The 142,600-nt window shown below is 50.5% G+C and overlaps 1 protein-coding gene across 1 annotated transcript; it reads left to right on the forward strand.

The window, feature by feature from the left end:
* Positions 1–7,407: 7,407 nt before the first annotated feature.
* On the forward strand, positions 7,408–103,620 carry WNT7B (Wnt family member 7B). Its single transcript, XM_020977484.2, has 4 exons — positions 7,408–8,109; positions 69,516–69,742; positions 85,110–85,381; positions 99,419–103,620. The coding sequence occupies exons 1-4, from the start codon at positions 8,039–8,041 to the stop codon at positions 99,896–99,898; spliced, it is 1,050 nt and encodes a 349-aa protein (XP_020833143.1). The 5' UTR covers positions 7,408–8,038; the 3' UTR covers positions 99,899–103,620.
* Positions 103,621–142,600: the final 38,980 nt, after the last annotated feature.

Consider the following 142,600-nt stretch of genomic DNA (forward strand, 5'->3'; position numbering starts at 1 on the left):
TACCAACTTGGATAAATGGGTTTATTTGCTATTTGCTACATGCGTTCATTTGGTGAAAAGAGGGTCCAGCCTTGGATGTACAGCTTGGAGCACTCTTTTAAGTCACAGCCATCAGAAGCCCAGCTTGAATTTAACAATTCTTTTCCCCAGACTAAAAATATTTAGGGGGATGCCCATCATTTGGGGAATGGCTGAACAAGTTGTGGTATATGAATGTAATGGAATATTATTGTTCCATAAGAAATGAGCAGGCAGACTTCAAAAAAACCTAGAAAGACTTACATGAATTGATGCAGAGCAAAATGAGCAGAACCAGGAGATCATTGTACACAGTAACAGCAACATTGTATGATGACCAACTTTGTTAGACTTAGCTCTTCTCAGCAATACAAGGATCTAAGACAATTCGAAAAGACTTATGATGGAAAATGTTGTCTACATCCAAAAAAGAACTATGGAATTTGAATGCAGATTGAAGCATACTATTTGCTCTCTCTCTTTCTTTTTGTTTCTTCTTTCTTGTGGTTCCTCCCATTGGTTCTAATTCTTCTTTACAACATGACTAATGTGAAAATATGTTTAATATGAATGTGTATGTAGAGCCTATATCAGATTGCATGCTATCTTGGAGAAGGGAGAGAGGAAGGAGGGGGAGAAAATTTAGAACTCAAAATCTTATGGAAGTAAATGCTGAAAACTAAAAATTAATTAATTAATTTTAAGAATATTTCAGGGGTAAAGGGGATAGATGTAATTCTAGCCCAGTACCCCTTCTCTTCAAGAAGAGCAGACTATTAGCTTGTGGTCTCAGGTATGCCCCATGTGGGCACACATCACTTTTTTTTTAAAGCATAATCTTTTTAAATTTTAAAAAATTTTATTAATTTATTTTGATTTATCAACAATCACTTCCATAAGCTTTTGAGTTTAAAATTTTTCTCCCCCTTCCTCCCCACCACCCTCCCCAAGACGGGGCACAATCTGATATAGGCTATACATTTACATTCCTATTAAGCATATTTTCACATTAAGTGGTGTTGTAAGTAAAAATTAAAACCAATAGGAGGAACCATTAGAAAGAGGAAACAAAGCTCAACAGAAGAGGAAAAAAATAGCAATTCAACTTTCATAGTTCTTTCTTTGGATGTGGATAGCATTTTTCATCACAAGGCCTCTGGAGATGTCTTAGATCCTTGTATTGCTGGGAAGGGTTAAGTTTATCAATATTAGTCATCACACAACATGGCTGTTATTGTGTACAACGTTCTCTTGGTTCTGCTCATTTCACTCAGCATCAGACCATACACGTCTTTCCAGGTTTTTCTGAAGTCAGCTTGTTCATCATTTCTTATAGCACAATAGTATTCCATTACATTAATATACCACAACTTGCTCAGCCATTCCCCAATTGATGGGCATTCTCTCAATTTCTAATTCTTTGCCACCACAAAAAGAGGTTTTGTACATGTGGGTCCTTTTCCCATTTGTTTGATCTCTTTGGGACACAGCCCTAGAAGTGTTATTGCTGGGCCAAAGGGTATACACATTTTTATAGCCCTTTGGGCATAGTTCCAAATTGTTCTCCAAAATGGTTGGATCATTTCACAACTCCACCAACAATGCATTAGTGTTCCAATTTTCCCACATCTTCTCCAACATTTATCATTTTCCTGTTTTGTCATGTTGGCCAATCTGATAGGTGTGATGTGGTACCTCAGGGTTGTTTTGATTTGCACTTCTCTAAGCAACAGTGATTTAGAGCATTTTCTCATATGACTGTAGATAGCTTTAATTTCTTCATCTGAGAACTGCCTGTTCATATCCTTTGACCATTTATCAGTTGGGGAATGGCTTTTATTCTTATAAATTTGACTTAATTGTCTATGTATTTTAGAAATGAGGCTCTTATCAGAGAGACTGGTTGTAAAAATTCTTTCCCAGTTTTCTACCTTCCTTCTAATCTTAGTTGCATTGGCTTTGTTTCACACATCACTTTCATGAACAAAACACACACACACACACACACACACACACACACACACACACACACACACACACCCCTTACCCTGGCTTTGTGACCTTGGGTCAGTCTCTAATAATCTCTCTGTACAATGACAGTCTTGGACCAACCCCCGCTTCTAGCTCTGTATCCAGTCATCAGCTAACAGTGCCTAAATACCAGCAGATGGCAGCAGCGCACTTCCAGTGGTCTCAGGCAGCCACAGCCAGCCTCCTAGGTCCTTTCTAGGCTCTCTCCCCTGGCTCTCTTTTGCCCCCAATTTTACATAAGAGGAAACTGAGGTACAGAGGTGGGAGGGGCCCTTAAACACAGAATTTCAGGGCTGGAAGGGTATTCTGAGAGCACCTTGTTCAACTCCCCCATCGTACAGAGAAGGGAAACTAGGGCCCAGAGAGGGCAAATGCTGTCAGGTCACTCAGTAGAACTCTGGCTGGTTCCCAGGTTCTCTGGTCTCCAGAACAGAGGTCTTTCCATTACATTAGAGCTGTTGTTGGGAATAGGAGGGCAACAAGAGGGGGGGAGCACATGGGAAAGGGAAGGCAGGATGAAAAAGAAAGGAGAGGAGGGTGAAAAGGGAGGAGTGAGGAAGGGTAAGAAAATAAGAAAAGGAAAGCTGAGAAAGAATGAAAGGAGGGAAAAAGAAAGAGGTAAGTGGAGAGTGGAAGACAGTACCAAAGAGAAGAAGGAGGCTCATACTCCCCCCCCCATGCCTTTTATATATTTAAGCTTCATTTTCTATTTCTCTGTCCTTCCTGTTTCTCACTAAACCCCCTTACACAGTGGAATGTGAAGTCCTTGGGGGGGGGGTGAATCAACTGTAGTTTTTGTTTTTGTCCCCTTAAGCCCTGGGCACAGCACTTTTCGAAGGCTGGAGAAATGCTTGTTGAATCCAATTGAGTGGATTAGAAGAGGAAGAGAGAGAGAGAAGGTAAGGGAAGAAAAGGAGGGAGAAGGACCTGGAAAGTTCTGAAGTGGGGTGGGCAGAGGGAGGAGGTGAAGAAAGAGGAGAGGAGAAGGAAGAAGAAAGAAGGGGAAAGGCATATGACTTGGTGTGTGTGTGCATACATACATAGGTATACATGTATTTAGGGAGGTTAGGAAGGGTTAAGGTTAGGATTAGGTTTAAGTATATGTACATACATATGTCTATATCTCTCTCACTCTCCTGTTCCTCCCCCTCCTCTCCTCCTCTCTTCTCCCTCTCACCTCCACCCCATCAGTCTCCAGATTGGCCCTGACAAGTAGGGTCCCCAGAAAGGTGAGCGGCTGTTGCTGTTTTCCTGGTCCTGAAAGGCAGGTAGGCCTGTGACTGGCTCCAGACACTCCTAACAACCAACAGGCAGAGACGACCACATGTCGCAGCAGGAGTCTTAGTTATGTTGCCGGCCCCCACCCTGGGGCACATCTTCCCACCAACAAACAACAACCTAAATTTAAAGTACAATTGCACCGAGGCGAGGTGTGCTCAGGGCCAAGGAAGCTCGCCCTCTGGAAGGCCGGCCCAGCCCTGAGGACTCGGTTCACAATGCTTGCGGGTGGATCATTCCATTGGCTAGATGTGAGTGGAGGAGCACAAGGAAGGGGAGGCATAAGAAGGAAGGAAGGAGTCCCTGGCTTTCTGAGCAACCGTCGTTCACCCCTCTCTCCCCCAGCCCCGGAGGCAGCAGCCCAGAAAAGGGCTCCAGGAGGATTCCCGAAGTTGCTGCCAGGGGTTGCTGGCTGGGAGCGGAGAAGAGGCATTTCTAACTCCGAGCCCTCAGGGCTGGGCGTGGGGTCCCAGGAGGGAGCTAGGCCCCCGTCCCATCCTGCTTCTCCGGGTACCATCGCCTCTGGAGACTTAGCCTTTATGTAACAAGAGAGTTAGCTGCACCGGAATGTCTTGGGGTGCAGAAAGCCCTACGCGGGGAGTCAAACTCGGAAGGCCTGGCTTCCGGTCCCGGCTCAGCCGCTCCAGCACTGGGTGACCTAGTGCAAGTCTCATCCTCAGTTTCCTCCGCTGTAAAAAGAGGGGACGGGCCTGACGCAGCCAGCCAGCGGCAACTTTCCAGGCTTTTCAGCTATCACGGCTCTCTCGGCCCTGCAGGGGGAGGTGTTGGCCTGCGCAGCCAGTTGCTCCAGCGGGCCACAGCTGGGGTGAGTGGGGGGCAACGTCTGCTTCCTGCGGGAAACGCAGCTTCGCTCCGCTCGGGTGCCGCTGCCTCACGCGCGGACAGTAGAGCAATCCCCAGTGGAGGAATCCTTAGGGATCTGACAGGGGCACAGGGGGCCCCCTTCTCTGAGACCAGCAGCCCGTGCCCGCAGCCCCACGCAGGGAGCTGGGCATGGGTCTGGCCGAGAGGACAGCGGGGTCGGCGGGTGGGGATGGGGCGGGGGAAGATGGTGAGGGGCTCTAGGGCCCTCGCGTCCTTCCTAGAGGAGAGACGTTGAGTATAATCTATCATTGTGGGACTTCGGAGAGACCCCGGGCCTTCTCTGGAGCCCACAGGAACACAGCCAGAGCTAGAAGGGACCTCAGAGGTCAGCCAGTCCGGCCCCTTCAAATGACAGAGGAGGAAATTGAGATCCACAGGGACCTAGACTCCCTAAGGCGGGCTGTGGCAGAGACGAGCTATCAAATCTGGCTCTCTTATTCCAAATGCCTCTCCTTATAACTGTGGTGTGTCAAAGGGGAAGGGGGATGGCTCAGGAATCTCTCCCCCCCCAACCATTCTCTGTTCTAAGGTTCCCCCCCACACACACAACATTCTATGCTCTCTGTTCTAAGACCTCTCTCAGTTAGGATCTAAGCCCCCCCCCCCCCCCCCCGCCTTTTCCCAGCTCTGATATAGCCTTTTCTTAGGTCTTTTTCTGCTGAAATAACCTCACGTCTAAGGGCCTGCCAGACTGTCAGGCTCTGTTTTGTGAACTGAAGTCCTTTCCAGGTATGTTCTACTGTGATTCTTTGGGGTCGGGGAGGAAGAGGGGTGGTGAGGAAGGCTCAGAAGATTTAAGAGGATTAAGGAGGGATCAGGCGGCTCCAGCCATGAGCTGGCTGGGGGTGGGCGTGGGCCCTGGGAGGGGGAGAGGGATTCCTTTGTGGGGCCAGAGCTTCTTCCAGTTCTCAAACCTACAGAGAGAAAGTGGTTGGGGAGGATGGAGGTACAGGGAGGATTGTCGGGGAAAAAGGGCTCAGTCAGCTGGATCCTGGGGGAGAAGACTCTTCCCCCTTGTTGGGCACGCACACACACTGGCAGACATACACATCGACTCAGAAACAGATCTCTCTCTCTCTCTCTCTCTCTCTCTCTCTCTCTCTCTCTCTCTCTCTCTCTCTCTCTCTCTCTCTCTCTCTCTCTCTCTCTCTTTCCCAGCTGAGGATGAAACTTCTCTACGGGGGTTCTGAGCCCCGTCCCTCCCCAAAGACAAAGGGCTTTTCAAATCAATTCAGTCCCATCCAAAGCAGCCGCCTCATTCAAGTGAGTTCAGTTCAACCCTATTGCATTGCCCTCCTATACCCCATTTGTCTTTATTGGCCCCCCTCTGTGAGCCCAGGGCTCTCTGGGGCTGGGGGTGGAGCTGGAGAGAGTGCCTCAGTGCCTGCTTTCCCATTCTCCTAATCTCTCAGGGTTTTTTTTGGGGGGGGCGGGTGGAAAGGGCGGGGCTGGGGCAGAGAGACCCTCCCACAGGAGACGAAAGCATCTATTGCAATATGGAAGGAACCTTGAACTATAAATCTGCTCAGTTGGATTCCCTGTACCCCAGGCAAGCCAGTCTTCAGCTGCAGGGCCCACTTTCCCCTATGGCACAGGGAATCTTTGCTGGGTTTGGAGTCAGGCAACTCGAGTCCAAATGAGGACGAAGGTTCGCAGAAGAAAGGAACAGTTTCTTTTTTTCTTTTTTTCTTTTTTTTGGTCTGTCCCCAGTCCCTAGCCCGGTGCTCAGCACGCAGTAGGAATTAATAAATGCTTAGTGGATGAATGGATGGGTGAATGAAGGAGTCCTGCCTCAGATGGTAGCAGCTGTGTGACCACATGGACAGCATGCCTCTCTGTAGTCACAGTTTCCTCCTCAATAAAATGGGGACAACGTTGCCTTCATACTAATATGGAAGCCTTGCTGTGGGGCTCAGATGAGACAACGTGTGAAATGTGTTACTAGCTTGAAAGCAATATAGAAATGCTCCTTGTAATTGTTATCATTATATAGATTGAGGCTCAACGTCCTGGACTGCTGGAATAGCCAGGTTAAGAATACATCCCCGAAGGAGATGGACAGAACGCTGCACAGAGATCCAGAAAACCCGGCTTCTAATCTAGCTCGGATCCTTACTAGCCTAAGAACGTTGGGCATGTCACTACCTTCACTGGGCCTCGGTTTTCTCATTTGCAAAATGGGCAACCACCACCACCACCGCCACCACCTATTGCTGCTACGTTCCTGATAAATGTTACCACTACTACTCTAATAGCGATTCCCTCCCCACCTCAGCCCCATGAAGATGTGGCCCCCTGGCAGGGGAGCTCAAAGAGAGCTGGGCCTGAGGGTGTGGGCGAAGTTCCAAGTGGGGGAGCAGAAAAGAGACCCCCAAAGTTAGATCCTGGGCAGGGGGACCAGGGAGAGCTGTGGAGCTGGCCGGCCGAGGCCGTCATCCTCCCTCACTGGTTGGTGTGGTTCTGAGCTTGGCCTGATAAGGAGGGAGATGGGAGGGTGGGGATGGAAGGGAGAGAGGGAAGGAAGGAGGCTGGGCACGCGGGGGGGGGGGGGGGAGGGGATCCTCCTTCCCCCGGGAGCCAGCGAGCAGAGAAACCTCTCCAGCTGCCAAGTCCTCCCTCCACCCCCCCTTCTACCCCCCAGCCTGCCTGCCCGGCCGCCCGCCCTGGGCTCCCCTCCAGCCTCTAAGGAGGTGGGGCCCCTTCCGCAGGTGTCCTCCCCCTCCCTCCCCCTTCCTTCCCTCCCTCTTCTTCTACCTCCACTCGCCTCCTTCCTGCTCCCCCCATTCCCTCACACCCTATTTTCCCACCCAGAACTGCCTCCTTTCCCCTCTCTGCCCCCATCCTGCGCCCCTCATCATCAGAGACAGATTGAGGCCGAGGAAGGGGACACACACAGCCACAGGGGCAAGCAGAAGCCCCTAGAGAGAATTGTTTAAGACGTTGAATCTTGGAAACTAGGAAAGAAAAGGAAGAAACGGAGAGGGGAGAGAGGAGGGAGTGAGAGACAGAGAGAGACATACACAGAGACAGAGAGACGGAGACAGGGAGAGATAGAGAGCCTGCTTCTACCTGCGGCTGCAGACCTCGGCAGGCAGCTCCTCCCCAAAGAGAGTGCGCTCCCTCCCTCCCTCCCTCCCTCCCTCATTCCCTCCCTCCCTCTCTCGCTTGCTCGCTCTCCCCTTGGGCAGCAGGAAGGCGGGCGGGCGGGCCGGCAGACAAGTAAAGGCACATGGGAGGGAGAGAGACTGGGGCCGGGACTCCAGGGCGCTGAGGAGCCGCAGTCGCGGCCCTGAGCTGCGCGCCGCCACCGGTGCCGGTCTCTGTCCGAGTCCCTGTCCCCGTCCCAGTCCCCATTCCTGTCCCTCTCCCCACCCCCAACTCCAGGCGCTTCCTCGGGGGCTCGGAGCCGGTTCTCGCTCCCCCTCCTAACCTCCCCCGCGGGCTGTTCCCACTGCCCGGGTTGGGGTTCTGCTTTGAGGCCAGTTGGGCAAATTATCCTGGGCCCCCTCCCCTCCTGCCAGGGAGACGCCCTCGCCCCCGCCCCGCCTCCGGGCCAGTTGACTGCTCCGTAGCCGGGGCGGACTGGGCTCAGGATGCCGCGGGCAGGCTCACCATGGTGGTAGGGCGCGCCGAGCGCCCGCCTGTGCAGGTCCCCATTGCCGCCACGGTTGCTGTCCTGTTTCTGAGAGCTGGGCTCCGGGCCGCCGCTGCCTAGCCCAAGCCCGAACCTCGCTCCGCACCTCGGGGCGCTCCCCCCCGCCCCCGCCCCAGCCCGGCCTCCCTCCCCCGCCCCAGCTGTTTATGGCTCAGTCTATCTTCCTGGATCATGCACAGAAACTTTCGCAAGTGGATTTTCTACGTGTTTCTCTGCTTTGGCGTCCTCTACGTGAAGCTGGGGTGAGTGATCTGGGCCGGGGGCCGGGCGAGCGGGCGATGGCGCGGGGGGGGGGAGTCTCGGGAGGTTCTCTTGTGGAACGCTCTGGGTATGGGGCACCATCCCGAGAGAAAACTCTCGCTGGTGGCCAAAGAGAACGCGCGGGCCAGGGGATAGAACGGGTTGGTCCGGGATGGAACGCGCCGACAGCGGGATAGAACACGGGCCCAGGGATGGAACGCGTGGCCCAGGGGTGGAACGCGGGGCCCAGGGATGGAACTCGGGCCCCAGGATGGAACGCGCCGCCCTGGGGATTGAACGTCGCCGCCTTAGAGACGGTACTCGCCGCATCCCCCACACCACACACTCTGCGTCTGGCCGGGTTCTCTGGTACATTTCCCTACCGGCAGAATTAGGTGTCCCTCACCCTGGGTGAATCTCGAGAACGAAGAGAAGGCACTCCTGGACCGAGCCAGGGGTAGCCCCGCATTCGGGAGCTGGTCCAGGCCGGCTGATCGCTCCCGGGAGGCTGCCAAGGTGGGTTCGCTCCGCTGAGTCTGCCTGTTTAGAACTAGGTAGGGGGCGGCGGTGTCAGATCCTCTCTTTCTAATCCAAGTGGGAACCAGAGTCGTTCCACCGTGGCGGCGGCCGCAGCCGGGCCTGGGGTCTGCCGCGGAACAGAGGGCACTTTCATCGTGGAGTGAGAGGCAGAATCTGAGCCCTAGAGACCTACCCACAGACCGATCAAGAGAAGAGGGCTCCCAAAGAGGGTAGGGAGGAGGAGCTGTGCTTATTACATGGGGCCGTGCGAGTGCGATTATGATTGTGTGTAAGGTGCTGCAGGCCTAGACACCATCCGCGTCTCTATCCATCATTCAGCCGTGTTGAAATCACCTTGACAACTCGTCGGTCTGGCTTGGGGATGAGAGGCGCGCGGGCCACCTCCTCAGGCGGGGTCCCCTCAGCCGGGACGCCTGGATCCCCCGCGCGCTCTCCGACCCCTCCCACTGTATCTCTGCCTCTGGTCCCTGGGATGGCCTCTGTGGGCCCTGGGCGCCTTGCTTTGTCCCTGCGGATCTCTCCTGGTGCTGGGCTCAGGCTCGGAGTTTGTGTGCCTCTCTCCACCTCTCCCTTCCCCGGGCGGGCGTCCTGATTAATATTGCTCGTTGCACTAGGCTACGCCGCTGAGTCGTATTTCCACATTCCTGAGCCCAGCCGAGTCCTTACCTGTTGAACGGCTGCGAGCTCCTTTTCGCCAGATTCGGCCTCACCGAGGCCTCGTTGTTGGAGGGGGAGGGGGTGCAGAGAGGGAGAAAGAGAGAGAGGCCCACGCACGGAGGTCTCAAGACCCAGAGGGAAGGAAACAGACCAAAAGAAAGAGATACTGAGAAAAAGAGAAGCAGGGGGAGGGAGCGAGGAGAGAGGGCAAAGCAGAAGAAGAGATGGGCAGAAAAGCCCAGAAGGTGAGAGAGGCAGAGAAGAGGATAGCAGCAGTCTGGTTGAACGAAGCCGAGGGGGTAAGGCACTCTCCTGGGTAGGGGGTGGGGGTAGGGGCTGAGATCAGATACCCGCTCTCTGTGCTTGTCAGTAAACCACAGTTCCCTAGAACCCCAAGAAGTGGGAAGGAAGAGAGGAGAAAAGAAAAAGGAACAGATGAGGGGAAAGAGAGGCAGGAAGAGAGTGAAGAGAGAATAAGAGATGGACAGAGAGAGGAAACAGGAGACAAAGTGCCTGTGTAACCTCGGGTAAGATTTAGCTGCTAAGGGAAGCCCCTGGGGCAGGGCTGGACTTTGAGGGGCCCTGAGGGATGGAGAGGCCTGGGACCACTGCTCCTGGGGAGGTCTCCCATTCAAGGGCAAATGAGAGTGGGCACCCAGAGATGATTCCCTAGAGACTCCTAAGACCAGAAGAGTGTCCTGGAGAATCCTGTGTGGGAGGATTCTCCCCTAGGGGAGTCTGTCTGTCTCTATGTCTGAGTGTCCTTGGTTCCTGTGGTCTCTGTCCACCTATGGCTGAGCCAGCCTGGACGGCTGAAAAATACTGGAAGAAGCAGGGTGGGTAGGTGGGGGCAGAGTTTGCCAGGACAGGCCTCCTTATCCAAGAACCCCAGGGGGCTAGCGCTGGAGCTTCTAAGGCTTCTAAGAACCTGCCAACTGAGATCTCTAGGTCTCAATCTCCAAGGCTTCTGACCTCAGAGGAGCACAGAACCCTGCCTCACCTGACAGTGGGGTGGGAAGCTGGGACACCAAGACCACCTCGGCTCTGCCTTTTCTTTGACATGTAACAAGAAATCTCTCTGAGTCTCTAGATTCTAGCCACACAGGATGATGGGAGCTTCTTCTGGCTTCCAGGGATGGAGAGAGGGGGAGTTGGAGTTGGAGGCCTTGCGGGGACACTGCTAAGGCATCCTCAAAGAGAATGCACTCCTTAGGGAAGGTCTGCATCAGGGAATTCAGAGGAGTGGGGATGGGGAAAGAGAGAGAGGTGGCAGACTGCAGGCCAGGAGGAATCTTGGAATCCCAGCATCTCTACCTGAGCTCTAAGGACCTTGGAAGGCACCTGATCCAACCCTTACCTGCCACCTATGACAGGCTTCCAGTACTGAGGAACTCCTTATCTATCCTCTCCTCAGTCAGCATTTCCCTGGTGCAGAGAATAATGAGATGTCAGAGAGATGGATATAGGCAAAAAGGAAGACAGACAGGCAGAGACAGACAGAAGGGGAAGGAAGAGCAGAAAGAGAAATAAACAAAATAGTCAGAAAAAGGGGGGGAAAGAGTGAGGCAGACAGGCGAGAGAAACACAGAGAAAGGGAAGAGAGATGAGACACAGAAAGAGGAGACATGAGGGGTGGAAAAGGTGAGAGAGAACTGACTGTAGAGGATCCCCTGGCAGTCTTGCTCCTATGTGTAAGTGTGTGTGTGTATGTGTGTGTGTGTGTGTGTTTGTGTGTGTGTGTGTGAATGATAGAAATGGAGGGGGGAGTTGGAGGAATGGGGAGCTCTAGCCAGAAATAGCCCTAAGAACACCACCTTTATGCAGACTTCTTCCAGAGCCCAAGGCCACTCTCCAAGGTGGCTGGGCCAGTGGAGCTCAGACTTTAGGAAGACAGAAGTCAGCCTCAGATACTCACTAGCTCTGTGACCCTGGCTAGTCACTGAGCTTCGTCTCTGCTCTGTGAAAGAAATCCAAACAGTGCCTGGTTTACAGCAAGGCTGACTGGAAGAGTCAAAGGAGGTAACACATGTAAAGTGCTATGGAGATGTTAGTGGTGATGATGATGATCATGGTTGCCCAAGAGGGTCAGCTCACCCAATTTATAGAGCAACTTAGTGACTCCAGGATGGGATAGGGGAAAGCCTGCTTCTCGAATGGCCTGGCTCCCTGAGGACTCTGGGCATGGAGTCCTAGGCCAGACTGAGCTATATGGGCCAGGGTCCAAGCAAGGACTCCAAGCTCAGGGAGAAGAGTATGGGTAGAGGATGGGGGGGGTGTCACGAAGGGAAGGACTTTGGGAAACATGTTGATTCAGCACATATCCAGACCATGCCCACATGCCCACAACATACACGCACACAACATATATATATATATATATACACACACACACACACACACACACACACATACAAAATTAGAATCTCCGAGCTGGAAGGGACCTTAAAGGCATTCAGCCATCTGGGATTGGACCAAGGATCTCTTTACAACATGCCGGAAAAATGGGCAGCCAGCCTCAGATTGAAGACTCCCAGTGAGGAGGGCCACCCCCACTCCATCTGGGTGAATTCAAACCCACACTCAAAGAAAATACATCAATATGTACTCAAGCAGACACATGCAAACCTGTCAGGAGGCAGATGGTGGAGGGGAGAGTAGAGCGGAGTTTTTGTCTTTGTTCTGCTTTTGCTTCACTGTAGGACCTTAGGCAAGTCATTTCCCCTACTGGATCCTCAATTTCTTCCTTTATAAAGTGAGATGGTGGGAACAGTTGATCCACATTGATTCCCAGCTCTGATATTCCCTGTTCCAAGCTCTGATGTTCTAGTGTATTATAAAAAGGACTGAATTTAGAGGTAAGATCTCAGTTCATGTCTTGAATCTGTCTGTGTCCTTGGCCCAGGCCCTGCCTCCTTCTAGGTCTCATTTCCTCACCCATTGTGGGGAGAGGAGAGTTCAGTTGTCTAGATAAACCCTAAGTTCTCCCTGATCTCTGCTACTCTGTTCTAATGTTCTTTCCAGATTCTCATGGGAAGGGGGACCCTGTCATTTCTCCAGTTTCTATCCCTATTTCCTGGCATCATGACTTGCACATAAGAAATATTTCATACTTGTTTGTCTTAACTCAAATGTGCCGTGAGTCTGAGCCAGGGCTCACCCTGTCTGCCTGGGGGGCACCTTCCCTTGGGTCCCCTTTCTTCCTTTCCTGGCAGCCTCTCCCACAAAAGGCCAGCCTAGGCTTCTCCCCTCTCTGGGAACCCTGGAGTCATCCTTCCAGTGGGAATCCCCTGGTTACCAACCCTTCAGATCTGCCTACCATCCACCCATCCATGAACGCACTCACTCATCCACCCATCCATCCACCCACCCACCCACCCATCCATCCATCCATCCAGTCATCCATCCATTGCTGGGTTAGGCAGCTAATCATTCTGTAACCCCAAATCCAAAGGAAACCCCAACATGTACCCCAAAAGGACTTCTAGAAAGCCTGCTTGTTGGGGTTGTTTTTATTTAAGCTGGGAGTGGAGAAGGAAGGTTATTCCTCTAGGGCTGGCCTGGTGCAGTGGAAAGAACACCACAATTACCAAGTTAGCTGTGTGCCACAGCCAAGTCATTTATCTGAGACCCTGAAAAGTTTATGAAAATATCGGTTAAATGGGAATGTTGTCTTCTTCTGAAATCTTCATTGATTAAAAGCCTTCATCCCATGCTCTAGAGATGAGCTGCGGTGGTTTCCTAAGGAAGCCCTCCTTAAAAAAATGAGTGAATGTATAAATGAATGGATGACCCATTCCTCCCTGCTCCAGAACAGGAGGAGAGTCAGAGAAGAGGCTTACCTAACTCTAGCCTGTAGCAGGGGTCCTGGGCTGAAGGGACCCAGTAAAGTCAAGATCCTAAGAATTGGAGAGGGCAAGGGGGAGGGACAGAGAAGGTCAGCCACCCAGTAGTTGTCCTCCCTGCCCAGTTCCCCAGATCATTTTCTCTCCAGTCCTTCAGGGGGGTGTGGCCAGACAAAACCGGCCAGAGTTTTAGCTTAATCCCATGGTCCTTGCTCCTCCTCTCTGAGCCTCACTTTCTCCATTTGTAAAATTGGAGGCAACATTTGTGCTCCCTCTGAACCTTGAAGTCTTAAAGAAACAAGAGCTGATGCTGTGGCACTAGCCAGAGAACCTGAGAGATACTTGAGCTCAGCCTAGCACGGGCTTCCCAGAGGACAAGGGATTTATCCAGAAAAGACTGACCAGTGATTAGAAGAGCTGGGGTTTTGTCCTGCCTTGGCTGACAGACAACCTACATGGAGTCCTTTCTGCTTTCTGGGCTTGCTTTTCTTCTGGAAAATGAAAGGATATTTAGTGAATATTTAGTGAATTTGGCCAGGGTAGGCAGAGTCTTACCTGTAAATCTACTTCTGCCTATCTTGGTGGGTAAACTGAGACCTGTTTCTGAGTAGATTTGACTTCTGGACACCCAGAGACCTTGAGAAAGGCAGGCTATCATGTCAGGAGAGAGGCAACCTTGACAGATGCCCTCTGGGACACTACTCTGCAACCTTGGTGTTTCCATGGCCCTGGAGCCTTCCCTGGGACCTGGGTAAAAGTTTAGGGTATTAGTCTTAAAAGTATAGAATTTAGAGAGTGCAGGGTTACCAAGTCCATCCTCCCTTTTTATTAGTAGGGAAACTGAGGCCAATTGATGGGAAAGTGACTTGCACACAGTGGCACGGCATACTCAGTAGCACAGATGGGCTTGAGTTGTAATCTCATGAAGGGTTTTTCTCCCTTTTGGCCCTGGAGGCTACACCCCTCTCCCCTCACATGGAAAGAGCTCTAGGCTAGGAGCTAAGAGGTGGTGATGGTGGTGGTGAATCTTTTAATTAGAACAGCTCCCTTCTAGTCCCAGCTTTTCAGTAAGATTTCAATTTCCAGGGACCCCTTTCCTGTTTGGGCCTTAATTTCACAGTCATTTTATGGGTGAGGGGCTAAAGGTGACAACCTACATCTTCTTTTGGCAAGAGCTTCAGTGAGGAGCCAGGGAAAGGAAGGGAAAAAAAGCTTTGGATGTTCTGGAGCCCCATTAGGGCGAGGGATTTGTAATGGGGACAGGCCCTGACCAGGCACTGGTCAGGGATGAAAGAAAAGTCCCAGAGCCCAGGCCTCCCCAGGGCCTCAGATGGCCCGCTGGAGCCTCCCAGACATGGCAAGTGGCTTTGCTGGGCCTCTTCTTGTGGGACACACGCGGGGGGGGGAGGGGAAGGGGGATTGCAGGTAGGGGCTAGAAGCCCGCCAGCCTCAGCCACCAGACATCCTCATTACCGGACCCGGGATGCTCGTGCATGGTCCCCCAGGAATGACGCGCTTCTCACTGCACGCTCTCTCTCTCTCTCTCTCTCTCTCTCTCTCTCTCTCTCTCTCTCTCTCTCTCTCTCTCTCTCTCACACACACACACACACACACACACACACACACACACAAGCAGACAGCCACAACTACCTCCACCCCCTCCCATTCCCATCTCCTTTTGACCAAGGCTCCCCCTCCCCCCCAAGATGGGGCTGGGACTGGGCCCCCCAGGATCTCGGGGTGTGTGCAGAGGAGGCGTGAGCGTGACTCCATCCTAGTTTCTCCATTGTCACCCTCCTTGACAGCCACTTGAGAGGGGGGACAGACTTGGAGGGTTGGCCCCACCCCTCGAGGCTAAAGGCAGCTCACTTTAAACCTGGAAAGGCTGGGAGTGGAGGGCGGGTGGGGAGAGATCTCGACAGAGACACAGAAAGGGCAGAAAAAGACAGACACAGAGACAGAGAAGAAAAGGAGAGCACGAGAGCGTGAAAGAGAGAGATGGAGAGAGAGAGAGACAACAGAGATGGGGGGAGGCAGGGAGGAGGCGGGAGAGATCCTGTCTGTCACACTCGCACGCGCAGACACAGACAAACAAGCGCCCGAGTACAAGCACATAGGCCGGTGCACTTGGCAGCGGGGACAGCGTCCAGTCCTTCTCTGGCTTGACCGGAGGGAGCGAGCAGGGAGCCCGTCTTACTCCGAGCCCGGGTCGGGCCTGACTGCAGCGGCGGCGGCGGCAGAAGGAGCAGCGTGTCAGGGACTGCCCCTGCCGCCCAGGCGCTCCGCCTCCCCAAGCCCAAGCGCCACGGGCGCAGGGCTAGCCCTAGCCCGGTCCCCGTCCCGGTCCCGGTCCCTGGGGGAGCAGCGGCCAGGCCCAGTAGCTGTCCCACCCCCTCAGCCCCGTGGGGGGGGCTTGGTCCCAGGGGAGCTCGGGTACAGCGATCGTTCCTTGGGGCCTGGCCGGGCCCCGCATGCCTAGCCCGGGGCAGCCCCCAGGGCTACTGGAGCCGCCGCTGCCCCGCCCCGCCCCCCCGCACGCCGCGGGCCAGGAGTTCTGCACTGAGCCGGGGAGCGGGAGAGCCTGGGATTTGGGAAGCCCAGGAACCGGGGAGCCGGGGCGCCGGCCGCCTGAGCCCGCCATGCTCCCCGCCTGCCCGCACGGCGCTCTCTTCTCTATCTGCTACCCTCAAATCTTCCTCACTCTTACCAGCGGCAGCTACCTGTAAGTCTCGGCCTTTGCAACCCCAGCACCCAGCTACCCTTTCCCCTGTCCTTCCCCGGGGAGCCCATGATTTCGCAGGAGCTCCCACCGATGGCTGGCACCTATACCTTTCCCAGGTTCTCCTTGACCGGGGCGCAGCGCTCAGGTTCTCCAAGGTCTGTAGGTGGAGATCTTTGGGGTGGGGTAAGGGGGATTGGGTCAAAGAGACCCACCAATACAACCTCCTCCTCGCCCTCAGCTCCTTGCCAAGGAGCTTCTTCCTTCAAAGATCCTCCTCTGAGCTGAGCAAACGCAGAGAAACCGAGGCAGCCCGAGAGTGAGGGGTTCAGGAGTGTGCAGGGTCTTGCCTCCAAAAAGGGCGGCGTGGGTGTGTGGGGAGTGGGGGCGGCAGCTAGGAGGTCCTTTCCCGTCCTCCTTTTCCCAGGATGGGAGCTGAGCGCTGACCCCATCCCCGCCCTGCCCTCTACTGCTTCGGGTGCGGGGTCAGGGAGGCAAGGACCAGTCGGAAGCGCAGCCCTGCCCAGGAACGCAGGTAACCGAGGAGACCCAGCAGCTATTTAAGGTCCCTTCCCGCTGTGAACTCTCTAGGTTTGGGGAGTGGAGAGCTAGTTGGGCAGAAATAGCAAGGCAGCAGTCAGTAGTGGAGAGACAGGGTTCTCCTGGCAGAGCAGAGATCACCCCCTTCCCCACCTAGAGGAGGGAGCGTCATCTGGGTCTGGAGGAGCCAAGGAGGGGACTTCTGTCCCGTCAAGCAGCCAAGCAGCCCAGCTCCACGCCGACCCTGTCGGGTCAGTGGCGGGCCGGCGGAGGGCGGAGGGTCTGCACGCGGCCTGGAGCCGCAGCGCCTCCCTCCGCCGAGGACTCGGTAATGAAACGCACGTGGCTGGCCCGGGCTTTCCAAGACGTTTGATTGATGGCACCTTAGTTGGCCGGGATGGGGATGAGGAGGGGATGACTAAGGGGAAGGGGAGGAGAGATTTAGTGGCACAGCCCTGATTAAGGCCCGAGCGAACAAAGCCCACCCGGCGGCTCCTTGCTTCGGTCTCCCGACTTTGTCTCCCCAGGCTGGTCTAGCCCTCGGAGCTCTGCACTCTGGAGCCTCCAGAACGTCGACTTTGCGCTGAGTCTCTCACCCTGGGGTTCTTACTCTTTCTAGGTCATTGGCGCAGCCCTCCTTTTCAGTCTCCATCTCTCTTCCCTCGGACCCTTTCTGGGATGTCTCTGGATCACTGCCTCTTCACTCTCAGTGTCTCTCTGGGGTCTCTGCTTTCTCTCTGTTCCTCTCCTGGGGTCTCTCTGGGCTTCTGACTCCGTGATCTCTTGCACAGGGGCCTGAGGGAGGGGGCTGGTACCAACCCTTTGCCCGAGGAGGAGGGCGATGGGCTGCAAGCCTAATAGCTCCCCCCCCATAAGCGGAGACCATTTTCCCCTCCAACCCCTAGGAAATTACTATCCTACCAAGTTTTCCTTCTATAAATAGTCACAAATCTTGAAACAAAAGTTTTCAACCGCACACCAGATGCTGGGAGGCTGCGGTTTCCCTTGCTGTGTGACATAATTATAAGGTCCGAAATCGGTGCCCCAGCCCCAAGGCCCAGTGGCAGAGGCAGAAGCCCAGGGCCCTTGCAGCTCTGGGAGGGGGCAGGGCAGGGCCACTGAGGAGGTGACAGCTGGGGATTTGGGGGATGAGGGGGTGGGGCAGAGGGCCAGGACCAGCCCTGGGACTGGGGAGGCTGCTAGCTCATTGAGCCCTGACATCATGGATAGACTCCCAGGCCAGCAGAGCTGGCAGAGACTTCAGAAGTGGGTCTAGACCAGTTCTCTCATCTTATAGACGAGGAAACCGAGGCTCAGGAATGGAAAAATGCTGCCCAAGGTCAGCCAGGCAGTGGCAAAGCCAGAACTTTGTCCAGAAGCCTAGAGTCCTTTGGACTGAAGCACAATCCTGTGGAGAGAGCACTGGCCTTGGAGTCCCAAAGGTCTGGGTTCAAATTCAGTTTCTGATATTCAGAACATGTGTGGCTTTAGTTAGGCAAGCCACTTCCTCTTTTGTAAACCAGAGGGCTTATCTCTGAAGGGATTATGGAGGTGGAGGCTTGATTCTCACTCAAGCCCCAGGGTGGGAGCCTCTCTCACCCCCCCCCCACAACCTATTCCCTCCTCCAAACAGGAAATCAGTTCATCCCAGGGTCTTCTTTTGCACTTGAGTATTTCTCAGGGCTACAAGCCCTTGGAATTAAGGTCTCTAAAGGCTAATCTTGGCCCCCTCAGTCCTTGCTGGGACTGCCCAGCCCCAGACTGCTTCTTCTGCCTTCCAGCCTTGCTAGGAGAGGTGTCCAAGGGGGCTAGGACACCCCGGCTCTGCCTCTCCATGGAGCCTTGGTAGATTTGAGCTCCGGCTGTCATTTTCCCCAGCTATAAAATGAGCAGGTTAGAATAGATGACTTCTAGGCACCCCCTAGCTCTTAGCTTTCTGCATTCTCTGTTCCAAGGGCCCTCCCAGCTCTGATGTTCCATGTGCTAGGTTCTCTCCCAGCTCTGACATTCAATGGTCGAAGGTATTTTCCCACTCAGACATCCTCTGATTCCCCACACCAGGATCCCCAGCCCATCATCATCTGTAGATTTTCAGCTCTCATGCTGCCCCACTCCCACAGCAAACCAGAAGAACATGGCACATGAAAGAGCAGGCTGTCCAGGCCTGAGGGCAGGGTCCTCAGTAAGCCCCAAGCCAGGCCTCTCTCCTAGGAGGCTACTAGCCCATTGCCTTCCTGGATGGTCCATTTAGCCAGAGTGTCCCTACCCAAGCACCAAGGCCCTTCCTACCCATGGAGTGAGGGAGCTTGCCTGGGTCCCAAAGGGAGGAGATGTCAGAGGCAGAAGTGGAACCAATTATGTGAAGTCTTCTGGCTGCAGGGCCAGGGTTCTTCCCGTGTCAAAGGACCTTATGTGGTTAGAATAGTTGTTCTCTTGTTGTACAGGTGGAGAAACTGAGGCTGAGTCAGGGGACATGATTTTTTAACTTAAAATATCAAAGCTGGGAGGTATGGTAGAGCCACATAAATCTAATCCACTAATTTGGCATTTGGGAAAACTCAGGTGGGCTTAGAGAGGGGAAGGCTCTTGGCCAGGTCCCACAGTTAGATGGGATGGATCAAACAGAAATCAGGGCATGCTATCCCTCGGGATGCTTCTCTCTGCCTCCTGCTGGCCATCTGTGGGCAGCAGTCCTGGGCAAAGTCCACCTGTGGTGAGTGTGGGTGGAGAAGCTCCAGGCTCCATGCAGGGAGGCAATCCTGGTCAGTGTCCAGCTTTCTCTCCACCAACCCCAGAAGCCTGCCCCCAGGCAGCATCAGAGAGTATAGGACAAATTCTAGAGTTGAAAAGGATCTTCAAGGCCTCCCAGTTCAAGCTCTGCATCTTAGGAGCACAGAAACTGAGGCCCAGAGAGAGGACAAGGGTTGCCCAGTGAGCATCAGGGGAGGGGCTTGGATCCTCCTTGTTGCTGATTCTAAGTACTCCATCAGCAAGGCTAGTTTGACCCTTACTCAGATTCAACAATGCAAATTGTCAGTCATTGGACAGCTAAGTGATGTGACGAAGTTTCAATGAGTGAGACATGGTGCCTGCCCTCTGGGAACTGGCAGCCCTCAAGGGAGGGGGATGTGATATCCACTTAGGGAGCTGTCCTAAGTGCATCCCAGCATCCTGAAAACTGACCTGGATGAAGTATTTACCATTGGGAAAGTGCCTTCCCTCCCTCAGCTTATATGAGCCTCACAGCAGACCTTTATATCTATGGAAATCAATAGAAAACCTATCCTGGCTGGCTATAAAGAGAGGGAGATAGTGAGAGTCAGGTAGCTTTGGGAAGTAGTGAGCTACGTGTCACTGAAGGGATTCAAACCCAACTGGGAATTACTACCTGTTAGGGATTCTTTAGAATGGGTTCAGAAATGAGTGGGTAGATGGGTTCAATCTAGAGAAGAGAGGCAAAGCATGTTTTAGATTGTAAAATTCCATATATATGTGATTACATATATATATGTATATATATGTAAACATATATGTAAAATTTCAGATAAATGCCAGCCCCAGCCTGAGCTTCTGTGATTCTGAGACTAATTGTAAGATCCCCTTAGGAACATGGATTGTCCAAATACAGATGCCCTTTGGTATGCTAAAACTTTCTCTGCTTGGATTTCTCTGTCACACACTGTTGAATGTCCAGGGACTTGGGCCAGTCCCCTGTTGTTATTCATTTTTCTTTTTCTCTGTTCTCTGGACTCTTTTTCTTCCCTTTTCTGGGTACTTAGTGGTTAGGAAATCCAGAATCAGTGACTGAGTACCAAATCTTACATTTTTGAGACAGGCTACAGAAGGAGCTGGGACTAGGGGATTTAGACTTCCATGGATCCATCTCCCCTTGGTAGAGGCTGGGTGGTCACATCCTGAAAATACTGTCCAGGTATGGCTTGGATGGATGTCCTCTGAGCTCAGAAAAACGGTCTGCCTGTCCCAGAGCAGAATAGAACAGAGGACTGGAGAATTGTTTGGCAGGTTGTGGGCAGGAGATCTGGTTCCAAGGCCCCTCTCCACGCCGGCATTTTCAGTCCCCAGTTCTAAGGTCATTCACAAATCTGGCATTTTATGTTTTGTGTTCCAAGGATCCTCCCAGCCCTGACTTCCCTGTGGTAATGCCCTTCCTAGCTCTGTCATTTTGGGTCCCATTCTCTGATTCTGTGATTGCCTGCTGGAACCGACTGACTCATCATGCTGGCATGGTTACTCATTGACCACCTGGGCATTTGAGATGTGGCTCAGTGTCAAGGGGCAGCCTCCTTCTGTTGATGCTGTCTCTGAAGCTGTGGCTTCATTTGTCGTCAGGAACCGGGATTGGCAAGGAGCTCTCTTGGGGCAAAACCCAGTGGACAGAACCCTGTCCTGGGAGGCAGGAGAGCTGCCTTTCTGCCCTGGCTCTGCCGTTTACTAGCATGGGGACCTTGAGCAAACCCTTCTTCCTCCATGAGCATGCTCCCTCCTCTGCCAGATGAGAGAGTTTGAATTAGATGATCCTGACCTTCTGTGTTCTCCACTCTCTCCCAGTTCTGACATTCTGTGCTATATGTTCTTAGGTCCCTCCTAGCTTTGAGATTCATTCCAAGCTTCCTTCCAGCATGGATGTTCTATGTTCTCTGGTCTCTCCTCGGTGTCTCCTAGTTCTGACAGCTGGGTATCATTGCCCTGACATTCTTCACTGGCTCTACCTCAATCATCACTTAGGAAATTTTGTTGTTGTTCAGTCGGGTCCGACTCTTCGTGACCCCATTTGAGGTTTTCTTGGCAAAGATTCCAGAGTAGTTTTGCCATCCTGATTTCCCCAGTGCCCAGTGCCCTTCCCTCTCCTTCTACCTATTTTATACCTACCTACAGACAAGCACACTGAGAGGGGGCTGAGACAGAATGCCTGAGCTCTGAAGGGATGTCAGAGATCACCCAATCCAAGCCCTCACTAGAGAGAGGAGGAAGCTGATGCCCTTGAGAAGCATGGGCTGTCTCTGTTAGGATGTGTGCACTCTGCACGGAGGGATTGTTTAGTCACTGTAGGAACCCAAATATCTGGCATAGCACTCGACACGTATCAGGAGCTATGTGTAAATGCTTGTAGATTCATTGGTTGGTGAAGCAAGGTCCAAGGTGGCAGTAAACTCACAGGGAAGAGGCGCGCTCCTGTGGAGCCGGGCTCAGAGGCCTCTAGACACATAGGGAGATCATCACCACAGCAGAGGAGAAGCCCCAGAGCTGGAGGCTGCTGACCTAGAGCACATGACACAGCCTGCTTGTCACTCACCTGGACCTCTCTGAAAACCAACACCTGCTCTCCTCCTGTCCCTCCCTCCCTCCCTCCTTGGATGCTGGTGAGCAGAGTGCTTTTAGCATCCGAGCTGGGCAGCAAAGGATGAGTAGAGATGGGAGGGAGCAGGAAGTCAAGATGGAGGGCAGGGAAAGGGACTAGCTAGCCCTTCAGGCTGGAGCATCAAAAACAATGGGAGATAAGGCTGGTGAAATAGAGTGAGGCCAGACTGGGGAGGTCTTCAGAGTTTAGTTGGATTCCTCTGGTTCATGGGGAGCCACACTCCCTGTGTGACCTTGACCAAGTCCCTTCCCCCATAGGATCCTCAGTTTTTCAAAGGAAGGGATTGGACAAGATGGACTCTGAGGCCCATTCCAGCTGTGGGACTGGGATCCCATGGAGTCCTCTCACTTTGGGGCCTTAGCTTCCTCTTCCGTAGAATGAGGGGAGAGGAGTGAGTGGCCTCTGACATCTCTTTCAGCTCCAGAGCTAGGATGATATAATCTCTTCCTCAGTAACTTTATGACCTAGAAGCATTCAGCCTGGACTAACTGTATTCCATCGACTGCTTCTCAGATGGGTGGCATCGCTGAGTGGTGGGAGTCAGGAGGCTGTGGATCATGTTCAAATCTGCCTTGAACTCTACAAGTGACTTGACCTCTTGGGCCTTAAATTCATTCTCTGGAAAATGGGGACAGTAGCCCTTACCTTGCTTCTCTCACAGGATTCTGAAGATCCAAAGGGGGAAATGTAGGAAGGGTTTGCAGAGTGCAGTTCACGCATTCTGTCGATTCAATAACCATTTATTGAGCACCTACTGTGTGCCAGGCACTACACTAAGCTTCTGAGGCTACATAAAGAGGCCTGAGACAGTCCTTTCCCTCAAGGAGCTTACAACTGAATGTAAGTCATGGTGTAAATGTTGTAGTTGAAGATGATAACGGTAATGATTCCGGTGTCCGTCCTAGTCTCACTTAGAAAGGACCTTTGAGTTATGGATGGCCTCATCATAACATCGTCATCACTATCTCTTCCTCTTCTTCCTCCTAATCTAGTGACGTTTTGGGAAGGGCCACTACCGGCTACTATTTTTTTGCATTTAATTTTCTGTGAACCATTTTTGTTTTTCGGCTAGGCAATGGGATTAAGTGACCTGCCCAGGGTCACATAGCTATTCAGTGTTATGTATTTGAGGCTGGATTTGAACTCAGGTCCTCCTGAATCCAAGACCAGTGCTGTATCCACTGCGCCACCTAGCTGCCCCTATGTGAACTATTTCTGAGCTGGATGAAAGGACTCCTTGCAGCTGAATAAAAGAGTCAGGATGTGAGCTCACTGGGACAATTCTTGCAGCACACAGGTCGGGGGATCATGTTTGTCTCATCTTGTTCCCACGTAGTTTTGGCTTCTTTTGCTAGGTCTCCACATTTTAAATGCTTTTCATTTTGTCTAGCTTGAAGATGATCCGTATTCGGGGTGAAAAATTGAAAAGTGTTGCTAGATTTCCATAGCTCAACATGACAGCCCCCATCATGCTTTTGCTGCGGTTCCGTTTGTTGGCCAACTTCTCAAACACAGTTTAGGGTTTGTACCTTCTTTTGGGTCATAGCTTGCTGTCCACTCACTCAGGAGAGGTGACTGTGAGTTTTGAATGGCTCATTCTGGCCATCGGCTCATGTCTTGTTAGACATTTGGTAGGTGAGAAATTTTTGCTGTTTGCAGTGATGGGTTACCTGTTTTTCACTATTTCCATCCCTAATGATGAGCTTTCTGTAATTTCCAGTGTGATGACCTGATCCCGAATCACCATCAGAAAACCTTCCATTTTGAAAAAAAATCTGAGGGTCTCCTCATTGTTCTTCATTGACACGGGATTGGTGGAGTTCATGTGGATGTCACCCACAAAGGGCCTTGTAATTCTCTTGGGTCTGAGTCATTTCATAGGTTCCAATGGGAAGTGAAATACTGGTCTCATTTGACACATGAAGGTCAGTCAAGAAGCATTTCTCAAATGCCCAGCACTGTGATAGGTGCTGGGGGAACACAGACTAAAGAGGAACAGCTCCTACTGCTTCAGAGAGTTTACATGCTCCTAGACCAGCCTGAAGGAAGCCCCCACCCCTCCTGCTTGGCAGCCTTTCCTTCTGCTCAGATTGACCTCTCTTCATTCCAGTCCTACTTTTACAAGTTTACCATGTGGTCTTAGAGCATCTCTCCATCCTTTGTGATGAGGAAGGGTCTCTCTTTCTCTAGCTGTCTTAGGCCTCCTGAGTTTATTGAATATGTTTTGGGGAGAGTAGTCTCCAAATCTGTTATGGTTCTTGCAACAGTTGGGCATTTTGGAGAGTCTGTGCCAAGACTGGTATTGTGTGGGTGTTAATTGCTTTAAATGTGATCTTCAAACTTAGCTTATTATTATATTCTTTTGTTCTGGGCCCCTGATTTCACTGGGGTGAGAAACTCTTCCTGGCAGTTGCTTGGGGCACTGAGAAGCTGTGACCTGCCCAGGGTCATACAACCACAGTGGGTCAAAGGTAGAACCTGAACCCTCATCTTTTCCATGGTGAGGTTAGCTCCCAGCTGACAGGGGAGTCCAGGCTCAGAAAGGGAAGGTAACTTGTCCTTGGGCACACACCTAGATCTTGCATTCAAGCCCTGCTCTCCTGACTCCAAACTCTTTTTACTCTGCTGCCTCAGGTTGAATGAAAGAACCCTTTTGGAAGCATTCTTTTTTTTCTCTTTTGGCTAGGCAATGGGGTTAAGTGACTTGCCCCAGCTAGTAAGTGTTATATGTCTGAGGTAAGATTTGAACTCAGGTCCTACCAGGGCTGGTGCTCTATCCACTGCACCACCTAGCTGCCCCTGGAAGCATTCTTGACCGATAGGCAGGCAGCCTCCAAACTAGGGCTCAGAGAGGGGAAGAGTCTCACCCAAGGTGTCATGGCTCATGAGAAGCAGGGTTGGGATTCAAACCCAGGATCTGGGGTGCTCAGTCCATTCTACCACATCTCATGTGGCTCTTAGGATCAGAGACAGCAGGCCCTTCTGAGGCCATCGCCTTCTTCCTCCTCTTCTCCTTCTCAGGCAGAGCTGGGGGTAGAAGGGAGGGCCCCCTCCCTTTGTGATCCCAGCTGAATGCCAGACTCCCCTGGACAACAGCACCTCCTGTTCTTGGGAGCTCACTAGGACATCCCTGTCCACTGCTGGGTAGTTCTGATCATTACATCCAGTGGGATTGGACCTCCTGATCTGCCCCTGTGCTCCCTGCTTCTGCCACCTGGGCCAAGAGGGTCAAGACTAATTGCTCCTCTAGGGCATGGCCCATCTAAAACGTGGAGACCTTGTCCATATCCCCCTCCTCACCTTGGGCCCAGGCTTGCTTTCTTCCAGGCTGAACAAACCCGGCCCCCCTTCAGATCGACACAAGCTCAAGGCCTTTCCCTGCTGGTTGCTCTCCTCTGGCCCCATTTCCTACTCATCCCTTCTCGCCCAAGCCAGGCCCGCCATTTTGTGGCTCCTGGGTAGCCCCCTCCCTCCCTTGTCAGATGAGACCCAGGGAAGGGCTCCCAACCTGATGAAAGGGTCATTGTGAGGCTGGGCCAGGCAGCTCCATGAGGACAAAAACATCATTTGTCTTATCTGGAAGCTACGGAGTGGTCTGGGCCTCCCTGGGCCCGAGGCCTGGGAGACCTGGGGGTTGGGGCATGGGGGAGGGCAGGCTGCTGGGCTAAGTAAGGAGAGGAGGCATCGGCCTGTCCCTCTGGTCACACCCCACTTATTTCGGCTGGACATGGGGCAGACCTTGGGAGGCTCCTGCTCCATAAGGACACCATCATTGTGAGAAAGGATCAGATTGAGCCAGAACTTGAAGGAATCCCACAGTCCAGGACCTAGCAAAGGTCAGGGAGTGGAAATGCGGTCCTAGAGTGACCTCGAATGAGTAACATAGTCACAAGAGACTTTAGGCTTTGGTTTTCCCATTTGTGCAATGCAGGTGTGGCACTAGGTGAGCTCTAAGGATCTTTCCAGCTTTTACTTTGTATATTCTCAGGCCTCTCCCCCTTCTGATCTTCCCTGTTCTCAGGCCTCTCCCTCCTGTGACATCCCCTGTTCTAAGCTCCCCCCCACCTCTGACATCCCCTATTTTCAGGTCCCGCCCCACTCTGACATCCCCTGTTCTGAGCTCCCTCCCACCTCTGGCATCCCCTGTTCTGAGGCTCCTCCCAGCTTTGTCATCCCCTGTCCTAAGGCCCCTCCCAATTCTGACCTTCCCTGTTTTGAGGTTCTTCCAAATTCTGAAATTCTTTGTTCTAAGCACATTCTTAGATCTGACAGTGTTTGTTTTATAATCCAATCCCATCTCTGATGTATTAGAACATAGACAAGTTCTAAGTCCTTCCCATCTCTGACTTGCTCTAGTTGATGTTACAGGGTCTCTTCCAACAGTCAGGGGCCAGGAGGGAGGTTCAGCTTAAGGTCTCAGGAGCCTGGCCTGGGAGGAAGGCATTGCTACATTCACCAAGGATGGCCTGTGCAGGTTCCCCGAACCCAGGCCACTCTACAGAGCATTCTGAACTGGGCAGAGGACAGCAAAGAGGGTGGGAGTTGTGGCCGTGAGTCAGTGTGCTGGTGGAGCTGAGCTGGGAAGACTCTGTTCTAGGGGATGAGACATCACCTCCTAAGAGGCAGAGCCGTCCCATGATGGAACAGAAGAGATGGTGAGCTGCTATCATTAGAAGGGGTTCAGCAGAGGTTGCCTGGACAACAGTAGGTGACCTTGGGAAGGAGATTCCCTGCCTGGATCAGACTAGACTTCACCATCATTTAGCGGTACCTAGTGAGGGCACACAGGGAAATGGGGCAGGCACTGGGGCTGCAGATGGAGGAGAGCCCATGAGGCGAACTTAGAGAACAGTAGAGTCTGGCTGAAATGCAGGGTGTGAGTCAAGGCTTAGGGAGAATCGGATCCACATTAGAGAGTGCCTTCACAGCCAGGCTGAGCAGTGGGCATTGACAGGGAGCCCTGAAGGCTGTGAGCAGAGGAGCAGTGAGTTCAGAGCTGTGTTTCAGGCAGATTATCGCAGAAGCTGTTCAGAGGATAGGCAGAGTGTAAAGAGAAGAGATTGAAGGCAGGAAGACCAACTAGATGCAATTACAACGTCAGAAAAGGTGATGAGTGCTGCACTAGGATGGTGACTTGGGCTGGGGGCAGGTACGAGAGATTTCGTAGAGTTGGTAAGGGAACGAGGGAACCTTAGAGATATGTCTCTAGTAGAATCACTCGTTTTACTGATAAGGAAACTGAGGCCCAGAGGTGAGGCAGCTTCCATGGTCACACAGAGCTGGGATGGTGGGGTGAGGGGAAGCAATGCTGAGATCGAGGGTCCATCAACAGAAACTGGAGAATTAGGGGGAGAGGGGTTTGGGGAAAGGCTGCTGTGTTCAGTTATGGACCTGACCAGTGCGAAAGGCCATTTGACTGGAACCGGTGATCTGCATCTGGTCTAGGGTTGAGCTCCCCCAGAAAGATGGAGGCAGGGACGTGTTGATGAAATGTTTAACAACAGGGCTATGTGTGTGCATGCATTCACATGCGTGTGTAATGTATGTGTGTATAATGTGTGTGTGTGTGTGTGTGTGTGTGTGTGTGGCGTATGTGTAAGATATGCAGTAACACACTTTTAAGCTAAATCTGTGTCGGTAATACTTTCTTAAGTCTAGGCAATCTACAATATGATAAATTGTAGCAGTTGCTCTGATTCCTGAGGTAGAAATGCTGCCGCTGGAAAACTGAACAATGACTACTGGTGAGCTGGTCACAGCTGTCCTCAGCACCCCCCTGGCTGCTGGTCTGTGCGTTGGCTGGGTTCAGCCACCAGAGTAGATGAGGTTGAGGAGAGGAGAAAGGGAGCCTCAGAGCAGAGCCTTGGGCATGCCCCTCCTCCTGCACACAAGCACAAAGGGTATGAACCAAGCAGCAGTGGGCAGAGAGGTAGGACAGCAGTGTCACCCAAGCCAACGCCCGCTTGTTTGGTGTTTCCTGTTGGCACAGTGGGGAAGGTTGTGTGCTTGCTCTTCCTGGTTCTGGTTTGGTTTCCAGCACCTTGTCTCAGTCCCATGAAGTCTTCCTAGGTTCTTCTCTGAGTCCTTCCTGGTCTTATGGTGCAGGCCTATGCCAATGGCACCAACACTATAGATTGGACAAGGGGCATCTAGGTGGTACAGTGGATAGAACACCGGCCCTGGAGTCAGGAGGACCTGAGTTCAAATCCAGCCTCAGACAGGTAACGCTCACTAGCTGTGTGACTCCGCGCAAGTCTGTTAAGTGCAATTGCCTCACCCCCCACATACATACATACATACATACATACATATACATATATGACACATTTATGACTAGCAATGACTACCCTCTCTCCATCCCCCAGCGCCCTGGCAGGTCAATGGTGGCCAGGAAAGCTCTGTCCCCATGCCAGAGTGCAGAGAATCACCACTTTTGAGAGCAATTCCAGTTTTCTCTCTCTTTCTTTCTCTTCCTCCTTCTCTTCTGTCTCTCCCCCCTGTCTCTTTCTCTCCTCTCTCTCTCTCTCCCCCCTCTCTGTCTCTATCTCCTCTGTCTCCCCCTCTCTCTGTGTCTCTGTCTGTCTCTGTCTCTTCCTCTCTCTCTGTCTCTATTTTTCTCTCTCTCTCCTCTGTCTCTCTCCACATTCCCCTCCTGCCCCTCACCACGTCTGGGAGTACTTCAGTGCACAGGATTCCTGGGGTAGGGATGCAGATGGGCAACTCACCTGGACCTTGTCCAGATCTCCTTGGAGAGCCCTGAGCCCCTGATTCACCACCTCTGACATAGCTAGTGTGTGTTAGATGTAGGGCTTGCGTCCTGATCTTCCTAACTCAGAGTCAAGCCTCTTTTCCCAGTTTTACAGAGAATAAAACTGAGGTCCAGACTTGGCCAAGGTCTTTACAGAAGACAGAGACCTTGTGATTTGGGGAAGGGACCTGGAGCAACTGAATGTGAATCCTGGCTCTATCTTCTAACCCCTGAGAGACTTCCCTTCACCTCTCTGGGGCTCAGTTTCTCCATCTGTAAATAACTCAGTAGGTAACCCAGAAAGTCTCTTCTAGCTTGAAATCCATGTTCTTCCCATTCAGTGTTATGGAGGGGATTCTTAGCTGGACTTGGCGATTTCTGGAGTCCTTCCTAACTCTGAGATTCTCTGATGCCATCCGTGTAACTTTGGGCCAGTCCCCCCACCTCTCGGAGTCCCAGCCCCCTCACCCTTAAAATGGGGATGACTCTAGACCTACTTCCAGGGCAGTTACAGGAAAGCACTTAATTTCAAGGCCCAGAGAATGGGACTAGAGTCTGCTCCTTGGCTAGGCCTGGATGAGCGAGTGCCAGGGGCTGAGGGCAGCCCCACTAGCCCAGGGGCCTGCCAGGGCCTCCAATCTGCAATGGTGGTTTCCTGTGATGTGGACATTTGTCCCCCGGGAACCAGTGTATGGCCACCAGCCCTGAGCCCAGAGCCACAGAACAGGCTTACTGCCAAGGGAAACCGCCCTCAGTGATGGGGGTGGCCATAGAAGCCAGGACCAGAGGACTTTCTGGTCAGCTCAGGCCTGCTCCCCAATTCCCAGATGAAAGGCTAGGTGGCCCACAAGCCTTCCCACCCGCACCCCCCCACACCCCCGCCAGAGCAGGGGTGCTTCTCAGAGAGGCCAAGCAGCAGATGTGAGCTCCCTCTACTGAGGCCACGTAGAGCAGTGGGAAGTAGCCTTGCGGGGAGTAGCCTTCAGGCTTCTGTCCAAGGCCTGTCCCTTACTAATTAGGCAAGTCAGGTCTCTACTGGGAGACTCTGTTCCACCTTCATAAAACAGGCATACGAATCCTCAGATTTGTCCTTTGTCAACCCCTGGGAGCTATCAGAAGCTTCAGGCCCCCTGCTGCTGCTATTCTTATCGCCATCATCATTATTGCTGGTGATTGCTACTATTGCGATTATTGTTGCTATGATTTGAATTCCTGTGCCCAGGAAGCAGGATGGTGGAGCCAGTGAAGCTTTCTTCCCTCTGTCTGCTTTGGTCTCCTTCCTTGGACTCCCAGGCCCCTAGATTCCCCCAGATCATCACCTCTAAGATATTGCACATAGAGGGATGGGCATCAAGTCAGGAAGCCTTGGGTTCTAATTCTACCTCAGACACCTCCTGGCTGTGTGATTCTGGATGGGTCACTTCTGTCCATGCCTGAGCAGCTCTCTGAAACTCCGAGTCACAGAGTAGGTGCTGACTTGCGTTGGCAGAGGGACCTTCCTCACCAGCAGTTCCCAATACCAGCGAAGGACTAAAAGTATGTGGCGTTTATCTGGCAGTGGGTGTCTGCCAAATGCTTCCCAAACTTGTAGTAATACAGCTGGACCCCAGAACAATAACAAGGTAAAACAATAGAAGTGATATCCCTTCCATCTGCGTAGTACCTGAAGGGTGTAAAGGCATGTTCACATCCACTGTCTTCTCTGACCCTTCCCCAGCACGTTCCAGAATCTTCAAATTAGTGAGTTTCCCATCCATGCCCGAGATCATTTTAGAATAAATTATTAAAGGGATGGTTTGTGAGCATTTAGAAATAGAAGCAGTGATCGTCAGGAGCCAGCCTGGCTTCATCAAGCACAGGACACACCAGACTATGCTTGTTTTTCTGTTGAGCAAGCAACTACTCTGGAGATGGGGGAATGACGGGCCCAGCCCAGCACACCTGGATTTCGGCAAAGCATCAGAATTCTCTTAGGCTTCCGTAGTGGGCAAGACAGAGAGGGGCACTCCAACGATAGCTAAGTTAGGTGGATTTGGAACTGGTTGGGTTGATGTCAGCTTGGAGGAAGGTCTCTAGTGGAGTGCCTCAGTGCTCTGTGCACCTGGCTTACCACTGTGCGGTCTGATATTTTTCGCAATGATCTGGATGCAGGCATAGGTTGTATTCAGGTGACATAAGGCTGGGAGGTAGGGAGATCAGTGGCTACGCTGGACGACAGAATCTGGAGCCCAAAGGATTTGTACTGACTAGAAGGGAAGATGAAGGTAGTAAGGATAGATATGAAGTCGTACTTTATACTCATGAGCAAAAATATCAGCTTCATAAACCTAAGCCAGGGAGGGAGTGGGATGTAGTGACTTTGGGGTTTGCCTGAAAAGTGCCCAGGGGTTTCAGAAGACTGCTCACTCACGGTGAGTCAGCAGCAGATTGCAGCGGCCAGCAGAGCCAACATAAACGGGGAGGTCCATTGAGGGGCACAGTCTTAGCCCTGGGGAGGCGAGAGCATCCCTCTCTCCTCTGGCCCTCTTAGAGACTCACATTTAAGGTCAGAGCCTAATTCTGGGGGTTGGGTTCAGTTCTGGGAGCCACAGTCTAGGATAGAGATTGATACGCTGTGCAGGTCCACAGGTTGGCAGCCAGTATGAAGAGAATTGGGGGAGATTGGGCTAAAATAAACGAAGACGTTTATTCTGGAAAACAGCATGTGGTGGGGGTGAGGGAAGAATTGAGGATGCGGCATGATAGTGATCTTTTACCATATGAAGGGCTGCCAAGGAGAAGAAAGAGTCGGCTCGTTTTGTTTGACCCCCAGCAGCCTAACAATGAGTAATGGGTGTAAGTCACAGGAAAGCAGGTTTCCGAACAGCTCAAGGTAATATTTCCCAAGGGCCAGAAGCATGAGCTGTCTCAGGAGAGAGCACCACTCACCATTTCTGAAAGTCTGCTCTACAATCAGAGACCGGGAAGCTGGAGGGTGGGTTAGAAGGCACCTAAGGGGCCCTCTAGCTCAGAAACTGAATCTGTGATCATGAGGGCTGGCAGGAGGGAGATGATGGTCTTCATTTAAGAGGAAAGAAAACCAAAGTCCAGAGGGGGAAGATGACTTGCCCCAGGCTCCAGGATAATTAGTGGTATATCCAGGCTGTGCCACTGAGCTATGCTTTTCTCTAGTGTCCATCACTCCATGTCTCCTGACTTCTAAGTCTTGGCTCTTTGGGAAGGAAGGAGAAAGAGCACCCATTACATGTCAGGCCTTGCTCTAAGCACTTCACAAAAATCTCGTTTTATTTGGTTGTTGCTGACATGAAACTCATGGATTCTTCCAAGGGGAAGTAGGAACTGAGTAGGATGTGAATCAGTAGTCATGGCCTTCAAGGCCTAGCTATCTGGTTTGAGTTGCTACTGGTTCTAGGAATAGCTTTGCACTAAGCCTCAGAAACAACCTCCTCTTCTGTGCAGGGAAGGTGGTCAGCTTGGAGAAGGGGAGGGCAGCTGGGCTGAAGGGCTGACTCATCCTGGTCTCAGATGTGAAGCTGCTGGTCCACGGAACTAAGGCAGGTTATAGGCTGGGTGGGGAGTGGCAGCTGAGGGAGCTCAGTGGGTTTTGTGATCGTCTCTGAGCTAGGTCTCATTCACAGGGCTTCGTTCTCAGGCAGCAGGTGTTGGGAACGTCCAGGACTGTTGACATACTTCTATTCTCACCTGAAGTACAAACGCTGATTCCAAAATCAGAGTGCTCCCTCTCGGGGGTGGCCCTGGTGATCCTGGGTCCGAAAGCTGTCAACATGAGCAGGACCAGCTGTAGCTCCTCTCCTGCAGAGGGTCCTCCCACTCACTAGCTCCTCTCCAAGGGAAGCAAACAGCTCCCCTTGCTTTTCTTGCTGTCTGAGCTTGCTGGCCTTGAGTGACTTCTGCTCACTGGCCTCCCACTCACACATTCAATGAAGATTTACAGATCTTTTATAACTTATCAAGCACCTTCTGTGGGCAGATCTTAGTACTAGGTCTAGGGGAGGTCCAGGGCTTGCATAAGAGACAATCCCTGCCTTTATAATCTAGCAAAGGTAAAAGTCTGTAACAGAACTCACTAGAATGCATGTTATATGCTAAGTGTGCCAGAAGGTGCAAACCAAGGGCTGGGCAAGGTCTCCCAGGAAAGGTCACGACTAAGGAAGGAAGGCTACCCAAAGGAGGTGGCATTTGATTTTTCCTTTAAAGCCAGGGGGTAGGGGAGAAATCCAACAAATAAAAATGGAAGGGCAGAGCAACATAGCAAAGAAGGGCCTGTCTGATGAGAGAAGGGGGTCTCATTTGATTCAAATGGTCACTCTGTAGCAGGGAGTCACAGATGGTACAACTGGAAAGGTTGGGTGGTGCCAGATTTTGGAGGGCCTTAAATGCCGGGCAAAGGATTTGAACATTGCCCTGATCTCCCCCTCCCTGGAGTGACTCCCTCCTCCTTTTGCTTAATTCTCTTTCTCAGCTGCCACGCCCTCTGGGTTCTACCACTCACCCTTGAGCCCATGTCCTGCCCCGTGGAGTCCTTCATGACTGTCCTACCCCACAATGATATATTCTCCTTTCCCCATGGCTTCCTGAGGGAGCACTTCACCAGCTGGGTAGCATTTTGGCCCTGTGTAGTGGAAAAAGTCCTCTGTTTTAGAATCAGAGAGTTTGGGTTCAAATCTTAGCTTTGTTACTTCCTCAGTGAATCACCCTGGGCAAGTCCCTGGACTTCTCCAGACTTCAGTCTCCTCCTTTTTAAAAGCATTCATTATTGAACTTTGTCTCTCACTTCTCTTGTAGCTTTAAATCCTCAAATCTAGTCTTTCCAGATCAACTGGGACCCTTGTGAAAACAGGGAAATGACCTATTACCCATGGTGCCTTGCAATTGATCAATCAATGAGGAAGCAAACATTTATTCAGCACCTACGAAGCGCCTAGCACCATCCTAAGCACAGAGCAGGTGCTCAAGAATGTCCCCTGGATCAATGAGTCAGTCACCAAGGACTGGTCACACATTCAGAGGGCTGAACATATGGGAAAGTGATAGGTTCTTAAGACTGGGTGACAATGTGGTGACCCAACCCCCAGAGCCCCAGAGATGGAAGACTTTCCGAAGGCACTGGGACCACGTCAGCCAGATCTTGGGCCTCCAGGTTAAACTAGCTGCCAGCTGCGGCCTATGGCCTAGGGGAGGCAAAGGGTGCTGAATGAGAGGCAGTGAGTAAGAGCCCAGGTAGGAGCATCTAGCATGGAGTAGAAATGATCATCTCTACACCATAGAGAGGCAGCCAAGGGGGAACAGATCAAGACATGCCTTCAGAGTCAGGAAGACCTGGGTTCAAATCCTGCCTCTGACATATCCTGGTTGAGGGACCCCCAATCAAGTTACTGAACCCCTGGAAGTGATAAGGTGATTAACTGCAGAGTGGGTGCCAATTTGCACTGGCGGATGCATCTGGGAGTTCCCTGCATGATGAAATCCACTCTGGCCACAAAAACAAACAAACAAAAAGCCAGGGATAAAGGTTTCTGTGGCACCAGGGCTGTGGCAGGGGCCAAGGGAAAGGACGCAGGGGACGCATTTGCTGAGCTGGACATGCTTTCTTGCTATCTGCTCTTATTCTCACGGTCTTTCCTAGATCTCAGAGATGAAAGGTGTTTAGAGCCGGCAGCACCCTTAGAAACTGTGGAGGCCAACCAACTCATTTCCAGGTGGGGCGCCTGAGGCCCCAGGCAGAGAAGGGCCTGGCCCACGGTGCCCCAGGGAGCTTGTGGGAGAGCTAGCTGCCTGCCTCCCAGGCTGGAGCGCATTCCACTGGGCCAGGATTCCTTTGATCCCAGACAGCTCTGCCTTTCCGCCTCTCTTGTCCAGCTCATCACCTTTTCTGCTTCCTTACCTCCTTTGTCCACATTCCCAGCATCTGGGATTAGAACTGAATGGCCCCTGTTATCATTGACTCTTTTCCCCATTACCTCCTGGAGTCACTGAACCTCGGACCTGGGAGGCACCTCAGGGACCCACCAGTCCAACTTCCCAGACTGGCCTGGGAAACAAGTGGGACTTGTGAGTGACCTTTAAAGGTTAAACCTTCCCCCTCCCAGTTGGGGTTGGCCTTCGTTGTCCCTGGCCTGGCTCTCAGCACTTCCTGCTAGGAATTGGAGAATCTGCTAGGAGTGCTAAGATGCTAATCCACCATCTTGGGTAGTGGTGGCCTCCCAGCGTGGGTCAATGTTACGGATAAACAACATGGCAGATAGAGAGAAGGCATCAAACTGAGTTTCCCACAGAAAAAGCCAGGCACATTGCCCTGCGCCATGGGGTAGCGAGTATTTTTCTATGGAGACCTAAGGCAGAGGGGAGCTTGAAAGAATGAACCACAGATAAACCCCTCTTTGCTTTGGATAAAACGTGAGCCTACTTCTCACTGGGAAAGAGATGAGGAAGCTGGCTCCCTTGGACAGGAAGGCAGGTCGGCTTGGGCCGGCTGCTCCTCTGCAGGCCGAGGGCTGATGGACTAGAAGGAGAAGGCGATCATGGGCTTAGCAGAGCTGGGGAGCCCTGGGCAGGATGTGAGGCTTCCCCCTTCTCCTGAGTCAGATTTTCCTGCTTCGGTCTCATTGTTTGGCTGGAAGGGGCAGCTCCCTCCCCCAGGTTCCCCTCTTCAGTACAAGAATTCAGTTTAAGATCAGGTCACCTGTTCATTCGTTCATTTGTTCCTTCATTCAGAGAACATTCATGAAGTGCCGGCCATGTGCAAAGGCCTGTGCTCAGCAGGGGGTGGGGGAAGGGGAGGAGAAAGGGAAGGAGCCATAGATCAGGAGGCACAGGTTCCTACCTGACTTCTGGAGCTCCTAGCCTAGTCTGGGAGGATGAAGTACAAACACAAGAATACAGGCTAAGTGCATTAGAGGCACAAACAACGTGTTCTGTGGAGAGAGAGCTTTATCAAATGAGGCAGTCAGGGGAGGCTTCCTGGAAGAGGTGGCCTTTAAATTGGCCTGTAGTAGGCTGCGTAGGTATTTGGTGGGGGGGGGTGCACAGTGAGGCATAACTTCCCAGGACTTAGAGACATAAATCTACAACATGTGAGAACACAGGAGTGGTCTGGGGCATGGAGAGTTGTTCAGTTTGCTTGGAGCCTAGAAGATACTATGGGAGTGATAGGAGATATGACTGGCAATTCAGGGGGCCTTGAATGTCAGACAGAGGAGCTGGAATCTTATTCACATCAAGAGGGAGTCATAGATAGTCTCTGACCAGAGGAGTGACACCTGGATATATGTGTAAGGAGGATCATTCTGGCCATCTGAAGAGCAAATTGGATGGGGAGGGCAGCAGTGAAATGACTCGCCTGAAGGACACCAAAACAGTCTATACGGGTGTGACGAAGGCCTGGAGGAAGCTGGTGGCAATGAGAATAGAGAGGACCAGGGTGGTCTCAGCAAGAGCTGGGGTGGATTTGGGCTGACCCTGGGCAGAACCTGCCTGTTGTAGGCATGGCTGGGCAAGTGGGGCCTCTCCTTCCCATCTGTGGGTGCTAATAAAGGCAAATAGGTGGTCGAGTGAGATGTGTTTCTGAAGGGCATGAGGGGGTTGAAGAGAAAGGGCTGGGGCCTGTCTTAGGTTACCCCTCAAGACACAGATCTGGAACCCTGGGGTGTGGCCTGGTAGCTGGCAAACGAAATGATTCTCCTAATGGGAACTGGCAGCCAATGCCAAGAGGACACACTTCCTGAGCCAGGAGACTGTTCTCAGCCACTGGGCTTCCTAAGGCTGGGTAAACTTTCCCTGAGAGAGTATCAGAGCTGGGAGGGCCCTTAGCTCAGAGAATGTGAGAGCTAGGAGGGTCATGAGAACAGGGGATGTCAGAGCTGGGGGGGGGCTGGGAACAGGGGATGTCAGAGGTGGGAGGGGCCTTAGTACAGGAAATGTCAGAGGTGGGATGGGGCCTAAGAACAGGGGATGTCAGAGCTGGGAGGGCCCTGAGAACAGGGGATAGCAGAGCTGGGGGACAGGGCCTGGAAACAGAGAACATGGAATGTCAGGGAGCTTCTGACCACAGGCTGCACTAGCTGAGGACAAGCATAGCATTTTACCTAATCGTTCTGACTTCCTGCAGTGGCTGGTCTAGTGCGTCCTCTGCTCACAGCAGGTGGGTCATCAGCTTTTCGTGAAATAAATTAGAGATCCCCTAGTCTCTCCCCTCTTCCACTGGCCTATATTGGCGTCAACTCTGTGAGGCAGGGAGTCCAAATAATATGATCCTGATTTTACAGATGAAGAAACTGAGGCCAAGAGACTCAACAGTGTCATGCTGAAGGTCACAGAGTGAGTTAGGGGCCCACCTGAGACATGAGCCCAGGTGTCCTGGCTTGCCTTTGGCCTCGCCCAGTAGGGAAGCCCTGACTTCTCTTCCAACTCCTCTCAGGAGTTGGTGGCCAAGTTAGGGGGCTGCTCTTGGGCCCCAGTCCCAGCAGGTGGCTGAACTCCCCCCGACCAAGGCCCCAACATGTCTAGCTATGGCATCTAGTCTCCTTTGTCTCCTCTGCATCTAGCTTTCTCCACTCTGGGTGGCCTGAGATCTCCCTGAGGAGGTGGAGAGGAGCCCAAGAAGGTTTCCAGCATGGGGAGAGAGAGGGTCCACCTGGCCCCCGGCTGTTCCCTCTGTGATGGCTTCTCCAGCTAGCTCTCCCCCAGTCAGCTGTGTGCTCCCAGGGAGGGCTGGCCTGGCTCAGGTGGCAGTGGTGCAGGGCTGTGCTTCCCTCTGGCAGAAGCTGCTTGGAGTCCTGCTGTTTGACTCTGATGAGAAATCCTGGGGCCCTCCCTGGGCTTTCCAGGAAACTTGGCATGTACAAAAGATGCAAGACTGAACACAGAAGGAGGTGGAAAAGAGAGACAGAGATAGAGAGATGTGGAGAGAGAGACAGAGACAGAGAGAGGAGGGAGGAAAAGAGAGGGGGGAGAGAGAGAGAGAGAGAGAGAGAGAGAGAGAGAGAGAGAGAGAGAGAGAGAGAGAGAGAGAGGAGACAGAGAGAAAGAGAGAGAGAGAGAGAGAGAGAGAGAAAGGGGAGGCCAGAGACATTGAACCATGAAGAACACACACCTGGGATGGGACCCAGGACTCCAGACACTCATCAAAGCAGACAGCGAGAGCTGGAGGGCTTTCCCCAGCAGGCCTCTTCCCTGGGAGGTAGCTTTGAGGGCTGGTCATTTCCATTTCCATCGCTGTGGTCTCTGGGGCTCTGCTTTCTTTCCCGGCCTCTCCGCATCCACCTTAGCTACTGTTTCTTCATGGAGGGGAGATTCTGCTGCTCTGCACCCCAGTGGTTGCAGCTTTTCCCCACCCACGGACATCTCCTTTGGGTGCTGATGTCCACGGGGCCTTCCTTTCTTTTGTCTCTGACCCACTTGCTTAGCAGGGGGATTGTAGAGGTCAAAGGCTATGGGTATTTTATGACTTCTGTTTATGAGGGAAGTGTAGTGATCCATCCTGGGAGCGTGACTTCACATGAAGAATGTATGAAAAGCCATGGAGAGATGGCCCAGTTGAGGCGCATGGGAAGTGCATGGGAAGGATTTGTTGGTGGTTGTGCGAAGCGTAGTGGAGCCCAGGGCAGAGGACTGAGAGTGCTGCTCAGGATGTATGTCACACATTCCTGGTGTGACTTGCAGGAACTGCTGCCTGGGATGGGGACTGCCCCCCATATCTCCTTCCCTCAGTTCCCAGGTCCGAGGAGGTAGGAAGTGGAGGTAACCAAGGGGGGTCCCCCATGGGGCCTGAGTGTGCACTTAGGGGGCCACTGTACAGGCACCTGGGCTCTTTCCGGGGGGGGGCAGGGGCAGGGCTGGAGCAGGGAGGGAAGGGAAGCAGCTTTGGGCAGCTCAGCCCAAGTTCAGGCCAGGTTCAGGCCAAGTTCTGGGAGTTCTGTTTGGCCCCTGAGGGCCCTGGCCTGGGAGAGGATCAGAGAGGAGGGTGCAGCAGTGTGGTGTCTATGAGGGCCACATATGTTTGCCCACAGGCTGATGCTATCTCTGCTGTGTTTATTCAAACTCTTTGATCTCCAGTTGAGTGACCCATCACTATTTTTATGTGTTCTGAATAATTTCTCAATGCCAAAGCCCTGACATTATATGAGCTGGAAAGCTGGAGAGCAGCAGAAGATACAAGTGCACAGGCCCCTGACATGCAGCACACACCTGTGGGCACACATGAGCACACATGTACTCTACAGAATTGCCAAGTGCATACAAGGAAGGACACATGCACTCGTGTGTATGTTATACACATGTTCACAGAGAGACATGCATGTCCTTGTAGTTAGCGCCAACCTTATTCATATGCATGTGTGTAAAGGCACACGCTTGTACTACCATGTACAAACAGGATGTACACATACACATCAGATCTAATGCCTTCTTCATACACAAACATGCCTCCCCAACCCCCGCACACAGGTACATACCCTATACTCACCCACCATACATCCACATGTGTCCATGCATGTATGCTTATTCTGCACATGCTTACACATATACACAACTGCTTTCTTTGCATATCAAATCATGGATTTACTATTGATTCTTGGAGAGGTCACAAGAACCCCCGCGGGGTCAAGCACTAGTATGAAGGCCAGAGCCAGGAAGTTCCAGGAGGTCCCAGGGAGCAAAGGGAGTCCCATTCCTTCCATAAGACATCTGCCAGGTGGGCATTCACCACCTCCAAGGCAGGGAGGGGGGCAGCCCTCACTGAGAGCAGGTTTTCTGACATGACTCTCCTGAATCTTTCTGTAAATCATTCTCCTTCCCTAGTACTTCTCTCTCCACTGCTACCAGTCCTGCCCTCAGGATCCTTCTGGTACTTGAGGACACACCCAGGCCCTTCTCTCACCAGACCCTCCCCTGGAAACCCCTCCTATGGCCCTTCCCTATCTCTGCACCTCTACCATGTGTGATCCAGCCCATCAGTGCCCTTCCTCTGGGACTGTGAGTGAGGACTGCAGACTGAACCCAGTGCTCTAGAGTGGGGTCTGTCCTCATCAGAAGGCAAATCTCCCCCGTTCCTAATGGCTGCTTCTCTGCTTCTCCCAATGCAGCCTCAGTCTGCATTTCCTTTTGGGGTGGCTGGATCTTTCTGCTGAGCCGTACAGTTTGTAGAATGTGACCCCCCACCCCCACCCCTGGCTGATCTTTTTCAGACAAATGGTTCTCTGCTCCTTTCCCATCTCAGCCTTGTGCCATTGACTGAGTCCAAGGGCTGGCCTTGCCGTTGATCTCTATTGCACTTCATCTTACTAGAGAGGCTTTGCCGCTTACACCCTGTCCCACCCTGGGCAGGTCTCTACTCTCTGGGCCTTGTCGTAAAGTGAAGGACGTCCCCTGACGTCTGTCTCTTCCAGCTTTCCATCTATGATACTAGTTGAGATTTGGTCCATCGTTCTTGAAATCTTCTTGGATCCTGACTCAGTCGGCATGTTAGTTATCCAACTCAGATTTGTGGCACCTGAAAATCTGATCTGTTTTCCACCTATGGTGCTGTGCTAGTCCCTGATTAAAAATGTTAAGCAGCAAAGAGCTAGCTAAGCACAGATCCCTGGGGCACTCCACTAGAGACCTCTATCCAAATTGACATCCACTATTTTTAATTATTGCTTTTTGGGGCTACCTATTGAACCCATTCCAAACCCACCTGAGCTGTAGTCTAGGCCACATTTCTCCATCTCATCCATGGACAACATGAGAAATGGGGTCCAATACCTTGTGGAAACATGGGTAGACTCTATTCATGGCCCCTTCCTTATCTATCCACCTGGATTCCCCATCTAAAAGGAAATCAAGTGAATATGGCTCTGCTGCCAGGACCTGGCCCACAGGCGGCAAGGGGCTCCTCTACAGGGCTTGCCCCCGAAGGCTCATGTCCACTCAATGCCAGGCATGTCCAGTGTGTCTCTGCCCAGCCTGCTGAGGAGCCCGCGGCTCGTCTGCCCACCAGCAGCGGCCAACAAGCACAGAACAGACCACAAACTGTATGAAGACGCTCAAATATAGTAATTACCCGGTGTCAGAAGCCGTCAGGGCCAGCTGCTTTCTCTCCTCTCCACGCAGAGATGCAAGTGGGTCCCCACCAAGCAGCCAGGGCATTGTCAGCTCTTGGAATTCTGAAACATGGGAGCTAGAAAGGCCCTCAGAGGCCATTTTACCGCCCCCCCCCACACCTTCTACAGAGCGGGAGACTGAGCCGCAGAGAGAGAAATGATGGATCCAAGGTCACCCAGCCCATATATGGTGGAGGCAGGAAAAGATCCAGGGCCCCCGACTCTGGTCTCCTGTCTCTCGGATTCAAAGCAGTAGCAAAGACACAGAAGCCATCTATTGCAAATCCCTCCCCCAGCAAAAAGTCCTCTCTGCAGCCTCACCACCACTCATCTTCTGTGAAGACGTTTCAACGATGGGTAGTTCACTGCTTGCTGAGGCGTCAGTCCCAGTTGCTTTCCAGGAGTGCCTCGCCCCCTTGCCATTTCACATTTAGTGGTGGTTGGGACCCTGAGCAAGTCCCTCCCCTTTCTGGAACACCATTCATTCATCTGTAAAATGATAGCACAGATAGGTAAAGTATTGATTAAGCATTTGTTACAGGCCAGGCCCTGGGCTGAGCCGTGGAGACATAGACAAACAAAAAGCAAGGCAGTCTTGCCCGCAAGGAGCTTCCATTCTAACAGGGGAAGACCAAACATCCAGGTGACTGAGAGATGGGGACGTGGATGAGTCTGGAGAGCGGGTGGAGTCCTGACGTGATGTCCCAGACTGGAGCCTGGCCAATCAGGAGAGGGGGCCTTAGGGCAGACGGCCAATCAGGAGAAGAGGCCTCGGGGCAGAGGCATCTCCAGGGCATGAGGCTGCTGCTGAGGGTTGGGAAGAAGTTAAGCTAGAGCCAGGGTTAGGATGGTGGCTTCGAGGCCGCAGGTTCCCCACCCCTGGACAGTGTTGGAGATCTCTTTAAGCTTGAAACATCCTTGTCATCTCTGGGTTGAACACAGCTTCCCCCTCGCCCCTCCCCTAGACCCTGCCTGAGTCTCCTCTGCTTCTGCTGAAATCTCCCCAGGTCCTCAGTCCTCTCTCAGCCCTGCTCAGATTCATCTGGACCCACCCAGCTTGGTGGTGTTCTTCCAGAGCTGGGGTACCCCAAGCAATGCTTTCAGGGGAGCTGGAAGGAGGCCTGGCCCAGCAGCACCTTCTCCTTCCTACTCTTGGGCCCTCAGCATCTTTGCAGGGTAACCTCAGATCGTAGTCTATATTTTCTTGGCTTTCTTGGTCAGAGCACACTTATACTGAGCACGTGGTCCACACAAACAACAGCCTTCTTCACGCTGTTGTCATTGAGCTACTTAGCCCTGTTCTTGTTTGATTTTCGAATCTGTCCTAAGACTTCACACTGGTTGCTATTCAAGTTCTCATTATCTCATCTCATTATAATTGATTTTTTAAATGCACTCACTAAAACCTTCTCAGGTCCTGATTCTATCATGCATTGTATTTCCCCCAGGTATTGGTAAGACAATCACAGATCATCCTCTGGGCTCCGTGGCCCCAGGCTCACCTGGTCCAGGGCTAGTCTCTTCTGCCAGCCAGCCACCAGGCAGCCTGGCCCTCATAGTGTCAGCCCAGCCCCAAACAGGACAGATGCTACCTGCCCAGGGGCTAGGAGCCATGCCAGCCAGTCTCCCCGACTCTGACCATCAGACTCACCCACATGTCTGCCCCAGAGAGTGGCTGATTTCAAGTGGGGGCCAAGGAGGAGGGAAGGTGGTGCCTTCAAAGAAACCCTCGGGTGTGGGGGTAGTGGTGCTGTGGTGGTCAGAGCCTAGACCAGGGAATCAGGTGACCTGGGTCAAACCAAACTTCTGCCCCTACCAACCTATGTGCCTGAGGTAAACCACTTCTTTCTTGGCCTCAGTTTCCCTATCTATAAAATGATGAGGTAGATTAGATGATCTTGGAGGTGTCTTCTAGCCCTGAATATTACAGTCAATTCATTCATGATGGGGGAGGGAGCATTTAATAAGCATTTTCTAGGCCATAGGGAATACAAGGAACAATAACAGCCCCTGCCCTCAAGATGTTCTATTCTAGGGGGCAGCTAGGTGACTCAGGAAGACCTTAGTTCAAATCCGGCCTCAGACACATAATACTCACCAGCTGTGTGACTGTGGGCAAGTCTCTTAACCCCAATTGCTTCACCAAAAAAAAAAAAGTTCTGTTCTACTGAGGAGATCTGGCAGATGGTAAATCAGAAGCATATGCAAAGGGTATTTTTTTGTGGAGGTGGGAGAGAATGAACACCTGGGGATATGAGGAAAGGCCTCTGGTAGGAGGGAACCAGGAATTTGAAGAGACTGAGGTGAGGAGGAAGAGCTTTCTAGATATGGCTGACTGATGGCCCATGCAGAGGGGCAGAAGGTGGAGTGCCACGTGTGGGCTACAGAAAGTGGGCCAGTTTGGTGCAAAAGGCCATGAGTGAGCAAGGGTCAGGTGCAATGCATCTGGAAAAGTAGGGTGGGGCCAGCTTATGGAGGGTTTTAAATGGTAAAGGGAGACATAAGAGGGACACACTGAAGCTTCTTGAGTAGGAGAGTGACTTGGTCAGATCCTCAATTTAGGAAGATGTATGTCAGCTATACGGAGGATGAAGGGAGATAGTGGAATGGATAGACCCACATTGCAATAGCCTAGGAGAGAAGTGACAATGAGGGTTCAATCCAGAATGCTGATCATATTGGCAGAGAGAAGAGGAAATATGTGAGAAGTGTAGAGGAGGTAGAATTGACAAGACTCAGTAACTGATTGGAAATGGGAAGTGAATGAGGGGGAACTATCAAGGATGATTATTCTATGTTCTCTCTTCTAAGGCCCCTCCCAGCTCTCACATTTTGGGTTCTAAGATCTCTCCCAAGCCTGACATTCTTTGTTCTATGACATCTTCTGATTCCATGGTTTGCACAGAATGAGAGATTTGCGTATAATTTTCATGTGCAAATATACCTGTGGACTTCAAAATTATTTCCTGAGGTCCATGGATGAATCCTAGAGGAGAGCTTGCCTGAATCTCCAGTGGTAGGTCTTCCCCAAGCAGCAGCAACATAGAGATGGAGGAGGGTATAACCCTGAGGTGACAGGTCAAGTGATTCTGAAGGCAGAGGTCACCATTTTGAACTCTTTTAACTGGGTTCATAGAAAGCTCAGAGAGCTGCTACCTGAATTTGAGGCTGTCAGTGTCACTAATGCGGTAAAGGTCATTTGTTCCACTTGGCCTCTGAGGGCAGAACCTGGAGCAAAGGGCAGAAATAGCAGGGAGGTGAATTTAGATTGCGCTCAGCAGAACCCTCCCTAATAATAGGAGCCACGTCATGGAATGGGCTTTTGGGGATTTTTTGAGTTCTTCAAGCTAAAGTCACAGAGTAGTAGTGAAACCTTATGGTCATAGTGCTGGGCCTGGAGTCAGGAAGGTCAATGTTCAAATCACACCTCTGACATTTTTGAGCTGTGTGACCTTGGACAAGTCAGTAGACTTTCCAGAGACTCAGTTTCCCCATCTTTAAAATGGAGAAAATTGCACTGGCAGATCTTACTGCACAGAATGTGGTTTTCAAATAAGGCAATGTGTGGAAAGCCCTTTGCAAAGTTTAAAGTTCTACAAAAATGTCAGATATTATTGTGATGTGGTTGTAATGAAGGGTCTTCTTGTTCAGGGATGGGTTGGACTCACTAGACAGCATTTGAGGGCCCTTCCAACTCAGAGACTGGAGGATTCTGCAGTCAGCAGCCACTTCCTTCCATGATTAGATTCTGCCCATTTCATTCTCTTCTATTCCTTTCTGTTCTGGGTCATGACATTACATTGTTTCTCATTCTCTTCTGTTCCATGTCTTCTGTTAACATTGCATCCCATTCTACCACAGTTCCCTTCCATTCTATTTCCTATTGTCCTGTTACATGGTATTAATTATATTATGGTCCATTCCATTCTATGCCATTCTGCTACATTGTATCCCATTCTCTTCTGTTTCATTCCATCCCATCTAGTTCTATTACATTGTGTTCCACTCTGTTCCATGTTGTTCTGTTACCTGGAATCCATTCTGTTAAGTTCTATTCTATTTCATGTCATTCTATTCCATTCCATTCCATTATTTCCATTCATTCCACTCCATGCCATTATGTAATATTGAATTCCATTCTTTTCTGTTCCGTGTTGTTCCATCACATTGTATCCCATCCCATTCCATTCCATGTCATTCCATTAAACTGTATCCCATTCTATTAGGTTTCATTTGGTTGATTACATGTTGTTTCATTACATTGTATCCCTTTCTATATTGTTCCATTACATTATTTTCCATTCCATTCCATGGCATTCTATAACATTGTATTCTATTCTATTGTCATATCATATCATATTCAATCTGACTGTTCCCATCTTGTTGCATTCTATTCTGTACAGAAACATTCTGTTCCATTTTCTTCTGTTGTCTGTCCTTTGATTCTACATACGCCATATTCTCAGTGTGCCCAAGCAGTGCTGGGTGCTAAGGGAAAGAGAAAAAGAGAAAGCCAGTGGTCCTTGCCTTCAAGTAGCTCACAGTCTGGGTAAAGAAAGGTGGCCATTGGTGAACCATGGAAGAGACAGCATCAAGTGTTATTTACACTGTGTGGAGTCAACATTAAATGCTGTTGGTCAGTATGGGCTTGAGTTGTCAGGGAAAACTTCCAGAAGGGAGTAGTAGTACTAGACCTGGTACTGAAAAGAAGGGCGAGATTGGAATAAATGGAAAGGGCTGGGGAACAGTGAAATCAGCATTTTCAAGGTAGACTGAGCTTGTTGGATCCTACTGCCTCATTTAATAGATGAGGAAATAAATGTTTGGAGAGGTCAAGTGCCTTGCCAAGAACCAGCCCAAGCCACGTACATCTCCTTCTTGGGCTCTTTCTACTATGGCATGCTGATGCTTGCATGGGGATGCTGTAGGGAAGATGGGTGGCTGGGCTAGGGATAGGGATAGCAATAGCTGTGCTCTGAGATTCCTTCCAGCACTCACACTGGTTTTCTAGGCAGGCTCCGCCTTGGAGGCCCAGTTCTAAGGGTCTGTTTCCTCTTTCCATCTCCTAGCCACCCCTCTTCTGCCTCCCCTGCGTAGTGTTCATTGCCACCCACTTCCACATGGTCCCCAGACAGCTAGTTAGATCTAAGTGATAAAAGAAAACAAAGAGGCAGCTTGGCAGATGGTGCCCCAGCCCACATTTGGTTGGCAGAGGCTGTGTGTGCATCACCTCTGAGACTATTTGGAAAGTCACTCATTCAATCTAGTGAGCATCTCCTTGAGTTCCACCTTACAGCGTTGTCTTGTGATGTTCCTGCCACCTGGAATGTCCTCTTTCCACTCCCTTGAGAAATTGTCTCTGACCACCCCAGGGCCAGTTCACAGCAAATACGGGATTTAAGATTTAAAGATTGAGGGAATCCTTTTAGAGGTCATTTTATCAACACCCTGCCCCCCACCCATTCACATGAAATGGAGGCAATTCTCCCCCCATCACAATGAGAGAAGTTGCCAGGAGTGGTGGCAGATCCCTGGCATCTTGGCTAGTAGACAAGTTGCAGCTTGGGGAATCTCTCTGCTGAGCTGCAGCAGGGCTGAAGTGGGTCAGGTGTCCACCCCGTCTACCACCAGGATGTCGGTGGAAGTGGGGATCACCAGGCCGCTGAAACAAACTGACCAGGTCAATCAGCAGTTGGTTTGGGCCCCTGAGTGGCTGCTACACCTCCAGCTTGGGCAAGATAAGGAGACCCAGGCTCCAAACAAACAATAAAACACACATATAACAAAAGCAACAACAAAAAGACAGGAAAAAATGGAATGGTTTCTTATCACAGCAGGCTTATTGCCCATTTGAGACACAGAATGTTTTAATCAACAGTGCTGGACTTGGAGTCAGAAAGACTTGGATTCAAATCCTGCCTCAGCTATTTCTTTAATAACATTGGGACCCTGGACAAGCCGAAGTGTCTGAGCCCCCATTTCCACATCTGTAAAATGAGAGAGTCGGACTGAATGGTCCCTGAGGTTCCCCTGCTCTAGGTCTAAGGTTCAAGGATCCCTTTTGACCTAGCAGCTGCTCAGGCTGTGGTCCTGGGTGGGCAGGAGTCCTGGGCCAGTCTACTGGCAGTGGGGAGAAGCCCTGCCCTAGAGGGAGTCGGGCCTGAGAGTCTGGGCTGGGGTGGACTGGGGGGACAGTTTGACACTTAATTAGCACAAAAGCTTGGCACACAGTAGGCACTTAGTAAATTCTATTTGACTGACTGATGAGCCAGCAGGGGAAACCACCACTCCGGCTTTGTACTCTATGCTCTTTTCCCTGATAACACCGGAGACCACAAGACAATGAGGCTTTGGGCACTGACCTAGAAAATCAGAGGAAACTAAGAAAATCTGGAGCTCTCCAGGCCACAAAGGTGGGAGGGGCAAGGCAGGACAGGGGAGGGTGTCTGGTGAGAGCTCTGTCCTCCCTCCCCCCTCCCTCCGGGGCTGGAAGGGACCAGAGAGAGCAGCTGTTCTCTCTCCTCCCTGAGCAGGAGGCCACCCCCTCGGAGAGTTTCTGAGGAAATACTGCTAATGATGATCTAGTGCCCAGGGCTCCTTGGTGGAGGCTCAGAGCTTTGGAGCTGGGAAGGCCCTCAGAGGCCACCCAGTCTATTCCCTCATTTGACAGGGGTGGAAACTAAGGCCCAGTGAGGGGAAAGGACTCACATTAACTGGTGGGATTTTGTGCTTTTCCCAGAACATGCCCCACCCTGTCCTCAAGGCCTTTCTATCTTGGTAGGACCCCTGAGTTTGGGGACTTGACCTGGACACTGTGTAACTTCTGGTTTAAAACAATGGTCACTGGGTATAGTCAAGCCTGACCCTGCTGCCTCAGTGGAGAGAAGGCCTGAGTCAGACAGGCCTAGGTTCAAATCCTAGCTGATTCTAGTTGTGCAACCCATCCGAAAGAGACAGGGCAGTCACAGAGGGATCCGTAGGAGATGCCGGATCTCTGGTTCTGGAGATAGAAAACCTGTCCCACTCCCTGCCTCTGACACTCACTAGCCATGTGTGCCTTCCCTGGGCCTCAGTCTCCTCAGATGTGGCACAGATGGGTCAGGCTCTGTGCTTTCTGTGGTCATTTCTAGCTCCAGACCAGGCTCCAGTAATTGCCTGCCTTCTCTGGGCCTCAGTTTCTTCCTCTGTCAATGAGGCTAAGGATAGCTGTCGTCCCTTCCAGTGACTGAAGCTCAACATTGATAGAGGGTTTTGCGAGCTGCAGGTGCATCAGTGAAGGGCATTGGGATCCTTCTCTGGGGAGCTGCGGGCATTCGCCTTGTTGTCGGCACTGTTGTCTTGGCTTAACTTCCTGTGAAGTGCAGGGTAAGCCAGCTGGATGCAGGCGAGGTGGGGGAGGCCCTCGTTGCTGAGTGCACTGTTTGTGAAGGGCCTCGGGCTGGCTCCAGGCTGTGCCAGGAAGGCCTGATTGGCCCCGGCCTCCTGGGCCCGGGCACTGGGCACAGGGCCCACTCCGGTGTGTGTTTGTGAAGCTACTTCCTGAATGATCGGGCCCACTGTCCGCCCTCCCCTGCCTCGGCCAGCCGGACGGGGCGGCAGATTATAGCATTCTTCACATAGTTTGCTCCAGGCAGCCAGGGAGGGGAAAATGTACAAACCAGCGAAGAGAGAGAAAGGCCCAGGCCAGGGCTGGAGATGAGCCCACCTGGGCCCTTGGGCTGCCCTGGCAGTGGCATGACAAGGATGAAGAAAAGACCGTGTTCCTTCCACCTTCCTCTGGCTGAGGGTCTGGGTTTAGGCTGACCCTGTGGCTGGGTGGCCACCTCTTACTGAAGGAGTTACTGCTCACCCTGTCTGTGCAACAGCTTAGTGCAAGGATGAAGATCCATGGGCCCCCTGGAAGGCCTGAACCTCTGACCTCTTAATCCTGCCGTGTGGGCAGCATCCCCCTCCTGGATGCTCAATGGCCGTTACCCTGGCTGACTGCTTTGGGGGACTCAGATTAAGGGGTCTTCCAAGTCCTCCCCCTCCCCCTCCCTGAGGTCCACCTCCCTGAGGTCCATGACCCAGTGCTCAGTGGGAAGGACCAAGGCTGGTTTTGTTCTCTGCCCCCATCTTCCCCGTGGGCCAGGCCAGGGTCATGGGCCTCATGATAAGATGGCTTCAGACCCCGGTCTGAGCCCTCCCTTCACTGATGTCAATGTTGGCCCCTCTAGAACTCAGGGAAGGATTTTTGAGAGGGGTTGAACAATCTTTGGTCAATGTAGTTCACCCCTGGGCGACCCCTCCCATGTACAATAAGTCAGGTGGACCCTTGCCTCCCACTCCCATGGTCTAGCCCTGGGCCCAAGTCTTTCTGCCCTGGAAGGACCTGGCTCAGCTTCCCATCCCAGCCTTCAAGAGCCAGGGCCCCCCCTCTGCATTCTCTCAAGCATTGGGAAGTGATTACGCACTGTTATAACCAGTGTTGAGTAGAGTGATGGAGTCAGAAGTCAAATAGCCAATCGGATTTATGGAGCCTTGGTGAGCATGTGTGAGGCCCACTGTGGAATGCTAGGGATGCAGAGACAAAGAAGAACTGAGCTCTAGAGCTTCAAGGGGCTGCAGAGGCCACTTCATCATTTTACAGATGGGGAAATTGAGACTCAGAGAAGTTCCCAAAGTTTCAAAGATAGTAAGAATCAGAGGCAGGCTTTGAACCCAGATCCTTTGACTCCTTAGCTGGGGCTCTTTCCTCTGGACTGTGCTATCAGTGAGCGTCCTTTCTGACAAGTGACCCTGACCAGATCACTGATCTATCCTCTCAGTGTCCCCAGGAACCTCCCTAGGACTAAATGTTGGAGACCAGGCACCAGCTTACCTTGGCAGAGTTTCTATGCCAGGAATTCCCAGACACCGCCTTGCCCTCTACATGTCTTGCGGTCTTGTTCATAGAGACCTTCCATCATGGTATAGCCATGGACGTGCCTGGTTTGTCCTCTACAAGCCATGAGCTCCATGAGGGCAGGGTCGAGGCACTGTCTCCCTTTCTCCTGCAGCCTTTCACTTACAGGTGATTGAGGGGTCTCTCTCAGCTTGATGTTCCATCTGAGCTGTTGCTGTCTGTCCTTCGTTCTCCAAGAGGACACTGTGGGTCTGAAGGAGCAGATGTGGGTGGCAGTGACAAGGCCCCATAAGTGGGGGCAGCCTCAGGAGTCCTTCTGCACAGACCTCGCAGACCTGGCACACTGCAGATTCGTGTGGTGCTGGGCATTGCTGGGAGGAGCGGAGGGCAAACCAGGCTGGTCCTCCATGATGTGTGGATGAAGTGTACCAGCAGCTCTCTGCAGAATCCCTCTTCAGGGCCCCAGGAGAGTCTCCTTCATGTACCTTCCCACCCTTCTCTGAAGGGACCCCTGCCATAGTGCTGGGAGGGAGACAGGGAAAGAATTACCTTCATTTTATGGGTGAGGAAACTGAGGCAGGTGAATGAACTTTTGGAGATGGGCCTTATGTCAGACACAGAATATCAGAGCTAGGAGGGGCCTTAGAACAGGGGATGGCAGAGCTGGGAGGGAACTTAGAACAGGAATGGCAGAGCTGGGAGGGGCCTCAGAACATAGATCATGTCACGTTAGAGCCAGGATGAACTTTAGAACAGAGACCACAAGATGTCTGAGGGTCCTGGGAGGACTCTTCTGACAGAACCTTTTGAGCTGGGGAGATCACTGGGGCCCAGGCTTAGAGCAAGCCCTCCCCACCCTACTGGCTCTTTCCCCTTTTCCATCTGAGGTCTCCTCCTTGGCTGTGTCCATACTGCCAGAAGTCGGTGGTGAGGACAATTGCAGGGATTGGTTTCAGGGCATCCATATACCAAAATATCAGGGGCAGGGAGGGGGTTGCCAGCAGATTTGCATCTGGATCTAAAAATAGTCTAGTGCCTTTTGGAGGGTGTAGGCCTTTCACACATCTGGAGATGGACCCAGCTATTTGCCTAGCTCATGTGGCCCAGCACGTCCTTTGGTTAAAAATAAAACTAATAATGATAAGGGAAGGGCCATGTGACTCAGGAAGATCCTAGGGTTCCATGACATCCTGTGGCTGGGGGAAGTTCTAGGGCGTTCTGAGGTTCCAGGCTGAGCAGGAAGCTCTCAGGAGCTTTGCTGTTGTGCTCTTCAGGAGGCAGTGTGATCCAGTCTGCGGAGCACCAGGCTGAGTCTTGGGTTCAAATACTGGGATGTCTCTGACTCCTTGTGTATCTTTCAGCAGGTTACCTAGCCTGTTAGGTAAACTGAGGGCATTGGATTGGATGGTCTCAGGGCTCCCTTTTCCTGCTCTGACATTCCCCATGAGATCAGATTTGGAGGAGAGCTCTGCTCCTCCTTGTCTTTTACAAATCCATCAGGTTCCTCATCCCCTCTTGGACCCAGGGGGCCCTTTGGTGCCAAGCCTCTGAACTTGGCTCAGCTGCTCCTTGGACCACTGACATGCAGCTGCTCATGGCCACACCTACATTTGGACCCGTCCAGCTTGGTTGGTCGGGTTGGAACTTGTCCCCAGCAGGCACAGTTCCTGAGCATCTGTGGCCCCTCCTCCTCACCCCTCAGGTCCCCTCAGTCCCCCAGAATGGGAGGGAATGTGGGAAGGGACATACTGGTGCAATGTGCTTGGAGATCCTTGGGGTCCTTGGAGGCTGGTTCCCTTGAGGCCTTTGATGGGGTTCTGTGAGATCCAAGGGGAGTCTATGGCTCAGGGGTTCCTCTCATTTGTCCAGGATCTCTTCCATGTAGACAACTGTGTGCAGAGTGATTTCCCTACCTGATTGAGAGCACCTTGAGGGCAGCTGTTTTTTGCCTTTCTTGTCCAGCTCAAAGCCCAGGGCCTGGTGTGTAGTAGTTTGCTAATAAATGCTTGTGGACAGACTGACTGTTTGATAGCCTGAGGCCAGTCAGCCTGGGAACCCAGGTCTCTTCTAATTGTTCCATTCTACACTCCAAGGTCTCCCCTAGCTCTGCCATTAGCGGTAACACTGAACAGCACCAGGAATGATCATTCCCATTCCTCTGGCAAGTTACAGATGGCATTCCTGTTTTGAGCTTTCTGACCAGTCCTGGAAGACAGGTGCCCCTGTTGCCCCCATTTTACGGATTCAGTAACAGGGGCTCAGAGAGAGGAATTGCCTTATCCAGGGCCAGAAAACTGTCTGAGGAAGGATTCCAACACTGGTCTGACAGCCTGTTTCCAAGGGTAAGCCCCCTTCCTCTGGGCCCTCCTGTGCCCACTGCTCATCGGCTTGGCTCCTGTCTCCCCAGCTAGATTCAGCCAAGTAGTTGGGCACACGCTGGGGGAGGATCTCTCCCATGCTGGGCCCTTTGCTGGAGAAAAGTAGGATTGTGAGCCATTGGTCAAGGGAGAGCTTGATACATATGGTAAGATTCTATGTCTGAATGTGTTATTGAGGCTTTTACGATCCTACTTCTTTGTCTCCCCCCATAGTGCCTAGCATTGGGCCAAACACACAGCAGCTGTTTAATCAATACTTGTTGTTTGACTAATGACATGCTCTTCATGATGGTGATGGACTGTAGCTGAACATGAACATGTTGTCAGGAGGCTGAGCCAATTCTGTGACTTTGGGTGAGCTGCTTCACCACTTGGTTAAGCCTCACTTTCCTCTTCTGTAAAATGGAGGTGACCATTCTTGCTCAGAGCTATTGGTAAGAAGGCAGGCATGTTGTTTATCTTTTATTCTCCATAAAGGGTAGATAGGGATGCACAAGAACGTAAAAGAGGTGAGGTCCTGCATGTGCCAGAAAGGACTTTGGACAAAATGCTGGAGAGAGGCTGTGTCCACCAGAATGGACCTGACAGTGGTGAAGTCCTGCGTGTGCCAGAAAGGACTTTGGACAAAATGCTGGGGAGGTCCTGCAGGCTCCAGAATGGACCTGATGGTGGTGAGGTGCTGCGTGTGCCAGAAAGGGCTTTGGAGCTCTCCAAGGCTTCTCCCAGGCAGCTCCTATTCTAGGCCCCAGAGAATCATTCATTAAACCAAGGGAAAGCAGCCTCCCTTCTCCTAGTGATCACCCTTGGAGCCAGAGGCCATAGGTCTCCAGTCTGCTTGGCGTCCTTCTCCAGTTGCCTTGCACCTATCTCTTCCCCTTTCTGGACTTCAGTTTCTCCAAATGTATGAGAAGGAAGATTGTCTATCTAAGGGCAAATTAAGAACAACACTAAGAGAGTTGCTCTCTAGGACCCTCCTCCAGCTCTAAATCATCCCAGTCTAATGGCATCCCAAATAATGTCTTCCCCTCCTCACCCAGAGCTCTCCAAATGTCCCATGTTGGATCTCTCAAGGTTTCCCATTCATCCACCAGGAGCCTAAAGGAGGCCTTCAGAGAGGTTTCTAGCCTTAGGAAAAAGAAAGAATAGAGAGGAAAACAGGTGGAAGGGGAGGAGAAGCAAATGGAAAATTTGAGGCCCCTCCCTGAGAACTGAGGGATTGCTCTCTTGCCCTGGCCAAGAGGTGGGGGGTGGAGGAGGCCAAACACAAAGCAAACCAGCCTCTGTCTCACCCTCCTCCCCAGGCTGTGTGCCCTGCACCGAAGCTGAAACCCAAACCACCTAATACCTTGGCATAACAGCTCCTGGCCCTAGGGATTGGGGATGGTTGGGCCCCTTAAGTGATACTGTGAACAGCAGCGATCAGTTACCGGGAAAAATGCCTGGTATGTGGGAGAAGCAGCGAGCCCCATTGCTCTCTGCCCAGCCCTGCTCTCCTGCCAGGAGCCAGGCCCTCTTGGCTGGGGACTCCAGTCATTACACCCTAGGCAAGGTGGCCTGGCTTCAGACAGAGATGGAAGAGGCAGCCACCTGGGGCATGCTGGCAAGGTACCCCCCCCCCAAATGCTCCTAGGATAACTAGAATTGGAGAACCTGAGTCTCTGAGTGGTCTGGGACCTAGACCATAGAATACGGGATGTCAAGGCTAGTAGGGACATTAGAACACAGAATGTCAGAACTGGGATTACCTTAAAACAGAAAATGGCAGCGTTGGGAGGGGCCTTGAAACACAGCTAGATGGATGGATGGATAGAGAGATGGATAAATGGATAGATACATAAATGGATAGATAGATGGATGGATAGATGAATAGATAGATAGATAGATAGATAATAGATAGATAGATAGATAGATAGATAGATAGATAGATAGATAGATGGATGGATGGATGGATGGATGGATGGATGGATGGATGGATAGATAGATAGATAGATAGATAGATAGATAGATAGATAGATAGATAGATAGATAGATAGATGGATGGATGGATGGATAGATAGATAGATAGATAGATAGATAGATAGATAGATAGATGGATGGATGGATGGATGGATGGATATATAGATAGATAGATGAATAGATAGATAGATAGATAGATGATAGATAGATAGATAGATAGATAGATAGATAGATAGATAGATAGATGGATAGATAGATGGATGGATGGATTGATGGATGGATAGATAGATAGATAGATAGATAGATAGATAGATAGATAGATAGATAGATAGATAGATAGATAGATGGATGGATGGATGGATAGATAGATAGATAGATAGATAGATGAATAGATAAATAAACGATTAAGTGCTCACTCTGTGTCAGGCAAGGAACTTAACACCTGGGATAAAAAAGCAGGCAAGCAGGATGGTCTCTGCTCTTAAGGCCAGCACATTCTAATAGGAGAGACAACCCATAAGGGGTCTAGAAAGAAGGTGGAAGGAAATTCAGAGCCCAGGATGTGAGTGCTAGAAGGAGCTTTATGAACCATTCACATGTACAGAGAAGGAAATGCAGGCTCAGGGACTGGGCCAAGGTCAGGGGGTGCTTCGCTGCTCCTTTCCCCTCCCTCCCCACCCTAGGACTGAGGGCTTGGCTGCTCAGGTCTCTCCCCCTCCCCCATCAGCTCTCAGAGGCCTTTTCCCAGGTGATCAAGACTTTCCTTCCCCAGTGACAGCTCCGCCTCAACACAAATCCTCCTGGGAGAGAGAACCTGACCCAGCAGAGGTAGGCCCTTTCTGGGGAGCAGCTGGAGCCAGGGGAGGGGACAGGAGGCAAATGGGAGGGAAGGCAGGCAGAAAGAAAGCCAAGCACCAAAGACAGCACCCCGAGTATCCCCACCCCATGCTTCTCTGTTCCACGACGTCTTTCTGACGTCTGGGTCTAAGAGAACACTCTCATTGTATGGGACCCCCTTGGCTCCTCTGGGAGAGGGACAGGGTAGAGCTCACTATCTCCATTTTACAGATGAGAAGAAAGAAGCCCTTTGAGGGTAGGTGATTTGTTCAAGGTTGAAGGGCTGGCACTGTTGGCACTGTATACCATGCCCCCTTTCGGGGGATGCCCAGTGACTGACGTATAAGGCAAGGAGAAGGAGCCTGGCCTAGACTTGGAAAAGGGAAAACCCAGAGGAAGGCTCTGGCTCACTCAGTTCCTCGCCACTCATCTCTCACAGATTGAAGAGGATCTCACAACCAAGCGAGCTCCACTGTGGTCTCTTGTGCACAGAAAGGACTGATTGCCTTGGCTAAAAGCTGCAGGACAGATTCTGGCTTGACAGAAGAAAATGGTCTCACTGAGGTTCCAGAGGTAGTATGAGTGCACTGGCATGGAGTGAGCTCCCCATCCATGGAGTTTCCAAGTACAGGCTGAGATTTCCCAGAGGAACAATTTCTGCTCATCAGGCATCTCCTGAGAGCTGGGGCTGGAAGGACCTCCGAGGTATCTGAGGCTGGCTCACCATTTCACAGAGGAGGAAAATTAGGCTCAGAGGGAGGAAGGACCCCATTGAACATCATACAGGGATGAGGGAATGCTGGAACTGGTGCCAGTCCTATGGCTCTGGGCCCCACGTTTGCTCTACGTCGGCACATCTGCCTCCTCTGAGACAGCAAAAGCCAACTCCTTCCTGCCCGCCCCCCCAGAGAAGGCTTTGTGTCCAAAGCCCATAGCCAGTTACTGATCAACCCCAGGGTTGTGGAGCTGGGAGGGCCCTTAGAGTCTGTCTGGCTGACCACTGCTAACCATAACCCTAATGCAGCCACAGCATTGCACTGGAAGCATCCAAGCCCCAACCCTGGGGCCTCAGACCCTGGAGCAAGAAGGTGGGGAGGGAGAAGTCAGGTGTCCAAGGCTAAGTGAGCAGATACAACTGGGCTGGGAGCCCTGGCCACTCTCCCATGCATTCCCAGTGATCCTTTAAGGAGGGCTCCTGGCCAGGTGAGGCATAGCATTTCTCCAGGCCCAGAAAAGCCACTGACTGCATCCCTGTGCCATGGCTCAAAGATTCTCTTCTAGGAATCTGGTGGAGGATTCGTATTACAAGGGACTGGTCTTGGGAGCTGGGGGGGACCATGCCTATGGCTTTACTCCCATTCTGCCCCCAACACTCTGCTCCTGGGTGTGGTGGGGGCCCGGGGCCATCAAAGGAGTGCCACTCTTGGATTCAGGAACCCTGCAGTGAAATCTGGACTCTAATACTAATGAGGTGACATTGGGGAAGCTCCTTTCCCTCTCTGAGCCTCAGCCTTCTCCTCTGTAAAATGGGTTCAATTATCCTTGGGCTCCTACTTAAAGGATTTTGAGCTAGCATGAGCCTTCAAGGCTCATTGGGGAGGAAGTGAAGGGCAGCCTTGGAAAACAGGAGACTCAGGGCTGATAGCTGCCTTCAAGAATTCAGGGAGATGCCGCGTTAAGGAAGGATTGCACTTGGTCTGATTTGTCCCAGAGGATAAATCAAGGAACGATGGAGGAAGCAGGTATGAGGGGGAGGGGAGAGAGGTTTCAGCACAATGTAAAAAGATGCCCAACAGTGAATGTTTTCTTTTTTTCCTTTTTTCCCTTTTTTAAATTAATTTATTTTGAATTATCAACAAACATTTCCATAAGCTTTTGAGTTTTAAATTTTTCTCCCCCTCCCTTCCCACCTCCCTCCCCAATGGCATGCAATCTGATATAGGCTCTACATATACATTCCTATTAAACATATTTTCACATTAGTCATGTTGTAAGTAAGAATTAGAAACAATAGGAGGAACCACCAGAAAGAAGAAACAAAACACAACAGAAGAAAAAAATTGCAAATAGTCTTCTTCGATCTGCATTCAAACTCCATAGCTCTTTCTTCTTTGTGGATAGCATTTTCCATCACGAGGCCTTTGGAGATGTCTTAGATCCTTGCATTGCTGAGAAGGGCTAAGTCTATCAAAGTGAGTCATTGCACAATGTGGCTGTTACTGTGTACAACATTCTTCTGGTTCTTCTCACTTCACTCAGCATCAGTCCATACAAGTCTTTCCAGGTTTTTCTGAAGTCTGCCTCTTCATCATTTCTTATAGCACAATAGTATTCCACCACATTCATATACCACAACTTGTTCAGCCATTCCCCAATTGATGGGCATCCTCTCAATTTCCAATTCTTTGCCACCACAAAAAGAGCTGCGATAAATATTTTTGTACATGTGGGTCAATGAATATTTTCCAAGAATGGAATGGGATATTTCTGTAGATAATGAATTTTCCATCACCAGAGGTGACACCATGCTGTCAAAGACATACTCTAAAGTACTCCATCCATTCCCACTGCCCCAGGTTCCTAGAGGTTACGGGGTGGCCTTTGTGCCCAATCCTTCCTGGACATCTTGGAGCTCAGAAAGTCAAGTTAAGAAACATTTATTAAGAACCTATTATGGACCAATTCCAGCTGACCTGGTGCAGGACTGCTTGGGAGAAAGGATGGGGCTGATATCAGTGTGCATGACCCATTTGTAGTGACTCCAGACATCTGCAGGGCTTGGGGACCCTCCACCTGACCTCCTATATGGTCCCAAGAGGAGCAGGGCTTCCCCTAACTCTGGGCTCCCAGTCTGGGGAAAGCAAAGTCAGAAGAAGCCTCAGGCACCTGGCCAAGGCAGATGCATTCATTCATTCATTCATTCATTCATTCATTCATTCATTTGGTCATTCCCTCAAAAAATGACCAAATTCAATTCAGTAAATGCCTCCTATGTGAAGAATTCACTCTTTTCATTGATTTACTTACTCATTCACTGTTTATTCAACCATTTGTCTCTTTTCATCATTCCATTCATTCCTTATCTCATTCAGAGGATCATAGATATAGGACTGAAAGAGACCTTAGAAGCCATGCAACCTCCTCATTTTACAGATGAGGAAACTGAGGCACAGAGCAGTGAAGTCACTGGATCCAAAGCTAGGCTCAAACCCTGTACCCTATCTACTCCCAATTCATTCTGTCCCCCATTCCTTCACTTATTCTCCCTCATTCACTTCCTTCATCCATTTGCTCATCTCAAAGAGGTTTGCATGTGGTGGAGAGGCCCCTGAACTGTTCACTGCAGAGGATCTAGAGAAAAGTCATTCACACTTGTCATTGTATGTCCTCCATACTGGAAGATGACTACCATGACATCACTATGTCATGTACATAGTCAAGGTACAGTGTGTCCAACTGTGGCTGATCAGACCAATTTGAACTCGGGATGTTCTACCATAGGCTGGGCACAAATAGTCTGTGAGAACATTTGGGGTGAATTCTCCAAATTTGTGCATCCTGTGTTTCCTTTGAGCTGCTCAATTCTGCTTTGCTCATAGAGCACAGCACCTTCTCTGATGTGGGCACACTATACTGGGCTGTCCTGTGCCAGGGTCTCCCATGTGACACAATCAATTCCAAAGTTCTTAAGGGAGACCTTGAGAGTGTCCTTGTATAGCTTTTTCTGGCCACTATGTGAACGCTTGCCCTGTGTGAGTTCTCCACAAAATAATCTTTCAGGCAAGCATACATTTGGCATTCAAACAGTGTGGCCAGCCCATCAGAGTCGTGCTGTCTGCAGCAGAGTTGTCATACATCAGTGAGTAACGTGTCCTGGGAGAGTTGCAGAATCTCAGAGGAGAAGGAATCCTCAGAGGCCATGGACACCAAACCCTGCCTGGTAGGGTGAGAGCAGGGAGGGACACTAAGGTCTGCAATTGAACTCTGATAAGTTCACTGGAGTATTTGAGTGCTCTGAGAGGTTTGGGGAAGGAGGGGTCAGGAAAAGCTTCCCAGAGAACTAGACCTAGAAGGGTGAGACTCTGAGGATTATGGAGCTCACTGTAACAAATGCAGGAGGGAAGATTCAGGAGCTGGGGAGCAGTCCTGGATGAGGGAGCTGACACTGGGTGATCAGTGGGACCAAACAAGCCAGGAATGCTGGGAGGCAAGGGGGTGGGGGTATTGGTGCCAATAATGGCAGTAGTGACCTTCCCCTTCAAACTTCATATGGTCTGTCACACAACAAGCATTGATTAAGCACCTACTGTGTGCCAGCCACCATGCTAAGCACTAGGAATACAAAGAAAGGCAAAACATTGTCTCTGTTCTCAAGGCTCTCATAGGCCGATGTAGAGACAGCAAACAGCCAGTACAAGACAGCTATAGAAAGGCTAAACAGGAGGACATCTTGGTGCTAAAGCACTGGCACAGAAAAGACTTGGGAAAGGCATTGTAGCAGTTCACTTCAGCAGAGACTGGAATTGGGAGACAGAGGACCTGGGTTCAAATTCTCCCTTTGCCACTCACTACCTGGGTGACTTTGAACAGTCTCTTCTGTTCATTGGGTCTCAATTTCCTCACCTGCAAAATGAGGGGCTTGGTCTCAGTGACCTCTAGCTCTATCATTCTGTGGCTTCCTTGGGCCTCAGTGTCTCTACTTGTTACTTTGGGGGGGGTAGCTTTCTTTAGTTCTTACAACATCCATGGAACATGTGGCCCGTGAGCAAGAAGAGCACATGTGATCTCATTGACCGCAGTCCTCCTTCCGCCATCTTTGTCTTCTCCTTCCATGTCATCCACATTCATACCTTCCCTGAGTCCTCCAGCTGAGGTCTGAGCAAGGCTCCAGAGGCTGTCTTCTGGCTGTTTTCCTCTCAATACCAGTGCAGCACAATGCAAGCTATTCTCCAGACTGTCTTGTCCTCAATTTGTGCTGCTGCTGGTGCTGCTGCCCCTTCTACCATTCTTCACGAATAAATCATCTCTGACTCCTTGCCGCAGCTCTCCCACCCTTCCTCAGCTTCTTGGGTCATTCACAGCTGTGGCTTTCCTGGGATCATGACAATCAGAGATCCACGGCCAAATGGCAGCACTGGACCCCAAGGGCAAGGAGCCTCTCTGGTTTGGGATGAAAGACGTGATCTGTGCCCTGCTACTCTCCAAGGGCAGGGGGAGCCTGGTTAGACAACAGTCTGTGACAAAGGCCCAACAAGGCTGCTTTGATTGTAGGCTGCTGGGCCATTGCCTGGTCATCTCATCTCCCTTCTCATTGCCCCATGAAACTCTAAGATTCTAAGCAACAGAGAAGGCACCCAGCCAAATTCACAGAGATCTCTAGGCATTCACTCTGCTGATGAAAGACAGGTCTGACCAAAAATATAGCCAGAAAAAGAGAGGTGGTCAGCTTCCTGGCTCTGTTCCTCTGCCCTGAATATGTCCAGGTCTGGAGTGACACTGCCCAATGCCCAAAGAGCTGCCTCATGAGGTAGTGAGCTCCCCTTCACTCCAGTGCTCAGCAGAGACTTTTTGGAGGAATGCTGAAGAGAGGATGCATGGGCTGGATTGTCAGCAGTTAGGCCAACCCTTTAGACTGTGAGCTTGTGAGAGTAGGGATTGTTTTTGACCTTTCTTTGTCTCTCCAGCTTAGCACAGTGCCAGGCATACAGGAGGCATTTAATAAATGTTTATTGATTGACTGACTAGATGTAGACTGACTAGACTTCTGAGGACTTTCCTGCCCCTAAGCTTAAGTCATTTGGTTTAACTCATGGAGTCAATTCCTTGGGTGAGATGAGGAGGCCACCTTCACCTGGTCCTGGGAGGCAAAAGCCCTAGGTTTTGTGGGACCTAGGGTCAGAGCTGCACCTATGGAGAGGTGATGGGGGCTTTGCCCAAAGGCAGAGACATCTGAGGGTGTTCAATACCTCTGTACAGCAGCACTCCAGGCTTTGACACATAGCTCTGCCATTCCTTTTTCTGTGCTCTAAGCTCTACTTGAACATTAGGTGCCTCTAGTTCTAACATGAGGACAGAAATGCTGAAAGTGCTCACCAGACTTGGGGATGTTTTTAAGATTAAGAAGCACATTGGAGATGACACTGCCCTGGCCCTACTGGAGGTCCCTGAACAAAAGCTCTGTGGACACAGCCCTTGTCTAGCTTAGAGGTAATATATAAGTAGCCTGACCTGGATGTCTTTAAGGGCCTTCCCAGTTCTGAGACCCTGTGATTGGAGGTTCTCTAAGGTTCTAGCAACTCTGATTTTGATAGAGATGGGCCAGTTCCCCCTGCCCACCTTCATCTTCCTCCTCTGTGACTAGAGAGGTTTAGACCAGGCAGCCTCTCTGAGGCCCCTTCCAGTTCAGGCTCTCTGATCCCCTGACCCTACGGAGTAATCAAGAAGGCTTCCTGGAGGGGGCGGAGCCTGCCTCTGGCTTTGAAAGCAAGGAGACTTTGGCCAGATGGAGGAGAGGGAGGGAGGGAGGGAGACTGGCATTGCAGGTGTCATCAGGGAGTTCATCATGTGCCAAGCCCTCACCTCCCAGGTCCTCCACGCCCCAAGCACCTTAGCTCTTGGTATGCATTGGAGGCTGGACACTGATCCCCCTGAGACAAAGCTCAGGCAGCCTCTGGGAACCTCCCACTGGGGGGAGAGGTTCCCTCCTGTTTTGTAATGTGCCTGAGCTCCCAGCCTTGGGAGGCGACCAAGAAAACAGCCTTAAACAACCAGCCAGGAGAGGAGGCTGTGGGGGAACGGGGTGGGGAGAAGCAGAGGGTGAATGAAGGGATAGGAGGTGCTGGGGGCAACTCCAGCTCATTCTGCCCCAGCCCCTCTGGCTTCCCCAGAAGCCAGACACTACAGGGAGTGGGGCTCCCTCCCAAAGGTTCTTCCCCATCTCCTCCTGAGGGCTACCACTTTTGCTGGTGGGAAGGTGAGATGTGGCTCCGGTGAGCTGACCAGGCCCCCCACCAGGCATCTGCAGCTGGTTCCACTTGGTGTGCCCTTCCCCCCACCTTTCTCCCTTAGGCTTGCACTGGCTTTAAAGGTAGATGTCCTGCCTTCCAAGTCTGCAGTGGCTATTTATCAAACCTGGGAGTCTGGACAGTTCTGGCTTGTGCCTCTTCTTACCTCTGGAACTCAGTTATCTCATCAGTGAAATGAGGGGGCTTCCACTCTGTGTCTGTAGGATCCTCTCAGCTCTTAATCATCTGAATCTAAGATTGGTCTGGGTTTGAGGGCCAGCTCTGCCGCTGGTTCACTATGAACCTTGGGGCCATCCACCTGTCTTTGGAGTCCCGGTCTCTTTACCTGTAAAGTGAAGATGAGTATCTTACCTCATAAGGTTGTAATGTGGTTCCAAAGAAATGAGCTTTAAGGACTTTTAAAAATGTTAGCTGTTGGTAATTTCAAGTGAGGGCTTTGGCAATGATGGTGACCAGTTAATCCTGTGACAATATTCGCTCTATCGTAATGAATGTGGCCATTACCCAGCTCACCCGACATTGGCTATGGCTGTTGGCCTAGACTAATGTCAGTACAGACTCTCTGGCTACTGTAGATTTCATACAGTCTGGAACTGGAAATGAATTCAGAAATCATTTATTCCAGCTCCCTCATGTTACAGAGGAGGAAACCAAGGCAGATATAGGGAAATGGTGCAGACGGCCAAGCTAAGCAAAGTTCTTGGAACCTGTTCCTATTATCTCTGGTCCTTTCTGTGAATACCACAGTCTGAAGGGACTTTAGGGACCCCAGAATCCAGCATCCCTTTACAGGATTCACCTCAATACTGTCCCAAAGGGGGTGTTGTCTAGCCTCTGCCTCAACATCTCTACTGAGAGGGAGCTCAGCGCCTGCTGGAATCAGTCCGTTCCATTGCTGGACAGCTCCACTTGTTATGCTAACTTCGCTTACATCGAGCTAAAATTTGCTTCTCTGCAACTAGCCCCGAAGCTGCCAACTCTGTCCTCTGGAGCCAAGCAGAACAAGGCTAATCCTTCTCCCACCTGACCTCACTTTGAATGCCCAAAGATAGCTCTTCCAAAGCCCTCTCTTCTCTAGTAAAAATCCCTCTTTCTTCAAACCAATCATATTCCACCAGCCCTGACCCATCCTTCACAGACCCACTGGGCAAAAAGCAGGGTGAAGATTGTCCATGGGTCCTTAGCCATCCTGCTGTCCCTGACATGAATTTATTTACATTGTTTTCTTCCCTCACCCGGGATATTGTTAATTTCTAACACATAGCATCAATAATGAACTAACAAGCCCTCCACTGACTTCCTCTTCTGGTGGCCCACTATGGCATAGGGGTGAGCTGGGTTCCTGAAGCCTGTGCCAGCTGGGCACAAGTGCAGGTAGGTCCTGCCAAACTGGGAAGATCAAAGGACGAATCCTGCATGTTGGGCATCCTTGCACCACTTTAGAGAAGCATTCCATGTTGGCCATAATGACTCTAAGCCCATCCACCAAAGCACCAGTGGCTGAGTTCTGTGCTAGGAGTGGGCAGACCAACACCAATGAAGTTCTGGGCCCTGGAGGCATTTGAATAACCATCCCTTGCATCCATCTGGAGTTTCTGTTTTGAAGAAGCTTTTTTATATCCAAGCTTTCATCTGATCCTCACCATCACAATCATCCTGGAAGGGAGGCTGGCCAGAGGGGATTATCTCCATTTTATAGATGAGACAACTGAGGCTCCACCCAGGGGAATGTCTTGCCCAGAGTAATAATGTTAGATAGTAACTGAGTTGGGACTTGAATCCAGGTCTCAATTCCTAGCCTAGGGTTCTTTCTGTGGCACCTGGATAAAAAAGGAGGCAGAGCTGAGTGAGTTTATGAGCATTTCCTGCACCTGTGGATTAATGCTGACTTTGGCTTTCAAGGTACTGGATGAGGGCAGAGCAGGCATTCCCATGGAGCAGCCTGTGGGAGTGGTGGGGGTAGATGCTGCCAGGTCTTCAAGGGGGTGGGGTCATGGAAGGATGGAAAGTTTTCTGTATCATTTTCCCATTCTTCCATGGCCACTGCCCTGTGGTTCTGAATGATGACTGCTAGTCTAGTTTGAAATTTTTCCATGAGAAGTCTTAGGGTGGAACCACCCCACCCCATACCCACTCCCATGATTGGAGTGAAGGCTTCATGCTGAGTTCCCCAGGCCGTTCCTGGGTTTCTGGGGGTAGAGGTTAGAAACATCTTTGGCAACCAATCAGTAAGCCCTTAGGCAGCTCAGCTTAGACTCAGCCCTGACCCTTCCACAATCAATCAGTTAATCAACCAGTACTTAGGACATGATTAATGGTGCACAATCTGGTGCCAAGGGAGGGACACCACTGAGACACACTGCAGTGCTTGCCCTAAGGAGACCTGAGGGCAGGTAAACTTCATAGCTTCTTCAGCCTCCTCTTGGGTAACTATGTCTTCATTTCACGGAATGTTAGAGCTAGAATGGACTGAAAAATGACCTGGTCCACACTTCATTGTACACATAAGGAAATAGGCTTGGGAAGGACTTGATCTGGGTCACATGGGTAGGAAGAAGCCCAGCTGGGATTTGACCTCATAATCCTCTGCCTCCAAATCTATCGCTTTTTTCTATTGCATTATTCCCTCTTTCCTCAGCCCCTTTCCAGAGGTTCTGTCTTGGTGTACTAGGTTTCAGACCTGCCCATGAGCTCCACAGGCCTCACACTAAGCAGAGATACTGAGAACTCAGACTTGGATGGGTCCTCAGTGTTCTTGTTCAGGAAGCCTCCCTGAATTCTCTAGCCCACATTGATCTGTGTTATAAGATCGCAGCTGGAATAGACCTTGAGGACTGTCTGGTCCAACCCTTTCATTGTCCAGACAGAAAATGGAGCCAAGCTCAAAGTCAGAATGAGACTTGTCCACAGTCACACAGCCATGGAGAGGCGGTGGGTCATAGAACTCAGGCCTCTTGGTTCTCAGTCATGCTCATTGGGGTCTGTCCACCATGGACTCCATGGAAACTCAAGTTCCAGTTCAACATGGGAGGAGACATCATAAAATAGTACTTAATGTGCTAGGCTTGGAATCAGACTCTCCTGGATTGAAAGTCTGCCTCAGAAACTGGCTAGCTATGTGGTCCCGGCCCTCGTCCCTCTCAGTCTCAGCTTTCTCCTCTGTAAAACAGCACATACTGCACAAGGCTGTTTGGAGGATGAGTATATGTGTAAAGTGCTCTGCAATATGACACCTGCCCGTGTTTCTTGAGAGTCAAAGTGATGTCATGGAAAGAGCACAGGGCTTAGATTTAGGAGAGTCCTGAGTTCAAATCCTTCCTCTGACACTATGTGACCATGGGCAAGTCACTGAATCTCAGTTTTCTCTTCTGTGAAAGGGGAATAAGACAACCCATATTACCCATGTGAAGGTCATGTGGCTCAAATGACGATAGAGCCAGAGGAATGCCAGCTATTGCTGGGAAGTAGTACATGGGGAGATTAGGAAAGAAGAGCTTTGGCTTTGGAGTCAGGAGGTTTGGCTCTCAGCTCTGCCTCGTCTGACCAGCGTGACCTTGAATATGTCACCTCACTTCCTCAAGCCTCAGGTTTGTCCCCTACTAAATGAGGGGTTTGAAGCAACTGGCCTCTGTGGTCTCCTCCAGCACTGACTCCCCATCTTTGTGTTCCAAGCACATGAGAGGGGCTCAATGCACCTTTTGAAGCGCTCTCAGCTCCAGCAAAGTGCCCGGCACACTCACGGTGATCAGCTGAATTTCATGTTCCAGGCTCTGACTGCAGCGAGGTCTGGTGATTCTGTGAGTTCACAACCAACTGAAATCTAGTTCTTAGCAGTTCTTCACCTTTTTTGTGTCTTAGACTCCTCAGGAGATCTGGTGAAGTCCACAGAGTCTTTCTTGGAATCATGTTTTTAAATGCATAAATACATAGAATTGCAGAGGAAATTACAGATAGATAGATGGATGGATGGATGGATGGATGGATGGATGGATGGATAGATAGACAGACAGATGGATGGACAGACAGATGGAGGGACAGATAGATAGATAGATAGATAGATAGATAGATAGATAGATAGATAGATAGATAGATAGATAGATAGATGGATGGATAGATGGATAGATAGATGGATGGATGGTAGATAGATGGATGGATAGATAGATATATGGTGGATGGATATAGAGACAAAGAAATAGATAGTGTATGTACATGTCTGTGGACCCCAGGTTAAAAACTCTTGGACTGGAAGGTCTATACTGAGTATCCTCCTGAATACTTGTACCTGTGTTGGCCCCCAGTGGGGGAAATGAAAGAACTCTGAGTCCTAAGAGCTTCTGCCATAGACTTGGCCAAGAGAGAAACATCACACAACTGATCTCAAAATCCAGAACTGTCATCACTGTTTGGCTCTTTAGTATCCTCTGCACCCAAGACCTCAGGCAGCTCACAGCCAAGGTAAATGCATGAGATTATTCCAAGAGACAGACAAGCTGCACAGAAACACAAGTACAGATTCACATGGAAAGAGGACAGGGAGCCAGGCTTCTCAATGCTGCTCTAGTAAGAAGCCCCTCCTACTTATCTACAGCTCTCTCTTGTTACTACGCCGAGCTTTACAGCTACGGTATCAAGACCAGTGGAGGTGAAGCTCTCGGTATTAAAGTGAGGAGTACAAGAGAGGGAAGAGAGACTTCTTTGTGGCCCAGTGGAAGCTTGAGCTCTGTCTGCTTTGATTATCTGCCTACAGGCAGCCTCAGAGCACAAGAAATAGTGGTACCATTATTCAGGCTGTTGTCAGCAAATGCTGCCTGCCCCCACAGTTCAATTGTGTTTCCTCCCTGACTGTGGCAGCAGAAAGAAGATGACAGAGGCCCTGCTTTGGAGCCCTGTGGCTCTTTTCCAGTGTTGGCCAATTTCCTCCCCCAAATGGGGGGGGGGATAAAATGGAAGGGGCAGTCTCAGGGTAGCTGGTTTTCCTCTGTGGAAGGATTTCAAACCAAAGCTGGATGGTTGCTGGTCAAGGCGATTCTCATTCGGGTCTGGGCTGGACAGTGTGCCCCTGGAAGCCCCATCCATCTCTGAGAGTCTATGATTAGATGCCAGCCATGGTGATGCAATCAGAATGTATGAGGGCTAGTGAGGAAAGGAGGGGTGACCCCTGAGCTGGGTCTTGGAGCAAAGGAGGGGTTTTACCCGACTGACAGGAAGGAGGGCTTTCCAGAGGGTGAATATACCTTTCCTAAAGCCCTGAGCACATCCTGCCTTATCTTATAATTGTATATATCAAAGGATATCAGAGCTGGGAGGAAGCTAGAACAGAGAAAGGCAGACCTAAGAGGAATGTTAAAACAGAGAACATCAGAGGGGCCTCAGAACAAGGGATGTCAGAGCAGGGAGGGGCCTGAGAACAGGGGATGGCAGAGCTGGGAGGGGCCACACATTAGAATTTAGAATTGTGGAGGCAGGCTGGGGTCTTAGAGATCATCTGATCCATTTTCCTCCTTTTACAGAGACACACAATGAAGTCACTGCTCAGAGGGTAAGAGACTCTCCCAGAATCATAATCTTTGTAAAACCCCTGTGTGATATTTCTCTATTCTCTCAGGTGTGGGCCTAGCACTTTGTGGAAGCTGAGCTCCACAGAGGCTGGGGCTGTGTCCACCTGCCCAGCTCTGAGCCCTGCCCAGAACAGGTGTCTAATGTTTTGCTGAGCTGACATGGGGGGAGAGGAGGGGCAGGGACCACTGTGGATTGTCCTATTTGGCTGAAGCCAGGAGAATGTGGAAAGGCGAGGCTGGAAAGCTAGGCCAGATTGTGAAGGGCTCAGATGCTGTGTTCGGAACTTGAGCCTTGGCCTCATCAGCCCTAGGAAGCTCCTGGTGGATTCTGGGCTCGGGTACGATGTAGCCAGAGCAGGTGGTCCAGGGTGAAGAAGGCGAAACCACTTGTGTCTCTGCTACTGGCTGCTTCTGCCATCTTGGGCAAGAGTTTCGTCCTTTCTAGACTGTGGGAACCTCTTCTGAAGAACGAGGGGGTCAGAGGGTCACAGGTCATCACATGATCACACTTTTACAGCTGAAAGGAATCTCAGAGGCTGTTGTGTCCAGCCTTCTCATGTTACGGTTGAGGAAACTGAGGCACACAGAGATGATGTGACTTGCTCATGGTTACATAGCTACTAATTGTCTGAGGCAGGATTTGAACCCAGGTCTTCCCACCTCCAAGTTCAATGGCCAGATCACTCTAGTAGGAGACAGACCCTAAGGTCCCAGTTATCGTTGCCTTCCTTTAGAGCCCAACCTCAATGGCGTCTCCTTCAGAGAGCCTTCCAGGGGGCTGTGCTGCTCATGACTGGGGGTCAGAATCCCCCGGCCTGCTATGGGCCCCTCTCCTCTCTCATTCACTGTCCATCATAGCCATCCTGGTTTGTGCCATCTCCTTTCTGGGCACACAGTAGGTTCTGAGAACCTGGTGAGGTCTTGGCAATTCTGTGAGAAACAGGGAAGTATTTTCTTCCCCCAACAGGTGTGGGAAAGCGAGAGACTTGGGAAATTCCTCACGCCGGGGCCTGCACCACAGTGGCACAGATGGCTCATCTCTGGGACTCCTTTCCCCCCAAAAGGTGGCCCAAGAGCATCGGGCCAGGCCTGGCCCGGCTCCGCCTCTCTGGTTCTTCAGGCCCCTCCTTCCTGGATTCATTTTCCAAGCAGCTACAATTACAATGGATTAAGTTCCCTCCTCACTTTCCTGGCACAGGTGTTCACTGGCAGCAACAACACGGGTGCCAGTGACTGCCCTGCTGGAGATTCTAGGGACACTGCCAGCCAGATAAGGGGGGGAGTGGGCATCGAGTGTCCGCCCAGACCTGGAATGTCTTGGCTTTCACCCATTCCTGGTGATGCTGAAGAAACAGGTCTACCTCCTTATGGGAATTACCCAAATCTCTTGCTTTCCCACACATCATGGAAAAACACCACTTTGTTTCTCACAGAATGCTGAAGGTCCCTCCCAGCTGGATTGTTCCATGTTCTAAGGCCCCTCCCTGCTCTGCCATTGGATAATCCGCATTCTCAGCATACTGCTGACTCTAGTCTGTGACTCTAGGTCATTTAACCTACTTAAGTCTTAATTTGTTTTCTTGTCGACATAATCTGCCCCACCAACCCTGCCCCGCTCTTACCCTCATGGGGTCTTGTGAGGACCGCTGGAGCTCCTAGATGTGGGAGGGCTCTGTCAATCTTACTTTGTTCATCCGGTGGTTCTTCATGCACGACAAGTCTAGACTTGGAAAACCTAGTTTTTATAGGGTCTTATTGAGAATCTGCTCTCTGGTCCAAGGTGGAATTTGTATGAGGCAAAAAGGGATTTGCGCCAAAGTGTTTACATGGAGGGGGTGAGGGTAGGGGGACCTGAGTTCATGCCCACTACTGCCCCTCAGTCTCATCTTTGGTTCCTCCAGTGGCATGTGCAGGAATGCTCCTGATCACCACCCCAGGGTCCAATCACTGGACATTCCCCTCCTTTCCCTCTTTACCCCAGCTCTGCCAGCTCTTCTCTGGGAAATGCCCTCTCCTGCATACTTACCCCCAAAGTCACCTGCTCTCTGTACTGCTGCCATCCCCCTCTCCCTCCCAGTTTTGCTCTGCGTGTAATTATGGCTAGAACTGGCCCTGGTTATAGCCATAATTATATAAATATATATGTGGCCATGGCTTCATCACTCAGCATTGCTCCCTGGGCACTAGACTCTTGAATGGACAGCAGGTCCTCACCCCCCTCCCCTTCTCTCTCTCTCCCTCAGAGCTCTGTCATCTGTGGTGGCTTTGGGAGCCAATATCATCTGCAACAAGATCCCTGGCCTGGCCCCCCGACAACGAGCCATCTGTCAGAGCCGCCCCGACGCCATCATCGTGATTGGAGAAGGGGCACAGATGGGGATCAACGAATGTCAATACCAGTTCCGCTATGGCCGATGGAACTGTTCTGCACTTGGCGAGAAGACCGTCTTTGGGCAGGAACTTCGAGTGGGTAAGGGATGCTTGTGGAAGCTGTCTGAATCAAATGGAGAGGGATGGGGTAGGAGGCCAGTTGGGGAAATGGCTTTTGGCCTTTTACCAGCCTCATCGGGATGGATGTAGAGAGGTATCTGCCATTCTGCTTTCTGACTTCTCTTGAAATGATATCCCAAGAATCCCATCCTTTTCTTTGTCCAACTAACAGAATCATCCACCATCCCAGTGCGTAGTTCCATGACCCAAACAATACGCTAACCATCCCACTGCCTTATTTCTCAAACAAAACCACATACAAACCATCCAGCTTACTACTTTGGTCACTCCAATGATGCGTTAACCATCTCACCTCCTGATTCTGCAACAAAAATTAATGCATAAATCATCCTAATTATAGAACTGAAATCATACACAAACCATTTCACTTCCTTCTTTATTCAACTGAAAAGATACCCAGAACACCATACTCCCTTATCTCTCCAAATAAAATAAAGTATCCACCATCCCACCTATTTTTGTAACTGGAATGCCTCCCACTCTCCCACTTCCTATAGTTATCTGGAACTCCATTCAGTTCATCTTCTATTAAACATCTATGTCCCTGTTCCTTTTTTCTCCAATTGAAATAAGACCCAAGCCATCTCACTTCCTTTTCCTTGTATGTCCGCTTGAAATGGCCCCGAGACATCTTGCTTTATTTTTTGTTTTTTGTTTTTGGTGAGGCAGTTGGGATCAAGTGACTTGCCCAGTGTCACACAGCTAGTAAGTGTCAAGTGTCTGAGGCCAGATTTGAACTCAAGTCCTCCTGACTACAAGGCTGGAGCTCTATTCACTGTGCCACCTAGCTGCCCCTCCCCAAGACGTCTTGTGGCAGAGATCCCTCCTCCACCTCTTTGTCCATTTCTACATTTCAGTGGCAGGGATGACCCTTCTCTGAAATCTTCTACCTGAGTCTTTGCTCAAGGGTGGACGATCTGTGGAGTGTCTTTGGGCCAATCATGTTGCTTGTGTGGAAGGGAGTAGAATGAATTAATGTGAGCTTTGGGAGGACCTCGAATCCCAGGCTAAAAAGTCTGAATTGGATTCGTCCAGCAATGAGGAGACCTGGGAGGTCTTTGGCCAGAGGAATGGCATGTCATGGTGGGGGTGGGGGCAGAACCTGGCTCAGGTACAAGTTGGACAATGTGCTCTCTGGATATCCTGGGATTCTCACAGCAGTCAAATACTCATCGTTAGGCATTTTGTAGCAGAGACTCTTTCCAGCTTGGCCTGGGTGCTCAGAGATGGATGGTGCCTTTATGCTAATTACTCAGGCTTCACATGCATTGTGTGTGCACGTATGTGCAATGAGCACACACACTCACTTGCATTGAGGTGGGGAGGGAGGGCATTCTGGGTTGCAAAGGTGGCAGAGATGGGAGGTGTGAGTGATATGCTATAAGACTGGAAAGGATGGAAGCCAGTTGACAAAGGATTTCACAAAGCAGTTTGTGTATTTGATTCTGTAGGTCACAGTGAGCTATAGGAGTTTCTTGAGTAAAGGAGTGGCGTGGTCACAGTCAGAGACGTGCATAACCCCAACTCTCCGACTCTAACCGTAACTTCACTTTGGTGGGTGTGTAGAGGCTGGATTGGGGAGACTGGAGGGAGGACAACCAGTCAGGAGACAGTATTGTGAGGGATAATGAGGCAAGGTCCTGAGGTCTTCTGGCCTCCCTCATATTCCACTCTCCCTTTCTTTTCTCTGACTGCCTTAGCCTACCATGAATCTATTGTCCCTTGGACTGTAAGCACCATCATCTCTCTCCATCATTTGGCCCATAATCACTAATGCCTTGTTTCTTAACCTATAGTCCAGAGCTTTGAGGCCCAGCTCTACAACTATCAGCTGTGTGACCTAGGGCAAGGCCCTTGCCCTTTCTGGGCCTTAGTTTCCCTGTTGGTAAAGTGAGGGGCTTGAATCAGCTCCACAAAGTCCCTGCCAGGTCTCAGGTTCTGAGCCAGAGGAGAAGAGCCAGGCTTTGGAGTTTGGGACATGGGCGGCCTGATCGATGTAAAGGCTGTGGGTGGGGTAAACTTTCCATGCCCTGTGGGTTTGGGAAAACCCTGTGCCAGGCTGCTTGGGGGCACTTCTGTGGAGAGGTGGAGAAGCCAGTGGGTGATGTCGGCTCCTCAGCCCCGCTCTGCTCCTCTGCTCATGTGGGGCCCAAAGGCGGCCTCGAGCCCCAGCACTGGCTGGGAGTCCCAGCTCCTGAGGCCTCTTCCCCATCCACCTTGGCCACCCACTGTCTCTGGTTTCCTGTCTGGACTGTGGCTGATGGGGGATCCCCCCGACTCACTAAAGCCTGATTGCCGCATTAGGGACCACCTGGAAACTTTGGCCAGGTTTTAGATGCAAGGTAAGGCCTAATCCAGCCAGGAGCCTGGGGTTCTAACCCCTGTGGTTACACTGGTTAGCTGTGTGACCTTGGGTAAGTGTCCCAACCCCCTCCTCCCCAAAGTGGAAGCTGGATCAAATGAACCTTTCCAGTCTCTTCTGAGAGAAGAGACCCAATTCTGTGAATTTATCAAATGTCACTAGAGCAGGCACTAGGCCTTGGGCAAGGGGGCATGGTCACAGAGCCCAAGAGAGGGACCAAGGGGCTTCCCAGTACGTGATCCAAGTGAGACCTACAGCAGAGGCTGTTGGACAAGATTAGTCCAGCATTCTTATTTGGCCATTTTACAGAAGAGGAAACTGAGGCTTGGAGTAGGGAAGGGACCCAATCATGGGGCACAAAGGTAGCAAGGGACTAGATTCCCTGGCAGATCTCTGCTGATGAGTACAAGTCCAGAGTGTTTTTCCCTCACCATGTGATCATGGCCCCCCTAAACCTTCTCTCCTCTCAGACAGATATCCCAATTCCTGCCCCATCAGCCAGGACAATAGGATACAGAGCTCAGTGGAGCCGAAGACTCTGTTGCCTCTCCCTGCTGCCAGGCAGATGCCATGGCCTGAATGGGAATGAGTGACTCAGACATCAGGATAGGGGTGGGGAGCAGGGCTTCAGACCTAGAAATCCCTCACTTAGATGTCCAAGGTAGGCTCTGAGACTCTCCAGGCTCTGACATTGGGCTGTAAGTGATCAGGACTTTCACAACAGTCCCTTCTGTGAGGCCCAGCCTGATTAATGATTGCTGGTGCTTGGGCCTGCTGGGGAGGGCAGGTGCAACAGTGGGACAGCAGCAGAATGGGAATCAGGAGACCCAGGACATAGTCCCCAGCCTGCCTCAGCCTACTTGCAGGGCAACATTAAGCAAAGCGTATCCCTCTCTGGGCCTCAGTTTTTTCTTCTGTCAGATGAGAGGGTCTGATGAAAGGGGTTTCAGGCTGCCAGAATGGCAGTGGGGGTAACGAAGTCATCATCTCAACATCCTCTGTCCCAGCCAGACCATATTGGAGCACAAGATGCAGATGTGGGCAGCCCATTGTAGGTAGGGCCTAGACAGGGGGACCGGAATGGTGAGGAAGCCAGAGACCAGAGCACTCAAGGAGGGGTCAGGTGCTGTATTTGTGTAAGCTGTTGTTGTTACTGGGAGGCAGTGTTGGCTAGGGGCTGTGGCACTGGTCTCACAATCAGGAAGCCCAGTTCCAGGCCTCCTCCAGCACTGACCCTGAGCAAACCTCCCAAGAATTCTCTGGGGCTAGAAGACTCAGTGAGGTGCTGACTTGTATTTGTAGAAGGAGCTTCCCCACTGATTTGAAATCCCCCACATCAGTGGAATCCTAGGGCCAGGTCTCCAAACATGATGCTGCTCGTGGGGCCCTGGAGAAGATCAGGCCTGGCTTGGCTTGGCACGAGGAGCATGGAGGGGAGATGGGTGCAGTCTCCAAGTACTGGAAGGATTGATGGGTAGAAAAAAGATCTGCTTTGCTTTGTTTGGCCCCAGAGGAAAGATCAGGAGCAAAGGGGGCAAAGATTCAGGACTCAATGTTAAGGAGCTGTCCCAAAGTGGAAGTAGTGAGCTCCCTGTCACTGGAGGTCTTCCCAGGAAGGCTGGAGTACTCATTGTTGGGGAAGTGACAGAGAGGATTTCTGCTCAGGGAGGCATTGGACTGGAGGCCAGGGGTGTCCCTTCCAGCATCCAGGCTCCGGATATGAGTTAGGTCAAGGCTAGACTGTGACCTGGGTCAGGGCTCAGGCTCAGGATAAAAGGAATCAGAAATGTGAGGGCACTCAGCACTTCATTTCAAACTTGATGAAATCTAGACAGAGAGGGCAGTGACTTGGCCAAGGTAACATAGGGATGAATTTTTCTAGCCAAAATTCCAACTGCAATCCTGAAGCTTCCAAACTGGCTTCTTTCCATACTGCTTGTGATCAGAACTTGAACCCAGCACCAGGCTATGGCCCCCATTAGTGCTCGGCTTGCCTGGGCATTTGAAGTCCTACAGGCCCTTCATTGGCCTCCTAATGGAGGAACTCCTAGCCTCATTAGAGGCTGACTTGGGAAGCTCCATGGCTGCTAACAGTGGCTGACCTGCTGAGGGAGTCTGGCAGAACCCAGCCCAGCTGGAGCTCCCTCTGGAGCTGCCAGAGGAGGGGGAGGGGCTCTGCAGGCAGCCAGCCTCTTCCCTCTCCCCCATCCAGAAGAGAGGGGGCCCTGCCGACTTTCCTGCCCTTCCCCCATGGGGTACCCTGGGCTGTGTCCGTCATGTGGCTGCTGCAAACATGACCGAGCATAGGAGACACTAATCTTGCCAGCTCATGTGGAGCAGGATGGGCTGGGCAAGGCTGGCCAGGCTGTGCCCCCACTGAGTCTGCTGCTGGCTGGGGGGTGGTGCTCTGTGCTGGGGGACTGCTTCTGCTCATTTGGAATTCTGACCAGAAGCCATCTGCACTTCAAAGTGGCTCTCTCCCTCTCTGTTTTCTTGACCCAACCTTTATGGTTGCTTATAATTCCATGCAGAAATCAAGAGACAAATTAGGTGCCAGGGATTCTGAGAAGCTTAGAATGTCAGGGCTGGGAGGCCCCTTTGACATCACCAGGCACGTTACACTCACGTGAACTGACGCTCTGAGCTGAGAAGGACCCTGCCCATGAACACAGAGGGAGCAGGCAGTCAGTCAGGCAGTCAACAAACCTCAGCAACAGCCCGAGAGGGAGTCAGGGTCAGAATTATCACCCCCATTTGACAGATGGGGAAGTTGGGTGACTTGCCCAAGGTTATAAGCCCAGAAGTGGCAGATGAATTAAGTCCTCTTTGGATGGACAGACAAGAGGACATTTGTGGCCAACTCCTAGATTCCTGGCCCCTTCTACCCAGAAGCACCTGGAACTAGGGAGGGTTGCAAGGCTGTAGAAGGGGGAGCTGAAAGAGAAGGCTGCTCCCTGTGATCCTGTATAGACCCAGAGAAACAGAGTAGAGCTGCAGGGCTGCTCTGAGGCCTCTGATGGCCCTCCAAAACAGAGCATCAGAAGGTTCGGAGCTGGGAGGGAACCCCAGGACCTCTCATCCAAGCTCGTCATGGGGGAACCAAGGCACAGAGAGAGGTCTGCGTTGGCCAAGGTCACATAGCAAGCAGGTCGAGTGAGGGCTGGCCTGAGGATGGCCCCAGTCACACTTAATCCACAGGCCTGGCTCTTCCCATGAGCCTTCCTAATGGGTCTCATTCCTGAGCAGCCTTTCCTCCAGTAGTAACTGCTTCATAAACACTGAGTCATCCCCGTCAAGTCTGGAGCTGCCTCCCAGCTCCAGGCAGCCCAGAGCACGTGCGGATGCCCTGCCCACCTTGGCTTGGGATAGTAGCATTCATGCCCCAACCCCCACCTGATGCCCGGGGCAGCCTGCGAACAGACCCTGGCCCCTGGGACACCTGTGTGTGCTGAGTCACAGGGAGAGAGTTTCAGGAGTGAGCAAGCTGGAGAGTATGGAGGTGGAGGCTTGTGTCCCTCTTACCTGCCGATGCCTGAAATTCCACCATTAGGGTCTTACTCCTTCCCCTGTGCCTCCTCTCACAGGGTCAGCTGCTCTGGGAGCAAGTGGCAAATTACAAACCCGAATCTGGTCCCTCTGGGAAGGGACGGAGTAAGGGGTGGCAAGGGCCTCTTCCAAGCCTGACCTATGTTTTACAGCCTTTCTCAGCTTTGACATGTCGTGTTCTAAGCTCATGCTCTGACACCGTGACTTAGGTCAGTCCCTGACTCCTTACCAGTCCTGCCAGGCCCAGGGGTTATTTATCAGCCCTCTGTTAAGTGTGGCTGAAAACTGTGAAGCTTGAGGTGGGGAAGGGCCTCACCCAGGGTCCCATGGTGACTCCAGCCAAGTTTGGAGGAGCTCTGGCTGAGCTCATGCCCATCCCCTTGTATTCTGGGCCCCAGCTGCTGTTCCCCTCCCCCCACCCCCAGCAGAGCTGGCCTCCTCCAACCTGGCATTCAGAGCTTAGCTAGTAATGCTCTCTCAGCAGGTGAACCTGAGAGGTTATGAGGCTGGGCCTCACTCTCTGGCCATAAACTGGGCAGCTTTGAGCAGCTTCTAAGTCTCTGGAGCTCTCGAGGAATCCTCCTGGAAAGCCAGGCTGCTCTCCCAGGATCTGGCTCTTTCTGAGCCCCCCTCCCCTCAGACCTCTGGCAGCTGGGATTGTGTTTTGAAGAAGCCCTTGCATGCAGAGCCCCCAGACCCAGAGAATTTAGTGGAGGAAGCCCTGTGCCTGGAGCCCCAGGCAGGGCTCAGCACCAGCACTGTCTCCCTGGCCAGGATACCACAGGAGCTTAGATTGGGAGGGGGAAGGAGGAAAGAGAAGCAAAGTTGAGGCTCCTACCCATGGCCTGGGCCCCCAAATCCAGGCCACTTTTCATTCTCCATACCTCCTCTTGGCCTCAGTTTCTCCACTTGTAAAATAGAAATTACAATTCCTGCCCTTCCTTTCCTAGGGTAGTTCCTCAATCAGTGACTTTCTTTGAGTCAGTTTTCCCACCTGTGAAGAAAAACAGAAGACTTGGAGTTCTCAGGAGGGGTCACAAAAGGCCCTGGGAGGGCTCATCCCCTCAGGAGACAGACCACATTAAGGGATGAGGATCAGTCTTCTTGAGCACCTGGCTCGTGAATGATTGCATCAAAGCCCAGATCCAGAGAACCTGGCGGTATGACCTTGCCACCCTCTCTGGGCCTCAGCTTCCTACTCTTCAAAAGGAGGCTGTGGCTCTCCTAGGCCCCACCAGTTCCCTGCTCCCAAGGTGTGAGATAGCTCAAATGACCCCCAGCAGCACCCATGCGTGGCCCAGGGAGAGATGGCAGGCATTCCAAGGAGAGTAAAGGCACTCTACACACTGAGTGCCCCCCGATGAGGCTGCTCCAAATTGGGAGGTCAGCAGTGTGCCATACATTTACTGGCCTAACAATCCTACCCCCAAATTGTGATGGTATCTCAGTGAGGGCTCACTGAGAATCCCAGCCTGAGAGAGCTCACATGTGCATGAGCACAGGCCAGAAGGTGGGTACAGGTCAGGGAATGCAACCCCCTTCTCTCCTTTGGTTTCTGTCTTTTAATCCCGAGAGCTTAGCACAGGACCTGGCAAACAGTAGGTGCTTAATAATGTTAGCTGAGTGATTAAATTACAGCTCCCACTTCTCTAGCTCTTAGAGGTTTAGAAAGCACTTTCTTTGTCACAGCCCTAGTAGGTGAAGCATGTAGGTATGGTTGTTTGCATTTCAAGGATGAGGGCACTGAGGCTTGAGGAGGGGAAGGTCACAAAAGCACAGATCCAGTAAGTGGCAGAGCAAGGATTCACATGAGGCTGGCCAAGGCTCCTCCCCCTCCAATGAGGCCTCACCCCCAATATTCTAGAGTCAGCTCTTGAGGGGAGAGGCTGAAGCCAAGGAGGCTGATTGGGAGACCAAGGCAGCTGCTGCCTGCTGTGGGGAAGGGCCGGAGAAGAGACCCTGCCCACTCCACTGTCTGCTGCAGCTGGTCTCCACAGCTCAGCTTGGACTCAGTGCAGAGACCCAGAAATGGCTTCGTCAGGAGGGTAGCTATGCTGCTTATGGCTGAGGATGTAATTCTTTGTAAGAGCCTCCTTGATTGGGGAGAGGCTCAGCATGGACTTGGACTGTCTGGAGATGAGGCTCAGCATGGTCAGGGAGAGGAAAGCCAGCCCTGGCTGGGAGCCAGAGGACCTGCCTTTAAGACCCAGCTCTGCTGTTAACTTGGTTTTGGGGGCACCAAGGGCCTTCCCAGCTCTGGAATTCCCCATGCTAAGCCCCCCCCCATCTAACATGCCCTATTCTGAGGCCCCTCCCAGCTCTGATATCCCCTGTTCTAAAGTTTCTCTCAGTTCTGCCATTTCCTGTTCTGAGGTCCCTCTCAGGCTTTTTTTGTTTGTTTTTTGCTTTTTGGTGAGGCCATTGGGGTTAAGTGACTTGCCCAGGGTCACACAGCTAGTAAGTATCAAGTGTCTGAGGCCCAGTTTGAACTCTGGCCCTCCTGACTCCAAGGCCGGAGCTCTATCCATTGGGTCACCTAACTGCCCTGATCCCTCCCAGTTCTGACATTCTCTGTCCTAAGATTCTTCTCAGTTCTGACTTTCCCTGTTCTGAGGTCCCTCCCAGTTCCAACATTCCCTGTTCTAAGATTCCTCCCAGCTCTGACCTTCCCTGTTCTGAGGCCCCTCCTACCTCTGAAAGTCTTTTTTCTGAGGCCCTCCCAGCTCTGCTGTTCCCTGTGCTAAGGTCCCTCCCAGCCCTGACATTCTGTGGCTCCAGGATCCCTGGAGCTCCCCATGGCTGGTGTGGTTTGAATGCACCCAACTAATTAAAAACAAATGACTCGGGAGCTGACCGGAGGCCTGGCGTGTTTGAACGTGGTGTGACTTTTTATGATCCCTTATTTATAATCACATAATAGGAGGGCTTATGATGGAGACACTGACTCAAGCTTAATCAGGGCAGCTGGCCCAGAGGCCTCCTCTCCGCTCCCTGTAGGAACTTGTGCCCCATCTCCATGACACCATGAGACTATAAAAAGGCTGCCTGGGATCCGCTCAGGGCACAGGGCAGGCAGGGACAGGGGCTGGAAGCCCAGCAGCTGGGGTCAAGCCCCTCTGGGTGAATGAGGTCAGGGCTCTTAGCCTCCTGTGCCTTGGTTTTCCTGTCTGTCAAATGAAGGGATCAGATCAGCTGATATCCAATAGTAAGTGGAGCTGGAAAAGCAGACTTTCCCAGGTGCTTTCCTCAGCCCGCCCTCCCCAGGATCTCCAGGGTGCTCAGCTGCCATTCTCCACACTGGCCCGGCTTTCCAGCCCAAGCCAACACACATTCATTACAAGCCTAATTCAAGCAGGCACAAAGACACGAGAGAAACTCGGTGCCTTCCTAGATGTGCCCTAAGAAGCTTTCCATGAATAATAAAAACAATCTCTCCCATTTCTTTGGGGCTTTAGGTGGAATAGAGTACCTCATTTGAGCCTGAGAACAGCCCTGGGAAGGAGGCCTCCTTATGATGCTTCTCCCTACTTTACAGATGGGGAAATGGAGGTTGAGATCAGGTCAGTGACATGTCTTAGGTCATGTCAGCAATCCAGCGTGTAGAGCACTGAGTCCGGAAGCCCTAGGCTCCAATTCAGGCTCAGACACTAAGCTGTGTGACCCTGGGCCCCTGAGCTTCTATCTACCTCAGTTTTCTCAACTGTAAAATGGGCATAATAATAGCACTCACCTTGAAGGGTCATATTGAGGATCAAATGAGAAAAATTTTGTAGAGCATTTATTTATTTATATATTTGGTGTTATTGTTATTATTGGATTAGCATTCAGGTCGTCCTGAATCCCTGACCAATGGCATTATATCATTTAGCTGCTTTGGTGAAGTCAAAGGAGGGTGTGGAGGGGAAAACTTAAGTTAAGGATGAAACATAGTAATTAACAGTAGTCAAAGTACCAGCAGCAGCAGCAATAGTAGCAGGAGAAGTAGCAGCAGCAGAAGGAGTACAGTAGTAGTAGTAGTAGTAGTAGTAGTAGTAGTAGTAGTAGTAGTAGTAGTAGTAGTAGTAGTAGTAGTAGTAGTAGTAACTCCTCTGCAGTAGTTGCTGAGGATTACAAAGTATCTTCCCACAACAGCCTGCCAGGCTGGGAGTCATAAAGGCAGGCCACTGTCTGCCTCATCTCATTCCCATTGAGAATCCTCTGCCCACCTGCCTCCTCCCAGTCCCTGACTTATAGAAGCCTCCCTTAGCATTCCCTGTTTCTCTACTTATACATGTGTATATATTTCTATTTGTCTGTCCTTTTGTCATCCATCTCTCTCTCTCTCTCTCTCTCTCTCTCTCTCTCTCTCTCTCTCTCTCTCTCTCTCTCTCTCTCTCTCCTCCATCTGTCTTTGTCTCCTCATCCATCTTTCTATCTCCTTCTCCCTCCCTGATTCTGTCTCCATGTGTCTCTCTTTCTCTCCCCCTGCCCCATCTTACTGTGGCTCCCCCTCCCACCCTCATGATACCATGGGTCACTTCCAGCCCTTCCAGGACACAGTTCACCCCCTTCTCTATCCTGATCTCCCCAGAGCAGGGCCCTGCACATATAGGGGATTGATAAATAAGTCATTTTAAAAATCAATTTGGAGCTCCCAGAAGGATGGAGTGAGGAGCTCAGTAAGGCAGTCAGGCAGACAGAGGAGCCCATAATCTAAGGGGTCCAGGACCCAAGGGGTCAAGGCTCAGGCCTGACCCAGCCTTAGAGATGGGGGGGCAGGGGGACTAGATGTTCCCTTGGGTAGAGAGACTCTTCTCTCCTTTACAAGCTCAGACTAATTAGCTGTTCATATCCCTACGCTGCACCCCTGGGGGGCAGTGCCTGGAATGAATGTGCCCCCTTCTTCTCCTCCTCTGGAGCTGTTAGAATCCTTCAAGCCTAAGCCCATGTGTCCCCCTCCTGGTTATCTGCTTTGATTGAGGGTGGAAGGAGCTGAGTGAGGGAGGGATGAAGGAAAAAAGGGAGGAAGAGAGGGAGGAAGGGAAGGAGGGAGGGAGGAAAGGAGAGGGGGGATGGAAGAAGGGAGGGAGGGAAAAAACCAAGCATTTATTGAGTGTCTACTATGTGCCAGGCACTGTTCCTAGTACTTTACACATTAGCTCATTTGATCCTCAAAATATTGGTGCTATTATTATGTCTGTTTTACAGTTGAGGAAACTGAGGCAGTCAGAGGCTAAGTGATTTGCCTGGGGTCACACAGTCAGAGTTGGAGGCCAGATTGGAACTCAGGTCTTCCTGACTCCAGGCCCAACAACCCATCCACTGAACTGCCTAGCTGACTCTTCACCTCTGTATTCAAAATCCTGCCCCTGGCCTTTAAGTACATGTAGGATTCTAGACAAGTCATGGAACCCCTTGGAGGTTCAGGGTGGGCAGGGACCTTGGAGACGGTCTAGTCTAATCGCGTCTGCTGACAGAGGAGGGAGCTGCAGCCTGGGGATGAAGAGGTCGATTTGCTCAAAATCAAACAGCTAGTAGGTAGTACAGTCAGGATTCGAACCCAGGTCCTTCAGCAGGACATCCTGGGCTCTTTATCCTGATTCTTGTGAGGAATCAATGAGAACCCAGGTGTGAAAGTGCTTTGTAAAGAGCTCCTGAGGATGGCCTGGATTATTGTGAGAAGAAGCCCTTCAAAGGATGGAATCCAGGAGTGACAACTTGCTGGGTTGGGAGTCTGGGGCCTGAGTTCAAATCTTGGCTTTGTCCATGGGCTGGCTGACCTGGCCTCTTTCCTCATCTGTAAAGTTCAGGGGTTAGCCCTAGATGAGCTTTCCACCTGGGATCTGATGATACAGGAATCATGATTCCTGAAAATCTGAAGGTCAGTCAAGGGGCAGTCTTCAAACCTTGGCTGCGGTGCAAAGAGGCCCTAACTCCTAAAGGGGGCTACTGTGAGGAAGAGCTAGGGGAGGCATAGGGTCTAAGAATGAAAAGGCTTTTAGAGCACAGAACAGGAGCTGAGAACAGGGGATGGCAGAGGTGGGAGAGGCTGGACAGACCATCTAATCCAATGTTTTCATTTCACGAAAGGAAAGATGGAGGCTCACAGAGGTCATGTGGATCTGAGGGGGAAACCAAGCCGCAGCCCAGGGCTCTGTGTTGACCACGATTCTCTACCACCTTGATTTTGTGGACTATTTCTGCCAGGCTGAGATAGTTTCTCCCAAGAATAATTTACAGCTCTGCTGTCCTGGTGGTCCCACATCAATTAAATTAAATGAAGTTTAATTTGCCTAATCTTCCCCTTGGGTCCCCATGGCCTGATTTAGAGGCAGGTACACCACCCATCCATGCTTTCTATCTCTGTCTCTCTTTCTCTTTCCCTCTGTCTCCTCCATATTACATAAATACATACATACACTCATATATTCCCCTCCCAATTCTAACTCTGTTATCACTGGCCCCATGACCTGGAACAAGATGAGCCTGAGGTCTCTTCCACTTCTCAGTCATCCAATCCCATGACTCCATGAAGGCAGGAACCATGTTCTATCTAGTTCAGCTAGATGTTCCCTAGCTCCTTGCCTATCAATCTGACCCATCACAGGCAGGTGCCCAGGGCACTGGATTGGGAGCCAGTCAGTCAGTAAGTATTCATGAAGCACCTACTGTGTGCCAGGCACCAGGGGACAAAGAAAGGCAAAAGTCCCTGCCCTTGAGGACACGATGCAGTGGGGGAGATAGCATGCAAACAGATCCTTACAAAACAAGCTCTACACAGAGTAAGTAGGAAATAATTAACAGAGAGAAAGCCCTGAAAGTAGGAGGGGCTGGGGAAGGCTTTCTGTACAAGGGGGGATTGGAGTTGGGACCTAAAGGAAGCCTGGGAGGTCAGTAGTGGGAGCAGAGGATGGCGAGACCTCCAGGCACGGGGGACAGCCAGAGAGAACACCTAGGACAGGGATGGAGGGGCAGGGGCCACTGGATGGAAGAGCCGGTGTTGGAGAGGAAGGTGTGAGAAGACTGGAAAGGCAGGTGGGGGCTGGTTGTGAAGGGCTTCCAATGCCAAGTGGAGAATTTTGTATTTTTTCCTGAGGCAATAGGGAGCCAGTGAAGTTTACTGAGTGGGAAGGGGTGTGACACAGTCAGACCTGTGCTTTAGGACAATCCTTTGGTGGCTGAGGGACAATAGCCTAGAGCAGAGAGAGGCTAGAGGCAGGCAGACCCCCCCCACCCCAGACCTGAGGAGATGAGGGTCTGCCCTAGGGTGGGGGCTGTCTGAGGAGAGAAGGAGCATATCCAAGATATGTCATGAAGTCAGTCTACAGGCCTGGGCCACAGCTTAGATATGGGCTGAGAGATAGTGAGGATTCCAGGCTGACTTCTAGGTTGTGAGTCTGGGGTCTGGGAGGAAAGCGTTGCCTTCTACAGTAACAGGAAAGTTTGGAACAGAGGACAGTGGAGTAAAAACAGAATGTCTGGAAGACCTGTGTTCACAGCTCACCTCAGACACTTTCTAGCTGTGTGATCCTGGGCAAGTCACTTAACCTCTGTCTGCCTCAGTTTCCTTATTGGTGCTTGACCTTGAGGACCTGCGAGGTCCCTTCCAGCTTTGAATCTATGCCCCCATGAGAATTTGAAGTTCAAATGAAAGACAGAGGACAGGTCTGAGTTTTGTTTCTTGTCCCAGGAATGTCAGAGTCTCTCCCTCTAAGGCCTCCAATGGCTCCTAATGACTTACCAGATAAAATGTAAATCTTCCTGGGATAGAATGGAAGCTCTGTGAGGGCAGAGGCCATTGCATGGGCACTGTAGCATCAGTGCCTAGCCCAGTGTCCAGCCCAGAGTAGGCACTTTCCAAACACAGGTCATTGGATGGATCTATACAAACACAGCATGCCTTTTGAAGCCACCCACAATTTGGTTCTGACTAACCACCCAATTTACCAACTCCAGGCTCCCCTCAAACTGGGGCCCTGGCTCTTACTCCAGGCTTCCTGCTACCCTGTCTCACCTCCATGCATTAGGTTTCGGTCACCTTCAGTACCTGGAAAAGCATCCATTCCCCCCCTGCCCCTTTCCATTTCTTCAAAACTCAAGCAGAAGCTGGATGCTGGATGGAGCCTCTGCTGAGGCCCCTGACTGTCTAATCTCCCCTGCATCTCTGCCGTACTGGACTCAGACCTGTCTCTGCCCCGTCAGGCCTGGACTGAGGCAACCCTGTTATTCCATCTGTATGTACTGAGTTCCAAACTCAGCCTGGCAAATCCAGTCCAGCCCCTACACTCAGTACCAGGATCAGCCTAGGGATTAAAAGACAAACCCCAACTGTCCCTACCCACAAGGGCTTCTCCTCTTCCACTTCCTCATCTAGTGTAGGGAGGGGAGGGGGAGGGAGGCAACAGTCTGTTAGAAGGCATTGAATGGAAGATGCATTAGGAAGCAGGCTGGCTGCTCAGCATGCTGCCCACTGGGCCTCTCACTGCCCCCTTTTAATTTCTCAAGAGGGCCCTAGTGAACAGCAGTGAGAGGACCTTCAGTGTCCTGACACCTCCAAAGCTTCCCTGAAAATGTTCCCCCTCCCTCACCCTGCCCTTTTCTTCAATAATGAAAGACTAAGACGTTGGCATGCAGTGGATAGAGTACTGGGCCTGGAGTCAGGAGGACCTGAGTTCACTTCTGGCCTGAGACACAACCTCACTAGCTGGGTGACCCTGGCAAGTCACTTCACCACTGTCTGCCTCAGTTTCCTTGCCTGTAAAATGAGGGTGATAATAGCACCTACCTCCTCGGGTTGCTGTGAGGATCAAATGGGTGTGTCTGTGAAGGGCCTAGCCCCGTCCCTGGCTTTTAAGGCACGTAAATGTTTTTTAAAATGTTGATTGATTGATTGACAAGGGATACAAAGAAAGACAAAAGCCAGCCCCTGCCCTCCAGGAGCTCATAGTCTATCGGGCACCACTATGCAAACTGCCAGGCACAGACCAGCTCTGGACAGGACCTCGAGGAGATAATCACCAGTGGGCAGGCCCTCCCAAGGAAGGGAATGAGGAAAGGCTTCGTGCAGATGGGAAGATTCACCCTGGGCCCTGAAGGAGGCCAGGGGAGCCAGGAGGAGGTGGTGACAAGGGAGGGAGAGGCTCAGAATGCAACATGTGACCTGACCTGTGTGCAGACAGAGTAATGGAATTTAGAACATTTGAGCTGGGAGTGACCTGGGGATGCAGGGCATGGGCTGTTCAACTGGGAGGATCCTCAGAAGGGCCAATGGCAAAGGGGTCTTAGACTTCAAGGTCCCAGCATAGGGCAGTGACGCGTTCTAGGTCTCCCCAATAGACGCAGAGCTAGAACCTGAATGGGAGGGTTCTAAGCTGGTGCATGTCGGAGGACCCGAGTTGCCAGTGGCCTGGCCTCATCCCTTTCTTCCTCCTCCTTGCAGGGAGTCGGGAAGCTGCCTTCACTTATGCAATCACAGCTGCTGGAGTGGCCCACGCGGTCACCGCGGCCTGCAGCCAGGGCAACCTAAGCAACTGCGGCTGTGACAGGGAGAAGCAAGGCTACTACAACCAGGAGGAGGGCTGGAAGTGGGGCGGCTGCTCGGCCGATGTCCGCTACGGCATCGAGTTCTCCAGGCGCTTCGTTGATGCCCGCGAGATCAAGAAGAACGCCAGGCGCCTGATGAACCTGCATAACAACGAGGCCGGAAGAAAGGTGATCCTCATGGGGAGGCCGTGGGGCTGGGGAGGGAGCGGGTCCTGGGGGCCCGGGAGGGGGCCTCCCAGCCCTGACATCCCCTGTTCTCAGGCCCCTCCTAGCTCTGACATTCTCCATTCTGAGGCCCCTCCCAGCCCTGACATCCCCTGTTCTTGGGCCCCTCCCAGCTCTGATATCCCCTGTTCTCAGGCTCCTCCCAGCTCTGACATCCTCTGTTCTAAGCTCCCTCCCAGCTGTAACATCCCCTGTTCTGAGGCCACTCCCATTTCTTAGTTCGCTGACCTCTCAGCTAAAGAGATCATCTCATCTCCCCTTTATGCCACAAGATTAAGTGGGTGAGAGGATGCTCTTACAGCTGTAATGGGGGATGATTTATGGAGGCACAGAAGGTGCACAATCTGAGGGATAGAGAGGACTAGGGAATCAGGAGACCAGAGTTCAGGGCCTGCTTTGCCTCTAACTTGTCGTGTGGCCTGGGACCAGGCAGGGCAGTAAAACTCCAGCTGAGCCACTGACTCACTCCCCTTCCCACCCTGAGCCTCGTAGGGCCTGTGTCCTCTCTAGGATACCCTCAGTTGCCTCTTCTGTAAAATGCTCACCGTTATCCTTGTCCTGCTGTCACTGAGGCGTGAAAGCTAAATACTATCAGTGGGTCCTTAATGCTCCCATGATCCCTGTGGCTGTGACTCTGGCTTGGTGGCCATGGGGGTCTCATGGAGTGCTGTGGGGCAGAGCCGGAGCTCAGATTTCTCAGCAGCAGCAGCAGACCTGACAGTCCAGCCCCTCCCAACAAAGGGCCAGCTCCTTCCCATGGTTTCTCGGTTTTGTGTCTCCTCCTCCTCTCATGGACACTGACACCTAGTAAGGGGCTTCCTCAGCGCCTGCTGGGCTATACCAGCACGGCACGTGCTGAAAACCCTTGTACGGTCCTTTGCCAGCCTTCAGGAGGCCTGGTCCCGCCTTCAATCTGTTTTTCTTTTTAGTTAAATTTGATTGTTTTTTCAATTTACAAGCATTCATTTTCTCCTATCTCCCTCCACCCCAACCGAAATGGGGGTAAAAATATCTGAAGTCAACAAAAACCAATCCTCCTGTTGGCTGCCACCTAAACTGGCCACCTTATTGTGCGCACTGGGTCTAGAGCGCCTTGCAGTGCTCCCAGCTGCCCTGCTGTGTGGCACATGTCATCATGGGGCCTCTGGCAGCTCCTATCTCTCCCAGAGTTATTCACTTTGCAACATTGTTGTGTTACTGCTGACATTGTTACTGTGTATACTGTTCTTATATACATTGTTGCTGTTATTATGCAAATTGCTCTCCTGGCTCTGCTCACCTCTCTGTGCATCAGCTTCTACCAATCCGAGGTTCCCCTGAAACCACACCTGTGGCCATTTCTTGGTGCACAACAATATTCCATCACATTCCTATACAAAATTGGTTTACCCACACCCCACTGACAGACACCCCTTTAGTTACCCGTGCCCTGTTGATGGGCGCCCCTTTAGTTACCCATGCCCTGTTGATGGGCACCCCTTTAGTTACCCATGCCCCATTGATGGGCACCCTTTTAAGAAGAGCTCCTATAAATATGTTTGCACATGTAGGTGCTCATCCTCTTCCCTCTCTCTCAGGTATCAGCTTGGCAGTATTGACTCTTTTCTTCATCCCTCTACCCTCTGGTGCTTTCTGCTCATACCAGGCCCCTGGGGCTTCATTCCCCCACTGGGGGTGCCTCACCCAGGTCAGCCCTCTTCCCTGTGCCCCAGGCTCCACCCTGACTTTCTTCTTTCCATAATACCCATTCTATCAGTCCCATTGGTCTTAGCTGAATTTCAGGAGAGAGAGCCGGTCAGGGTATAGTACCTCAGAGGTGGAAGGGGCCTCCCAAGGCACAGGGTATTTTGTCCAACTGCCTTATTTTACAGATGAGGAAACAGGCCAAGGGATGGAAGATGCTAGGTCATGCAGGTAGTAGGTGGCAGAGGAAGGATGCCAACTGCATCCTGTCCACTTCCCTCAACGAGGTGGCCTGAATACTCTGCAGCTGCCTCTACCTAACTGGAGCCCACCTCTGCAGGCTCAGCTGTCCTCGTCTGATGGATTCTCATCCAACCTTCTGTGTACACCTTCAGGCAGGGCAGCCCAGGAGAGTCATGGATTGGCAGCAGAGGCAGGGAGAGGCTTCAGGAGCTGGGCTTCCCTTGGGGCTGTCCTGCTCTTCTGGAAGGCAGAAGGAACTCTGCTCCCCAGGGTTTGACTTGAGTAGAATGAAGGTTTACTCTCAGCTGCCTTCCCTGAAACACGCAGGATGAGAGGTAGGACGAGTAGGCATGTCTTCTGACTCAAGTCCAAGGTTCTTTTCATTATGGCACCAAGTGTCAATTCCCTCTCCCCAGCCACCTCTTACCAACTCATTAGAATTTACCTTTGACTGAAAAGAAGCTTTTGGCCTGGGAGAGGCTGGGAAGTTGTTAGTGGCCAAGAACAATGGGGTAGAAGTTAGGAAGGGTTCAAACAGACATTGCCTCATTCCCTAAAATCCCAGTGAATTGTCCAGTACCTTCGCCTCTCTGGGTCTCAGTTTTCTCATCTGTAAAATGAGGGGGTTGGATAAGGTCATCTTTAAAGGTCCCTTCCAGGGTGAAATCTCTGATCTGATCATTCTTTAGTTCTTCAGTCAGTTTTCAGTCGTGTCCGCCTCTTCCTGACCCCATTTGGGGTTTTCTTGGCAAAGATACTGGAGTGGTTTGCTGTTTCCTTCTTCAGCTCATTTTACAGATGAGTAAAATGAGGCAAACAGGATGAAATGATTTGTCCAGGGTCACACAGCTAATAAATTTCCAAGACCAGATTTGAATTCAGGTTTTCCTGACTCAAGACCCAGAGCTCTATCAGCACTACCTGGCTGCCCCTCAATCACCCTAGGATCTGACAAAGCAGTCTGAAATCTGCCTTAGGGGTTGAAAAATTCCCTCCAACCCCTGATTAGAGTAACCACAGGAGAAGCTAAGAGGATCCATCCCACTTTCTTGTCAGAAACTTTGGTGCCAGAGGTAGAGGGAATTGAAGAGGCCACAATCCCCTCTGTCCTGAATAGGGAGACCAACAAAGAGTCCCAAAGATGGAAGGAGCTCAGCTCCAACTTGTAACTGGAAAGGAAACCCCTCTCAGATACCCTGCAGCCTTCAGTGACAGGGACTGGACTTCTGGAGGTAGATGAAGATGACAGTCTAGGTGTGGTCTGAGGAGGGCCAAGGGCAGAGGACACCAGGGCCCTCCTTCTGGCCTCTGGCCAGCCCTGTCTCCTCCCCAGAGTTCTCTGTTCCCCTATCCTTACCCCTCTCCACAATCCTGTCCTTGGGGGTTTGGGGCCCCCATGTAAGCATCAATCACTCATTCTTACAGAGAATGTTTCACTTATTGTATTGGTGGCCTCAGGACCTGGCATAATTCTTAGCATAGTAGGTGCTTTAGAAATCCTGGGGAAACCCAGACCTCCTCTAGCATGGGGCACTGTGTTCTATCCTTCATCAATATGTGTCAGGGAATCACTGCTTAGGTTGGCCCATTCCTGAGACCACTGGCCTTCTCTTCCTTGTGAGCCAGGGCATCCAGCAGGGGGAAGCTTCTGGCACCAGAGTCACTACCCCCTTAGCTTCTCTGGGTGCCCCATCTCTCACAAGAAAGCTGGACTGATCAATCATAGTGTGACTCTGAGCTCCTTGAGGGCAGGGGCTGTGCCTCTTTTTGTGACCCCAGCACTTAGCACAGTGCCTGGCACATAGTAGGTGCTTAATAAATGACTCCAAGGCAGGCTCTTTCCCCACTAAGCCGGGCAGTGAATAAATGTTGGTCAAGCTGAATGAAGATGCTTTGGATCATGGGATTCAAGCTGTGAGGGACATTGAATGAGTCCAAGCCCTTCCTTTTACAGATGAGGGAACTGAGGCCAGGGAGGGAGGGGCCAGTTTATGGCCGTGGTATGATTAGAAGGAGCCCGAGGCCAAATGCCCCTAAATGCTTCAGGCTCAAGTGGGTGCCACCTCTCTGGGCCCTTGTCATGAAAGCTATGGAAAAAAGCACTGGACATTCTTGGAGCCTGTGATCACTTCATGGGGAAAGTCTTGCCCAAGCTACTCACCCAAGCGCAGCTGGGCTGGGCTCCTGGTTCGGCCTGGGGCTGGCCAATCACTTTTATCTGCCGGGTTTCCTGCTTGCTGGTAATGTGGATCTAAAGATGGGGAGTGGGGGAGAGGAGAGAGGAGAGAGGAGAGAGGAGAGAGAGAGAGAGAGAGAGAGAGAGAGAGAGAGAGAGAGAGAGAGAGAGAGAGACAGACAGAGAGACAGAGAGAGAGAGACAGAGAGAACGAAAGAGGAGAGAGTGACAGAGAGAAGTAAAGAGAAGGAGAGAGAGAAAGAGAGAGAGAGAGAGAGAGAGAGAGAGAGAGAGAGAGAGAGAGACAGAGAGAGAGAGACAGAGAGAACGAAAGAGGAGAGAGTGACAGAGAGAAGTAAAGAGAAGGAGAGAGAGAAAGAGAGAAAGAGAGAAAGAGAGAGAGAGAGAAAGAGAGAAAGAGAGAGAGAGAGAACAAAAAAGGAGAGAGACAGAGGGAATGAAATAGAAGGAGAGAGAGAGAGAGAGAGAGAGAGAGAGAGAGAGAGAGAGCGAGCATTCATCTCTATTTCATCTCTATGCATGAGACTGATGGGAAGAAAGCAAAGTGGAGAAACTGAGACGGAAGCCGCCCAGAAGGCTGAGTCAATGGCAGCAGACAGGGATCACAGCATGGCCGCCTTCCTGTAGGACAGGGCTCCCCCACCCCATCCTTTTCAGCAGCCTTACCTCCATAGGGTGCTCCCAGGACTTGAAAGCACTCTGGGCCTGTTTGAGGGCTAGCCCCTGGCAGAGATCTGATAGTGTCCCATGTTGCAGATAAGGAAACTGGAGCTTGGTTTTCCAGCACTGAGGATTTGTCCAAACCAGTTCAGACCATGGCCCTGGGGTTAGACCCACTTGAGGCTCATACAGTCTTTTCTGGAGCCTGAGGACACAAAATGCAGAGACTTTAGAACAGGAAAGGTCAGAGCTGGGAGAAACCTCAGAGTTCATCCAGTACAACCCCTCATTTTACAGAGGAGGAAACTGAGGCCAGGTAATCAATGTCGAAAAAGTAATAAATATCAGGATTCAGCCTCACACTCAGGCCTCTTTTCAGTCTAGTAGAAAAAACAGATTTAGGATTATCACAGCATTAATTCTGACCTGGAAGGGATCCTCTTACTTTATAGAGAAGGAAATTGAGGCCTACAAGTCAAGCTATTTGCCCAAGGTCACATAGCCAGGAAGTGGCAGAGCTGGGATTTGAACTCAGATCATGTAATTCCAAATCCCGTGCTCTTTGTCCCATGGTAGGCTGACTCAGTGTGGCCACATGGGGCTTCCAGATGGCCCACAGATTAAAGGGCAGTCTTTGTCCTCAGTATTTAATCCTGAGCCCAGAAAACTGTGCTGAGTTTGGCTCTGAACAGGAGGCTTCCAGGGAGTGCACAGTCATGCCCAGGCCCGGGCCAATGACAGTGACAAGAGCCTCTCACTCAGGCATAGTGCTAACCATGACATTTTTCAATGCAGGCTCTCACAGAAACCTCCTGTCTCATAAAGTAGCTAAGGCCAGGAGCTGAGTGACATTGAAAAGGCCACTCCCTCAAAGAGGGAGGAAGAGGAACAACAGTCCACTTCACAGTTTCTTCTTTGGTAAAATAAGGTGGTTGAGGGGGCAGCTAGATGGCACAGTGGATAGAGATCTGGCCTTGGAGTCAGGAGGACCTGAGTTCAAATCCACCCTCAGATACATAACACTAGCTGTGTGACCCTGGGCAAGTCACTTAACCCCAAGTGCCTCACAAAAAAAAAAAAAGGTGGTTGGGTCATCTGATCTCTGAGGTCTCTTTCAGGACCTGGAGTCAGGAAGACTGGAATGGAAATTCAGACTTAGACACTTACTAGCTATATGACCTTGGGCAAGTCACTTAACCTGTCTCAGTTTCTTCATTTGCAAAATGGGAATAAAATAACATCTCCCTGCCAGAATTATTGTAAGGATAAAATGAGATATTTATAAAGCACTTTGCAAACTCTAACACACCATATAAATGCTTATTATTGTGGCTGTTGTTAGGCCCCTTCCAGCTCTGACTTTGTTCTAAAGCCCCCTTGGCTTTGATATTCTCTGTTCCCTGTTCCAGAGTTCTTCTGAGCTCTGACACTCTCTGTTCCAGGCATGCTTAGCCCGAGGGCTGTTCTAGTGGTCTGCAGTCTTGTTCCTATTCCCCGTGACTGGGTTGGGTGTGAGCTGGCTGCCTGCAGTCCTGGCTGGGGTTCTTAGATAGAGCTTGGATGCTGCTAGGCTAGGTAGGAAACCCAGCCTGCCTCCTCAAAGCTGGACTGGACCTCATTTCCCAGCATCCTCACATCTTCTTTTAGGACTAGAGGCTGTGGGACTGTACTCAGGGGGATCCTCTTCCCCCGCAGCTTGGGGATGGTCAGGACTATCCTAGGCAGTCTCCTTCCCTGTGAGCTGGGCTAGTCTGGGCTGGGAGTTCTCCATCCCTGTGTTCTGAGCTGAGGGGTCTCCATCCATGTGCACTGGGATGGGCTGGGGGGGGCGGTCTTCGTGGTTTCCCTTCATGTGTGTCAGGGGGCTGCAGGGTCCACCACAGAGATCCTGGACACAGGGACCCAGGTTCCCATTTAAGCTCTGCTATGACTATCCCACATGACCTTGGGCTAATGGAAACCTCTCTGGGCTCAGAGATATCCCTTCAATCTCTCCCTGGGATGCTGCAGCCAGGACAGAATTTCAGGCTAGCTGTCAGCCAGTAAACATTTATTAAGCACCTACTGTGTGCCAGGTACTATGCTAAGTACTGGGCAGAGAAAGAAAAGCAAAATACAGTCACTCTCCTTGAAGAGCTCACAGTCTAGCTATGTGACCTCAGATATGTGGCTGCTCTTCCCAAAACCTCATTTTCCCCATATGTAAATTGGGTAGAGCTTTGGAAGTCTGTTGTCAGGATTGTAGGCATGGCATACACCAGAGGCAGCTGGTGTACCTGATAGAACACTGAAGATCTGGGTTCAAATCTCACCTTAGCCACTCACTAGCTGACCTGGTGACCCTGGCAAGTCACTTGTCAGCACCTTACTTTCCTCACCTTGGCCCCACCTCCCAGGGTTGGGGGGGGCTCTAGAGATGAAGTCTACAAAGCCCGTCATCTACTCCCTTCAGGCTCTATGTCACCAACACGCCAACCCGCTTTTCTGTGGGACAGCACCTGTCTGGCTGCTACTGACTGGTTATTCTCACTGGCATCATCATCTGGCCCCAGAATGGACATTTCCCCAGGGAAAACAGGCCCACTGCCAATTCATTCCAAAGGCATTGGCCGCAAACCTCTTTTCCTGATCTGTCCTGCTAGTTTCCACAAAGGATAACAGCTGACTTTGCTGTGAACTTGAAAGTTTGCAAATCATGTCACCATTATATCATCAGACTCTCCTGCTCTCCTGACATTGGGAACAACAGCTGTGTTGTTCCCATTTCATAGATGGCAAAACTGAGGTTGAGAGAGGCCAGGTGACTTGCCTAGGATCACACAGCTAGGAAACATACCAGGGGAGATTTAAGAGGACTTCCACAAGCATCTCAGGAGAAGCCTCTGGATCTCTTTAGAGGTCTGAGCTAGCACAGGCCTTCTCACTGTATTCCATGGACCCCTTGGGCCATTGAGGGGAGCCTACTGACTTTCTCAGAATCATGTTTGTCACAGAAGAAAATAAAATCCACATGATTACAAAGGAAGCCAAATATTAGTGAAAAGAAAAGTACCATTCCCCCCCATTCAATCAAAGACCCCCTGGAATCTATCTGGGGATTCCACACCAAGGACCACTGTACTAGGTAAACTTGAAGATCTTCCAAGCCCTGACACTCTTTTAAAAAAATCAATAAATTTTTTTTCAATAATAAAAATATATTTTCTCTTACTCTCATCTCCTCACCTCATACCCATTGGGAAAGAAAAAGAAAAAAGGAAGGAAAGGAAGAAAGAAAGAAAGAAAGAAAGGAAGAAAGAAAGAAAGGAAGGAAGGAAGGAAGGAAGGAAGGAAGGAAGGAAGGAAGGAAGGAAGGAAGGAAGGAAGGAAGGAAGGAAGGAAGGAAGGAAAGACAAAGCCCTTGTAACAAACATGCACAATCAAGTCAAACTCCCATATGTGCCATGTCTAAAAGTGTATTCCTCATTCTGCTCCCAAAGTCCAGAGCCTCTCCTATGCCTGTCTGTGCCAAGGCCCCTCCCAGCAGTGGTACACCCTGCCAACAGCTACCATGTTTCCAGGCTTTTTACCCCTCTTTCTCCTCTCAAGTCATCAAGGCTGGGATGATGATCTCCATATGACAGAGTGAGGAAACTGAAGTCCAGAGAGGGGAAAGAAGCTGCCCAAGAGAGAGAGCACATTAGTCACTGGGCTGTCCAGCTCAGGGCTTCTTGGCCTCTGCTTTGGCAGCCTTTTCTCCGAGTCCCTGCAGTTGGTACCACATGCCCTTGGCCCTGCCTGGAGCTCTCTCCCCGGATACCCCAAGGGCCTCCTATCTCATCTGCCTCTGCCTCTGCCTCTGCCTCTGACTAACCGCACTGCTTACCAGTCTCAGAGTTCTCGGTGCTGGCCTAGGAAAAACAGTTCTGGTCGGGGAATCAAGAGACTGGGTTTTACATCCAACTCACTGTTCATCTGTGATTTTGAAGAGGACCAATGACATCACAGGATGATGTCTTGACTTGCACGTGAACTGGATGTAAGTGAGGCAGAGCTGTGCAGTCGTTAGCCTCAATCTCTCCTCCAGAGTCAAGTCCGGGAGCAGGACAAAAGTCAGGGCGACGAGTGATGGCTAGATGCAGCAGACGACCTTGATGGCCAGGCTCAGTGCCTCACTAACCCCACAGGATAACACTAGAGATAGCAGGGACCTCAAAGTCCAACTCCCTCATTTTACAAAGGGGGAAACTGAGGCCCAAGGACTCGAAGCTAACGATCATGCAGGTGCCAAGTATCGGAGGTCCTCTGGGGCTACAGAGACAAACATTTAAAAATAGCCAGACTCAGCCTACCTTCATCAGCTGAGCTAGGGAGTGCTCTCTCCCTCCGGCCACCTGCCAGACCTCTCCAGATGTTTATCATTATAATCATAAATTACTGGCATAATTAACATCCCTTTGAGCTGTGAAAAACTCTGAGCCCTCAGGGACACTCTCCTGTTCCTCTTTCTTCTCAGACACCCTTGTAGAGGGGGAGAGAAGGACCTTTCAAGGGGGCCGTCCCCCCACTTCCATTTCTCAGGGGCCAGCCTCAAGGCCGATTCTTCATGACTAATATACAATGGCCCCTGGATATCAAATGAAGACGCAGACAGGCAAGAGGGACCCTCCCCAGGTGGAACCTGCCCTGGGCTGTCCAAGGTTAGCCAGAGGCCCTGGTGGAGGATGAATGGAATTTGTCAGGAGCTAATGATTTTCCATCTTTAATCAGGCATTGAGCTTGGCAGGAACTCTTCGATTTTGGTAAATGAATACCTCGGGGGTCAGGGCTGGCTCTGGGAATGGAGGAAGAGGGGAAGCCCAGCTGTCATGTTGGACCTCTCAGCCCCCGATAAAGGGAAATTGTGAAGAGCCAGAATCCCAGGCTTATGGGAGAGGCAGCTGGAAGTCCCTTTAGAGGTATCTAAGGTCACCTTCGTGTTTTATAGATAGAGGAGAGGGGGTTGCCTGAGATCATCCAGGCACTGGTTGGCAGACCCAGGGTCTGAATCCTGGTCTGACACAAGACTGAGCTTCCACACTCAGGTGACTGTAAGAGATTAGTTTTTCTCCCTACACGGTTGCCTGGGCTCATTACCTGGCTCTGATGGTTGGGCTTTTAGAACTGAAAGGGGCCAGAGACATCTCTATGCTGATCAAATCCCTCCTTCCCTAGTCCCGACTGCATTGTACTGCCTCAAACAAGTAAGCCTGGCCTCGGCTCCCGCTTTTGACTTTAAAAAGCACTTTCAGGTGTTTCTGGAGCCACACAATATCTGCACCACCCCTCCACTGCCTTCCCACCCCCAATGAATGTTCGCATTTCCATTTTCCAAGTGAGCACTCAGAGGATTTGGGTGATTGCCCCTGGAGAAGCCAGGAAGAGGACTCAGGTTTTAGACCCCAAGACACTCTAGCCTTCCCCTGCTATCTCCAGGGGCTACCTCTAAAATCATGACCATAAGCTAATGGGGGGGCAGGCTTGTTGTACATCCAGTACTCTGCCTGGTACCTAGCACACAAGGGTCACTTAATAATGCTTGTTGGACTGAATTGAATAGAGATTGGAAAGGGGAAGAGAAAGATGTCAGGTGGCCAGCCATCCTTGTCTGAGTCACCAGATCCTGAGAGCCCCAAAAGGAAGATCAGAAAGCCAGTTGAGATGTCAAGGGTGTGGTGATCATGATGATGGGGATGGAGGTGATGGTGGTAAAGATAGTTGTCACGATGACACTAATGGTGCCCATAGGAAGGATGCCAGTGGTGGTGAGGGTGATGAGGAGAATGTTATTGATGGTGGTAGGGACAATGGCATAGAGATGAGTGGAAAGATGGTGATGGAGACACTGGGGAGGATGGTGATGGCTGTTCTAAGACGATATGATAGTGCTGAGGATACTGACAGGATGCTGAGAACGGGGGGCAGGGTGGTGAAGGAGATGGGGCTGGTGAACACGCTACTGATGCTGGCGACCGTGAGGATGTGCATTCACAACAGCTCACATTTATATAAAGTTTGAGGATGCTCTCCCCCACCCGTCCTTTGAAGGGAGTAATGTAATGCTTATCTCCATGTCATCATGAGGAAACTGAGGCACAGAGTGGTTAAGCACAGACAATAGGTGGCAGAGCCAGGGCTGACCAGGCCTCCTAACTCCAGGCTCATTCCAGAATATCACAAAGAGGGACAGGATGGAGAGAGCACTCTCAGAGAAGCAGCAACAGGAGACAGTTGACATGATGACGGTAATGGTGCCCACAGGAAGGATGCCAATGGTGGTGAGAGTGATGGAGGTGATGGTAATGAAGATGGTTGTCATGATGACATGACTGTCCCAGTCTTGAATTCCAATCCTGACTCTGCTGCTCCCTACCAGTGTGACCTTAGACACAGAGCTCTGGGCCTCTGTTTCCCCATCAGTAAAATGAGGGGATTGAACCAGATGGCTTCAAAAGTCTCTTCTAGCTCTAGATTTAGCCTCCTGGGATCCCATGGGTTCAAGCTGTGGCACTCCTCCATGACTCCATTTGTGACCTTGGACAAATCTCTGGACTTCAGCTTCCTCAGCTATAAAATGAGTCAATCTGACTAGATGACCTCTGAGGCCCTTCCCAGCTCTGATGTTCTCAAGGCCTTTCTGGTTCAGACATTCTCCAAGGGCCATTCTAAATTCCCTTCCATGTAGAATACATGGCCAGTGGCCCAGTCACTAGATTGTGGGACTGGAATCAAGAAGACCTGGGTTCTGATCCTGTCTCTGATGCTATCTCCAGGACCTCAGCAAGTCATTGACCTTTGCTGTCCCTCAGTTCTCTCATCTGTAAGATGGGGATAATCACCCTTGAAACTTCTCTTCCTCAAAAGGGCTCAGGGGCTCCAGTGGAGTGATGAAGGACACATTCTGGAAACACTCAACCTCTGTCCACTTCCTGGTGTGTAAAATGAGGGGGCAGTTCCTTTGGGAGCCCTTCCCACTGTCCAGCAGTGCTGCTGCTGCCACCATCCAGACCTGGGATTTTATCTGCACAGGCAATTCCCTTCCACCACACTCCAATGCGGATTGGTCTGTGCCTTGCAACTCAGAGGCTTGGAGAGGTATAGGGGCTCTCAGAGAGTCAGTGACTTGCCCAGGGTCACCCAGCCACTATGTGACTGAGACAGAGCTTGACCCCATGGTTTCCTTGGTTGTCCAGTCACTAGGCCAGACCACCTGTTGCAGCTCACCTCCAACCATTCTCATCCTCCCTCTGTTCCCAGAATGGGTGTCCTCTGGCTGGGCCCTTGAACCCAGGGCCAGCCCCCTTTGGGGCCAACTCAGCTGGGAGAATTCGACTCCATTGTACTTAAGCTGACCTGGCTCTGAATGCAGACAGCAGGGTGAGTCAGCTGCCGAAGACAAAGCTGGAATGTGCACACCAACCCCTCCTAAGCCAACTAGAAATGATTTGTGGATTATCTGTTGTTTGGGGATTATCTAGCCCCGCTGACCTCTTTGAAAGCTGGGGAGGGGAAAGGGGGAGGAATGGCTCCCAGACTGGAGTGGGAGACAGTGGGCACTGAGAATCCTGGCTTGAACTATGAACTTGATTGGGCGGCCTGACCTCGGAGGGTCAGCAGAGCCTTTCAGTAGTGGGAGAGGAGCAGGGATTCACATGTCCGGGAGTGTCTCCCAAGCTGTGGAGCCTTTGTTCTGATTCACGCAAGACCCACCGCCCAATCACTGTGACTCCAAGCCTTAGTTTTGTCATCTGTAAAATGGAGAAAGGAATCCCTCACATTTAGGGCTATTTTGAGCAACAAATGCGGTATTTGAGATGGAAACTTTAAACAGCATTTACTAATTGCGTGACTCTGAGCAAGTCACGACCTCCCTGGGCATCAGCTCCCTCATGTGTGAAGTGGCTGGATTCCTTTGAGATCCTTCCCAGCTACTATCCAAAGAAAACCCAGACATGGGGGAACATGGCGTCCAGCAAGGCCCAGGGATGGGCTGATGGAGCCTCCTGGAGAGCTCAGGTGCTCGTGTCCATCTCCAGCCCCAACACACCAAATAGCTCCACGTTCTTCCGTGGTCAAAAAAAAAAAAAGAGGCAGCCTGTTCCTTCTCTGGGCCTCAGTTTTCCCATCTACAAAATGAAGGGGTGCCCAGAAATTCTTCACCTGGGTCACTGAGCTTCTCCTTGCTGTTGCAACGAATTTTGATAATTGCATTTCAATATAATTGGTTTCCTTTGCAATCCTATGTATTTTATCTTAGCATTTAAAAACATGATTCTAAGGAGGGTTCCCAGGCTTCAGACTCTAAAATACAAAGGTGAAGAACCACTGGACAAATCTCTCAGGCCCCTTTCAGGCTTCACATTCTGGGATGATCGTGTCTAGAGCAGAGCCAATCTGCATTCTGTATTAGCAGCATCCCGATGGTGCTCACTGTCCATGTTCTATGTTCTCAGGCTATTTCTTCGATACTTTTCATTCTGTATTCTAAGGTTCTTTTCCATCTTTAACATTCTCTGTTCCAAAGCCCCTCCCAGCTCTGACATTCCCTCTTCTCAGGCCCCTCCTGGCTCTGATGGTTTATATTTTATGCCAATACTTCTCAAGCTTTGTGTGCCCCTGGTACAGTGCTGTTCTTTGCCACAAATAATCCCAGCACGTGACAGCAGTCAGGAGACTCGAGTATGTGCATGAGTTCTTAAGTCACTGAACATTTATCAAAACTCAGCAGGCGGAGATGCTGCGAGCTGCGTCTTTGCCATGGGCTGTGCCTTGTCGAAGCCATTCTCAGTTCAGAAGGTCTTGGCTCTGAGATCTGTGATCTGTGCCCGAAGGTCTCTTCCAGATCTTCCAAGTTTGTCATATTTCATTGTGTCAAACGCTGGCTAGGACCAGAAAGAATGTCATTAGCCCTTTCCCTACTCCCATTTTACAGGCCCAGAGGGGGGAGTGCCCTGTTGAAAGTCGCCCAGGTAGTGAGTTGATGACGGCGCTGGGCTTTCGGCCCTGTTCCTGGCCTGCAGAGCCAGCCGCGCCCATTTCCCTGCCGTCCTCCCCCTTTCCAGGGCAGTTGGCATTCGGTGATTCTGGGGCGCCGTGATTCTCGCCCAACGCGTTGCCAAAGGTGACCATACTTCTAACCTCCTGCCCGGTCTTCTCCTCCTTGTCTCGTCCCTTTCCAGGTGCTCGAGGAAAGGATGAAGCTCGAATGCAAATGCCACGGGGTGTCGGGCTCGTGCACCACCAAGACGTGCTGGACCACGCTGCCCAAGTTCCGGGAGGTCGGCCACCTGCTCAAGGAGAAGTACAACGCGGCCGTGCAGGTGGAGGTGGTGCGCGCCAGCCGGCTGCGCCAGCCCACCTTCCTCAAGGTCAAGCAGCTGCGCAGCTACCAGAAGCCCCTGGACACGGACCTGGTCTACATCGAGAAGTCCCCCAACTACTGCGAGGAGGACGCCGCCACGGGCAGCGTGGGCACTCAGGGCCGACTGTGTAACCGCACGTCGCCCGGCGCCGACGGCTGCGACACCATGTGCTGCGGCCGGGGCTACAACACGCACCAGTACACCAAGGTCTGGCAGTGCAACTGCAAATTTCACTGGTGCTGTTTCGTCAAATGCAACACGTGCAGCGAGCGGACTGAGGTGTTCACCTGCAAGTAGGCGCGCCTCCCCTCCGCCCGGCCGCGACAGCCAGGACGAGCCACCCCACTGCAGCAGCAATTTGCACAGCGAGTCTTCGGGGGGCGTGGACGTTGGGCCCCTTCCGGGCCCTCCCCTTCCCGTGATTGAGAAGACCAGAAGCCGGGGGTTCCCCAGCTGGCTGGCATCTGTGACCGGAGGGGAGCGGCACAGCCTCCACTGGGGCTCCGGTCCCGTCCCCCCCCCCGGCAGCCTCGCAGTCCAGCTTTCATTCCGCTGCGCCCCCGACCGTGATGGGGGGGGCGGGGGCGGGGTCCTCTGGCGCTGAGCCAGCTCCACTGGAGAAGCTGCTTGGGAAAAGCTTCCCAGAGCGGTCTGGAGAAGAGAGCGCATTTCCCGCCTGTTTCCTGTTTCTCCGAAAAGATAGAAATGAACCCCCTTCCCAACTCCCCAAAACCTCCTGACTCCCCCTCCGAGAGAGAGAGAGAGAGAGAGAGAGAGAGAGAGAGAGAGAGAGAGAGAGAGAGAGACAGAGAGAGAGAGAGAGAGAGAGACAGAGAGAGAGAGAGAGGAAGAGGGGAAGAAAGTGTCGCGAGTGAAAGAGAATCAGCCAGACTGCGGGTGCTGCTTGGTACTGCTTCAGGTGTCTGGGGGGTCCGACACCGACTAGAGAACAAGCCAGCACTTGTAGGGAAATGAGTTGAAATGAAAAAATGCCACTGTCTTAGGTGAGGGAAAAAGTAAACTGGCACTCACACTGAACAGTCTACAGAATTATTTATGTTTTCAGCATCAGCGCCATTTCACAGCATTAACGGGTAGCGATGTCTTCGCTCTGTACTAAATGTCAGCTTGTTGGACTCCTGACTTGCTGCTTCCTGGATTGGGTTGTTCCCAAGGCCTATTGTGTCGTGTTGTTGTTGTTGTTGTTGTTGTTTGCATTTAGTGCTACTGATCTGTGGTCGCCAATTTGTAGTGTATAGAGCGTTAGACAGGGGCCTGGTCATTTAGGCAAGACTGGGATGACAGATTCTTCCAAGGGTGGCATCTCCTTACCCCTAAGCCCTGTGAGACCGGTCACTGGCTTGGGTATTCCCAGGTGCAGAATGCTTCTGGCCTGAGGGGTATGGGGACACTCCAAGCCCCAAGTCAAATGGAAGATGAACTTTGAAGAAATGCACTGAGAGAATCTTTCAACAAAGACCAGCCTCCTCCCTCTCACCCCAACACCATCCTTGGAAATTGTCTCTCAAATGGTGCTTCTTGAACGGCTGCCTCTCCCGTACCTGGCCATAGGCTTGGGTACCTGCCTGTTGCCTCCAAGTCAATATATGTCCAAAGGCAGGGAGGAGGTGCCTCGGGATGCTTTACCTGCCCAGTGATCTCCCCCTGCCCCAGGACTCATCTTTGACTGAGGGTCTCTAAGGGATGTCCAAAGTCCTAGTTCTGGGAAATCCCTTTTTCTTTATCCTGATGTGAAATGATAGTCCCATTCTCAAAGCCCTTCCCTCATGGCAAATCCAAGACAGAGACAGTATGAAGGTGACCATCCCCATTTTACAGAGGAGGAAACTGAGGCATGGAAATATGAAATGTCTTTCCGAAAACCGCAAAACTAGTAAGCATTGGAGTGGTATCCTGGCTGCAATCCCAGGACTTTTCCCATTAGAATACAGAAATCTGAAGGGCCTGGCCTGGGTCCAGGGCTTTGCAGGACAAGCCTGGTAGGGATTCCCCTCTATTCTGAAGAAAAGGGCTGCAGTGGTGACATTGCAGAAAGCAGCACACTCTGTCCTTTCTACTGTGCTCTCTGCCTCATGTCCCCAAATCTCTGCTCACCCCCAAACGGCATCCCCAAAGGGAGTCTAGAAGGAACCTCATATGAAAAGGTGTTTAATGAGTTCAATTGGAGCCTCTTGAACAAAGGTCAAAGTGAGTAGGGACCAAGAACCTTAATGCCAGAGAGGGGATGGATCTTAGAATTGAGGATGTCATAACAGGAATGGACCTAAGAACCCAGAATATCAAAGGGAATCTGGACCCTGGAATTTCAAAGTTGGAAGAGACCTTAGAATCTATAATTTCAGAAATAGAAGGGACCTTAGAACCTAGAATGTCAGAGTTAGGAGGTACCTTAGAACCTAGAAAGCTAGAGCTGGGAGGTCCTTAGAATCTAGAATTTTGAAGCTGAGAGGGCCCTTGGAACATAGATGGCAGAGCTGGGAGGAACCTTAAAACATGGAATATCAAAGCTGGAAGAGCTCTTTAGAAGACAGGATGTTAGAGCTGGGAAGGATCTTATATTACAGAATGCTACTGAACCTCAGAATGTCAGAGTTGGGGGGGTGGGGCTTAGAAAATGAATGTTAGACCTAAGGAGGACCTTAGAGCAGAGAATGTCAGAGCTGGGAAGGTCCTTCCAACATGAATGTTAGAACCTCCCAATGCAGAAAGTCAAAGCTGGGAAGAATCTTCAGGTATGAACATCAGAACAGGAAAGAGACCTGAAGAGAGGCTATGGTCCAACCTACTCAGTTGTACAGATGAAAAAAATGGAGCCTCACAGGAGAGATTTCTCTGAATCTGCATCACTATGCAGAGCTTGGTTCTGCCACCCAATATCTGTCTCTGCCCTGCTACATTTTTTGAAAAAGACGCAGAAAACCATTCTCCCTTGTGGCCTGTCCTGTTCTAGTACTGACTGATCAGCTCCAGGGCCCCAAACCCAAGAGGGAGGGTGAGCCTTGAGATTTTTTTTCTCAGAAAATGGAAAATCTTAGGGTTCTCCTGCCTTGACAGTTCTCCATAGCCCTGTAGCCATGATTGTCCCCATTTTACAGAAGAGGGAATTGAGCCTCTGGGTGGGAAGGGGATTGATTTGCCCAGGTCACAATGACAGGTAGCAGTGGGAGCATTCAAAGCCAGTCCTCACGACTCCAGGTGCCCAGCCCCAGGTTACTTATCTTCCTCAAATTTAAAATTGTCCTTTGGATTCTCAGGTGGGGGTCCATGTACACTATGATATGATGTCCTTTCAGCTTGTTCTTTTGGGGGAAAAGGGCAAAGCTGCCCAGCTCCAGGAAGGCACAGGCTACTAGCGATTGTAAATACCTTAGAGTGGCCTTTCTTAAGGAACCCAATTAAGTTATATTATTGTATATCATTTAAATGTCTATAGAGTACTTAAATTATTATGAACCACACTTAGGAAGGGAGGAGCAGCCTGACCAGCCCCCTGTCCTGCCCCTCCTGAAACTTGGCCCCAAGCTGCCTGAGGCATCTTCTCCTTCCTGAAATGGGCCCCTGGCTCTGTGGTCCTTGGACACTTCTCTCTCATCAGTTCAGCTACCAGAAAGAAAAGAGAAGAATATTTGAAAACAAGGTTTGGAAATGTGTTGGGGCGAGTTCAACCTTGGACCTACGGCCAGCATCTGAGGAACTCTGTGGCCGAGATGGAGCAGCACGCCACCCAGCCTGAAAGCCCAAGGTGGAAGGCAGAAGGGGAGGCTTGATCCTGGAGAGAGTGGCCTGATCCCTGAGCTGGCTGCTCCTTGGCTGGCTGTAGGAATGGTCCACTGGGGAGATCCCCATGCCCTCCTTTTGTGACCCTCTCCTCCCCCGACCAGAACACATGGTGGTCCCACATTCAAGAGCCCCCACCAATCTGGCTGCCCAGCCTGGCAAGCAGTGAACACTAACAGAGCTCAGAATACTGTATGTTATTAAAGGATTTTCAACAAAGACCACCTGTTTGCCTTGGTTCAATTCCTGCCCCTCCCGCCATGTTTATCAGGCACTGGCTGGGTTCAGAGCCCAGTGGCCTTGACACCTTACAGGAGGGAAGTGCAGAGCTAAGACATGGAATGGAGTAAGGCTTACAATGAGCCTTACTTAGCTCTGGGACAAATACAAGCCCAAAAAAGTCAATCCTGCCTTCAAAGAGCTTACATTCTGGTGGGGAAGACAGTATACCAAAGGGACAGAAAAGCAGGGGGAGGGATGGGGAGAGGGCAAAGGCACAGGGCCAGCCTGGGCCCTCCCACCAAATGGGGTCTCTCAGAGTTTATTCGAGTCCAATCTCCCATTTTACAGATGAGGAAATGGAGTCCCAAAGACCACCGAGAGTTAGTGACAGATCAGGATTTGAACCCAGGTCCATTCCATAGGCAATCCCCAGCTTCCTTCATGGCTCTAATTTCTGCGCCTTTGTGGGTCATATAAGTCCTTCTATATGCTCTCTGTGAGGAACGGCCAGGCCAATGAGAGCCCAGTCCTTGTAACCTGCTCAGGTGCGCCCTTCCCCGTGGTGGTGGTGGGTGCCTCAGCACCCAACAAAGGAGTCGGGAAGCTCATTTCTAATCCTGCGGGACCCCAGGGGTCAGGAGCTGCTTCTTCTGTCTCCAGCTGCTAATCCGCTGGTGGTAACACTGAGGTGGGGTCAAGCAGACAACAGTGCCCAGGTTCCTGTCTCAAAGTTTACAAAATGCTTTCCTCTTAACAGCCTGGGGAGGCAGTGGTAATAAGGATGATTCTTTCCATTGTAGAGATGGAGAAACTGAGGCTTATAGACAGAAAGTGACTTTCCCAAGGTCACGAAAGAAATGGGGCAGGATTAGAACCCAGGTCTCCTGACTCATGACCCTGTGTCTATCAACCAATCCACCAGCATTCATTAAGCACTCGGCACATGCCAGAGCCAGCTATGAAGTGTGAGGCCCCTCCTCCTCCTGTAGAAACTGATCATTCTGAGCCCTTTAAAAACTGAAAACTGAGAAAGGGGAAAAAGTTTGGAATGAACGCAAGCATCGGATACACAGTAGGAACTCAATTAGGGTTTATTGGAGGCCTAAAGGAACGAGGGAGGGAGGGAGGGATCCCTGGCTCCTGGGGCCTTTCCAGGAATGGGTCCTCAGTTTCCTCTTCTGTGCAATGGGGATAAGCAGGCAGCTGAGTGACCCAGCCAGTCCTCCCCTGCCTGGAATCCCCCCCCACCCCATCACCCCCTCTGTCTGAGATCTGGGCTCACACAGCAAAATGAATGGCATTCTTTTTAAAGGCCAGAAACAATGTGGCCAGGCCGGTTTGGTCACTCATCCTGTTCCCAAGCCCGCCTGGCATGGGGCTGCTTTCTGATTCAACAAGCCCTGTCCGATGGGCACAAAAGCTCAGGCTGCAGGAGGCCAGCTACCCTTGGAGCCTGCTGCTGGACAGGCCCCACTGCCCAGCCCTGCCCCCCAAGCAAGCCCCGTAACATGCCCAGGGTCCACCAGAGGCCCCTCAGCCTCCTGCCACCTCCCGTCTTCCCCGAAGACCTTTTTATTTCTTTGTTGGACAAGGGAGTGAGGCCTGAAAGGGGAAGGCCCAAAAAGGGACACCCCCTCCACCCCTGGTCCCTTCCTGTAAGGAGCTTAGCTCTGGGTTTGTCTTAGGAGGTAGGTCAGGCATCTTTCACTCTCTGATTCTGTGCCCCTACCTTGGAGTAACTATAAGGAAATTGAAGAAAGGAAGTGAAGAAGGGATAAAGGGAGGGAAGGAGGAAGGAAAGGAGGGATAGAGGGGTGAAGGGATGGAGGTAGGGAGAGAAGGAAGGATGGAGTAAAGGGGGGAAAAGAGAAAGGAAGGAAGGAAAGAAGGGGTAGAGGGATGGAGATAGGGAAGAATAGAGGAAAGGAACAAAGCAAAGGAGGAATATAGAGAGGGAGTGAGAGGGGCAAGGATAGAGGAAGGAGGGAGGGAAAGAGGGAAGGATGGAGGAAGGAATGGAGGGAGGGAGGAAGGAAGAAAAGAAAGAAGGAAGGAAAGGAGGGATGGAGGGAGAGAGGGAGAGAGGGAGGAGGGAAGAAAAGAGAGAGGAAGGAAACAGCATTTATTAAGCACCTACTATGTGCCAGGAACTGTGATAAATGCTTTATAGCATGATATCATTGGATAGTACTCAGATTGGTGGCTGGCCACCACAGCACTCCCCTGGTCCCCTCCCAATGTTGGAGAAAGTGAGTCAGCCTCCAGCATGGTGGATGGACCTTGCCTGGTGAATTTGGGGGAGGCAAAGATGGGCTGCTACCTCCATCACTGGAAAGACCTCCTGAGTCAATGAAAGCATGGCTCCATGAAAGGATTCTTCTTAAATTAATACCAATAAAAATGAAACAAGCAAACGAACAGCCCAAGGTAGAACACACCAGAAAGAGAACCTTGGGGGGTGGGGAAGAACAGATCAGCTGGCCCTCAGGAAAGGCTTCATGTTGAAAGTGGAGCCAGGAGGGAAGCCAGCTCTCCACCGTACAAGGCAGTGGGATGGGGGAGGGAGGTAATGTGCCAGGCCTGGGGGATGGTCTGAGCAAAGGTGCGGTGGCAGGAGATGACGTGTCCTGTATCAGTACCCCCATATCATCTATTTGGCTGGACTGTCAGTAGCTTGAAACTGGCTTGGAGAGCAGGCTGCAGGCAGACTGGGAGTGGCTCGAAAAGGCAGACAGGGAGCTCATGTTTGAGGCCTCTGGTGCCTTAGGAAACTCCCCGGACACACACACACACACTTGCCCATGCTCACATGCCGGTACACAGTTACACAATCACACACGTTTGAACACGGGTAAATGCAGACATACACAAACATCCTCATAGACGCTGAAACTCTTACCCAAGAGACACGCCCAGTCCCACATACTCAAATGTAGACACACACAGATACAGATATCACTCTCAAACACTAAGGACGCGTGCGCACGCGCGCGCTCACACACACACACACACACACACACACACACACACACACACACACACACACATACACACACCCCAAAGTCTTCTTCAGGGAGGAGCCCCGAGAGTGCTGGGGACTGAACTGTCCTGGTATCCAGTGGGCCTGCCCAGACCCACTCCAGCCTCAGGAGGGTATTTGGGCTCAGGAATGCCTGACCCTGGATGTTTGCTTCTCTCCAGTGATGGGATGGGGGAGGGGATAGGGAGGGGGAGCTCACCTTGCTGAGCCAGGAGGAAGCTATAGACTTCCTTCAGCCATCTCCCCTCCGGTCAGGTTATGGAACCTGCTGACTCATCAACGGTGAGGAGCCCAGGGCTGACTGAGTAACTCTCACTCTCTGAACCTCATTCCTTCATCTGGTGAATGAGCGCTGGGGAGACCCCTTCGGGAGGGTCTAGCTCTAAGGCCAAGCTTCATTCATGGAAGGGACTTGAATGCGAATGCGATTAAGAGCTAAGGAAAAAAAACAGACATTGGGAAAGGACTGAAGAAATGATGCAAAGTGGAGGAAAGACCCTGTAGCCTCTCTGGCCACCCTACAAAGTACTCAGAAAGTAGGTGAGGATGGAGGCTCTGAGGGCTGCCAGGGAAAGCGCCTTGAAGTCACTTTTTCAGGTGTAAGCCATCACCAAGATACTTGGGGCACCTGGGATGAGATTCAGCCTCATGCACTGGGAGTTTGACTGAGGATCAGCTGACTCCCAGCAATGAGCAGAGCCCGCTGTGGGAGGTGTATCCCCGTGGGGACCTGGGGTTGGCCAGCAGAGCATAGAATGGGGAGGAGAGGGAAGGGTCATCTGACCAAGGGTTTGAGTTCTGGGAGGGATCCTGGGCACCATCTTGCCCACACCCCTTTGTTTGCAAGGGGATGCTTGTGCCATACATTTTCAAATACATAGATTTTACTTACATCTCTTGTTTTGACATCACTTATGTTTCCCAATAGATCCAACTTCTCTGGCTAACCTAGAAAACCAAAATCTCTTCTCAAGTCTCTGATCTATGTTCATTTCTCTCTCTCTCTCTCTCTCTCTCTCTCTCTCTCTCTCTCTCTCTCTCTCTCTCTCTCTCTCTCTCTCTCTCTCTCTCTCTCCTCTCTCTCTCTCTCTCTCTTTCTCTCTCTCTCTCTCTCCTCTCTCTCTCTCTCTCTCTCTCTCTCTCTCTTTCTCTTCCTCTCCCCCCTCTCCATTCCTCTCTCTCCTCTCTCCTCTTTCTCTCTCTGTCTCTCTCTGTCTCTCTGTCTCTGTCTCTCCCCTCTCTCCTCTCTCTGTCTCTCTCTCCTCTCTCTCCCTTTCCTTCTCTCTCTCTTAATCTCTGTCTCTCTCCTTCCCTCCTCTCCCCCTCTCCCTCCCCCTCTTTTTCTGTCTCTCTCTTCTCCCCCACCTTTCAACAGTCTGATGAGAGGGTCCTGCAGGGATTGTTGCTTTTTGGTTCCATTAGTGCAACCTCTAAGCTTAGAGAGTTGTCTGGAGGAAGGGAGAAGGTAAGTTACCTACTCAGGGTCACACAGTTGGGCCATCAATCCAGGTCTTCCTAACTCCTGAGACTGGCCACACTGCTTCTCATAGATAAGATTATCCCCGATTTAGAGGTGAGGCTCTGAGTGGTAAAGTCACCTATCCATGATCATGCAGAAAGCATCAGAAGCAAGAATGTAACCTAGATCTTTCTGAGTTTCTGACCAATCCTCTCTGTACTATAACACAAGGTTGGGATGCACTGTCATGAATTTTCTTGGATTTATTCGATCCACAATCCTCACTGGGTGCCTTCTGCATTCAAGATCCTGCACTGGGGTGGAAAGGTGAATCACAGGCAAAGAGCCATGGACATGGGCTGAGATGACAGATCTGTCCCATCCATCATTGCCCCTCTAGGGTCCTCAGCTCTGCCCCTCCAGGCTGGATGGCTGTGGCTGCTGCTAGTGTTTGAATAAGGGAGGTTCCCATCCTTGGGAGCCGAGCCATTAGGATTTCTACTGCTCCTCCTTCCCAGCCCCCCAGTAGATGGTGGTACTAAGCAGAAATGTGGAGAAGTGGATCAGAAGGGGACCAGTGACCTCTCCTCTCCTGCTTGTGCCAGACTCAGTTGCCAGACTCTGTGGCCAGAGATCTTCCAGGGAAGCCCAGGGTCCAAGGGTATCTTTCTTTCTGCACCCTTTACTTCCTGTGCCATCAGCACCTCCCAAAGGCAACTTTGCTATCATCAAGCTCAGTGGCGTCCTCCCATACTCTTGGCCTGACACCCTCCATCCAAAGCCCAGTGTGAGTGGTGGTGATTGAAAGAGCTTGGGGGAAGACCCCAGCTTCCGGGATAAGAACCCACTCTTTGAAAAAAAAAACTTCGGGGAAAACTGAAGAAGAGTATGGCAGAAATCAGGCATTGATCAAAATCTCACACCATATACCAAAATAAAGTCAAAATGGGTTCATGATTTAGATATAAAGGCTGATACTGTAAGCAAACTGGGAGAGAGGAATAGTTTACCTATCAGATCTATGGAGAACAGAAGAATTTGTGACCAAACAGGAGATACAGAACATTACAAAAAGCAAAATGGATAACTTTGATTACATTAAATTGAAAAGTTTTTGTATAAACAAAGCCAATGCAACTAAGATTAGCAGGAAGGTAGAAAATTGGGAAAGAATTTTTACAACCAGTCTCTCTGATAAGGGCCTCATTTCTAAAATGTATAGAGAATTAAGTCAAATTTATAAGAATACACATCATTTCCCAATTGATAAATGGTCAAACGATATGAACAGGCAGTTCTCAGATGAAGAAATTAAAGCCATCTATAGTCATATGAAAAAATGCTCTAAATCACTATTGCTTAGAGAAGTGCAAATCAAAACAACTCTGAGGTACCACATCACACCTATCAAATTGACCAACATGACAAAACAGGAAAATGATAAATGTTGGAGAAGATGTGGGAAAATTGGAGCACTAATGCATTGTTGGTGGAGTTGTAAAATGATCCAACCATTTTAGAGAGCAGTTTGGAACTATGCCCAAAGGGCTCTAGAAATGTGCATACCCTTTGACCCAGCAATAGCACTTCTAGGGCTATATCCCAAAGAGATCATACAAATGGGAAAAGGACCCACATGTACAAAAATATTTATAGCAGCTCTTTTTGTGGTGGCAAAGAATTGGAAATTGAAAGGATGCCCATCAATTGGGGAATTTCTGAACAAGTTGTGGTATATGAATGCAATGGAATACTATTGTGCTGTAAGAAATGATGAACAGGCAGATTACAGAAAAATATGGGAAGACTTGTATGGACTGATGCTGAGTGAAGTGAGTAGAACCAGGAGAACATTGTACACAGTAACAGCCACGTTGTGTGATGACTGACTTTGATAGACTTAGCCCTTCTCAGCAACACAAGAATCTAATACATCTCCAAAGGCCTCGTTATGGAAAATGCTATCCATATCCAAAGAAAGAACTATGGAATTTGAATGCAGATCGAAGCATACTATTTGCTATTTTTTTTCTCTTCTGTTGAGTTTTGTTTCTTCTTTCTGGTGATTCCTCCTATTGGTTCTAATTCTTCCTTACAACATGACTAATGTGAAAATATGTTTAATAGGAATGTATATGTATAGCCTATATCAGATTGTGTGCCATCTTGGGAAGGGGGGGAGGAAGGGGGAGAAAAATTTTAAATTCAAAAGCATATGGAAGTGATTGTTGATAAATCAAAATAAATTAATAAAAAAGGGGAAAAAAGAAAGAGCTTGAGGGACTAGAGAATGGTCTCTTCTCCCTTCCCACTACAAGCCTGCCACCCTCCTCTCACAAAGCAGAAGTGTGAGCTTCATGCTGGAGCCCATCTGTGGGAGTGGCCTCAGCAGCAGCATCTTGTAGAATGCAGCCCATCCATTTAACCTGTTGATCTGTCTAGATCGATGACTTGTTATGTATGAGAAGGAAAGGAGATAAAGGGGAGGGACAGTGGGGGGGGGGGACAGTAGATGCATTCCTGAGCCTGTAGTCAGGAAAGCCCTCTGTGATCCAGTGAACTCACCATCTCTCCTAGCTTCAGGCTATTGGCTGATTGGACAGAAGGAAGCTAGAGAGAGGTTGCTTCTGCCACGAATTGGCTGGATAACCTGGGGCAAGGCTCTTCACCTTAATAAGCCTCAAGTCCCCCTCCTTTACATAAGAGTGGTGGTCACTGAGTCAGTTGATCAATCACTCCCCACCACCTTAGAGTAAGATGCTGAGCCCTGACACTTTAGTAAAATGAGACCACATCTCAATTAACCAATCCATCAAAGACTTCAGACTCAGTGTGAAAAGTCTTTGATGAATTTCAGATGTCTTTGAACACCACTAGATGATGTAAAATCATGCCAGAGAGGAAATCTGTTCTGACTGGGTGAAGGACTCAGCCATGCCCATGGGTCTTCTATAAAACACAAGACAAGTTCAGAACTAGGAGGATCAAACATCAGGCAGCTCAGTGGTGGCAGCCATTCCTGACAGAATCCTTCGGTGGGGGCAGGGGGAAAGGAGATGACCAAGCTTTGGTCTCCTACCTTCCCTCCCCTGCCAGCAACCAGAACAGGGTCTTGGGAGCTTTGAGGGGTCTAGGGAGTTCTCATCTTCCCATCAGCATCCAGCGCCTCTGGAGCAGCTGGCAGATGTGTCTGCATCAGAAGCCAAGGATACACTGGACAGATCCACAGATCCACAAGGAGCCCAGCAAAGAAACTGCCCAAGGAGAACATCTTGAGGTCTATAGCAGATGGGCTCATCATCCTCTATTAGACATGCTCTCTACACAGAAACCCAGGTTCCCCTGTATTCCATATGTACTCGAGGGAGCTACAGACTTTGGGGACGAGGTTCTGCAGCAACTGTTCTTACTGAGCTACCTTGCTAAATACTCCTTTTAAAAAGTCAAGGAGGTCTGGCTGACGACCTGATATCAACCAAAAATCAGTAGAGGAAGCACACTGGTGGGGCCTTGTGAATGACATAGCAGTTGAAAAACATCCATGGCTGCTACCATCACCTCAAGGAAACTTAGCAGCTGTGCTCTGAAGACCAAAGCCCTCAGCCTGAGGGAAAGTTGGCAGAATCAGCCCAGAGTATGTGCTCCATGGAAAATGAGAACGATAACTGATGGTGAAGCTCATTACCCACCTCCGTAGAAAGGCTGCAGAAAGAGATGGGTTTTTTGGACATGGCCAATCCAGGGATTTGTTTGGTTTTATGAGGCCTATTTGTCACGAGGGTTTTGTTTATTTTTGTTTTTTTGATATGGGGAGGTGGGAAAGAAAGAAAATCAATTTTTGTTTATTGCAAAAAAATTAAGTTAAAATAAAAAAATACCAAAAAATGAGATTAACACTTACCTCAGAATTAATAGAATAATAATCATACTCATAGGGTTGTTGTGGGGCTCAAAATGGGTGCTTTGGGAATCTCAGGGGCCTTCATAAATGTTATGGGTGAACATGCTACACAGCACAGATTCCTGGAACATTTCATTGGGACTATGGGGACAGTGTGCTATAAGGGAAAAGACACTAGTTCTGAAGTCAGAGGGGCTGGGTTTAAATCCTGCTTTTGACACTTACCTTTGTGACTTTGGACAAATCACTTCCCCTCTTTGGAGCTCAGTTTCCCCATCTATAACATGAAGACGGTAGGCCACGTGGCCTCAGAGGTCCTGCCCCTGCTCTCAATCTATAATCCTATGACATTCTTCCAAGTTGACATTGAGCTGTTAATGATTATTCTTTGTGTCCAGCCATTTAGCCAGATCCCAACCCACCCAAATGAACCACCATCTGGCCCACATTTCCTCTCCTTGTCCCCACAGGCATCTTAAGAGACTGTCCAATGCTCTGCTGAAATCCAGGTAAACCAGACCTACAGCATTCCCCTGATGTACTAGTCTAGTAACCCTGTCAAAAAAGAAAATGAGATTAGTCTGGCAAGACCTACTCAGGGAGAAGCCAGGCCAGCTTTTGGGGATCACTGCTTCCTTTTCTAGAGGTTCATTAACCATCTCTTCAATGGTGGAGTCTAGAATTCTGTCAGGAATCAAAGCCTGCTTGCTTGTCCTGAGCATGCAGACCCCATTCTTTTCCCAATTTTGAAAATTAGTGAAACCTCTGTCCTTCCTCAGTCCTTTAGCACCCACTCCCATTCTCCCCAGTCCTCCAAAGGTCACTGAGTCAGTGATGAGTAACCACCAAGGACATTCTCCTGAATCTTTGTCCACCCACACCACCTTCTTTCACACTATTAAGTACGTAAGACTCATAGACTCAAAATGGAAAGAAACCTCAGAGAATGTGTGGTCCAAGCCCAACTGGAAGAGTGAGTCCTATCTATGTGTCCCCGGGTAGACTCAGCCTCTGCTTGAAGACCTCCAGTGACAGGAAACTCACTTCCTTCCCAAGCAGCCCCTCCCACTTTCAGACAGCTCTAATCCCCTTAAATATTTTTCCTTTTGACTGACCAGTATCTTCTTCCTATTATCTTCTCTCTATTGGTGCTAGCTCTTCTCTCCAGAGCCAAAAAGAACAAATCCAATCCATTTCCCACAAGACAAGCCTTCAGTTTTTTAAAGATGGATCTCTTATGGTCCCTAAGTCTTCCCTAGGCTCAACATCCCTTGTTACCTCCACTAATACTAGTCTCTGCTCCCCAACCATTTTGTCTTGGCTGTCCTGCAGCTGGCTAAGGTAATTCCTAAAATGTGGTGTCTAAGAGTCAACACAATACTCCAGATGGAATTGACAGAGCAGGGGCAGTGGGACTTGTGCCTCCCTTGTGCTTGACCAGAGGCTTCTGTTAATGCCCCTAAAATTGCATTAGCTCTTTCAGTCACTATGTCACTCTGATGATTCATATTCAGCTTAGATTCCCCTGGAATCTCTAAGCCCTTTTATTACCATTTGTTTTCTGGCTATACCTCCCTCCCCCAATCTGCTGTATTTGGGCAATTGATTATTTGAACCCAAGTGTAGGACTTTACATTTATACCTGTTGAATAGCATAAAATTGTCTTTTATTCATTGTTTTAGCATCCAAAAAAGAAATGCTCATTGCTTCTCCCAATGTCATCCACCTCCGCTCTATCTTGCTCTCACCTTTCCCATGCACAGTTTGTCAGATCTTAACGTTGCTGTACCATTGCTCCATTAAAATTATATTTTCATCAATTTCACCAAGATTTCCCCCACTCATTCCCTGGAGCTGTCTCCACAAACGTTGACATCTTGGAAACAATAGCTACATTGAGGCTTTCTGATCCCACATGGTGGCTGCAAGCTTCTTTTTAGGATCATGGACTCAGGAACATAACCCCTGCCTTCCTCCTTTTATTTCTTCCCTCTCCCTCACATACCACAAGCCACCAACAGCACCACACTCTCAGACCCCTCATCACCTCCAGGTCTGGGATGCTGTGATACTTTCTCTTCGGTCTCAATTCACTAAATAAGAACCAACTGTTTGGCTAGACAATTCCCAAGCTACTCTGCTCAGGACACTACCATTTGGTGTTGGGGATGGAAAGGTGGAATGGACATGCTTCTATCCCTGGGTGGACAGAAGGAAGCCTACTACAAGGACGCTCAGTCATGGTAGGAGGGAAGGAGGAGGGGAGGGGGCATAGAAGAAATCCAGACCGGGCAACCCAGGGAGATTTGGGGAGGGGGAGAACTCCTTCAGCTGAGAAGACATGAAGAATGTCCACCAGTCCACCGAGACCTCTCCCTCAAAGATCACTAGGTTCTCTGTGAATGGCTACATCCAGTGGTGCCTTCTCAGTCTCCCTCTTCCTTGTTCTTTCTGAAGCATTTGATATAATAGTGTGGGCTCCCAACCCTCCTTGGATATTGCTGTACCTGCTCTCTTCCAGTTCTCCTTCTTCCCCTCTGATGGAACCTTCTGAGTAGCCTCTTTTTCTGGGTCATCATTTGTGTCCTAGCTCATAACCATGGGTGCCCTCCACCTTCTTCTCTGCCTCCATACCCTCTCTCTCTCTCTCTCTCTCTCTCTCTCTCTCTCTCTCTCTCTCAGTGACCTCTTTGGTCCTCATGGATTTAATTACCCTCTGTCTTCAGATGAATCCCAGGGCTCTATCTCCAACCCCAGTCTCTCTTCTGAGCTCTTAGTGACACCTCAAGTTTAATTATATCCCCAACAGAACTCATCATCTTTCTCCCAATCCCTATATGAATGAAATAAAGAGCAGATCAATGACTTGAGCATGCAATATAAAAATAGAACTAGAAACAGAACCAACTAAAAACCCTCACCCCTTTCTAATTTCCATATCACTACTGAGGGCACCACCATCTTGCCAATCACCCAAGCTCAAAGCCTCAGGATTGCCCTCATCTCCTCATTCTTGTTCACACCACCTATTCGATCCATTGCCAAATCTTGCCACTTTTACCCTCATGCCATTTCTCCCACCCAGCCCCTTCTCCCTGGCACCTGCTCGAGTCCAGGTCTTCATCTGCTCTCATCTAGACAACTAAAATCGCTTCCTAACTGGTCTTCTTGCCTCCAGTGTCCCCCCCACTCCCATCCAGCCTCCATAAAACTGACAGGGATTTTCCTTTTGTTCAGAGCTAGATCACATCACTCTATGTGGTCAATGCTAGCAGCTCCCTGTGACCTCTAAGGTTCCCCTCTGCTTGGCATTTGCATTAGCCCTCTGAGGGTTATATTATCCATCCCTGCCCTTCACACACAAAGGCTAAACTCTCCTCCCTCACGTTCCCTGGAGACAACATTCCTCCTCAATTTCTGGGCTTTGCACAGGCTGGCCCTCCTGTTCGGCATGCCCACCTTCTCTGCTGAAGCTGGGGAAGAAGGGACTGCCTAGTCCTCAGGCACTCCCAGGGACTTTGAGTAGAGAGAGCAGTGAGTCCTCTGGGCTCTAGCTCTGGTATGAAGCTGCTAACCCTTTAGAGTCTATTCTCCCAAGGCACAGGCCTGACCTTGTCATCCTCCTGCTCAAAAGCCTTCAGGGGGTCCCTATGACACCTTGGCCTGGCATTCAAGGCCTTCTACACTTGGGCTCTCACTGACTCTACAGTGTCATTTCATCACAGCCTCCCCTTAGGAGCTGTGTTCCAGTCAGGTGAGGCTCAGCTCTTCTCTGAACAGACTGTGCCAAAGGATGTCTATAATATCCTGAAAGCCCAGTGTGATGGTGGCCCTCCCTCCCATTGCTGGCATAGCCCCTCCCTTCCTTCAAGACTTAGCCCAGGGGCTGTTTCTTCCATGAAGCCTCCCTTACTTGCTCACCCCCACCCCCAACCCTAGCTGAAAGCAATCTCTGTCTGCTTGCATTTTCACAGAACACTAGGTCTGCATCTCAGTCTGAGCCTGTCATCTTCAGTCCCTCTGTTTTCCATGGGCACCCTGTACCCCCCTCCATGCTCCAACAGACTGGATTATTTGGGGGAGGCAGGGATTAGGCTTTAGGGAAATTCCTTGGTTAGGGGGGCTAGTGGAGGATGGATTGGTAGGCAACAAGACCAGTGAGGAGGCTATTAATGGTCCAGGTGAGAGGAGAGAAAGGCCTGACCTAGAGTGGTGGTTGTGTGATCATGGACTCAGCTCTCATCTTTCCTAAGAGTTAACTAGAAGTTCTTCCGGGAGCCAAGATAGCGGAGTGAAAAGGTAGTCGCTCTCACTCTCCCTATCAACCTGGGCAAACCCAGAAAACATAAGCCAGAAAAAAAAAAACCCTGGAACACCTGACTAGAGAAAGAAGGAGCAGCAGTACAGTAGCCAGCAAAGGTCTCCAGTGCCTCAGCAAAAACAAGGGGCCCCAGGCGGATAAGTACCTGGCATTCATCTGAAAGGAGGTGAAGAAAACAACCTAAAGGCTTCCTAAAGCCCCCCTTGCTGATTCCAACCCAACACAGGTGAGCTGTAGGAGCCCTGAAGCCTCCAATTGTGAAGAAAATCCTGAAGCCAGGTGGTAGAGCAGGCAAACACCAACACCTGGACCCTGAGTGCCTCAGTGAGGGGGGGAACGGTGGAAACCAGCTCAGAAAACCACCAGGAGTCTCGCATCACGCAAAGGAATCTCCCAGTGCATTAGCAGAACGAGGGAGACAACACTGCAGGGGGCCCAGGCAGATAAACATCTGCAGCAGCCATCTAAAAGGAGCAGAAGAAAGCTAAAGGAAAGGAAAAGCAGGCAACCTAGAATTGCCTGAAAGTTCAGCCTTGCTGATTCCAGCCCAACACAGGTAAGCTGCCAGAAACCTACAGCTCCAATCCCAGCATAAGAGCCCCACGCAAAGCCAGTGACCAAGACCTAGGCTCCCAACACAAGAAGCTTGGGTCAGTACCCTCTGTTCCAGCAGGAGAGCTCAATCTCTTTAAAGGCCAGGGAATAAGGAAACACCATGAGTAAAAGAAACGTACCATAGACTCATATTAGAGAAGAGTGAAGATCAAGACAGAATTCTGAAGAGGACAACATTGTCAACAACCCACATCTGCAACAACAAAAGGGAATATGAACTGGTCTGAAGCCCAAAAAGCCTTCTTAGAAGAGCTCAAGAAGGATTTTAATAGTCAAATGAGAGAGGTAAAAGAGTCCTTCAAAATACAATTGGCCAGTTGGAAAAAAAAATACACTGAAGAAAACAAGTCCCTAAAAAACACAATTGGCCTTGAAGAAGGAAGTAAAACTAACAGAAGAGTGCTGAAGGAAACAAGTCCCTAAAAAACACAATTGGCCAGTTGAAGAAGGAAGTACAAAAACTAACAGAAGAAAACAATCTGTTAAAAACTAGAATTGGACAAATGGAAACTAATGTCTCTATGAGAGAGCAAGAATCAGTCAAACAGAAACAAAAAATGAAAAAATCATGAAAATGTAAAATACCTCATCAGTAAAACAACCGACCTGGAAAATCGACTCAGGAGAGACAATTTAAAAATTATTGGACTACCTGAAAATCATGATGAAAAAAAGAGCCTGGACAGTATCTTTCAGGAAATCATAAAGGAAAACTGCCCAGAAGTCCTAGAACCAGAAGGGAAAATAACCATAGAAAGAATCCACATCCACCTGAAAGAGATCCAAATTGACATGCCAAGGAATATAATAGCAAAATTCCAAAATTACCAGATGAAAAGAAGGTGCTGCAAGCAGCCAGAAAGAAAGAATTTAAATATCATGGAACCACAGTCAGGATTACACAGGACCTTGCAGCTTCTACATTAAAAGACCGCAGGGCATGGAACATGATATTCCTAAGGCAAAGGAGCTTGGAATAGCCAAGGATCAATTACCCAGCAAAAATGAGCATCATTTTCAAGGGAGGAGGTGGATATTCAACAAAATAGGAGACTTCCAAACTTTCCTGATAAAAAGACCAGAGCTCAACAAAAAATTTGATCTTCAAGTACAGGACTCAAGAAGGACTTAAAAAGGTAAATGGGACAGAAGGATACAATATGTTGTTAATAAGGGGGGGCTGTTTAAACCCCTACAAGGGAATATGAGACTTGCAACCCTTGAGAACTGTATTGTTATTACACCTTGTTAAAGGAGTATACATAAAGAGGGTGGATATTAGTTGACTTTGATGTAATGATAAAAAAAAATCTAATCAAGTGGGTTAAATGGATCCAAATAAGTGGATCAATCTGATCTTAGAAAATGTACTGAGAAAGGAGGAGGCAGACAAGGGTAAATTACATTACAGGAAAAGACACAAAATCCTATTACAGCAGAGGGAAAGGGGGGAGCATTGTTTGAACCTTACTCTCATCAGATTTGGCTCAAGAAGGGCATAATATAATCAGTTAGGTATAGAAATCTAACTTGCCCTATAGGCAGTAGGAGGGAAAAGGGGAAAGAAAAGGGAGGGGGGAAGAAAAGGGGGGGGGAAGAAGGGAGGGAAGCAGCAGTAAGACTAAAGGGGAAGAAAAGGGAAAGGGATAATAAAAGGGGGAAGGGACTGAAGGAGGCGTGGTCAAAAGCAAAACACTAGTGAAGGGGAGAAAGGAAAAAGGAGAAAGAAAAGCATAAATGGGGGAAAGGATGGAGAAAAAGACACAGATAGTAATCATAACTGTGAATGTGAATGGGATTAATTCTCCCATAAAACGGAAATGGATTGCAGAATGGATTAAAAACCATAATCCTACAATATGTTGTTTACAGGAAACACATTTGAAAAAGAGTGACACATACAGGGTAAAGGTAAAAGGCTGGAGCAGAATATATTATGCGTCAGCTGAAGTAAAAAAAGCAGGGGTAGCAATCCTGATCTCAGACAAAGCAAAAGCAAAAATAGATCTAATCAAAAGAGATAAGGAAGGAAACTACATCCTGCTAAAAGGCACCATAGACAATGAAGTAATATCATTACTAAATATATATGCACCAAATGGTATAGCATCCAAATTCTTACAGGAGAAGTTCAGGGAGTTACAGGAAGAAATAGACAGCAAAACTATACTAGTGGGGACCTGAACCTCCCCCTCTTGCCACTAGATAAGTCTAACCACAAAATAAACAAGAAAGAAGTTAAGGAGGTGAATAGAACATTAGAAAAGTTAGGTATGATAGACCTCTGGAGAAAACTGAATGGGGATAGAAAGGAATATACTTTTTTCTCAGCAGTACATGGCACATACACAAAAATTGACCATGTACTAGGGCATAAAAACCTCACAATCCAATGCAGAAAGGCAGAAATATTAAATGCATCCTTTTCAGATCATGATGCAATAAAAATTATATGTAATAAAGGGCCATGGAAAGATAGACTAAAAAATAATTGGAAACTAAATAATCTAATCCTAAAAAATGATTGGGTCAAACAACAAATCATAGAAACAATCAATAATTTCATTCAAGAGAATGACAATAATGAGACAACATACCAAAACCTATGGGATGCAGGAAAGCAGTTCTTAGGGGAAGTTTTATATCTCTAAATGCTTACATAAATAAAATAGAAAAAGAGGAGATTAATGAATTGGGCATACAACTAAAAAAACTAGAAAAAGAACAAATTAAAAATCCTCAACTAAACACCAAATTAGAAATATTGAAAACCAAAGGAAAAATTAATAAAATTGAAATTAAGAAAACTATTGAACTAATAAATAAAACTAAGAGCTGGTTTTATGAAAAAAACAATAAAATAGATAAGCCTTTGGTTAATTTAATTAAAAAAAAGAAAGAAGAAAACCAAATTACTAGTATCAAGAATGAAAAGGGTGAAGCTACCACCAAGGAAGAGGAAATTAAAACAATAATTAGGAATTATTTTGCCCAACTATATGCCAACAAATTTGACAATCTTAGTGAAATGGATACATATTTACAAAAATATAAATTGTCCAGATTAACCGAAGAGGAAATAAAATACTTAAATAACCCCATCTCAGAAAAAGAAACTGAACAAGTCATTGATGAACTCCCTAGGAAAAAATCTCCAGGGCCAGATGGATTTACATGCGAATTCTATCAAACATTTAAAGAACAATTAATTCCAATACTATATAGACTATTTGGGAAAATAGGTGAAGTAGGAGTCTTACCAAATTCTTTTTATGATACAAATATGGTGTTGATACCTAAACCAGGAAGAGCCAAAATAGAGAAAGAAAATTATAGACCAATTTCTCTAATGAATATAGATGCAAAAATTTTAAACCTAAGAGTTAACTAGCTCTGGGATCCTAGGTGCTAAATAAATGCTTCTTATATATAGTAGGCACTACATAAGTGTTTGTTGCTTGACTAAAGCTTTCCTAAGCCCCAATTCATTAGCTTAAACTCAGTTTCCTCATTTTTGAGGATCCATGAGATAGTGTACAGAAAGTGCACACCTGAGAGCACCATAGAAATGTCACTGCTGCTATTGCCTCCATCTTCCCAGCAGCAATCCCAGAGCCTGGCACATGGAAAGTGCTTAAGAGATGTTTGCTGAACAGAATAGACCTGAATGGGAGGAGGGGGCACCTGACCTCTGCCTGGAAGGGTGGGACGGGAAGCGAATCACTAGGAGTCATTATCACCTCATTTGCCACCACAAGCAGTCCCAACAGCATCATCATAGGGATGAGTCTGGTGCAGAGGAACACCTCCCTCACACCAACATCAATGCCAATGCCAGGGAAGGACAGGGTGGCTCCTTCTCTGAAGCTTGCACGCATAGAAAGCTGACAGCATCTGGCATACTGAGAAGTTAAGTGACTTGTCCAGGGTCACACAGCCAGTATGTGACAGAGGTGAGACTTGAACCCCAGCCTTCTTGACTCCAAGGCCAGTTCTAACAATCACTCTCACTATCATCATCATCACCACTGCTGTCACCACCACCACCATCCCCACCATTCTCACCATCCCAACCATCACAATTATCACCTTCACTATCATCACTATCACCATACTCATCACCATCATCACCATCATCACCTTCACTATCATCTTCATCACCATCATCACCATCATCACCTTCACTATCATCACCATCACCATCATCATCATCACCATGATCACCATCACTATTATCTTCATCATCATCATCACCATCATCATCATCATCACCACCATCATCATCATCATCACCACATCACCATGATCACCACCATCACCACCATCACCACCATCACCTCATATTCTCTAGCCCTTTGCAAGCATTGTACACATATTAGCTCTTTTGATCCTTACAACAGACTGGGGAAGCAGCTGCCATTATGCTCTCCATTTTGCAGATGACAGAGCTGAGACTTAAGGAGATTGCGACTTTTCTGGAGTTCCACAGCCAATGTGAGTCAGGGCCAACACTCAAACCTGGATTGTTTTCTCCTGGGTCCAGCCATCTCTACCACTTCAGTATGCCACCTTTTCACGATGGTAAACAGACTCAGTGAGGTAATGGGGTTTGTCCAAGGTGGCACAATGGGCATCATGAAGACTGGCACTCTGGCATCCTGCTCTCCAGCCCACACTGCACTGTCCCCTTGTTGGGTCGCAGTGGAGCCATGAGAAGGAGAATAGGAGGAGCCCTGTGTCCCAGAAGGATAGGCCGAGCTTCTGGAGGAGCCTGGGGGATTGGCTGTGGGTGTGGGCACAGGTGGGTGGAGGGCAGGTCATGGGATGGGGGGGCGACAAGTTTCTATTTCTTTCCCCACCTTGAAAATCTCCTCTTTGTGCAGAATGGCAAGAAGGGTTTTCCTTGTGGGGCTGAAGTCTGGGCCAGGCATTCCACAGCTGGGCTGAGCCAGGGAGCTTAGCCCTGGGATCACAGTGAGCCTAGCCACAGGCTGGGGGCACCATCCAAGCTGCCTCTTACAGATGCCTGGGTAAAGGTCCCTGAGGCACATCATCATGGAACATCAAGATTTCCAGATAGAAGCACCAGAATCCCTCATTCTGCAGAGGAGGAAACTGAGGCCTGGGAAGGAGAAGGGACATGTTAGTGTCACTAGTGAGGCAGCAGCAGAGCCAGGCTGCATTCTCGGCTGAAATGAGGGAGGGCCGAGTCACTGTAGAGAGCACTCACTGGTCCTGTGTTGAATCTGGAGGAAGGAGGGCCCCAGGGACCTAGGAGGCCAAGCCTGCCCCGCCCCCACTTCATTGATGGGTCAGATGAGGCCCATAAAGACCCCAGGTCATAAGAGGAGTGAGGACCAGAGGCAAGACCTCCAATGCCACCCCACAACAAGGAGCCCCTCCTCAGCCTCCCCAACTCCAGCCTGGAGTGAGGAGAGCCTGCTATCCCCATGGCCCGACATCTGAGTTTGAGTTCCAAGACCACCCCTTTGTACCCATAGGATCTGAGGGGCTGTGGGACTGAGAGAGAGTGCAGAGCATTTGAAGTTAGGAGGCCTGGTCTAGGAGAGACCTCTGGGGGGACTGAGAGGGAGAAGACTGAAGGATGCTGAGCCCAAGCCATGCCGCCTTCACAGCGGGTGACTGGGAATCCGGCCACTGACTGCCTGACTGCCCCCCCCGGGATGTCAGCTCCTTTCTTCATGAAATGGGCCTGCTGAGACTGGCAGTCTCTCCAATGGAGGCTCCGACTCTGTAAACATCAGTTGTGCCAAGGGTGTTCTGTAACTATAAAATTCTGGATATGCACGGAAGCATCTCACGATTTTGTAGAAGTTTCCTTCTCCCTGTCCCTCATGGCTGGAGAGCCCCCAAGGCAGACAGGCCCAGGAGAGGCTCCCCTCTATGCTCTTGCTGCCTCTTAGCATTAGATGGACTTATTCTCCAACCTACCCCTGCTTGGACACCTCTACTGAGGCCAACCCAACCTGTCCTAGGCAGCTCCCCCTCGGGACAGCTCCTTTTAGAGAAGCATGCCCTGCCAAACACCTGCCCCCTTAGAATCTCTTCCCTCCATGGACCGTGCCCCAGGCCACTGACGTCAGAGTCGGAGACACTCCAGGCCTCCCCCTCTTCTTTCTCCTGCATCTTGGATGCCCAGAGATCTGGGGCCACACCCACTCTGGGCCGGCCTTCGAGGCCTCCACGGAGCTCAGCGTCAACATGTCTTTTGTCTCCTAGGAATGGGCGGCCTTAATCCCATAATAATTTTCTAATGCTTTTCATACTCCTGTCACTGGCAGTTAAGTCAAAACTTGGCACGAGATGCCTGATGCATCACACCAGGCATTGCACAACCAGCCTGGCGAGCGAGAAGGGGAGAAATCCTCCAGGAGTCAATAGAAGCATGGCCTATTTTTAGCCTCCCAAAGTGCCGTCCCCTCACCTGCCAACAACACAAATGTTTATTTTTATTCTTAAAAGGGCTTGGGAAGCTGGGTTTCCAACCTAGAACAGGAATTCTCACTGTTGGGGGTGGTCATGGAGCCCAGGACCAGGCTTTCCCTGACCTTTGATCCCATGAAGCGCTCCATCATATAAGCCAACCCTCACTCAGGGCTCCTGGCCCCTCCACTCTTAGTAGATGCACTGGGTTCACCCTTGAAGAACTTCTGTCTGTTAAAACCAATAAGCCTGTGTTGGCCTCCACCCAGACATCACCTCTGAGGACATTGGAATATAGTTTATCGAGAGCTTTCCCCCTTCAAGCAGCAAGAGCCTGAGAAACCATGAGACTTCAACCATATTTATCACTTAAATACAGTAAACGGGACTCCTATCCAAGCTCTAGTCAGCAAGGACTGGGGTTACAGGAGAGTCCCTCCCCACACCAGAGGACCCTTGCCCCTAACCCTCCCCCTCATCGAGGATCTCGTGATACAAACAAGGTGCAGCTCAGTCATGGGAGGAGAGCTGGGCACCTGAAGATCCATCAGAGACAGGAGAGCTAGCATCACAGCCATGGGAGGAGGGAGGCACGCCTGCCTCCCCTGGGACTTTGGGCTCCACACCCGCACACCTGGTTCATCTGCGCCTCCTCCCCACTCGTGCACCATTCGCATCTCCCTCCACTTTACAGCAACCGGCATGACTCAGGACCCCTCGGCACCTGCCAGACATTCACTGTCTCAGATGCTGCTATCTCTTCATTTTGCTGCCATGACCCAAGGACCCTTACCTGAAGCAGCTACCCAGGACAGTGGCTACAGCACTGGACTTGGAATCAGGAAGACCTGAGTTCAGATCTTGTCTCAGACACCTGCAGGCTGTATGACCCTGGACAAGTCACTTAACCTCTGTTGGCATCTATTTCTTCATCTGTAAAATGGAGATAATAGTAGCACGTGCCTCGCGGGATTGTTGTAAGGATCAGATGAGATGATGTGTTTGTAAGGCACTGGAGAGATGCTGGCCATTAATACCCTGCTCTGACTTTGCTCTCCATCCCTCTGCCAGCTAGTCCTGCTTTCCTCCAAACAAGCTCTGTGCCTCAGACCGTGGCACCATGAGAAAATGGGTCCACTGTGAGAAAACACAGTGCCTGGCACCTCGCATTTGTTGACGACTCTTTCTTTTAAGAATATTAGCCCACAGCCTTTTGGTTAGGTGGCTATGTCTGCTATATGCCCCCCTCAGTTAAAAAAAAAAATTACAATCCCTGCAAATTCCACTGGGTTGCTAGGTAGTCTGTAGGCACCCATTATAAAACATCTATTAGAATATTTGAAATGTAGATACATGCTGGACTCCCCAGATACAGGGATTATTTGTAGGTACACATAGCCTCATCCCCTTTCACCAGGACTATAGCATTAGGGTCCTAATGCTCTCCCTGCACCCGGCCTCTCCTCTCCTGTTCCTCTTCCATGGAGCTCATAACCTGATTTTCCCGAAGCATGGATCTGACCTTGTCACTCTCCTGATCAACTACCTGCTGTGGGTGTCCTATTGGGCTTAGGATAAACTACATACTGCTTTTTTGGCCATTTAAAGTCCTTCCTAACTGGATTCTAGCAAACGTATCTGGCCTTACCACGTCTTCCTTCTCCTCGTGCATTCTGTGCCCTATTTGAATGGTCCAATTGGCTGTTCCTCATGCAGGAAATTCTGGAGCACTCTCCCCTCAGCCCCACTCCTTGGAATGTCTCCATCCCTCCATGAAGCTCATCTTAAGCATTGCTTTCTCCACGAGGCCTTCCCTGCTTCCCCCATTGTTAGTGACCCTCTCCCACAATCACCTTGCACTCACTTGATCTGTGGATCAAGGAATCTCAGAGGCACAGGACTAGAGCTTGGAGGGACCTAGAAGCCATCACATCCAAAGGCCAGAAAAGAGGAATCCAGAGTGAGTGGTGGTCACTGCCCAGCAAATAGTGACTGAGGCAGAATTTGAAACTGGGGTCTCTGGCTTAGAGCCAGTGTCCTTTTCACTGGGCCACAATGGTGGATACACAAGGCACAGTACAGTTAGCCTGCCCTCCTGGGCTCTAAGCGGGGTACCCCAAGGCTTCCTTCCTCACTCATTGCTTGTGGACCCCTGGGGCAGCTGAGCTCCGAGCCAAATGCCCATGGTCAATCAGGGCAGAAAGAGTCAAGCTCAAGCTGCCCAGTTTACTTCCTCTAATGCACTGTCTCCAGAAGATTCCAAGACTGTTGGCCACACTTGCTTTCTTGGGTCAGTCACCCTGTCTCTGCGTGTCACCAATTACCTATGCCCACCTGAAAGGCTTCCCAGGGATTTTGAAAAATGGAGTCCATGGGATAGCTTGTCTCCAGGCACATTAGTCCTTCTTGAACTTGGAACTCATGGCTGGACTTGAGAACTTTGCAGAGGAGAGACCAGTGGGTTGTGGTCTGTCCATAGACCACCTTAATGCCAAGTTGGATCACTGCTAGTGAGACCCCTATTCAAGAGTCAAGTAGACACAGATTTGAATCCTGCTGAGGGCACCTTCAAGTGATGTGACCAGGATAAGTCACTGCAGCTCAGAGTCTCAGTTTCCTCATCTGTAAAATAACACTATTAATCGATACTGCTGGTCCCAACCTTGCTGTAAGGCTCAAAGGAGGGAATATGTGGAGAGCCCTCTGCAGACTTGAGAAGGCTGTACTTGGAGTGGCCAGAATCATTTATTTAGGTCACAGTCACTCTGATAGTGCAAAGCAGTCTCCTCCCCTCCAGGCTGGCACCTGTGTGGATCTCCACGGGTAACACCTCTGCTAGTGCAGAACAAGGCATCTGACCAAGGCCTCCAAGGGCAGATCACATTTCTCACCCCCAGGGAATCATAGCTACCATTTATAGACTTTAAAAGGTTTGCAAAATGCTTTACAATTATTACCTCATCTGATCTAACAACTCTGGGAGAGGTGCTTATTATTATCCTAACTTTACAGTGAGGAAACTGAGGCAAGCAGAGGTCATGTGACTTGCTGAGGGTCACACATGAACTCAGATCTTCCTGACTCTAGGCCCAGCACTCTATCCACTGAGCCTAGCTACTTGAAATGACCTGCTCACACTGGCCCATACAAGGAGAGACCGGGTGAACATAGAAACCATTTCTCTAATTAAATTCATGCTTCTCTTTGCACCACATGGACTGGCCTGGTGCATTCATTTCCTGTCCCATGAAATGTAATGAAAGTGAAAAGGCTTCACCTAGAACACAGACCTCATTGGTCACAAGACAATTCAGACTCAGGAACCCTCTAGGACCAGCCTAACATGGCCACCATCCTTTGTGCTGGAGAGCAGGGAGGGACCTTATCCAATCTCAGAGAGTTCATATAGTTGGTGGAGCCTGTGTAGGTAATGAATTTTCTGTAAGGTTCTCCTGTTTGTCATTGATGATGAATCGAGGACATGATGAGGACATGAGAATATTCCAGGACATTCTGCAGTGCCTCCCCTCCAATTCACTGGCCCCCACCGAAAGGGCTGCTGTCAGTACTTTGGTGTGCACTGGACCTCAGATTATCAGGCATCACCTGGGGACATTTAGTAATTTTTCCTTAATAATTTTTTTTCTTAATGTGTATTTTTTTTTTGTTAATATAAACCTGACAAAACACTAGCAAATGGGAGGATTTGATGCACTGAGATGAGAAAAAAGCATCTCCTACATGAGTCCAGTCTTCTCCAGGTGCTCCTTAGGGTGTTCACAAGCATGGAGTCCCCATTCTGCCCGGGCTTCTAAAATGGTTTCCTGGGGGCAGCTAGGTGGCACAGTGGATAGAGCACTGGTCCTGGAGTCAGGAGGACCTAAGTTCAAATCCAGCCTCAGACACATAACGTGCACTAACTGTGTGACCTTGGGCAAGTCACTTAACCCCATTGCCTAGCCAAAAAATAAAATAAAATAAAAGTTTCATGCTGACCTGCCTTCACTAGGTCCAGTTCTGTGTTTTTTCTGATAAGCTTCAATGGTTGAGCTTTTAAACACTTGCTCCAAAAGATGGATCTGCTAAGAGCAAGCAGAGGTCTCACAACCGCCTTCACCCTCTGCCTAAAGCCCCAGCTCCTCAGGTGCCCCCAGCCCTACATCATCCACCCCTGCTCTGGAGATTTTGCACAGCCAACTTCCATTCAGGACCCCAGCTGCTTCCCTCTGGCCATTTTCAGGTCCCCTACCAACCCAAGCCCTTTCTGTCTCTAGCTCCCAGAATCGCGATGTGCTGGGAGGGATGAGCCCATGAGTTAGGGTTCCACTCCCCATCTCCCGAGAAGTCTCAGCAGAATGCCATTCATCTCAAATTAGCAGCCCAGGGCAGAGGAGTTATATCCCGGGCTCTTAGCCTGGCACACAGTAGGTGCGTTCTCAGTGCTTTCTCATTCAATGGCAATTATAGAGGGTTTTAATTTTAAAAAATATCAACACTTTCCCCAAATACCCTGGAACACTTCCTAACGATACCGTACAAAACTGTAGCTTAACATACCTTGTGACCTGCGACAAGGCAGCTAACCCTGGGCCTCAATTCCATTTTCTATCAAATAAAGCAGTGGGAATAAAGGGTCGCAAAGGTCCTTCCCAGCTCTTATGAGACATCAGACATTCCATGCACTAAGTTTATTCCGACCTCTGACATGGTTTTCTAAGCTTTTTCAGCTCTGACATTCTGGGTTCTAAAGTCTCTTTTAGTTCTGACATTCTATGTCCTAAGGCCCCTCCCCAAGTCTGACATCCCCTGTTCTCAGGCCCCTCCCACCCCCTGACATCCCCTGTTCTAGGTTCCCTTCCAGCTCTGACATCCCCTGTTCTCAGACCCCTCCCAGCTCTGACATCCCTTGTTCTAAGGGTCTTCCTAGCCCTGACATCCCCTGTTCTCAGGCCGCTCCCACCTCTGGCATTCCAGCCTCTTCCCCCTACCCTCACTTTCAATGACAAATCTTTTATACTTCAATTTCCTACTGATGCCTTCATACCCAGGTACAAATAGCCTACCAGGATTCCGAGCAGCGTTTCCTGCTGACCGGATGGCCTTGCTAATTAAAGGCGTGGTGCTGCATTAGTTAACACAGCAGAAGAAAGTGTTTATTATGCTTGGGGGTTGCTCCTCTGTCAGCTTCAGTGTGACAGTCACAGGGTCCCTGCCTAACCCAGGAAAGGGCTCCCACATCTGCCCTGAAGGATACTCAATTGTGCACATGGTGAGCCTGGTAATGCCCCCAGGATTGCCCCCATTTTGCTGACAAGGAAGCTAACTGGCTGTGGTCTAAGAGATAGAAACAGGCTCAAACCATGTCTCCCCTCCCCTCCCCCTCATCATTCTGCTTCCTGCAATGGACAGGTGGCCCCAGAGGTCCATCCCCCTGCCATGATGCTGCCCCTTCCCGTTAGTGCATGATTGGGATGGGGTCCAGAGGAGTAACCATCCCGGGGAGCAGACAATGACCTGACAGCCCTATGCTGGCTCAGAAACGTGGCAAGCCCAGACTAATCTGAGCCACAGTGCTCAGAGCCAGCTTGGAGCTCCCCCATTCCCACTCCCACAGGGGAAACTTGCCTATAAGCTCCAGTCCTTCCAAAGGTCTTAGATCCAGGCTCTAGAAGCTGATGAGACCCCAGGAGGATAAGAAGGGATCACACAGAATGAGGGAAGGAAAGGAGAAGGGGTGATTGGCTCCATGGAAGACATGGGCCTGACCCTTCAGATGTTGGCTCTATCAGAAAAGGTTCTTAGAGGAAGTCCCTGGGGAAATGTCATAGGTGGCTTAGAACGGAAAGAATGCAACATCAGAACTGGCAGGGGCCTTAGAACAGGGAATGTCAGGGCTGGAAAGGGCCTGAGAACAGGGGATGTCAGGGCTGGGAGGGGCCTGAGAACAGGGGATGGCAGAGCTGGGAGGGGCCTGAGAACAGGGGATGTAAGAGCTGGGAAAAGCCTGTTAGGTCATCTCTTCCAGAACATTAATTGCATCAAGGTATAGACAAACTGAGGCAGGGCCAAGGACCTACCCAGGGTCACACGTGTCTGAGTAAGTGACTAAGAATCTGGCGCCTGGGCCAGCCTGTGTGCCAAAGGTTGAGGGTGTGGCTGGGCGGCTGTTCTGGCTACATGAAGGGCTAGGCCAGCTGCCAGCTACCCCCAACCACAGGAACCCCACATCCCGATCAAGGAACTCAGCTGCGGATTTGGCTTTGGCCACTGCCCCAGAGAAGTGGGGTGGGTAATGCCCGGGGGTGCGCTGCAGCCTCCAGGGAAGGGAAAGAGTCCAGGCCTGGAGGTGGGGGCCCTTCTGCATTTGCCCTCTGACTCCTTGTCTGCCGAGGACTTTCCCAGACAGGGAGATGAAAGGGATCAGAAGCTTAGGACCACACTTGGAACCAACATAAATAGAAGTCCTGACCAGAGCTGATGTCACCCATAGGCCATGGAAAGCTGCTGGGCCCCCCTTCCCCTGCCCCATCCTCCCCCTCACCCCAAGCTCCCCACGGCCTTCCTGGGCTGCCTAAAGCAACAAACAGACACACTCGTTCTTCTGACACCAGAGATGGTGACGGCCCGACTGTGGGCTGACTCAGGGGCCCCAGAGTGGGGCTGGCCAGAGGAGAGGGGGTGGGAAGGAAGCAGGACCAGGGCTGACATCTGGGAGACTGAGATTCTAGGCCTTACTATGGGATCTTGGGGAGCTCATGCTCCTCACTGGGCCTTTTCTTTTGGCAGCAAAACTAAGCGGTGGAAACTAATTATGTCCAGAGTACCTCCCAGCTCTGCCATTCCCTGTTCCAAGGCCCCTCCCAATTCTGATATCCCATTCTTAGACTTCTCCCAGCTCTGACATCCCCTGTGCTAGGTTTCCTCCCAGTTCTGACATCCCCTGTTCTCACACCTCTCCTAGCTCTGACATTCCCTGTTCTCAGCCTCCTCCCAGCTGTGACATTCCTTCTTCTAAGGCCCCTCCCAGCTGTGACATTCCCTCTTCTAAGGCCCCTCCCAGCTCTGACATCCCCCATGCTAGGTTTCCTCCCACTTCTGACATTCCCTATTCTCAGGCCCCTCCCAGCTCTGCATTCCTTGCTCTCAGGCCCTTCCTTGCTTGGATGCTCTGTGTAATTGGCGTAACCCCCTTCCCAGGACCCATTGGTACAGTTTCCTCTCCTTTTTGGGGGAGAGGAAGGCCCTGCCCCATGTGGGTATGAAGCAGTTAGTGAGAGTTGAGAGTTTCCATTCCAGCCTGTCCCCTTTGGGGGCTCATCATCTGCTTTGAGTTCTTCTTTTTCACTCTTCACTCATCAAATCCTCCTTTGGGCATCACTTTGGGAGCCTCTGGCTTGCAGCTTGGAGAGAGAAGGCGAATGATGCCAACCCTGCTTCAGGGTGGTGAAAGAAAAGACTGGGAAAACAGGAGAGGAGTTTCAGGCAGTTCCATCCTGTCCCTATTCCCAGCTTCATACTCCAGGTACTTCAGGGAGGTTCCCCTTGGAGGAGCTGCAGGATCCTCTCCCACTGGGAACAGAATAACTCAGCTCCCTGAGAGAGAGAGAGAGAGATAGTCCTGCATCCCAGGGGATGAAGACCAGACTGGAGCTTGGAAGAGAGGTGACTTGTCTACACCTGGGAATCTTTTGTCTTTTGCCCTGAAGTGTTCATTGAACCGAGGGAAGCAGGTGAGATTGTCAAGAGAGAGAGGATAGAGAGATAAGTAGAGAGTGTCCTTTCTGGGACATTCACGCTTGTAGAGCAGCAGGAGGAGGATGAACCAATGGAAAGATGAAGGGGTGCTCTAGTCCTTAAAGAGGAAGGAGGAGAGAATATCCCAGCAGGATCATTGAGAAGTGGCTGGAAACTGATAAGAGGACAAAAAGAAAGGTCATTGGCTCTAGCCACAGATCACCTTAGCCAAGGTCACTGTGAGCTTCAGTAAATTGGGAGAGTGGGAAGCCAAACTGTGAAGGGTAAAGGAATGAGTGGGAAATGAGAAAATGTCTAGACAAATGGAAGAGAGAAAAGAAAGAAGATCTGTCCCTCCCTCTCCTTTTCTCTCCTCATCTTCTTCCTTCTTCTTTCCTTATTTTCTCTCTTCTTCTTCCTCTTTTCTTCCTCCTCCTCATTCTCTTTCTTTTCCTCCTTCTCCTCCTCCTCTTCTTTTTTCCTTCTCCTTATTCTCCTTCCCTGAGCATGGATATAATTCAAACTTCTTAGCTTGGTGGCTAGATATGTGTGTGTGTATGTGTGTGTGTGTGTGTGTGTGTGGTGGGGGCATTGATTGTGTCACCCCACTTGAAAGCAATTACACTCGGATGAATCAATCAAAAGTAGGTATGACAGAAGTCTGTTCTGATTGGGTGAGTGATGACGTAGTCATACCCTGAGGAGCTGGTATAAAAGCAGGAGTGAGTTCAGAGCCAAGACAGAACAACTGGCAAAAGAAGAAAGAAAAAGTAGGACTGAGCAGGGGCAGAGAAGTCTGGGGAGGGCCACTGGCTCTCAAGGATTCTCAGTGCAAAAGACTTAGGCTGAGGGGCAACTACGTGGCGCAGTGGATAGAGCACCGGCCCTGAAGTCAGGAGGACCTGAGTTCAAATCCGACCTCAGACCAACTACTTGACGCTTACTAGCTGTGTGACCCCGGGCAAGTCACTTAACCCCAATTGCCTTAAAAAAAAAAAGACTTAGGTTGGCACCACCAGCTTTATTCACCTACACAAGGACCGAGGAAACATCCAAGCAAAAACTTCTTATTTTCCCAACTCCCCTTCTTTGTACCTACCTGGCTAATAGCAAAAATCCTAATTGATCCTGCCTGCTTCTTTACTCAAACATTTCCAGGACTCTGAATTATAATTCAACCACAAAAAGCCAGGAGTTAACTAGAGATAGATCTCAGTGTAAATTAAAACAGAGAATCCAGCCTTTACTTAAATTTTAGGAGTTTTCCTATCTGGGGGCTCAGAACCATTGTGATTGTACCCCTAATTTCCCCATTAGTATAAACTCCCTAGGGGCAGTTAGATGGTGCCATAGTGCATAGACCACTGGGCCTGGAGTCAGGTGGACCTGAGTTCAGACATTTATTAGCTGTGTGACCCTGAACGAGTCACTTAACCCTGTTTGCTTCAGTTTCCTCATTTGTAAAATGAGCTGGAGAAGGAAATGCAAACCACTCCAGTATCTTTGCCTGGAAAATCCCAAATGGGGTCACAGAGAATCAGACATGATTGAAACAACTGAACAACAACATAAACTCCCTAGAGCAATGGAGAAAGGAACCACATGGACCTGAAAGGCCACTCTATGTCCCCAGGGCTTATAGCAAGGTGTTCCGTTAGCATTCAAATTCTTCCACAGTCTGGCTCTACATCATACTGCATTTCTGTGCACTATAACCTCCAACCTCTGGGAATGCTTTTTCTCCCTCTCTTTCCCTGGCTCATGGTCAATTTCTCACTCCTAGAATTAGGAAGGTGATAAGACCTATAGCCTTTGCCCTTTCCTCATCACAACTTCAGCACCAAATGTCCGTCAGGGTACTGAGGACTAGGAAAAACTGGCAAATTGGGATGCCCCCAGAAGAAGAGAGTGGAGACCATTAGGATGGGAAGATCAGTCAAAGACACCGGGAAAGGCTGACATGTAGAAGACAGGTTAGATGGGGATTATTTGGCCCAGAGAGTAGAAGAAAGGTCAGTGGAAGCCAAAGTCAGACTAGGTTTAGTGTGCAGGGAAACGTCCTAACAAGGAGCTGTTCCAAAGTGCAAGACGCTGCCATGACACATGGAGAGTTTTCCATCAATACAAGTGTCTCAAGCCCAGGCTCTTAGAATCCCAAGAGCAAGGACCCTTTAATGTGAGGTCCAGACCTCGGACCCATTAAAGAAACTCTCCCTTCCAATTCAGGGCAACACTTTCCATGCACCTTGTTTTAGAGAACTGCCAGGGCCTTGAGAGATAAAGTGGTTGCCCTTCACCCAGAGCCACCCAGCTCTCTACCCCCCCCCCCCGAGGGAGCCATCTCTTTCTAATTAGAGCCCTTGTGTCATGGAATCTGAGAACCAGAGCCTTATCACAATAGTCAGGTTTAATCCTCACAATAACCATGAAGAAGGCACTATAGGTCCTCGTTTTACAGAGATGAAGTGACTTGCCCAGGTCCACATAGTTAAGAAGAGGCTCAGGTAGGATTCGAATCGGGGTCTTCCTGACTCCAGGTCCAGCTCTAGCACTGTACTAGTCTTCCCCAATAAGCTCCAGCACGTTAGAACGTTAGGTGTGTCCAACCTTGGATTCTCTGAATTTATGTTTCCTCCCAAATGGGAGTCATTGAGGAATTGATGTCAGCCCAAGGGAAGGCCATTCACAGACTGTCTCCAGGGATCTGTCCCAATGAGATTTGTCCTTTTCATCAGTGACTCAGGTGAAGGCTTTGAAAGTCTATTCTCCTAGCTAAGAAGGAAAGCTGAAACACTGGGTGTCAGTGTTGGCTCAGACCAGCTCAGTGGACCAAATCTAAGACAGAATTTAGTAGGAGCAAATGAAGTTTTCAACTTAGACGGTGAGCGGAAACAAGTGTAATGGGAAGAAATTACAAAGAAGCCAATTTTGACTCTATGCCAGTGGCCACCTTGCTGTGGGGCAGCTTCCCTACCTCTGGAGGTCTCTTGAGTAAGAAGACCACTTGTCACAGATACTGTGAAAAGAACCAGGCACACTCTGAGGTTCCTTCTAGCCCAGAGATTGTGTGCATGTCTCATTGCTAGGAAGGGGTGGGCAGAGGGGCAGCTGCCAACATTTCCATCACAGGCACCACTGGTTCTGGAGGCTTCCACTGCTGATTGCCTTTCCCCTCTGGTTGGAGGGCTGGTGGGCCAAGTGCTAGACTCCTCTCAATGCCTTCCTTTATAGAGGTTAGAAACTGGTCTCGGCTCACTCTTCCTCTGATGCCCTGCCTGCTTTCAGCTCTGTGGAACAAAATGCCCTTGGGCCGGGCACCCCCTGGTGTCCTGTCCTGCCTCGTTTTGTGTGGTCTCCACTTTAGAGTGAAATCTCCCTAAGGGCATGGATTGTCTTTCTTTTTATTAAATCTATCCTCAGCACTTAGCACAGCGCCTAGTACATAGCAGACACTTACTAAATGTTTATTGGATTGGATTGGATTGGATTGGATTGGATTGGCCTACTGCCCACCTGACCTTCACAAGGCACCAGCCAAGAGGTGTGACTCAGTCTTCTCATCCAAACACAAGCTGTTTCTTGGGTGACATTGTCTGCCTTTCACCCAGTGACTGAAAGTTCTATGAATACCTCAGATTGATGAAGGGACTGTTCACATACTGTGATGAGGTTAGGGGGAAATTCCTCAATACCTAGTGTGTTTGATTGATTGAGAGTAGGAGTGGAGCCATCACACAAATATCCAGCCCCTCACCCTGAGACCCTGGGACCTAATGGAATAATTTCTTGTGTGTCTTCTCTTTTCCCCAAGCTGTGATCCAGAGAAGAAAAGCTGGGTGAATGACCTTGGGTCCTCTTCCTTCTCCCCTCCCATTCTCCTTTTCCTCTTCCCTTTCTCTTCTTCCCTTCCCTTCTCCTCTCCCTTCCTCCCTCAGTTCTCCTCCTCCTCCCTTCTCTTCTTCCTCCTTCCCCCTTCACTCCTCCTCTCCTCTTCCTTCTCCCCTCACATTCTCCTTTTCCTCTTCCCTTTCTCTTCTTCCCTTCCCTTCTCCTCTCCCTTCCTCCCTCAATTCTCCTCCTCCTCCCTTCTCTTCTTCCTCCTTCCCCTTCACTCCTCCTCCTCTTCCTCTTCTTTCTCCCCTTCACTTCTCCTCTTCCTCTTTTCCCCTTCTCCTTTTGCTGTGCCTTCTGCTCCTCTCCCTCCCCTCCTACCCTTGGGCCACTGCTTCCCTCCTCCCATCCCTTCCCTCCTTAACCTCAGAAGAGCTGTAGAAGCAGGTCAGTGCTGCCTCTGACCACACACTGGGCGCAGCCCTGGTTCCTGCTGCTGCCTCATCAGCCCTGTCTGTGGTTTGCTGAGCTCCTGTGGAAACTTCCCCGCCCAGAGGCTGGGCCTGTGTGTGTCACACATGCTGTTTGTTCAGGCAGCCAAGAGCCCACTCTGGTCAGACGGCCATGACCCCCAGAGCAGGGCCTGAGTCACTTCCTGACTGGGCCCATGCACAGACCGGGGGTCACCCCACATTGGCTCCTTAAGCTCACAGAATCACCAGCTTTCAGGCCTGGTCAGGACCTTACAGGTCTCCCACACCAACCATTGCCTTAGTAGAAACTCCTACTAGAGCATCACTTATAAGTCATCATTTGGTCCTCCATGATAGGGTGCTACCTGCCTCCTGAAGCAGACCTTTCCATTGTTGGATAGCTCTGATGACTGAGAAGACCTTCACTATATATGTTAAGCCAAAATCTGCCTTCCGATCCCTTCCTCACACTGCCTCTGGTTCTACCCTGGGAGCCCAACGAAAGTACTTTGCTCCTGTAAAAAGGACTTCTCAGTGGGGTCTTCCTCCACTCTGGGACAGCTGGCACCCTAAGGTTCAGTGGCAGGAAACAAATTGTGAGCTCTGTTCCCCGTGCTGCATCCCAGTCCATGCTGGAAGTACAACTCAGATCTCAGGTGTGAGTCTGGGAGAGGTGCCTGTGAGAGCCCCAGCTTCCTGGAAATTGGCTGATTCTGAACTGTGTGACTGCCTCCTCACACACGCTGATTTCTCCGTCTGGAGTTTGCTGTTGATTTCTGTGAGTTCTGTTTGCTCCATTCTGCATCTCAGGGACTCCTTCCCCAGGACATGTTTTCCAGATTCTGTTCTAACCTGTTCATTCTCCTTCCACATTTTTCCTCCAGAGCTCTAATTTCATTATTTTCTTGCTTCATTTCTTCCATCCTCTCTTGGAGGCCTACTGGCCAAGCCAGGCTTCTTAGTCCCTTGTGGAGCAAGCCCACAGCTCTTCTACATCCTCTTAACCTGGAATATTGTTATTATCAGTCTGTCAGTCAGTCAAGAGGCCTTGATTAAGCAATGGGGACACAAAGACAGCAAAGATGAGGTGCCTGCCCTCGAAGGAGTTTCCAGTCTAATGGGAAAGACAGTGTGTAAACAACTACATGCATACAAAATACATATGAGGCCAGCCAGTCAATAAGCATTTATTAAGCCCCTATGGCATTCCAGGCACTGTGCTAAGCACTGGGGATACAAAGAGAGGCAAAAGACAGCCTTGCCTCAAATGGAGAACTTTCACTCTGATGCAGAGACCGCAGGCAAACATAGATACAATGTATCTGAGACAGGGTGCGGTGGCCATAGTCAACAGAGGGAAGGTACAGAATGAAGGGGGACTAGGAAAGGCCTTCTTCTGTAGGAGGTGGGATTTTTTCTGGGACTGGAAGGAAGCCAGGAGGAAGATATGGAGGACAGCCAGAGAAAGTATCCAAAGTCTGGAGATGGAGGCTCTTGTTGGAAGACCAGCCAGGAGGCCAGGGTCCCTGGACTGAAGGGGCAGGAGGCTCTGTGTGTGAGGGCCTAAAAAGACAGGAAAGGTGGGAGTGCTACAGAGGGGGAGGGGCTTGACAAGACAGACAGGAATTTATGTTGGACATGACTGATAGGGAGCCTCTGCGGTTTCCTGAGTAGGGGGGTGGCATGGGGAGAGTTTAGGAAGATCAGTTCTGTAGCTAAGTGGTGGATGGACTGGGGGCCAGGGGAGGGGGTTCTCGAGGCAGGCAGACCCACAATAGGCTGACAATAGTCCCAGCACGAGGGAATGTGGCATCTTCCCCTTGTGGGAGCAGTGTCAGAGGAGAGAAGGGACATTCAAGAGGTGATTGGACATGAGGGATGAGAGAGAGAGTGAAGCGATGAGAATGACTCCTAGGCGTGAGTCTGGGGGACTAAGGAGGGGATGGTTTCATTTTCCTCTGTTTGTGCAAAGCTCTAGCCCCAGAACCTGTGAGTGGGACTTTGCCTCTGGACCCGATTCTGTCCCTACCGCATGCTGGGGTGGAACGCTTAACCCTCTTGGGTAGGCTTTGGGGTCTGGATGTCGCTAGCCTCCTAAAGTTCCAAATGAAGTAGATAATTCTCTGCCCCCCTCCCTCAGCCTTGGCTGGGACAATCTCTGGCTCTCACCTGTATCACCTGGTGGCCTGACCTTTGCTACCTCCTCCTCTTCACCACCTTCGCAGCCCTCCCAGGGCCCAGGCAGACCCTTGGGGATCAGTCTGGCTCCACTGGGCACCTCTGCCTCATCTCTGCCTCTTTAATCACTGGGCAGTCACTGGATAGCAGCAGGGGGCTGAATGACTCCAGGCTTCCAGAGTCTGGGCTTCCCCAGAGTCTCTGCCTGGTCTCTATCCTCCTGCACCTACTCAGCAGGGCTTGTGCTAATCCCTCTGCCTCTGAAAGCCCAGGGCCAAGATCCTGCTGACTTGAGGCCCATTTACTCAAGATCAGGGTGACTTTCACTCCACCTTCTCTCCCTGGCACTGAGCCACATACCCCCTTAGGCATGTTGATCATAGCATTACCTGGCGCTGTTTTATCATAGCTGGAGGGCTTATCAGGGGAGCGAGGCCCACTTTATCTGGAGAATCCTCAGCCCCAATCTACAGGAAATTCCCTGAGGGCAGGACTCCGGTCTCCTCAAGTCTGCCCTTCTTTGTCTCTTCAAGACTGTTCCTCTTCCACAAGACTATGAACTCTCTGAGAGCAGGATTAGGTCAGGTCCTCTTCTGTCTCTTTCTGAACAGGAATTTGGCTGGGGCTAAGAGTAGGCTGTAAAAGCAAGGTCCCCCTCCAGCCAGGGAGGGGAGGGAAGGAGAAGAAGGGAGGAGAGCTAAGTGATGGTCTTCACCCAGAGGCCCCTCCTTCCCCTGCTTCCTCAGGCAGCTCTCTCACAAGGGTTGTATTCCAACTGCCTCACCTTCTCCAGTCTCTCAAATAATTTGGGTTCTAAACCAACTTGTTCATTTATAGCTGAGCCCTGGCTCGCCTCTCGATGACCCAATTCCCGGTTCCTGTGTAATAGCACTCCGCTTCCAAGGACTTTCCACACCTAGTTTAAAGCAATGATTCTCAAACTTTTTGGCCTCAGGACCCCCTTTACACTCTCCATAATCATTAAAGACCTCACCCTCAAGGCACGTTGCTCGTATTAGTTGTATCTGTCAATATTTATGTTCGAAATTAAAGGGGCAGCTAGGTGGCGCAGTGGATAGAGTACCGGCCCTGGAGTCAGGAGGACTTGAGTTCAAATGTGACCTCAGACATCTGGCACATACTAGCTATGTGACCCTGGGCAAGTCTAACCAAAAAAAAAAAAAAAAGGAAGAAAAGGAATTAAAGTGTCAGTATCATCATGAAAATCATTTTGACCTAGTAGGCTCCATGAAAGGTCTTGGGGACCCCCAAGTGTCCCCAGACCACACTTTGAGAACTGCTGGTCTAAAGTGTAGGATGGAAGTCAATTGATCAGGCATCACCCCACTTTTGCATACATCTCTCCCACTATCCTGGGAGCTCCCAGAGGGCAGGGATTCTAGGCCTGCTCTTCCTCTGCCCCCCGAGACTTGGAATTCCTCCCCAGCCTTTCCCAGAAAGCCCCTTACGAGGCCAGCCCCACTGTGGGCTGAGCTAACCTGACCTGGATAGAACGTGGATTTCTACCTAACGACATAAAACCCCAAACTTGAGAAATTGTAGGGATGAATTTACCAACTAGAGGGTGCTGAGTTTTCCATTTGGTCCCTCTTTGCCCTCTCTGGCTCTCCCCCACTACCTCACGTGGTTTGTCCTGGGGGCAGATCTCTGAAGGACCCTCTTGCCTGCCCCCTGTTGGGTAGTCCCAGATGCCCCATGCTTTGGCTGTGCAGAAGGCAGAGTGCTGGCCCAGGTCTGCTACTAGCAGCTCAGCTTGCTTGGGCCACTCAACTGCTGTGTGATATTGAGTCTCTGGTTTCTCCACCTCTAAGAGGAAGGGCCTGTGTACAGCCTGAAGAGCCAGACAGAATGGCTTGTTCTGTGTCCTCCCCAGCATCTGGCCCAGCTGCACCTCCTCCTCCTGGGTCCTCTCTCCTGCTGAGGCTCTCATGGCTCTGTTCTCTCCTGCTGCTCCTACCCACTGAACTGCTCCTTCTAAGTTTCCATGGTCTTCTCCCTAAATGTGAGGTTCCTTGTGTCTCTGCCTCTGTGTCTCTGTGTCTCTGTGTTTCTACCTCTCTGTCTCTCTGAACTCTTGATCCCCTTGGGGTTAATTATTAGGCTGTTGTAGATAAGCTATAGGTCCAGACCCAGTCTTCCTCCCAAGCCTCATTCTCATATTACCATGTCTATTGGACATGTCCCCCAGGATGTCCCGTGGGCACCTCAGCTTCAACTTTGGCCAAGCAGAACTCCTTGTCACCCCCACCGGCCCCACCCTGCTCACCACCATCCCTTCTTCCTGTTGAGGACAGCCAGGGCTAGTGAAGGGGTCTGGAGGAGCAGTCAGGACCTGGGTTCATTTCTGTCCTGGCAGCTCCTGTCCCATGCAGGATCATGGTCTGAGCTGGCAGGGACCTTCCAGGCCTTGCCACGCAAACCCTCCTTCAGCAGGAGACACCTTGGGAATATCTGTGACAAGTGGTCATCCAAGACGGAGAATGGGCAGCCTCCTGGAGCGGCCCAGTCCCAGACAGAGCTCCTGGTTAGGACAACTGTCTTAGATGTGGCTGAGGCCGGCCAGTTTGAACATCAGCCCCCTGCTCCTGGGCCTGCCCTTTGAGGCTAATTCTTCAAGGACTGGGAGAGAGAGCTGTCTGGTATCCTATTAGAATGTAAGTTCTCTGAGGGCAGGCAAGGAGAGATGTCTATCTTCTGTATTGGTGTCCCAAGTGCTTAACACAGTACTGGGCACATGGAAAGTGATTAACAAATGCTTTTTCATTCATTCAGTATTCTCTTCTTGAATCAGACATCACCAGGGAGGAGTGTTGGGTCCACGTCTCTGACCCACCCCAACAAGGTCGGAGACCTTGGTCAAATCACTTCAGTCCAAGCCTCAGTCTCCCCACTTGCACCATGGGGTCATGACCTTTGCATTCCTTACCTCTCTGGACCATTGCCCCAAAGGACTCCCCAGCCTGGGAAGGAGGACAGAGCCAGGAAACAGGAAGACCTGCACCCTCTCAGGACCGCTCCTGAATCACAATGGAACCAGGACAATGTCCTGAATGTGGGTCTTACTGGCTTGCTCATGTTCCCAGGAAGAGCCTGGCTCCTGGATGTGGTGGCCAGGCCTGTGATTAAGGAGAGCTCAGCGGCTCAGCCGGCGATGAGCTCAGGGTCAGCAGGCAGTAACCACACCAGAAGGTTCCTGTCATTGGGATACAGCCTTTGGGGAGCTGGGAAGATGCAGAGCGAAAGGCCTGACCGCCCTGTGGGGAGCTTGGGAACCCCACTGGAGGGAACGGCCGGGAATCAGCCAGGCCCATCTCACCACAGTGGGGAGGCCAGGAACCGAAGAGCGTTCTCACCAAGGCAACCCACAATCACCCTTTCCCAGCTCCCGGACAACATCTGGCTCCCAGTTGTCCATTCACTTCCAGCCCCTAAATCATCCAGGCCCTGTGAGTCTCAGAGGGGCTCTGGGGTTTCCCTGAGGTCACAGAGTGAAGGGTGGATGGGGCTAGGATAGAAAGCCCTGTCCTTCTGGCTGTCCTGCTCAGAGATTTCAGTTCCACCATGTTGCCCCCTGGCATTGCTTTGGCAGGGTCAAGCTTATCTGTGCCCTGAGGCCTCAGGGAGGCATGTGAACGCAGGGGCTTCTCTTAGGAGATTCAGGAAAGAGGGATGGACTTGAGAGCCCATGTCCCCCTCTAACCATCTGCTCAAAGGGTTTGGGGCTGGGAGGAACACTGGGGATCACTGAGGAAGAAAGAGGGGAAGGGAGTTGGTAAGGGCCTCAATGTAGAAAGAAGCAGAGAGGAGATTTGATCCCAACGCTCTGATGCATCCAAGTTTAGGTTTCTGGTCACAGTCCACCATGTTAGCTCACATGGAAAGTTCAGGATTCTCCTTGTTATCTGTGGGCATGATGGCATTTGGACATGCGGTCCAAAAAGAGCTATTCCTTCCTCACACTCATTTAGAATGATCCTTTCTGGGGCAGCTAGGTGTCACAGTGGATAGAGCATTGATCCTGGATTCAGGAGGACCTGAGTTCAAATCCAGCCTCAGACACATAACACTTGCTAGCTATGTGACCCTAGGAGACTCACTTAACCCCATTGCCTAATTTTTTAAAAAAATGATTCTTTCTTTCTTTGAAATGAGGGTAAGAGACCCAGTGGTCACCTCCAAGAAAGAAAGAGAAGAGGCATTGTGTTCATTGAGGATGCATGTCCCTCAAAATGCCAGAGCCCTTGGCCATGCCAGGAATAAAAAGGAAATGGTTGGTTCGGCTTGAGGACACCCTGAGTCTGACTGGTCCATCTATGACCCTCAGAAGCAGGGGCCAGGAGGAGGCTGGGGTTGAGTGTGTGCCAGGAGGGGACTTTTTATCCTGAAGGAGAGGTGAGATGAGGTGGGAGGGATGTAGCAATTGCCTTCCAGGATGACAAGAGCTTCTACATGGGAAAGGGGTTAGTTTTGTTTTGCTGAGGCCTGGAAGGCAAGACCAGGAGCAGGGGGCGTGAAGGGGAAGCTACAAAAATGCAGCAATGAGGTTTCATGTCAGGAAAACCATCATACCCCAAAGTGGCCTCCGCTGCCTAGGGAGGCGGTGAGTTAACCCTCCTTGGAGATCTTCGACCAGAGATGGGGTGATTGATCATTTGTCAGGGGAGTTCCAGAAGGGATTTTTAATCAGGAATGGGTTGGACCAGCTATTGACTAAGGTCATTTCCAGCTCTGAGTCTGATTCTAATGGAGAGCTCATTACCTGGGGAGGAGGGAGTGCAGTGGATAGAACCCTGGGTCTGGAGTTCAAATCCAGCCCCAGACATGTAACTAGCTGTGTGACCTTGGACAAGTCACTTAACCTCAATTTACTCATTGTCTTAAGAAGAGTCTGAAGATCACCTGACAAGATAAGGTCCCAGATATTGTGATCCTTCCTCAAGATCTACCCCAGACAATGCAAC

The sequence above is a fragment of the Phascolarctos cinereus genome, unplaced genomic scaffold, assembly GCF_003287225.1.
Source record: "Phascolarctos cinereus isolate Bilbo 61053 unplaced genomic scaffold, phaCin_HiC Scaffold_1;HRSCAF=81, whole genome shotgun sequence".
In the NCBI taxonomy this organism is placed as follows: domain Eukaryota; kingdom Metazoa; phylum Chordata; class Mammalia; order Diprotodontia; family Phascolarctidae; genus Phascolarctos; species Phascolarctos cinereus.

Excerpts from the sequence above, each read along its gene's own strand:
- WNT7B (XM_020977484.2), top strand. The coding sequence starts at position 8,039 with ATGCACAGAAACTTTCGCAAGTGGATTTTCTACGTGTTTCTCTGCTTT. Across the intron at positions 69,743-85,109 it reads TGGGCAGGAACTTCGAGTGG|GGAGTCGGGAAGCTGCCTTC; the intron begins GTAAGGGATGCT and ends TCCTCCTTGCAG. Across the intron at positions 85,382-99,418 it reads ACAACGAGGCCGGAAGAAAG|GTGCTCGAGGAAAGGATGAA; the intron begins GTGATCCTCATG and ends GTCCCTTTCCAG.